We start from the raw sequence: 144,179 nt of genomic DNA, 5'->3' as shown, positions 1-144,179 counted from the left end.
TAGTCTTTAATATACATATACTTCATTTAAATTGAAACCAACAAAGCTTTCACACAAAAAAATCAATAAAAATATACTGAACCCCACACATAGATAAGACACTCATTGTTTTAGGGCTGGTTCCCTCACTGAAGGCATGTTTGTTCCAAAGGCTCTATTACCATCTTACCTGATACTCTAACTAGAACAGGCAAAATATTGATCTTCAGCTTTGTGTGAAAGCTCATGATTTAGCTTCTGGATAAGAGAATTATCAAAATGTGTTCATGAGGGACTAAAGATACTGTTTGTAAAATTCTAAAACCATGTGACCTAAACAATTTATTTGCTGTGCTTCACAGACCCGATGAATTGGCAAAAGCTAAGAAAATCCTGGTGTGTACTAGATTAATTGCAGAGTGACTTAAGTTTTGAGGAAAAAATCACTTCTTGTTTCCTTCTAGAATCTAAGTGGTAAGGACTATTTGCATCACATAGTACAAGTAGTTCTGACTTACTACATAGGTGTCATTAATGTGAAAAACAGCTTTGTTTCTATGGTTCTAAAAATGACAAATACTGTTTCAACAATAAAGAAAATTCAATAAACAAAGTTTTACACAGTTCAACTCAATCTCAAATTGAAATAAACTTTGAAAATTCTCTCTTCCATTTAAGACAGAGAGAAGAATTTGGTGCCACCACACCCACATTGCACTAGACTTTAGTGATACTCAGAATGTGATGGAATGCTAAGTGTATACTATATGGAGCAAAGGCAAAGCAGTTCTTTTTTAAACAATTACTATTTGCCTTTGTATACAAATCAAAGGAGAAAAAGAAAATGTTAGCCAGGTAGTCTTTAAACAGAAGGTTGAAAGCCTATAGAAACAAATGAGTAAGTAGTTTTCAGCAATGCTTTTTTATGCCTCCAAATTATGTCATTCTATGCCTTTTATCACATATTATCAAATGTAATTTGTTTTTATCTTAAACTCTATTAAATTTCAGGTAAAATAATTCTTCTTGTTGGTATTTAACTAGAATTAGAGGATTGTAGATATTGAAAGAACTTGGACTGCATCTGATTCAATTTCCTCCTTTTAATTGATGAAGAAAGAGGGTGAAAACCAAAATTATTAAGCAATTTATCCAAAAATGCCCATCACTAAATGGTACAATCAATATTCAACTATTCAAGTTCAATGCATCTGAAATGTATATTAAAAGTTTTTTCCATAAACAGAGATAGGCTTTGATTTCATAGACTTGAAAAACTCAATTCATAAAGATCTAAACTTTACCTGCACATGGCATTTTTTTTAGAAACCACTATGGAAAATCATATACCATCCCAACATCTCTAGGGATCCATCTGCCACACTGTATAAATTATAAAGGGGTAACTGAATTTGAATTGAAAATATATCAAATGAGCACACTTTGATCCAAGACTACAAAGCAACCACTTATTAAAGTATTAAAATAATCCCATACTAACTCAAGTTCCCACAGCACACCCTACACCTCTGCTGAGAACTAGGCCTCCCAGTAATTCAGTAATCCAGGTGTTGAATACTGGCCTGACAGACCCAAATCTTTCTCCAAGTGTGGTTTCCATTCTGATTGTCGGTGCTTGTGGTTGTTAAATATGTTAGTATTACCCCCCAACAAACCTGTCTTCTTTATCCTCCATAAATGCTAAACAGCAGAATTTGCCTTGAGTACACCATCAAAACCCTATTTACCTGAAAGTATATTATGCATAATAAATAATTGTTCCATTAATTAATAAAAACTGAATAATTAATTTGCTAATGGTACCATTGAGAAGTCAATGGAAGTGCTACTCTAAAAAAGCCTATGATAACTATTAAAAGATGGGGAGTCAATTCCACTTAGAAATAACATTTAAAATCCAATAGTGCTGGATTTATGCTGTAAAAAAAAATTCTCATAGGCTCAATTTTGTGCCCCTAATAGTGATATCAACCCAAATTGACCCTGATTCAAACTAAGAGTGCAGGGAACAAGCCAGAGTCATCAAAGGCTAAGCAAAAGTCCTACTCCAGGCTCTAAAATTGCCCCTACACCCTGTAAAAACAGCCCATCAAAATGAAGAAAGATGTAGTTTAAAAGGCAATCAAAGCTTGTGGTGGAAAGTAGTTGATGAACCCCCACACCCTGAAAAAAAAAAAGAAAGATAACAGTTGAACCAAGTCCGTGTTGAAGATTAGACAGAAACAGGAAATTAGAACTCTTAACAAAATCTTAACATAAAAGGCAAACAAGCACAGAACAAATAAAATAATGCACAACAGGAAAGGATCTGAACCAACACAAACAACTGCAAAGGGTCTTATTGGCAGACTTTCAGACACAGAATCTGAAGAGGACAGAAACATTTAATTGTTGAGTAATACTCCTTAAATGATGTTTTACCTCAAGAAATCATATCAGTGAAGAATGTGCAAATGGTTGGGCAGCTGCGTCCATCCCTTCTAACCAAAGCCCAGCTGCAGGAAGAAAAGCCAGAAGCACAGAAGAGACAAAGAATAATGAATGAGAGGATGAAATCCAGAAAAAAAAAAGAGGAAAATTAAAATGAGACAGTGAAAAATTAAGCTGCAACTCAGAAAGATAGCCCAGGAAAAAAAAAAAAAAGCTTTAAACAAACTGTAGTAAATGTAATTTAGAATGTTTTTCAACTCAACTATTGAAAACAAGTCTTTCTGAAACTAATTTGTGAGACTGGCAGATCCTTGAAATTCTTGTCCCAGTGGTGGGATGACTGAAAGTTTGCACCATGCGCTGGCCATGTGGGCCCTGGGCTGCCAAGTGCTGTTTTCAAAGAGGGCATAACAGAAAACAGGTGAGTATTCTACCATGTTCCTCTCTGATATTTGACAGAAACAAAGTACAAAATCTCTATGGTGCTCTGATTCAGGAAAAAGGAAAATACATTATTTGTATTCAGGAAAGCATATAGAGAAGTTTAAGATTTTATAGCAAACAAATGTAGACTATGAGGCAATCCAGAACAGTGGATAGGCTCAGCTATCAGACTTCCTACATTTGAAACCCAATCTCTACTCCTGGCTTTGACATTTAAGGGTGTTCCCTGGAACTTCAGGCTACTTATAGCTAAAATGATAATTCAACTCATGATGGTTCAACTGCGAATTGTTTTTACTATAATGGTGTCTAACTCAAAGAGTGATTGTGAAGACTAAATGACTAAATGATCTAACCCATGTGAAACCATTGTGGAGTGCTTGGCAAGTACTCAGTAATTGATAACTCTCTTTTTCTCCTGTGTCTTGAATGTTCTCTCTAGTACCATTCTACTTTGATTTGTTTTATGTTTGTGCTTTATTGATAACATTTATAATGTGTTTAATAAATCAGCAACTATTAATAACCTATGATCCTGTCTACCATCAATCAATAAATTACTGTATGTTGAGAACTTTTTCTGGCTCAGATTATAATGGATAATCAAATAGAAAAAAAAAAAACAGTGGACATTGCCCCAAAGTGATTATTAAGTGAAATAATCTGTGATCAATTCCACAGACATCTTTGTGTTGTATGGGTAGTACAAAAACCTAGATTCAACCAATGTTGAAGTGTAGGTGAATCTTTGAGGACTGGGATAGTCAGAAAAGGCTCTGGGGAAGACACAACACATACATGGTGGACATAACACGTATAGGCACAGAGTAATGGGGCGTGCTTTCTGTTAAAGCAAATAAAGTTCACAGAATTATGGGTGAATATGGAGTAAAATTGGGACTGGTTTGACTAACATGAAGCTTCTTAGAGAAAAAAAATGATAATGCACTTGTTTCATCAAGATCTTTAAGAACTAGAGGAGTGTTTACTCGAAATAGTATCAGATATTGATTGTGAAGTGAAATGATGATACCAGTATTGAGTAATGATGGGCCTTGCTGAGGTGTGCAGGCAGATCAAAGTCAAAAGAGTGGTATAGGAGGCTTGGAGGATGCTGCAGTTATCTAGTGTGACATGATGATGTACCAAGTAGGATTAAAAAAAGAGATGGGGGTTTCATTTCTGGCAAAACAGGAGTCACTGGAGGGTTTAAGGAGAGTGATAAGACCTGTCAAGTGGCACTGACTGTTCATTTAAGAACAAATTTATAAGATTAGCACGGGCAATAGGGACACATAGTAGGACATTATTTTAAAAGTTCAGGATGAGGGTTGGGGTTGTGGCTCAGCAGTAGAGTGCTCACCTAGCATGTGGGAGGCCCTGGGTTCAATCCTCAGCAACACATAAAAATAAATAAATAAAATAAAGGTATTATGTCCAAATATAACTAAAAAGTAAATATTAAAAAAAATGTTCAGGATGAAATGATACTGGCTACTGACCTTGCAATAATGGAAGAGGTGAGAAGTACAAATGGTTCCCAACTTAATCATGCTTCTACTTAGAATCCCTTTGATGAAGATGGTACAAACGTGATAGGTATTCACTAGAAACTGTGCTTCAAAGTTTTAATTTTGATCTTTTCCTGGGCTGGAGATATGCAGTCTGAAACTCTTTGAAGATGCTGGGCTAGGCAGCAGCAGGGAGTCATAGCTCCCAATCAGCCACAGAATCCTAGCCAATACCTCTGATGAGCTATGATGTTCTGTAGATGAAGTGTCTCAAACACATTTTCAACTCCAGATATGCAGCTGTAATCAGTATGTTGTGAACAGGCTCCTTAGGAGAATATCTGAGTCAGTTGCACCAGACTCTGCCTGGTTTAATCCTCTAAGGTCACAGTCTTGAAATTCTCAATGAGTTTTAAACAAATGATCTCACATTTTTATTTTGCACCAGGCCCCACAAGTTATATGGGCAGTCCTGATTATGAACATAGAGCTGACAGGATTTGAATTTGAGGTGTAAGAGAAAAGAGACAAGTCAATGATTACTCCCAGGTGTTTGTCCTGAGCACTTGGAAGACTGAATTTAGTGGGATGGAAAAGGTTAGAAGGCACAGAATTATGAAGAAAGTATAGGAAGCTCAATTTGGAATATATAAAGTTTGAGGTGCCTATTAGGCATTCAAGTAGCGATGTGTGGGGTTTAAAGAAGCATTTTGAATTGGAGATATCATTCTGGAGTACTCAACATTTTGGTGGCATTTGAAGCCACAAAACTGAAAGAGAACAGAAACAAGGTATAAGCATGAAAAACCCTAAGCACTGAGCCCTGAGGGTTTCCAATCTGTAGGTATCAGGCAGTGGGGTAACAGCAAAGGATGCTAAACAGGATCAGACAATATCAAGTCATGACAAAGAATGTGCTGAAAACCAAAAAATGCAAAGTATCAAGAAAATGCTGATGATAGCTCAAATAAAATGGGATTTGAGCACTGAATTTACAACATGGAGGTCAAACGTGATAAGGGCTGTTTCCACGGAGGAGTTGGATTCAAAAAGAGGAAGAAAGATGACTTGAAAACTATACACATGAGCAATTCTTTAAGGAACTTCACTTAAAGGAATATAAGAGGAAGGAGTTGTAGCTGCAAAGAAAAAAAATGAAGGTTGGTACTAGAAGGAGGGTAGGAAAGTTAGAAGGTTTGAGGTCACAAAATGTAAGTGTGATTGTAGATTATAAGCGTGATCTCAAGTACATGGAATTTGAGATTGTGATGAGCCATTTAAATGGAAATGTCCAGTAGGCATCTAGAAAGATGGGAGTTGATGTCTGAGAAGACAGAATTGAAATTATCCATAGTTTAGATGTTATTCACACAGAGGTGCAATTTGGGGCTGTAAAAATAAATTAGCCTGGAAGAGAAGTGTAGAGAACAATAGCAGATTGAACAAACCAATGTTCTGAGGAAGGTAATAAAACAAAATCAAAAGCACTGGGTTATATTCTCGACCTTAACTCCATTTAGGTAACTGTATTTCCATTTGCAAATTAAAGTAATTATCTGAATAATTAAATAAGCACACAAAACCTTTAGTCCAAATTAGCTAGATATCTTACACAAAAGAGCTTCTAGTATATATGAGAAAGTCTATTATTGGGCTCATTTTGTCAGCTTTTCTCAGTATAAACAGACTGGTTACAGATGATTTACATTCTTTAAAGGAGATTATTTAAGAAATAAAACAAACTAGGAATTGCTACCTGCTAACTGATATAGAGACCTTCACCTTTTTCTTAGATTTCCTTAGACCTAAAATTGAGATTTTTAGCATAAGATGAAAAATCAAACAAGGCAACATAGTTTGGGCTAAAGTGTCCAATCTGTTAAAATGTATGTAAGTTCCAATGAAGGAAACTGAGCAGCAATGATTGCCTTTCACCAAGGATTCAGCAAACTCCACACAGCTCTCACCTAATGGGCCTTGTAACCTTTAAAATAAAATTAAAGGGGTAATATCTTTCTGAGCAAAAACTTGCCACACACATGCACACACAAGAGAAAATGAAGGCCGGTCTAACAGCCCTAGAAGTGGAATGAAAACAGGGCCTTGTGCATTGCGAGAAGTAAGTCAATCACGAAAGTCATTGAAAGGACGTGTATGACAGCGATTCACACCTCAGCGGTCGCACACTGCTTAGAGCAAACGGTACAGTTCAGATTTGGGGCGTTGGATGCTCATGTTTTCCTTTGTTTTCAAAGATGATCATGCTGACAATGATTGCTATCTAAGGATCGTAATCTAAGAAGCATTATATAGAAACATAAGAAATGTCACATTGGAACTGACAAACGAGCCTTATTACGGCTCTGACAGTGGCACCAAGGGACATTTTGTGGCATAGCATGAATGTTACTCTAGCAAACAAAAGAATATTACTACTCTTTACCTGCAAGTTCTCCCCCGACTTTTTGAGGCATTTCAATAAAGAGCTCCAGAAGCGGACTTGGGAAGCCAGCCAGAATTATAGATGGCATAACCTATCCCCCCTGTGCCTTTGAAGGTAGAAACAACAACAGCTTCCCCTCCGTGTCTGGTGGGAATGGGGACTCTTCACCAGGATATCAGTGGTCTTCTAGGCACAGAGACAACGTCTCTGTAATGTTATCATTCAAGCCTAGGTGAATTCAAGTTATTTTTAGATAGCCATTATTTTTCAAACCTGTATTTCTAGTCTATTTATAGCCAACTTTTTGACCTTTACCTGGGCATCCATATAGCATTGGTACCCAGCCTTCCTCAACCAGAATTCCTCAGTTAAGCCACAGAAAACAATGCAAGTGACAAAATGATGAGTTGTGGTTAGGGGTGAAAGGGTAAAGCCCAACAGATTAAATCATGGATGTTAGGAGCCCAGAAGCACCCTTCCCCTGTTTCAGTTGGAGTGATGAAAGCCTGGAACCACTGGTGAGTTCTTTAGTCACAAAGAGGGTGTCTGTCTTACAGGAGGGATGGAGACCACTTTAAAATTGAGAGAGCAGAACAAGTGAGAACAAGGCTAGAACCAGAACAGCAGAGTCGGAGAGACCTGGCAAACACCACTGGAATATTCACATTCATGGAATTAACTGTTACTCGTGCCAGTGGGTTTTATTTTTTCTAAAACTTCTCTTTATTAGTTTCTATCACGTTCAAATGAAGAGTCCTGAATAATATCATTGAAGTGTGTGGTTTCAGCTAATCGACATATAATAAAAATTTAACCTTTAGATACTAAAACTATCAGGTTAAAACAAAAGAAAGATGCCAATTTTCTTCTTATCCTAACTTTTTTTCATTAATAATAGTAGCTCCTGATCAATTAATGCAGACTCTTCTAGGAGCTTTACAATAATTCAGCTGTAGAAATCAAAAAGCAACAATTTTTCTTTTTAATTTTTTTTTTGGTTGTTGCTAGACCATTATTTTATTTATTTATACATGATGCTGAGAATTGAACCCAGTGCTTCACACATGCCAGGCAAGTGTGCTGCTACTGCTGAGCCCCAACTCCAGCTTCCAAAATAAGTTTTTCATCCATTTTAGCAAACAAAGACTCAAAGAAATTATATAATTTGTATAAAATTAAAGTTCTAACAGATGCTAAGAAAAGGTGACATATGGCTCTAGCTTTATCTGAAATCTAGGTTTTTCGTCATTAAATTATATTACTGGGTCAATGAATACCAGAAATAAGTAAGTAAATTTGCCTTTTTTCTGCCACTGGGTCCTTTCACATTATCTGAAATTCTGCAGGTCTCATGAATTCATTTTATCTCAGGCCCCTTTACCACTGAATCTGCCCAACACCTTTCTATTAAAAAAAAAAAAAAGTGACTACTCAATAGATTGAACCAGAAAACAAAATTCAGCCTCACTCCTCACTGTTGTTTGTTGTTTTGTTTTCTGAGAGAGAAAAATTTCAGGTTTTTATTTCTTTTATAATTTTTTCTTATATTTTGATTGATACATAATATTTACTATTGGTACAGGTTTATGAGGTATATTTTTTTTTATGTTCATAATGGGCTGTGATCAACTCAGAGAAATTAGCATATCTACCACCTCAAACTTTCAGCATTCCTTCATAGTAAGGATGTTTAAATTCCTGTCTTCTAACAACTTTGAGATATATTATGCATTATTTCCAGTTGTATTCACCCTGTTGTGCCACAGAACTCCAGGACTTTTTTTCTTCTATTAAACAAATCATTACATCCATTGATTGACTTCTATTTCTCCCTTCTTTCTACTCTCAGTCTCTGGTAACTATTCTGTTCTAAACCCTATGAGATCAAATTTTTATATTCCACTTATAAGTGAGAGCATATGGTGTTTGTCTTTCTGTGCCTGGCTTATTTCACTTAGCATAATGCCCTCCAGGTTGATCCATGTTGCTACTATGACAGAATTCCATGCTTCTATGACTGAAAAGTATTCCATTCTATGTATGTTCCACATATTTTTATCCATTTATCTATTGATGAAAATTTAGTTTAATTTTATATCCTGGTTTTGGTGAATAATAGAACAATATACATGCAAATACAGATGTCTTTCCAAGATGTTGATTTCACTTCATTTGGGTACATAGTAGAGGGGTTGCTGGATCATATAATAGTTCTATCTTTAGTTTTAGTTTTTTGAGGAATTGCTATACTCTTCTTCAAAATGACTGTATTAATTTATATTACCACCAGCTTATTTATAATTTATTTATTTAAGTAAAATTTTTATTTCTTACTGACAAGTAGTAACTATATACATGTATAGGGCACACTGGTCTCCTTGTCTCTCAGCCTAATTCCTCCCTATCTAATTCCAACTCTTACCTTCAATGTGTTTCCCAGTATTCAGACCAAACCTGTCTCAAATAGTTCAGAGGCTTACACTGACAGCAGGCTCTGTAACATGCTGGAAACCATGAATGGGCCATGCTCATATCTAATCATCTCCTCTTCATGTCTTGGCTTCAGCCATGCTGAACCCATTTCCTACACATGTTCTTTTGCATGCTAGAGTGAAATTTTAGGAAAATCCCTTCAACTTGGTATCCTACTGCAGAGAAGCCTTCCCTTCCACTGCCTCTCTTAGAGGTCTTCTCCCAAGCTCCCAATTATTCTTGCCAGCTCACTAAGCCATGAACACTTTGAAAGCTGGAGATGTGCCTCTTCTTTGTTTTCTAGAACCACTCTATTTGACACACTTGTAATATTTGAAAATAAGATTTTGAAACCATTAAATTAGTATGCTACTAACACTAAGCTATGAGACTTATTTACCTCAAAAGGAGAGGGTGATTTCAATGTCATGGAAAAAAAAATATGAGAAAGTCAAGTTTCCATCAGAAGTTATGACAAAGGACAACATTATTTGGGTTTGAAAGAAAAGAAAAAAATAAGAGATGAGGACTAAAAACTAATCTTCCTACTCCAGGTCAAAATGGCTGGAGGATTACAGAAATATCTAGACAGAGTGAGGAGAAGGTAACCATAGCAACCCTGGAAACCCCAGATACTTTGAAGACACTCCCATGAACATTCAAGACAGGGCCTGTCCTCTCTTCAGTATCCATTAGGAGTAAGGAACAGGGCAGTGGAGGAGCAGTGGTACAAGAAAACATCTCAGTAGATGATTCTGAAGTGGCAAATTAAATAGTTATATTGAAATTGTCATCATTATAGAGCAACAGAACAGACTGAGATTCATATAGCAGCAGAAATATAAAAGATTTTAGGGGAAAAGTGTTTTGTTTTGTAAATAAAATAAGAATGAATACAGAGAGGTAAAACCCTAGAAGCTTTTGCTGCTGAATGAAACAAATTTTAGTTGAAAAATTCTGGTCACCATTTTTGGCCATGAAGTGTTTGAATTCTGATGTCCAAGCCGACATTTTGGAAAGCGTATTGTAATGGCTGCCAGAAATCCCAGGTATGCTTGCATCATTTTTATACTTACAACTTACCATTTTCCCACTGAATTACCAAAATAACCACAAGGAACTGGGAAAAAACAGTCACATTATGCTGTAAAATACCCATGACATTTTCAAATCTCCCTATCTGTTTTAAATGTCCGCTAATCTCAACAAACATTCCTAATTTCCTCTCAGTGATGCCAGTTTAAAATTAAGCTAGAATATTTGTTTCAAGTGTTCCAAAATGATTTCTATAGAATTAGAATGATTTCCTGTTAATATGGAAAATATTTTTCTATCATATTTTCTGCTTGTCTTAAAATGTGTTATCAATTAGAAATAGAAGTTTAATTAAGGAGACTTGGTATAATAAGCAGAAAATGCTTATTATAAGGCATAAGCAGAAAATGCCTTCCCCTTATTTCAACTTATTATTGAAGAAGTTTTTCATTTACTAATTTAAGATATCTAAGTTATTTTAATCAAACATAGACAGTTTTTTAGCCTAAGTCTTACATTAATATCAGCAGTTTTATAAAAAGTTTTTGTACTTTGAAAGCCAACTGGTAACTTAAGAGCTCTCCAGAAAGCTAATGGCCATTTTCTAGTTTTACATTTTAAAAAATGTACCATCCATAAAGCAAAACAATAAAGCCTATTTGTAACACTCTTATTTCCAGTGCTCATTCTTTAGGTATGGCCCGAGGAGGATATATGCAACATCCTCCATTTAAAATATTTTATTATTTATAACTCCCCACCTACATAGTTTAAAGTGTGATAAGAACATTTTTCTTTATAGAACATTTACTAGCTAAAGAGAATTTGGGCTCAGCACAATTTTCTGTCCACTTAAAAAAATATTATGTACTGATGAGCTGGTCATTCTTGACAACCTCAATCCCATTTACCCATAAAGTCAAAAAGTCAAGAGTCCATGTTTAGTCAACAAATATGGTTGAAGTGGGTATGGATACAAGTATCATTGTTTATCTTTTTTTAAAAGACTCAAATTTCATTTGTGAAAAACACAATTGCCTGGTAGTTAGTGATGGGAACACTGTACCCTCAGATTGCATTATGAATTGAACACTTTATTTTGTTTCAGGAATTAAGAAAAAAATAACAGAACACATAATATTAAAATCATATTTTAAGAATTTATTTTATACAAAATTGTTTTCAATATATTTTTATTTAGCTATTGCTTCTTTTGGTGGTGTATATCTTCATTTTACAATATTGAGTGATTGAATGAGTTGGTTATATAGGATGTTTTGACATATTATTTCAATAAAGAAGATAGAGAACAAAGTTCTCCATTTCATCAAGAATTACCCTTGCTTTATTCCTCCAACAATCTCTGAAGTAGTTAATACTCGATCATCACTGATGCAAAAGGAAAAAACAAAAATAAAGAAAATTTAGAGAAATAGAGTGATTTATCCATACTTACACACACAATAAAAGAAGTACCAGGGGCCAAATTTGAAGCTAGTTGTGTCTAGACCTTCATTGGTGGGAAAAGAAAATATTAAACAATCAAGAAATGCTGACCACATGCCATTCACTAAAAGCTTACAACAGTGCCTGGTATTGAACTTAGCTATTTACTTGCAGTATCTAAATTAATCCTCACAACCACCTTATGAAATAAAACATTATTCTGGTAATTTAATGAGAAAAAACAGACACTTGCAAACATTGAACAATTTATCCAAAGTCATACAATTTAACAGCATAAGTGGAAATTTGGACTCACATTTGATTGATTGCAGAGATTGTGCTACATGAGTCATTTGGTTAAGATTCACAGAGGTCATGCAAGTGGCCTTGAAAGGACATTTTGACTGGAGAGAGACAACAGTAATGTGACTCAAGATCACTTTCTCAGGTGATTACTTTTCACTCCTCACTTCCTAAAAGTATCAAACATCTTTTAAAGTGAGGATGGGCATGGGGGGAAGGAGGGGAGGAAGGAAGAAGAAAATTCCCCCTCACTTCCTGGTTGGTGGTCCAACCTATTGTCTTGGTCTGGAAGCACAGGCAAATTGTCCAATCACAGCATAAGTTTTCTTTTCACTACAGTGGAAAGTATTGTCTCACCAATCATTTTTATGCTTCTGCATTATTTCTGTCAGTTCAGTCACCAAACCACCACTCAAAGCAGAAGCTGAAGTTAGGGGAGACTCTAAAGGCAAGGGCCACTTTGCAGTGACAAAGAGTTTCAAGTGGCAACTTGCCTTCTCTTGCCAACCACAGCTGGGCCCCATGCCAGGAAAGCACTCTTAGATCCTCAGGAAGGCAGCTGAGCCCGAACAAGAGGTTGAAAGCTTTCACTTATCCTATCATTCTGGATGGCAAGCTTCTACTCTGAGTATAGTCAAGAGGGAAAGCATAATAAGTGCAGCCAAATGCCTGAAATCTTTCGTTGGTTCAGTGCATAGCCATTTTCAGCAGGATGACTTTTATTTTTCCATTTTTAATTGCTTCATTTGTATTGCCCCTTTTCTCATGGCTGTTTCTAAATACCACTTCAAAAAGCTGTTTTGTCCAGAATAGGGACAGTCTCATAGGGATCTCAAGCTAAACATGAAAACTTGTATCTAATATCTCTGTATTTGTTAGTTTCATTCTATGAAGAGTCCTGCTTGGGTATGTTGCTGCTATGATATTAGGACCTATGTCCTGAAGACAAACATGGAGTGCAGAATAGAAGTCAGGAACGCTTCCTTGTCAGGTGTCTCATGTGAGGACTTATAAACTGCAAACACATTCTGCTACCAGATGGCCCACAGTGGCGACAGTTGTAGTCAAGAAAATGAGGGTTGAAGAATAGTGGCTCCTGAGCAGGTTGGCCAGCTATGTCATGCTCTCTAACAGGAAAAAGGAGGAAATAACAACTACTCACATTTTATTCACACAGGTATAAGAATGGATTTGACCATGACTGTAAAGTGCTTTGAGGCATTCTACCAATATATATTTTTGTGTAGATATGTGTGTGTGTGTGTGCGTGCGCACACACACACACACACACACACAGACACATGCACCGTTTCTCTTGAGTAATACAAGGGAGAATTTCCTACAGAGCATGCCAAAGCACATTTCATAGACTTAATGTGTTGTAGGCCCATATATCTGAACATTTTTACAGGTAAGTTACTTTCTGTCTTATGAAAAATGTCGTTTGGCTGTACTGGGGTCTTCAATATCCATGGTACAAGCTGGCAGCTTAGAGCTTTTCATTCAATATCCAGCAGACAAGCAAATCCCAGGGCTGAGCTATTGATCCAGCTGAACTCACAAGCAGTATGTCCTTATTCTTCTGGTTCAGTAGCCTTGGATGTAGTATACAAAATAATTTGCTGCATTCTTCAAAGTGATTTTCCCCTGGGGGAGGAAGAACAGAGTCAAAAGGATGCAAACATATTTCACTGCATTCAACAATAAAAGGAACATTTTTAAATGTTTACTGATATCAAAAAGCCTACTTGTTTGATGTTCAAGATTGTCTTTGTTTTATTTTGTGACTATTGCCATGAAAAAGCCAAAAGAGTTTAAAACTGTTTTAAAACAATTTTAATCTGCCTACTGTAATTTAACATTTTACTTTAGGGAGAACAATCTTCAGATTAGTTTTTATGAATGTTTATTATCACTATTGTTTGTATTATTTTTTTCTTTTTCTAACTTAACTATCAAATCACTCTCAAGATGTGAAATGTAATTTTTCTGATTTATTTGAAAAACAAAGAAGAGGAGAATGGAAAAACAGCATGTGATGACCATGGCAAACCACACTATATGGAGGTTTTTATTCATTATCCCACTCTCTTCTTAGGTACTGTGCATAGGTTTCTTTGACATTGTGCTGGGAACTAGGGGATACCAAATAAGAAGAATAAGAAATAACTCTCTAGTTAAAATGATACGTGAGAAATATATTTAACACGAGACAATTAAGTATCAAACTAATAATAAAAACAATCAAATAGAGAGCTTAGAGAAGATAGAATGGGATAGAAATAACATTCATTATCTGATAAAAATGCAGAGCTAGGATATATGTATTTGTGTGTGTGTGTGTGTGTGTGTGCATGTGCGCATGCATACACATGTGTGCAAACTTGTAAAGACAAAAAGGAAGAGAGAGATGATTCCTTCTGTATTTTTAATATCTCACACCCATATATAAATGGTAAATTGTCAGAAAACAGAGCCATTTTTCCATTATCTAAATATTCAGTAATTTTAAGAATCAATTTTTTGATGAGATGAAAATGACAATATTAGTTCAAACAAGAATTTGAGTAAACTCAGAAGCCCAATGTTAAGTATTAGTTTAAAGTTTGCTTCTGTGAAACTAATTGGTCAACATAGCTTATACCAATAAGAAATGAGAAAAGTGGAACTCATTTTAGACAAAATTAATAATTTGGTTATAATTGCATAATCAATAGCTTCTTTTAAGGAGTATATAGGTAGTACTCAGCATTGAACTAATAAAGAGTTTAGGCACATGAGAATGGAAGAATTACTTGCTAAAATTATCTTGGTGATCATATCAAGTCAGTATTAATGAATTATTAATATTACTTATCATTAGCACTAATTATTATGTTTAATTTTATTATTATATTTTATTATTGTGAGTAACTGGATGAGTTTTAGGGAACCAAGTTAAATTTATATTCAGTATGGCCATACTTCTTGCTTAGTCTTCTATTGTGTTGATATTATCTCAAATTGGTGAAATTTGAAGTTACAGATTATAAAAAGAAAAAAATTCCGTGTGGAATTTAGCTTCATCACTTTAGGCATACCCATGTGTTTATTAATCAACTAATGTTCTAGTATCTGGAAGCATTACCATGAATGCAATATAGAGAGGCAAATAAATTTTACAGATTATATAGAATATTGTGAAAAATGAATCAGAAATATGTAAAAATAGATAAATTAGATAAATGACTCTTTTAAAACTTTCTTAAGCCAGATGCGGTGGTGCATGCCTGAATTCCCAACAGCTTAGGAAGCTGAGGCAAGAGGATCACAAGTTCAAAGTCAGCCTCAGTAATTTAGCAAAGCCTTAAGCAACTCAGCAAGACCCTGTCTCTAAATAAAATATAAAAAAGGACTGGGAATGTGGCTCAGGGGTTAATTGCTCCTGGGTTCAATCCCGAGTACAAAAAAAAAGCTTTCAAATTTGAGCAGAAATTTCAGTGAAGTGATAGGATTATTTCTTCAGGAAGAAGAAATAACAAGTGCAAAAGTCCTGAAGCTGAAGTGGATTGGGGTGATTTTAAGGAACAGTAGGAAGGACAATTGGTCTAAAGAAGAATGTAAAGCAGGAGTCATGAAACTTAACATCATCTATGGCCATGTTGAAAGAATGTTATTCTAAGTATAATGGGAATTATCTGTTTTGGAATAGGAAAAGTCCATAGGATTATATGGTTTTCTAAAGGACCATTCTAGTTGCTTGAGTAGAATTGACAGCAGTGTGCCATGAGTGGTAGCACTAAGAGAGTTAAGAGGGTATTACCACAATCAAGATCAGAGAGTTACATTGGAGAAAAACTTACCAGGGAGATGATGAGTGTCAAATTCAACCTTGGTCTTCTCTAAGAGGCACAAAAACAAGCCCAGCCTCACATAAAGTCAGAGCAGGGATTTCATGTTATCTTGACAAAATATTTTCTAAACATGACTGCAGTACCTCCCATCCCACATGTTTTTCAGCCATGGACATTGCCAATTCCCCATTGAGGGGCCAGTTCTGGTTCTCTGGTCCCTTGGATCTGAGCAGGCCCTGTGACTACTTTAACCAATGGAACACACCAGCGCTAAGGTTGTTCCTATCCTCTGTGAGGCCTTGGCTGGTTGGGAAGCTTTTGCTCATAGTGTTTTGGAAAACAGATGCCAGTAAAAATGGGAAACTACCCTTGAGACATCGCTATGGGAAGTAAAAAACACATGGAGAGGTTCTAGAATTTCACAGCAATTAAAAGGGGAGAGAGAGAAAGAGAGAGAGAGAGAGCACAAGCGAGCTAAGCAACACCATGGCATCAGGCATGTGAAGAAAAAAATATATCTTGGATGTGGATTTTCCTGCTTTGGCTGCCCTAGATAATATCATGTGAATCAGAGGCCAACTACCCATCTAAGCCTTTCCTGAATTGCTAATCAACAAATTTATGAGCAAAATAAAAATTTTGTTTTAAGTTACTTTAGGTTTGGAAGTCGTTTTTGATAGATGGAACATTTTGTATAAATTCGTGTTCCCTTCTGAAAAAGAAGGTCAAAGATTATTTTAGTGGCGTCCCAGGAAGATAGCACTGTGAAAACAGGAACAAACAGTAGTCAACAAAAACACCCATCTGTAGATGTAGACCTGCAAAACCTTAAGCTACGGTAATTATTGGAGAAGGAATGTATATATATTTTTGCAAAGATTCCAGGGCCAGAATTATTTTCAAAGAGTTCTTTAAACTTTAAAAAGAGATAATTCACCAGGCTCAGTGGCACACACCTGTAATCCCAGCAGCTCTAGAGGCTTAGACAGGAGGATTCAGAGTTCAGAGTCAGTCTCAGCAATTTATTGAGGCACTAAGCGACTCAGTGAAACCCCATCTCTAAATAAAATACAAAAAAGGTCTGGGGGTGTGGCTCAATGGTTAAATGCCCCTGAGTTCAATCCCCATACCAAAATAAGTAAATAAATAAATTAATTAAAATAAAAAAGAGGTAATCCCTATATTAGCAAAATTGTTTCAAAGCCCATTATAATGCTATTTAATTATGAATCCAATAAAAATAGCACAAAGAACAAAACCATGGAATAGGTGTATTAAGTGGTTGTATCCGTTTGTATACAAATTTAATTCTTGGTAGTTGCTGCTTGATTGATGTATTGAAAATGATTCCAAATCTTTATCTTGGTTTGTTGGCAATATCTTCAATGCACTTTTAAAATATAAGTTTAACAAAATTTTCTTAAATGAAAATAAAAAGTAAATAAAATGGTTAATATCCTTAATATACTGAGGTATTTTTCAAATCAATATTCAAAACATTAACACCTGTGTGGGAAAGAAAAAGAAAGAGGAAAAAGTGGGCAAATGATATGTAATAAAATTTAAATAAGCAGAAATATAAATGATAAATCAGGAAATAAATAATTTGTCTAATAATAGAAGAAATAAAACTTAAATCCACCATGAAATCCTGTATGAGCATAGTGGATAAACAAATGAATAAACATAAAAAATCATTATTTGTAGGTATTGGTGAGTAATTAGTAAGGTAGTCACAATCTGGCAACACAGAAATTGTTTCTTTGGATGGCCTTTACCAAATCAGGATTCCCTTTTTAATAAAGAGAAATTCTCTCCAATCTTATCACTATGCAGAACAAAAATGATTTAATGTGACTTCCATCAGCATTTTAATAAAATAGTTAAAGATTTAAATATTATGGTTCATTTTCCAATAATACATTCCATCAAATAATTGCTGCTACTTCTCACAAACTCCTTTGAAAAAAAAATCCAAAATAATTCTATATTTCTTTATCATAACTGGCATCAATGTTCAGCATGGTAATTTACAAAATGAAGTCTAATTATGACTTAGGTCACAACCAGGCCTATATGAGCCTTGGAACCTGAATTTGTAACCAACTTTCAGGAGTTGCGGACATACTCAAGTTTGAGACTCACCAATCTAGATGAAGCAAACAGAAAAATAAAATCATGACTGACACATATCAGGAGTCATGGGCATGCCTCCAGAACATACAGCTATAAAAAAAGCAAGCACATGAAGTGAGACATTGCCACTTAAAGGTCTCTGGAAAATCAGCTTAGAGTCCAAAGTACCCTCCGCCACCCAGAAAATGGACCTTATGTTTAACCTTGGCATCTGACTTCCAGGGCAGCTCTATGCACTGAGGCTGAAGTGAATGTAGTCAGACAACTCCAGGGGTAGAACTAGTCACCAGGCAAATCTAGTAGGGACAGTAGGAAACCAGCTGTGCCCTTCCCCTATGGGCAATTCAGTCATGGCTGTCCCTTTATGTGGCACAGACACACTTTGGCTTCAGCCTTTTGCCTTATTCTCTTAGAAGTTACAGTATATCCATTTTTCTAAACCTCTGCTACTTAGCTATATCTTCCTGCCATCCTCTGTGACCATGAATTGTATTTCAATAAAAGATGAGTATATATTTAGTCTCTATGGTGCAGAATAAAGAATGTATTCAGACTTTTATTTTTTTATTTTTAAAAAAACCTCACTATACCTAAGAATGCTTTTCTTGCAGATATAGACAGGTGAATGGAGGATATAGCATCTGACATGATGGTGGGACACTGAGGGCAATAAAGTATAACTGAGTATCTGTCAGCCTGGTTGTGGCTTGTTTGTTCACACATCGGGCTAGTTTCATGAAAGGGAATAATAGAACTGTATTTTTCCATTTGTAGAGCTGTAAAAAGGAAATGACATTTTTATTTGTTATATGAATAGTTTCCAATTGTTTCTCAGTTTCTTCTGTAGCCAATTTTAAAAAGTATTTCTGAGAACTTTAATATATTTTCTTAAGTAACACATTGTGCTTTTATCTACATTTTCAGTTTTTCAATATACAAAGAGGACTTGCAACATCACTTTAGGGTTTCTCTAAAAGCCCAAATGTAAACAAAGAATAAATACAAATGCCAGGAGTCTGTTAAAATTCTACAAATGTGTCCACTACCCACTATGCTTTGCTTGAATTGGGCTCTTTGTGTCCCCGTTTCCCCCAGCCTTGGCCAAGTGCATTCTGTCTCTCACCAGTGCCCTGACGATGATGGTACAATGGTGTGCATTCATTGCAGTGGCATGTACAGAGCTGTGCTTCAAGATCTCTTCATTGTTCCCTTGGTATAACCATTCCTGAGAGTGAGTTGCTCTTGTCCTTAAGGATAGTCATCACTGAAATTTTGACTCTCGCAGTGGCAAAAATATATTTCATCTACAAGATTTCTAATGTAACCTTTTTCTAAACCTTTGCAGCATAGAAATTGTGATTGCGAATAAAACACATTTTAAATAGTACACTAGAAAAAAAAAGAGGATCATATTATCTTTGCCTTTCCTTAATACGTTCATAGCTTTGAAAAGTTTGGCTGGTATTTGCTTTTATTATAATTGTTGCGAAGGGGAAATTGAATTCAGAATCTGTATAGAATGATAAAGTAATTCCAAATAGCAGTTGTATCCATATTCATCACTGATCACCAAATGGGACTGCTTATAAATGTACTAGGAGACTATCAGAAAGGCACTGTTGATTTACTTTACATAGATAAACAAGCCACATAAAAAAATGAAAGCACAATACTTTCGGAATTGTAAGTGATTAAACATTAATGACTGTAAAGCTTAGTCAAACACTGAAAGTCTTAAAGTCTTCCACAGTACATCATGTTGAGTGTCAACAGATAAAACAGAATGCCAATATTAGTTGGAATCTTCTTGAAAAGAGTTAAGCTCTGTCAATAGCTATAAATGTACATGTGCCAATATCTAAAAATCTATCAATCTCTACACACTGTTTACAAACTTGATTAGTCTGACCATACCAAAAATATTCTAGTACTACCTGGCCTTGAATATAAACAATTCTGAAGTTCACAGTTCACTTTATTTTTTTGTATGTGTGTGCAATGTGTATGGATTTGGATATTGATATAATCAAGTAATTTTCTACAGGAAAAAAGGTATAAATAGAATAAATAAATTGAATCTTTCCTTCCAATTACTATTGTCAGTTGCCTGTAGATGTATTTTGGTGACATTATATAAATACTCATTTATCCAGATAACATTAATTTTGGTGTGATAAAGAGAACACAGTGTACTGGACATGCAAGACCTGAATTCTAATCTTCACTCAGCTGTTGATAAGTCATAAGACCTTGTAAAAACTATCACTTAACCTGTTCAGGGCGGTTACTATTGCTTTAAAGTAGGAAGGCCCTTGTCACATCCTTAGTTAATTTGAAGGACCAAAGGAGGCAGTACATTCAAAAACATAACTGTAATTGTTGTTCCACTTGAGATAGTATTGAGAAGCTCTGTATAAAACCATGAGAAGTTTGCAGACAAGAAATGGAACAAAGGGTAAAGTTTATGTGCATGGTGCTGAAAGTATAATGAATGATTTTAATTACTAATACCCAATTTTTCTGAGGAACAGTATTGCATTTTTCTAGAAAAATGCATTGATTAGGTGTTATAGACGTAAGATATAGCTGGAAAAATGACTGGGAGGAAATGAAGCCTCCTCTATTTAATAGATGAGAAGATCCATAACTGGGGGTGTAGAAAATCCTCAAGGAAGGCAAAGAGGAACAGAAATTCAAGTAAACATTTATAATAGAAGAATTAGGAAAGAAGACCACTTCTCAATAGTCTTAACTTGTCTGTGAAATCTTTTCAAATCACAAAAAGCTATATGTGTGTAGATTTTTTCAGAAACCAGTAGAAGAACTAAATTTCAAGTTCATTCTGGCTAAGGATAGAAAAGAGATACCACATGCCAAGATAAAGAAGGCAGTATTTATTGTCTTATAATGTAGAAATCCATAAAAGTTGAATTGACTTGACCAATCATAGGCTCAGAAATTTAGAGTTCTAGTCAAATTTACCAAGATGGTTGAGAGAACAGAAGACTTCAGCCATCCCAGCTGCATGCGGAGTTAAGCGTAATGCATGATAAGTAATGAAAAATGCAGTGAGAGATTCATGATATTACATGATATTAAAAGAAGAGTATCACTTTCAGTGGATGCTGAAAGTATAATGATTCTAATAACTAACACCAGAATTTTTCTGAGGAACAGGGATGTATTTTTCTGGGGAGAAATTGCAATGGGAAGATTTCAAAAAGTGGGGAGGAATTTGATATTTTTTGTTTTATTTCTATTTGGTTTTTTTCCCTTGTTTTATCTTAATGTATGAGTAGAATTTTTAAAGATAAAAACTCCAGAATATGTATTCCCCTTAAAATGAATATCCAAATTTCACTCTAGGAACTTAAAATTCACCCATACACTCCATCCAATTTTTTTCTTTAGTCAGAACATCTTCATTCATTCTGTTATTCAATAAGTCAAAAGAATTTTACTTTGTTCCCACTGTATGATAAATACAGTGCTGGATACTGAGTATGCAAAAATATTCCCCTCAGATCTTACTCTTCAGTGAGAGGGCTTGCAGTCTTGCTTTCCAATGTATACTGAGCTCAAAGCATTATTTTTAAAAAGCACCCATGGGTGAAAATACCCTCTGTCTTATGTTGAATGTTTATAATGAATAGTGAAGGTTTTAATTTAATAGCATTCTCATAAATACTTCTTGAGCATTCAAAAATGATCACCCTTCAACATAATTAATCTGATACCATTTTCCCACTTTTGTTAGTAAAATACAATTTGAGATAATCCTACAAAACATCAGAAATCTTATCTAAATCATTAAGACTTTGGAAAGAGATTGCTTGGACATAAAAGTTTATAGAGAGGATGTTTATAATTTTGATGCCTTGGCTGGTAATACCTACAGTGTAAGAATGTGGCCAACTATGAACTCAAAACTTTGGTCAACTGGTACATAAGTAAATTGGCATTCTATTTTTTTTTTTTTTTGTAAGAGAGTCCCTGCCTTTAAGAAATATATAATCTAATTCAGTGTTTTTTAATCTGTCTTGGATCAAGGAATTCTGAGGCAAAGAAGAAAGCTATGGGTCTCTCTACTGAATGGGCCACACAGGAATATACACACAGAGAATGTTTCATATAGATAAATGGATCTTTCCACTCCTATGCTATCTAATCAAGTTCACTATGATTACCAAAAAAAAAGTATACTAAGTTCTATTATTTGCAAAATCATGATATTTAGAAGACTTAAAATTTATCACATAATTTAGGATCATGGATCACTTATAGAGATTATTTTAAAAGATATTTTACTAAAAAACAATGAAAAGAAGAAGATTCTGAGATACCTGAGGGCAAGAACAGTCTTTTTCATTTTGATATCCCTGAGGTCAAATGCAATCCCTGCCATATATATGGTAGGTACAAAATAACCTTTGGTGAAAAAAATAAAGGTACTCAATAAAACACCAACTAAATATGCATCCCTACAGTTTTTTTGCCTGCTGCTCAATGGGTCTTATAATACTTTAAGGTAAAGACTCCCCATTAGATTCATATCCTTCCTTTCCCAGCTGCCTCTGGCAGAGTCTGAATAATCTTCAAATTGCTGCTGTTGGTAGGGCTCAACCCTCTGGCCATCAGACCATGCTCTCTTTTGTTTTAAGATAAAATGTTAGAGCTTAAGTATTGCTGTAAAATGAAATAATATCTTTGGCACTGCATTTAAAATAGCAACCTGCCTAAAGGCAAAATTCTCTTCCCTTCACCACACTGTGTCTATTTCACATTCAGCACTTGCTCACTGAGCATCCATCTCCAGACACTGGGAGAGAGCATGGTGTGAGCAGAGCAAGCACAGAACCTGAGAGGGACAGGCAATGCAATGAAGATCACAACTCTGCAGATCTGAAGGAAATCTGGCCCAAAAGCACAGTTATGAAACATACACTGTATTGACAATGATGGTGGAGAAGGTAAGCTGAATGATATGTTTTGGTATTTTATAGATAATCTTCACTTTATCAAAATGTTTTTATTTAAAGAAAGCCACCCATACAGAGATATGTCAGAGGCAATGCTGATCATATTAGTCTGAAGATTAAAAAAAACAATATTTTAATGATATGTTAAAAATAATTATGGCAAAAATATCCTAAGTTCTTCTAAATATTGTGTTTATTTATAATTAAAAGAATATGGAATTTTATCTTAAAATGCACTAAATATCTCCAATGGTTTACATAGTCTCTTTCACTTTGTAGCAACATGGAAAAGATAATCCTCTGTGAAAGACACCCAGCCCCCTCCTCCACCATTATCACCCCAACAGCAGCAAAATTCATTTTCCAATAAAAGAATATCATGTACAGAAAGATGTGTTTGTGTGTGTGTGTGTATGTGTAATAGTTTGAGTGATGTTGGGTTGTTATGCATAAGTACTGAAATTTGTTTTTTTTAAGTCAACCAATTATAGTATCTATATAGATAGATCAGATTATTTTATAGGTCAGGTAATTTTGTATGACTCATAGCATAATATAAAATAAACCAAGAAAGAAACCTTAAGCTTGAAATGAGCTTCTGTATAATGATATATGAGTATAAGCAGATGTTTTGCTCCATTAAACAAGGCCTTAAAAGCCTAAACTAAGGGTTGACAAACTAGGCAACCAGCAATCTAAATTCAGCCTGTGGTCTGTTTTTGAATGGCCCTCAAACTAAGGATGGCTTTTAAAATTTTAAAGAGTTGTAAAACAAAACAAAGAGGGATATGTGACAGAGACCATACGTGGCCCATAAAGTCTAAAATATTGATTATCTGGCCATATGCAGAAATCTTCCGCCAACCCCATGTTTAGATTCTAATGGACTAGTGGTGAGCTTGAATGTGCATTTGGATTAAGTTGGAAATACCACATTATTACACTAGGTGCTTTTCTTCTGATGTAGGCATTTGTATTGAAAACATAAAAATTTTCCTAGAAACAAATCAAATGCTTAATTTTTTACTTAAATCACATGAAATAGAGCTTGCTCCCTTATGAAAATTTACTTATTAGGAATGAATCTGTTTAGTGATCATTCTAGCAAATTATTTGACATATTTAGATGAAACTTGGATCTGAAATACAAAACTAAGACTTACTCAAGACAATGTCAAATTCTTATACCCAACTGTAATATTCTTTTCCATTAATTCTTCTTTAGGAAAAGCCTTATCTCGCCATGATTTTTAATATGTAGTTTTATATAAAGACACTTAAATATTTTGAATCTAAGAAATTTTAAATGTTTGTTCAATAAAATAAAATCCTTTAATATGCTTCTTTATCTTGTAAACTAACTTCATATAGTTCAGAATTCAAGTTCAATTAATGCAGTGGTATCATTACTATTATATAATTCATATTAATATTTAAGTATATGCACAGAAAAGCAACTATTATTATATAGAACCAAAAAATAGATTGCTCTGTTTAGTATTATTCCCAGATAGGTTTTTACATTGAATATGAAGCAATAAAATAATGTTAACAAAATTATTTTCTTTTTTAAACATCAAATTGTGCCATGATATAATATCTAGGATAAATCTTATATCTTATAATGTGGAATTGTCACTGAACTCTAAATATTAAATAGATGTAGAGATATAAGTACCACGAGAGAAAATTTAAATAGAATGTGTACTCACAACCATAAGAAAAAGAAGTCATTTTTCCTTAAAGTGCATTAAAAACTATTACAAGAATTAAATAAACAACGAATTTTGATGTCCATTTACTGGAAAAAGAAACTTTCCTTTATTTAAGCCTTTTTTTCAATAAATAGACTGTTTTTCTTACTAGCCATAATTTTAGTTTGAGCCTTGTTCTGATATTTGAGATACCTTAAGACATTGTTACAATGTCTAGATCAAACACTTAAATATATTTAATTTTTGAGTTACGTATTAATGCTATTTTAGTAAGGAAAAGATGTGTTGTTGGTTGTTTAAAATAGTTGACAACTCTGCACATTAAACAAGGTAAATTTACAAATAATACCCAAGATAAACTAAAAATAAAGATCAATGACTTGTAGTATGGATTTGAAAGGATATAGGTCAATGTAGAAGCTTCAAGATTTTTTTTCTTCCTTATTTTAAAACGAATGCACATCTTCTGTGGGTAAAACAGCCCAAAGCCTTCTCTTTTAAACCATCTTTTCTCGGAAACAACAAGCCTTTGACATCTGTGACACAGGAGACATGCAGAAGTCATTAAGGGTATCCCGAGGGGGTTCCAACAGTTGCTTCACTTTAGGGTGGGTGTGAGAAGGCTTAAAATTAAATTACTCTAAAATAAAGTTAGAGCACTAAGCAATTTCCTGCTTTCGACTCAGTAGGGTTTCCCGTGAGAAAAGAAAGTGGGCAAAAAGCTCAGACAGACAGACAAACATATTTACCCCTAGGTGGAAGGTACAAATTAAATTAGCCTGCTACAAAAGGGAGATGTTTTCTCCTTCTGTTCAGATGTCATGGTAGTGAGGAAACATAGTCTGGGGCCAAGAAAAATGGCACAAATGCATTCATCTGAGCTACCATTCATCCTGATCCAAGGTCTAAACAGAACACATAAAAGAACAGCACTGTGGAAGGACTTCCTCTCCCTAGTTACCAAGTTGAGATTTGCAAGGGAACATGGGAGCAGGGGGTGGGGATCTTTCCAGAATGTTTCAATGTTGATGGAACTGTCAGAGGATGTTATGGAGTTAATGGCTGAATCTGAAATCACATCAGTGTAATTTGATTCTATATTTCATAGAAAGAGCTGTATTTTATGGTGCACAGTATGGTATGTTTAAAGGTACATTGTGAACTTTCTTTCCCTCTGTAGCTGGAAACCAATATAGGCACTTCCAAAGAGTCAAGTATCTATTATAGTGCCTCATTAATATGCATGTTTTTGGCACTCAGTTTGGTTCAGCTGGTATGCTTTCCAGTATCTCATTCTTTATTTATATGAGACTGGGAGGTGTGACCTATGGAGCCAGTTGGCTGTCATGAATTGGAATATTCATTAAGCCTCATGAATTATGCATTAGCCTGCTTATAATACTGAGATCCACATTTGATCTAGCCAGAACTCTCAACTGCTTCCCATTTGATGGAATGATCCACATTTTGGTCAAACTATGCATGTGTTCTATAGACTGCAGAAGGAGTGTGTGTATATTTGCTACCCAGAAAGACCTAGAGATTTGCAACTCACATCTGACTAAGTGAGTTTCCTATTTTTTGCATGTTTGAAAGGCACAGCAGACATGGTTCTCCCCTGGCAAACTAGGTTAGAGTAGCATTCTTCTCTAGCCTGATTACTATTTCCATCCATTACTGCCCTTGCTTATAAAAGTCACCAGTGACTGGTAAGCAGCCTGGATTACAAAAGATATGTAGCTATCTCCTGGTGATCCACACATAAAAGCAAAGCCAAACATAAAGGACATGGAAAATGCTGTTAAGAATTTAGGTTCTCTTATCTAAAACAAGGAAACCCTTTTACTGATAGTCTTATCATTTTTGTTGCCTTTTTATGGATAAGAATATCCAGACTACATAAGATCTAATTTTCAGATTTGCTGATGTTATAAGATTTTATCAAAATTCAGAAACAATTTTTGTATTAATTACTCATGAAATATTTTAATTTTTAAATTAAGTGCATCAATATTAAATTCAGGCCTTGCTGAAATCTATACCTCTAGAAATAGGTTTTAAAAAGTTGAAAAGATCAACTGGAAAACATTAATGTAATCTCTAATGCACATCAACAAATTCAAGTGCTAAAGGTATTTCACTTTTTACATTTTACTTCAAGCAGCTCAAGTTAAAATCCCCCCAAAAAATATTTTCCATAAGTAAAACTATGTTTCATAAAGAATTCTTTTCAAATACTTGATTACCATCCACTTTAGAAAGTTCCTACCCTTTCTTTCTCAATATAGAACTGCCCTAGAAGGAGCTCTTATTCAGGGAAGTAATTATTATCAGTTAAAGACTAAAACATAATTTAAATTTAGTCCATTCCATTTGCTATATTCTGGCAGAGTGGACTAAAGAATCTATAGCCAGCTCTACGAAAGGTCATGGGTAAGTCCTGGGTAAAATGGCATTGTTTACAGATTTTTTAGTGAAGAGATTAGCTGTCATTTATTTTCACATACCTAACTGAGGAGCTTTAGTGGTTCCCAGCAAGAATGTGTTCTCTTCTCTTTCTTAGCCTGTCACATCGTTGTCAGTTTCAATAAAATTACTTACCTGAATTATGCAAATGAGGCTTTGTTATGTCCAGCTCCCATCATTGTTCATCTCCACTACAGCTGAAAATTCTAGCAGACCCCTTGCTTACACTGTCTGATTCCAGGACTCCTTAGGTCAAGACCTTTCAACCTCAGAGCTTGACTTATGCCACAACCATTTGACAAATCGCCCAGACCCTCACAAAAGCTGGTTGAGCTCCAGAGTGGCTGCTCTCTCTATACACCACTGTTTCTCTGTTTTGACATTTCCTTCTCACTTTTCCTCTCAGTAATTAGACAAAAGGAGAAAAAGACATTTGTGTTTAAAGAATGCTTTCATTTAGGACTGTGATAAATGGCTCCCCTTTCCAAGAAGCTGCAATCCCACTGAAGGACAGAAGGTTCCTTCACAAGGGGCCTGGACAGAGAAGGCCGCCCACCAGAACCTTCCTGGACTTCAGCTTTGCCTCTAAATAGCCTGCAGAGAGTGTCCACTGATCTCTTCTGTGTTTTCAGTAACACTGAAAAATGGGAAAACAAAGCATGAACTTCCATGTTAAAAGTATCATCATTGTAAATATAAGTATGTCGAGTTTATAATTTAAATGTTTCTAAGAATTTTTGGTGTTAAAAAACAAATTTGGAACAAAAGGCATTGTGATTATTCTAAGATTATTTTAATATTATTCAAAATCAACCGCTCAAGTATTAAGATTAGAATATATCCTGCTCCCCTGTAAAAGAAGGAATTGACACAACTATCATTTTAGCCACTCATGAAAAATTTGAGATATTTGTGGGAAGTTTGATCATCCTACATTTAAAATAAAATACAATCTATCATGTTGCAAAAGGGAAATCTGGTATTGTAATGAAAGAAAAAAGTTTTAATAGGGAGTAACTTATGTCAACCATGTTTTCATAAGCCTCTTTCAGAATAGTGAGTTAATGTTTATTGTTCTGTTGGGGAAGAAAGATTGCCAAACAGGTAAACTAATTTAAACAGCATGTGACTCGACTGTTGAGAGTTTCAGTGAGGAATTAGTGTGTTACCATTTTTGCTATGGTTAATCTGTCGTCTTTGCTCATGGTAGTGCATTAATCAGGGCACCACCAAATGATATTCTCATACCAGACCAATTGCCTCCAATATGATATCATGCTTTAGTTAGTAAACCAATAAATTTGTCTTTAAAGTTTAAAGCATGATACATGATTTTATTCACAAATTAAGGAAGGAAAAGAATAGGAAAATATAACAATTTTTTAAATACCCACTTAAATTGGCATATGCCATTTATCTGATTTATAGAGCACTATAATTATGCTGATTTAAGTTAATCTCATGAAATTATGGAAGTTTAAGTGCTTGCAAGATAGCCTTATTTTTACTTTATATTATTTCTAATAACTATAGCTCCTGCTAATAGATTTACAATAACATTTATTTTAATAAAAATGAAACTTGCACATGATTTTTAAAAGCCTGGGTTGATTTATGTGGTCCCTTCTTCTCTTTCTTGTGTTTAGTTGTAAGAGCTAAAACAATATAAATGAATAAACATATCAGAGTTTCTATCCCTCCAAATCAAAACAAAGCTAAAGGAGGAATCAATTTTATTTGGATTTTTAGTAAAATCTTGGTGAGGGAACAGGGACTTTAGATGTTTCCCATGTAAAAGGCACTAGACCAGGCAGCCTGATATACTTGAAATAACACACCCCCAGAACTAAACGCCAGGGTGGATTCTGCTTCAGAGATCTTTTCCAGCATATGGGCATGCATTTAGTGGGGAAAGGAAACCATGAGAACCCATTTGGTAAATCTTTAACTGGTATAGTGTATGTTTAGCTGTTAGTTTCCATTTATTCTATGAATTGAACAGAACAGGGTGAACCTGCTGATGCATAATTAAAAATGAATATCAGTAAAGCCTCACAATTCCAACATTTAAAGGAGCCATAGTTTATTGTAAAAGGAAGCTAATATTATACCAAAAAAAAAACCTATAACTTTAAGCATATCCCTAACTGAAACTGCGTTTTTATATTAATATATGACTTTGAAGATTTGTGGGACTTCTTTGAGGCTTTGTGAGCTCCAATATGAACACCCTCATGTTTTTTAAAAGTTGATTTTATTTCTTTTTAGTGACCTATCTGCTTCCATATGCATTTTGTAAACAAAAATCTCTCTCTGCTTTTAAAGCAAAAATGCCTGCTTTCTCTGGTGAATCATAATCAAATGATGCCTTTAGTGGTTTCAGATAATGAGAACTGACTCAGTTATTCATATAAGAACTAAAAAAATTAATATGAGTGCCTTTAAAAGATGGTCCTGATTATTTAGAAAAGTCATAGACTAAATTTGCTTACTCACTAACATGCCATTCCCTTAAAAGACAAAGATATTTCTAAATTTCATATCAAAAGACATTATAAATTTCATATTTCTAAAGCATACCATAACACTCAGTAAATTTTTGTCCCTGTCCATTCACTTATCCTAGCACTTTTTTGTTTACAATACTACACTTTGAACCCTTCAAGTATAAAAAAAATATATTATTCTAGTTTGTTTCTCTCAATTGTTCAGAATTTATTCAATGTTTGATAAGTATCTATCAAATGAAGAGACCAAAACAGAGGAATTTAGTCTTAAGGATTTGTTATGGGACATATTTTGTTTCCAAAAAAGGCAAGGGACAAAAAGCAAGAAAAATTTCAATAATACGTGTAATAAATCCAACATGTATCATTTTGATTCTGCATTGCTTATAGAAAAAAAATTAAATTAATAGATACAGACTTTCAGTGTCAGCTTCAATATGTAAAAAATCTTAAAAGTAATCACCTCATCCATTCAACAGGAAAAAATATTTAGCCAATATGAAAAATAATCAGACTTTTCAGGAACTGATGTTGTAGGGGAAATTACCACCCTAAACTCTAGAAAAGAGGAACAACCTGAGATACAACAACCGAGATATGTTTATGCAGAGCAAAAGCTCCTGGGACCATATACTAGTTGGATATTTAAAGGATAATTTTTACAAATTTAATTTGGGCTGTAGGAGAATAAGAAACTCCTGGGGACCACAGTCTCAGGAGGGCACCACACTTTCATGGGCTTTACTTCCAGGACATCACCAGGTTCTCAAGTTAAAGATTTGGGAAAGATATCCATATAGGTCTGGCAGGAGCTATGGAAGAGTAACCATTGTCAAATACTCTGAGAGTCTTCTCTGTAACAAAGGCTTGGACCCCTGGTAAAAAGAATTTGCCTGAGCCATATCCCAGTTGTAAACATAATATGAATTCATTCACACCAGGCCCAGTGTCACACACCTGAAATCCCAGAGACTCAGGAGGCTGAGGCTTGAGGAATGCAAGTTCAAAGCCAGACTCAGCAAAAACAAGGCACTGAGCAACTCAGTGAGACCCTGTCTCAAAATAAACAATAGGACTGGGAAATGTGGTTCAGTGGTCAAATACCCCTGAGTTCAATCCCTGGTACAAAAGAAGAAGGAGGAGGAGGAGGAAGAGGAGGAGGAGGAGGAGAGAAAAACCATTAATTCAATTACTCTAGGACATATAGCTTCCTTATTTTACTCAAGGGTTGTGGCTCAGTGGTATAGTGCTTGCCTGGCACGTGTGAGGCACTGGGTTCAATCCTCAGCATCACATAAAAATAAATAAATAAAATAAAATAAAAATATTATGCCCATCTACAACTTAATATATATATATATATATATATATATATATATATATATATATTAAGAGAGAGCTTCAAAGAAATAGATTAGGAATTCTGTGGTCAATGAGCTCAGAGTGGGGTAAGGAAATTAGACCACCAGAAGCACATTCTGAAGGTAGTGTGCTTAATGGACCCAAGAATTAGGTCCACTAAAACACCAATAATTAATTGAAGACAACAGAATTTTTCACCTCCCCCATATTTTATCACCACAGCAACCAGTATGATAACCTTAGATTGCAGTTGAAAACTGCAAGACACAGACTTTCTCTGAGGAAGAGTATAGGGAAATCCAATGTTGAGGGGAGAAAAAAATTAATAGAAGAATTTGAATCCTCTGATCTTATAGCTACAGCACATATTAAACACAAACTCATAGTCAGATTTTCTAAATCTTAGTTATGAAGGCAGATTGATCTCAGTTGTCATTACCCAATAAAATATGTCCAGCTTTCTATGAAAATATTAAACATTATGCCAAAATCAAGAAAAAAATACCTAAAGAGAAAAAATCAGTCATCTTAACTATATTTAGGAATGGCAAAGATATTGGAATTATCAATCAAGAAATTTAAAATAAGTGGGATTAATTAGGTAAGAGGCTTAATGGGAAAAACAGTGGGTGTAGGAAAATAAATGGATTGTGTAAGTAAATAAATGAAAATTCTAAGTAAGAAAAATGCTAGAAACTAAAAACACAGTAATAGAAGTAAGGCAGGCCTTCAGTTGACTCCTAGGTAGACTAGACACAATGTCAAATAAAGTGTTCGTGAATGTGAAGATAGGTTAATAGAAACTATCAAACTGAAATTTAAAGAGAAAGGGAGATAAAAAAAATATATACAAGAACTGTGGGATAATTTTTAAAAAGCATAACAAATGCATAATTAGAATACCTCTGAATAAGAAAGAAAAAAAAAGAGCAATAGAAACATTTGAAGTAAATCTTCCAAAATGATAGACTTTAAATCACAGATTTAAAAAATTTCACTTAGACATATTATATTCAAATATCAGAAAGTGGAAGACAAAAAAAAAAAATCTGGAAAGAAGTAAAAAAAAAATCTTTTTTTAATGCTAAAACTAGTATAAGAATTACAGTGGACTTCTCACCAGAAACCACAGAAGCAAGATGAGAATGGAATCAAATACTTAAAAGTATTGAAAAAAATTGGCAATCTAGAGTCTAGAACCAGTGAAATTTTCCTTTAAAACTGAATCAGAAATAATGATTTTCTCAGAAAATTCAAAGTTGAAGAAATTCATTGTCAAGACACCTACAGTGCCAGTAAACTTTAATATACTTCATAGGCAGAAGAAAAATTGTACAGAAAGAAATTTTCTATATAAAGAAAAGAAGAACAATAGATAAGGGAAAAATGTTAAAATATTTTGTTTTAAGAAAGAAATTATGGCATTTGTTGGTAAATAGATGGAACTATAGAACAATGATAATTGAAATAAGCTAGACTCAGAAAACCAAGTATTGAATGTTTTCTCTTATTTGTGGAAGCTAGAGAAAAACAAGGGGTGAAAAGGAGGTAGCTGGATGTGGTGGCAAGCACCTTTAATCCCAGTCACTCAGGAAGCTGAGACAGGAGGATCAGAAGCCTTGGCAACTTATCCTGGCCCTAAGCAACTTAACAAGACTCTGTCTCAAAAGTTTTTAAAAAATTTAAAAGAGCCACAGATATGGCTCAATGATTAATCACTCCTGAGTTCAATCCTTGGTACCAAATAAAATAAAATAAAATAAAAAATGGAAGTGAAATCCCATGGAAATAGAAGGGATATCAATATAATAGAGGAGAACAGAGGTGGGATAGAAAATGGGAGAAACTGAAGAATGAAATTAACCAAATTATGCTCTGTAGCTATATAAATATTCCAAAATGTGAGTTTCACCTTTTTGTATATAAAGAACCAATTTAAAAAAAAAAAAGAAAGAAAGAAAAGAAAAAGAAACAACAAATAAATACAAGGAAGACCAGTACAGTACAGGAAGGGGAACAGGGAGAGGGAGGAGGGGAGAAAGAGGAAGTACTGGGGCCTGAAATGAAGCAAATACAAGATTATTCATGCATATAGGATTATGTCAGAATGAACCCAGTTACATAGAACTATAATACATTAATAAAGCCATTTTACAATTTTAATATTTTTTCTTATTTTAACTTATTTAATTAAGACAAATGCTATTTAATATAATAATAGTAAGAATGTGTTTGTAAACACATGGGTAAATAAAATGAATGACAATAATGTAAGAAAAATTGAAGTATATAACCTCAAAATATATATTGTAATTTTAAAATGAAGATTATCAATTGTCTTATGTATGAAAAATGGAGATGAACAATTATAAAACAAGGGGAAATTTTTAAAAGTGGTAAAATCAAATGTAATCAACAGAAATTGCAAAAGAAAGGATTTTGCTAGTTACACATGACTGTATAATCACTTTATCACTTTAAATGCCAATACTCTACATATACCAATTAAAAGACAGAAATTGTCAGAATGTATAAGAAAACAAGACAGTTAGACAATTTTTTTTTTCTACAAAAAAAGAAAAATACCACATTTCTAAAAGACTTAGATTAGGAGTAAAGGAAGAATAAAAATATACTAACATCAAAATAAATTCGGAGTAGCTATATTAATTTCAAAAAATTTAATTTAAAACAAGGAAGATTATCAATGATAAAATGGGCATTATATAATGATAAAAGAGGCTAATTCTCCTAGAAGACACAACAATCCTTAATATGTATATAACTAATGCCAGAGTGTCAAAACACATGAGGCAAAAACTGACAGAAATGTGGAAGAGTAATAGATAAATTCACTACTATGGTTGGAAATATCAATGATTTTTAAGTAATTGATAGATCTAGCAGGTAGAGAATTAGCAAGAATAATGATGACATAAACAATGTTATCAATCAAATTGATCTAGTAGTCATTTGTAGAATTCTCCATCTCACAACAACAAAATACATATTCTTCACAAGCATAGATGGAACTTTAATCTAGATCAGGTACACATAAGATCAAAACCATATTTTGAAAAGTTTAAAAGAATAAAAATTATACTAAGTACACCTATAGATCACAAAAGAATTAATCTAATTGGAAATCAACAACATAAAGATAAATGTAAATCCCTATACATCTAGAACTATATAAAACATACCCAAATAACCCAAGGTAAAAGAGTAAATCTCAAAATAAATTTAGAAATATTTTGAAATAAACTAAAACAAAAAATCAATTGTCAAAATTTGTGGGCAGCACCAAAAGCAATATACTGAGGAAAATTTATAATATTGAACGCATATATTAAAAATAAATAAAACCTAAAATCAATAAACTAAGCTTCCTCTTCAGTGAATTAAATAAAGAAAATTCATTTAAACCTAAACAGAGCAGAAGAAAAGAAATTTAAAATTTAGAGCAGAAATTAGTGGATTTGAAAATAGGAAAATATCAGAGAACAATAAAAATGTCAACTTTTCAAAAGACTAACAAAATTATTATAATTCTAACTAATCCAAAAAAGAAAAAAAAAGTAAAATAAATAATCTAGAGATACCAAAGAGTGGTTATAACTACTGGATCCCATGAATAGTGGAAAAAGTAGTAAAGGAACACTATGAAAAACTCTATGCTCATAAATTTGATCTTTTAGATAAAATGAACCAATTTCTTGAAAGATACAAACTACTATAAATTACACAAGGGAAAGTACATAATCTAAATAGACTATATCAATTTTAGAAGTTGAATCATAATTAATCCTTCCAAATAAAAAGAAAAAAGCCAATCCAACTGGCTCTACCAATGAACTCTACCAAATAATTAAGGACTAGAACAAATTACCCATAATTTCTTCCAGAAATAGAAGCAGAAGGAAAACTTCCTAATTCATTCAACACAAGAGAAATTAAAAGTAGTTAGATTGGAAAGGAAAACCAAAGGTAAACCAAAGATATTACCAAAGAAGAAAGTACACTACAATGTATCTTACAGTAAATAAGGTAAAACTAAATAATAAAACCCCACCTAAATAATTTTTAATTTACTCTTCGTTGTAGATGGGCACAATACCTTTATTTTATTAATTTATTTATTTTTATGTGGTACTGATGATACAACCCAGTGCTTCACACATGCTAGGCAAGTGCTCTACCACTGATCCACAACCCCAGTCCCCCCTACCAAATCTTAATATTAGAACTTGTAAGTGTGCTATATTACATGGTAAAACAGACATCATAGATGTAAATAAGTTTTCAATTTTGAGATGGAAGTTGATCCTGGATTATTCATATGACTTAATGTAATCACAGGTGTTCTTTTAAGAGGGAAGCAGAAAGGGAGGCTTGACTACAGCAGAAGCTTATGTAACATAGGAAGCAGAGATTGGACTAAAAATGAAGAAATGCATGTAGTCTCTAAACCTGAAAGAGGTGGGAATTGAATTCTTCTTTGTAGCTTCTGAAAACAGCCATCTCTTTCAAAACCTTCATTTTAGCCTCATAAAACTCATTTTAGATCTCTGACCTCTAATTCTATAAGAAAATACATTTGTGTTGTTTTAAGTTATTAAGTCTGTGGCATTTGTTACAGCCACAATAAAGAATTATATACACAAAGATCCAGAAATTCTCAGCAAGAACAATAGCAAATCAAATTCAACAATGCATAAAATAATTATAAAATCTCCTCCAGTGGAATTTATTCTTAGGTATGCAAGTCTGATTCAACATTCTAAAATCAGTGTAATCCACCACTTCAACAGATTAAGAAAAAAATATATGATCACATCAATTAATGTGGAAAAGGAATTTAATATAATCCAATACCTACTCATCACAAAAATTCTCAGAAAACTAGGGACAGAGAGGATGTTCCTCAATTTGATTTAAAAAAAAATTACAAAACACCTATACCTAACATAGTAGATAATGGCAAAAGACTGGATGCTTTCCCCTTAAGATCTGGAGCAAGGTAAGGAAGCTCTTTGTCACTAATCCTATTTAACATTACACTGGAGTATAATGAGGTAGTGTGATAAGGCAAGAAAAAGAAATTTAAAAGTAGTTAGATTGGAAAGGAAAAAAGCAACTGTCCTTCCTTGTTCATATCTGAAATATTGTTTACATGGAAAATCCTAAAGAATCTACAAACACACACCAAAAGGGGGAAAAAACCTCTTGGAACTAGTAAGCAAGTATAGTTGAGTCTCAACATATGGGGTCAAACATCAAGGGAAACTGCTTTTCAATATAGTATCAATAAAACAATTAGAAATGAAATGTTTTAAAATACCCTTTGCAATCACAAAAAAAGATGAAATATTTTGGCATATAAATATAACAAAATTTATACAGTATTTATATGACTACAAAACTAATGAAATAAATTATAGGAGATCTAAATAAATGGATATTCCATGATCATCTAGAGGAATACTTAATATGATAAAGATATAAGTTCTAGACAAATGTATTTACAGTTTCAAAGAAATTCCAGTCAGAATTCTAGCCAGCTATTTACTAGATATTGGCAATTTGATTCTAAAGTTTATGTGTAAAGGCAAAGACCTAGAATAATTGATACGACTGAGGAAGAACAGTGAAGTCAGAAGACTCATGACCTGATATCAAGACTTACAATTATGGTACAGAAACACATAGATTAATAGAATAAAATAGAGAGTCCAGAAATGATCCCATACAAATATGGTCAACTGATCTTTGACAAGGATAATCTTCATGGAGAAAAGATAGTCTTTTCAACAAATGGTGCTAGAACAGAGGGCATCCATATATAAACAAATTGAACCAAGACCCAGACTTATACTCTTACCATTATTGGTTCAGGATGGTTGATAGATTTAAATGGAAAATCCAAGACTTCTGGAAGAAACATGGGAGAAATTCTTGGTGGTCTTAGATTTGCTGGTATTTTAGAATACACCAAATTATAATTCATGAAAAAAGAAAAAAAATTGATGGGTTATATTTTATTAAAACTGAAACCTACTCTTTGAAGAATAATATTGAGATTATCTGGAATAAGGCCACATCTTGAAAAAATATTTACTACACACTTAGTTGATAGGGAAATTATACCAAAATATACAAAAAACACTTAGGGTTCAACAACCCCGGGGGTGGGGGGAAACAATCCAATTGAAGGACAACAGGGCAACTCAGTAGACACCTTATTAGAGAAAAAATAGAGAAGGCAAGTAAGAATATCTAAGGATTAATCACATTATTGTCATTGGAAAATGCAAATTACAGCAACAATAGTATACCACTGCATACCTTTTATAATAATCATGAAATCCAAGAAAATCTTAAACGTAATTCATGATGAGTATATAGAGCAAACATAATTCTGATTCATTTCTCGTAGAAATATCAAACAATCAATTCAGAAAACAATTAGCAATTTCTTGCAAAGGTAAATATAGTTTTACTGTGCAATTGTGCTCCTAGGTAGTTACACAGTGAATTTGAAGGCATGCATGTAACAAAAGAGATGCCCTGATGCCTTAAAACTGTCAGGGCCATCAAAATCAAGGAATGTCTGATAACCAATCACAGCCAAGAAGAGCCCAAGGAGATATGACTAAATGCAATATGGTTGCCTGGATTGGTTCCTGGAATAGAAAAAAAAAAAAAAGATGATAAGTAAAAATCAAGAGAATCCAAATAAAGTCATAGTTTAGGTAATGATATATCAATACTGTGCATTAAGGTATTGTGACAAAAATATTACCCTAATGTAAGTTAGTAATAATAGGGGAAATTGGTCTGTGGTACATGGAAATAAACTCTCTGTATTGGCTTTGTTATGTTTTTAAAAAATATGTAACTACCCTAAAACCAAAAAAAAAATTATTAGAAATATGTTTTAAAATGAATAGATAACATGTCTTTCTATGATTGCATGATATATGAATAAGGAGAATTTTCAAAGTCACTTTCAACTCCATGTATTGCCCTATTTTTAAACATAATCATTTTTAACATATACTATAATTCATGATTCAGTTAGCAAATGCTTCAAAGCTTCTCAACAATTCCTAGCATACAGCTTGACCTTTAAGATTTTCATACATTTTGCCATAAGAAAAAATGTTTCCATGTAATGAGCTTGATCTTCTGCCATACAGGCTCTGTCTGTGCCTAACAAGGGCTGACAAGGAATCGTTCTCCTTTACTGCCTTGCCTTTCTCTTCCTAGCACCTGCCTTCCCCACCCAGTAGACTTCTCTCCCCAGTTCTCACCCTCCTGATGTTCAAAGGTGAAATGGTACAAGTAAGTTCCCAAATGCATGTGGCTGAAAGCCTGGGATAAGACAAGAAATGAAAATCACTATCCTGGCACACTTGCCTCTATTCTGTGTTCCTGAGAAAACAAGTCTATAGTTGTCAGCATGGACAATTATGGCTTTAGATTTCAGAGAGGGAACTCTTGGAAAAATTGAAGTGGAATAAGTTATCTCTGAGTATATCTATTCCTCAGTTTTCCCATTTGTTACATGATAAAACTTGAAATCATACCTCACTTCATCTCCTAATGAGAACAAACCCTAAGGTAAGGACCAAGTAAGGTGTTCATCATAGACCCCATTCGGCAAGGTCAGTATGATCCAGGTGCTAAATTACTCCCATGAGATGCAGGTGCTGAACGACTCCCAGAGTCACAGACTCCTGGAGCTAAATGTTCTTAGCCATATTCATACCCTCTGTTCTCTCTCTCAACAGGGACAAAGGGAGGTCAGAACAGGCCCCTGGAGGGCAAGAGTGGGAAAAAGACGTGTGCAGCCTTTCCTTGGCAGACAAATATTCATTTTTACGAGTTGGAAGCCTCAGGCTCCCTCCCTTGAATCAGAGACTGCAGCAGCTCAGGCTGCTGCAGGATGTATTTGTCTTTCTTTGCACATTATTATTTTATTGTTATTACTCTCATTCCTTCCTAACTGTGAGCCAATGAGCAGAATTATTTTTATTTACTCTGATTTTTTGGATGCTTGAATATATTACTTCAATATAGTTTATAATCCCTATAATAGCACGTAATGGTTATACTTTAGACATTTAAAGGCAATTGGGCACATTCAATATGCTCATGACATATAACTTTATAATGTCCTATCTCTTTCTGTATTAAATGTTTCATGTTAATAAATTCTAGCCTATTTTGCGTTTTTATATTTGTGTGTATAAACTCATAAAAATAATAATAACTGGCATGAATTTTTCTGGTAAACTTATAGTGTGAAAATATAATTGAGAATAGTTGATACCAGAGGTAAAGCTTTATAATTGAAGAAATCAACTAGAACATAAAGATGTCCTAAAATTCAATTTCAATAGGATTCTGACCAGATCCAAAAATAACATCCTGGCAATCCATTTGAATAAAATTCTTCCTAGCATCAAGCATGCGATATACTCGACTTTATGGCCAAAAGTAGTCTGTGTGCAGATGAATCATACTCTGTCTGACCCAGACTCCTGACAAAGAATGATTTTCATTGTAAACTAATTTTTATAATGTCCTAGTTTCAATGTCATCTGTGTCACTAACACAACGTTTTTCCAAAATGCTGGCTCTGTCTTGCAGAAGCTCTTCAGCCTCTCTGACAGGTCTGAAGAGGAGGATTAATAACCAGATATGATGGAGCATGATGACATGACATCATCCTCAAAGGTGACCCAGGGCCAGACCAGAGCCCACACCCCCAGAGCACATTATTGTTGACTGTTGCAGCTGTCCCTATTGTCCTGTCAGACGTGTGCAGGGTGATGGAGGGAATACATGCTGGTGGCCAGAAGAAGGGGCTAATCATCTTTGGAAGTGGCAATGAGTAGGTTAGACTTCTCTTTATTTTTTAGAAGAGATGCATGTCTCATTGCACACATGTAAGAAAAGTAGAGTGTGAAACTAAGGGAGAAGGCACTTAAATAAACCTGCCAGCAGGGTTTCAGGAATTTAATAAGCATAATTCCAGTAGCTTTAGGTTTAATCCTTTGTGCCTGCACAAGTTAATCCTTTATTTTTGTGCTGGAAGAAATTTAGCAGCTTTTCTCTCTGGTCCCTCATTATTTATATTCATCCCATAACAACATTCTTTTGCTCTAAAGCTATGCTGATTCATTATGAAAAAAAAAAAAAAAAAGCAAAACTATTCTCTATCAAGTTCCTCTGTAGGTAATAGCTAACTTTAGTCTAATGTAAGATCTTTAATTATGACCCAGAATTTTTTCTCTCCCCTGGAAGAACTCCACTACTTTTCAGTTTTTGCTTTCACTTACATGTAAATTATACAGCATCAGGTTCCAAAAAAATGCTAATTGAAATTATACCTATTACCAATTACAAAAGAGTAGTTAAAGCATTAAATTTTGGTAGATCTTCAAAAATGTTTGTTCTGTTAGATAACAGGAATTTAATTTTCAATGATTTGATGTGATAACTGGACTTTCAAAATTACAAAGCTAAAATCTTTGGGTAACATGAAGAGGAGTAAAATGATTATAGAACTTTAATAATGTATTATCACTTATTTTAATAGATCCCTGAAGATTCATTTTTCCTTTTTTTCTTTTCTCTTGAAAAGGGAGGCTAATTTATATTGCTTCTGGAGTATTTGGGTCAGAGAATAAACGTGGGACAAAGGAAAGCTACTCAAGCAAGAGAATCTTTCTAGATTATATATTTATGCCTTTTTTTTCAGCTTTCAATTTATTTGCTTGGATACCATAAATCAATTAATTAAGAAAATCATATTTTACTCTTTGAATTTATGTTACAAAGGAAGAAATAATTTGAAACATAAATTTTCCTCAGGAATATTCATGTGATAGAAATAAATTACTTTAAAATATAGAGAATGCGTGCCTACTTTTTTAAAATAATGTCCATTTTGGGGGTGATTTTAATAAAAGCAGCAATCCTTTCCTATTTAACACAGTTTTTATAATGCATGGACTTTTTACAAATTTAAATTATGGATAATATTTTTAAAGCACGCTATCATTTAGAGATAAACATGCTAACAATTATCTATAAAGTATAAATGGGGATGCTAAAGAAACACTAAAATATGAGTCAGTAATAACAACTGTAACATACACATGTGAAATGAGGAGATAAATATAGTAAATATTTTTAAAATATTGACTTGAAATTTAAATTTGTGGGACAGACTATCACACTAGAGTCATATCAGACTTAATTAAAAGTCCAATTTTAGTCTTAATTCCAGCTGGTTCACAGTATAAATTAGGCAAGTTAATTTCTCTAGATTTGATTTTTAATTCTTACAAAATTGATAAAAAAATTTCTGAACCCTTTTGTTCATCTACACTTTTGGAAATTATGCATCACTTTCTGTTATCTTAATGGCATCCTTTGGCTGTTACAAGTGAGAATGTCAGTCCTTTGCTTGGCAGCCTCCTGCCCTTTTGATTAGTCAGTGGTTCTATATAATGAGTTGTTGCCCAGAAAATATTAATTGTTAAACACTTTGAATAGTACTGCCTTAAATATTTTTCATGCACTTTTACCCCAAATTCCTTTGAAGATAGTTGACTTCTTTGCAAATATTACCAAGAACTTGGAAAATTCTACAACAATTATCTCCTTCTACCTCCCACATTATTATTTCTCACTTAGGTCCCTCATTCATTTGATCTCTAATCCTCCAAAAATATATTTTTCTTCTGACTTGATTGCCATCATATGTTAGTTAAACTCCCTTTTTTTTCCTCCTTGTTTTCTTGCCAGGTATTTTTGTTTGATTTTCTTCTTATGAAAATTCATTGTTTCAAATTTTTTTTTAGAAATTATCTGTCAGGGGCTGGGGATGTGGCTCAAGCGGTAGCGCGCTCGCCTGGCATGCGTGCGGCCCGGGTTCGATCCTCAGCACCACATACAAAACAAAGATGTTGTGTCCGCCAAAAACTAAAAAAATAAATAAATAAATATTAAAAAAAAAAATTAAAGAAATTATCTGTCAGTAATAAAGATGCTCAGTCTTTCTTGTCTGAAATTGCTTTTGTCTCAACCTTAATCAGGAGTGATAACCTGGCTAGACATTAAAATTCATGCAAAATACTACCACTAATAATTTTCCTAAGTTCATTAAAGACAGTAATAAAATACCTTCTGAAGAAATATTTGTCAATCATTTATTATCTATCTTTTCTATTGCCATTTAAGATTCTTTATACAGCTTTACCAGTATGTGTCTTAATGTGGGCTTATTTCTATTTATTATAATTTGTATTCACTAAATCTATGCATTGCAGATTTGAGTATTCTTTCATTCAAGAAAAAATTTTCAGAAGTTATTATTTTAAATATTTTCTTACTCCATTTTTTCTCTTTGCTCTGAATAAATGCTCTCTGTACATATTGTGTTCAATTCATGTTCCATCTCTATTTTTCTTTCTCATTATTTATATTTTCTTTTCTCTATGTCTTGTTTTGGATGACTTATTCAAATACACCTTCCAAGTCACTAAATTTTTCTTCATCTATGTCTATATCCATCCACAGGGTTTTATATTCAACAATCAAGTTGTCAAATTTTAGAAATTCCATTTGATTCTTTTCCAAAATGTTCTTTTTATATATATACATTCTGGGTAAGATTGTCTGATATTGGAGTTCAGTAAGAGGAAGCCCATTATTGTCCTACACCTAGAACTCATCTTCCTATAGCTCTATCAGTAATAAAGACTATTTTAACCTCTTACCTTGCTCCTAAATTATGCTCCAGTATTTTTTTTTCCTGAGGTTAAATGGGTTAGCATTTTAGAAAAAAAGAAATAACAGTGATACCTAAAACTCAACTGTCTACAGGAATGACACAAACAGCATGACCAGTGGAGCTAACCTATGAAAACTATATCAGACCCAGAGAGGAACTGACAGTAGTTGTTATTCAGCAGTATCCAATTATTGCCAGGTGGAATGTAGACCTATTATTGCCAGATTTTTTGGGTTTTCAAAGGAATCCAAATATCTCTATTATCTGTGAAATATCTCAAATTCTGAGTGTTGGAAAAGTACCAATTACTGGTGAAATGGTTTGGATCTTTAATGTCCCTCAAGAAGCTCATCTCTTAGGCAATGTAGAAATTTTCAGAGATGAAAAGATTAGATTATGAGAGGTGTAAACACATCAGCTATAACCTCATTATTAATCCAGTTTATGGATTAATAATTAGAATGGACTGCTGGGTGGTAACAGGTAGGCAGGTAACTGGTAGGCAGGTGGAATGTGGCTGGAGGAAGTAGATGACTGGGAAAATGGCGTTGATTTTATCTGTCTCTGGCTCCATACTCTTTCTCTCTGTGTTTCCAGCTGCCATGTGCTAAGTAGCTTTCCTCTGCCATGCCCTTCTGCTATGATGTTATACCTTAACTCTGGCCTAAAATAATGGAGTTGGCTGACTAGGGACTGAGTCCTCTGAAACCATGAACCCCAATTCAACTTTTCCTCCTCTAATGTTTTCTTGCCAGGTATTTTTGTAAGAGTGACAAAAAGGTGACTAACACAATAAAAGCCTATCTGCTGGCCATATATGTAAGCCAAAATTTTTGAATCATACAAACCTTGAATGCAAGTTTCAATTTTGAAAACCAGTTTACTTGGGGCTGAGGCTGTAGCTCAGTGGTAGAGCACTTTCCTAACTGTGTAAGGACTGGGTTTGATTCTTAGCACCACATAAAAATAAATAAATAAAGCAAAGGTATTTTTTTAAAAAACAGTTTACTTAACTTCTCTAAGCATTAGTTTCACATCTATAAAATGGAAACCATAAACTTTTGTGTTAATTAAATGAGAAAAGGCAGGTAATACATCTTCAGTAATACTCTATATACAGGAGGTATTTAATAAAGTTTTAGAGAATTATCTCTTTATGGATTGTAAATATTAGGCTTTATTCCCAGTGTTCAATATACAATTGTACCTAGCATGGACCTATTAATAATTCAACAACTGTTAATTGAATAAATAATTAATGTTTGTTGAATATGGCTTAGTTTACAAACTTGGTCATATTTCCTATATTTAATATATGATGATATAGAGCTAATTATATTTTTGTAAAGTTTGTGAATTTAGTGTAAAACATTAATAGCTATAAATTCGTTCATTCAACTAGCTAAGCTATTCTCTGAAAAAAGTTGGAAAAATTTTGCAGAAAATCTTTCAGATCCCAAGAGTGCTACTTAATAGTGTCCTTCCATATAAGCACAATTGTTAAAGAGCTAATGTGTACAAAGATCCCAGAATCTAGATTCTGTACCAGGAACAAAAACAGAAACAGAGCTGACGTTGTAGACATTTTTCAGGTTCAATAGCACTTAAAGTTTTCAGATGAAAAAAAATACACATATAAGTAAAGGAAGAAAAGGAAAGTGTATGTAGTGAGAGGAAAAGGGTTGTGTATAGCATAAATTGTGTTCAGTAGATCCTTCCATGTTTCCACATAATGCACTGGTTTTTTGATATGAGCCCTTTTAAATCCTCCATATGCATTTGTTGGCAACATTTATGAAGAACAAGTTGTATGGGAGGAATCTTTTAAATCCTATCTTAACTACATAGTTGAAAGTTCTAAGTTCATGAAAGTTTGGAATTCAGAAATATTTTGAGGCTCACTCTTTTAGTTTGGCTCTATCTTGAATTAATTTTCATTGTGTTATAGTAAAAGAAGTACATTCTAGGTGTGGTTCTAGTCTCAGTAACATTGTACACTTCAGTGTCAAATTATCTGATTTCTTCATGTGATTTGGCTCATATTTGGGTAAACTCAGATATACAAGCACCCTTGGATTATCCATGACTCACTTTCCTTTGTCTAGCCTTCTCTGATCTCAGAGATCCATCAGGTGGATGGTTTTGGTGAATTCTCTAAGAGGAATTGGGCACACTTGGCATGTCTTCTTTAAAGTCAAGAACTAAAATTAATGAATTTTATTTTATGAAGTTTCTATGAGATTTTCTTAATTTTTGGAAATTAGTCTGAGTAATTTTGCCAGTAACATAACTGGCAAAATTTTTATAACATAGATTGCTAACTGAAAATAAAAGTTATGTATTTTCTGTCCCCCATAGCTTTTCTCATGCATGTTCTGCTTCCATCTGTTTGCCTCTTGTTTTTGTTTATGTGAAGCTTTACATTTTGCCATCAATATGTTATGTTGTGTTATGTTAAGTTGTAAGCTGAAACATAAAAAATAATAAATTATACACATTCACCAATGTTTTAGTTGACTAACTAGTAAAATCCGATCTGAAAATTTAGTGAGAAATTTAATAAGACTGCATTGAGAGCACATGCTGAAGACAGACCCCTACAGGAATAGGGCAAGTGATTTCTTAAATGATAAACATGTAAAGGACGTTGTCTCCAAATCCAGGTGAGAAGTACATACACTTATAACATGTGTCCAACTTCCATAGAAGACACTTCCAGAATCACTGTTCATTACCCTATTTGTGGGAAAAGCTTCCAACTGGTAATTCTCTAAGGATTTTAGTTATTTGATGGGTTTTCTGTGTATTTATTTATTTATTTACTTACTAACTTACTTATTGTAATACTGATGATTGAACCCAGGGGCACTCTACCAATGAGCTACATCCCCAGATGCCTTTTTATTATTATTATTATTAGTAGTAGTAGTAGTAGTAGTAGTAGTAGTAGTATTTTATATTGCAACAGGATCTCACTAAGTTCCTGAGGCTGGTATCAAACTTGCAATCCTCCAGCCATAACCTCCTTTCACTGTCATTGCAGGCATGTACCACCGTGTCCCACTCTATATCTTGATTTTAATGTAGACCATCAAAGGAGTATATTAAATACAGTGAGTAATACAGATAGAATGAAAAGTTTGTGCATACAATAGTAAGTAGATTTGCAGGATTAGAGATTTATGAGGCAACGAGTTCTGCACGTAAATATTATTTGAATAGTATAGTAGGTAACAAACTCAATCAACAATATTATTGTAGATGTATTAGTTGCTACATTTATAAAGACATATTTTGTTCAGTTTCTATCATCATCTGTTTGTTCTGCAGGAAAGAGGGCAGCTTTGGTTCTAAGAATGAGTCATTTTAAAAATCAAAGTTAGAAAAGAGTTTAACTCTACTGTAACCAAGGGATGGTATTATCAAAGTACTGGTTGAATCTCTTTAGTGCTGTAGGCAATGAAGTACATTTTCCCAGAGCAGATGGCATCTATTATTTTGACTGTTTTTCAGCCTTTGCAACTACGAGTTCTCCTTTTTTTCTTTTTTGGATGATATTTGTGTACTACATACATTGTACTTACTAAGTAAAAGTCAATTCATGCTTATTTTATTAATAGTCATATATAAAGATACTTTCCATGATTCTGATCATTGAGCTGCACTAAATTACTACAATTTCAGCTGACATGTCATTTAGCTATCTCAAAACATCTTAAATAATATAGATATGTATATGATTTTAAATATCTAGGTATATATGTGTGTGATATGTATTTTTAATACAGATCTCCTAAGGGATCTTTTTTAAATAGTTTTTAAAAATATTTTTTAGTAGTTGATGGAACTTTATTTTTTATTTATTTATATATGGTGCTAAGAATCGAACCCAGTGCCTCACACATGCTAGGGAAGTGCTTTACCATTGAGCCACAACCCCAGGCCTCTCCTAAGGGATCTTAATTCCAAGCTTCTTTAAAATAAATTTAGATTCATAAAAGTCCACAGAACATATATAAAGAAAACATCACTTAGGTGGGGAGGATCTACAGAAGAGAATGACACTTATGGCAATGTTATTGAATACATTTAGAAACTGTGTTTATTCCATACCAAAAGTAACCAAAATCTATGGGTAATCCAAAAATAATAACAAGTGAGACAAAATTGACTATGGCTTAAAACATTTTACAACAATCAAAGATAAATATCTAGAAAGGGAATGACCTCACAAAAATCAACTCCTATGATTCTAAAACTAGCTTGGATACTATTTTTCACCAAGGAAATAAACGCTTGTCTTTGGACTGACTCCCATGTGGCAGAACTAAGGAAAGTCATTTATTGCTACTCTGCAGTTCTTTGAAAAATCAGTCTAAAAAAGAAACTCTGGAAGACCCATCTTCTTCTTGTTTTTCTGATACTCTGCGCTCTGAAGATGAACTAAAGCTAAAAAGAAAGGAAGGGAAAAAAGGAAAGAAAGAAAATGAGAGGCATGTGGAAAAGCAAAACAAATGGTGGAGAAAGCAAACCCAGTGTTTCCAAACTTCAAATCAGAGTGTTGCTCTTGTCCTGGAATTCCCCTAGTGTTACTTAGGACAGGAATCTGGTTCACTGAGATCAAAGCCAGGAAGAACAAAGAAAGTCAGAGTGATAAACAGTCTACTAGGAAGAAATCTCAAACAAACACTGGCAGTTTGTGGAGTGACTAGGATAAAAATCAGCTGTTCATACTAATCTCTCATTTCTTCCATCAAAATAAAGATGAACTTGCTGTGTTACTGACAAGAACTAGGCGTCTTGAGCCTAAGTACTTTCTTAAAGTGGAGGAGATCTCATTTTTCAGCACATTTGTACTCTCAGTCAAGCCAGGTCTTTCTTGCTTTCCCAGTCAGGGGTTATTCTGGAATGAGAAGCTGTGTCCACTTTCACTGTCCACCTCCTAAAACCATGAATGGGCTAGAAATTTCAAACAGCATCAACCATACTAATTGTTCCACAATGAAATGTGCATAATGTCAATAAAAAACAGCCCTATTTCCTGATTCTCTGGACAAAGATGAAATACAGCTAAGAACGGGGTCTCTGATATGCTTTCATCCCAAATGCAGTTATTTTTTTCTGTAGCTGACCCAATCTTCTTTAACAATTCTTCATTCTTCTGGGCAACAGGGATATGGTTAGATACGACTGCAATGTGATACAACTAGGTTACCTTAATCCAATCTAATAATTTAAATGATATTTGTAAGTATCTGTGTTTGTGTCTGGATAATTCAAGATAAGGTACCATGGTGAAAAAAATATCCTACTCCCTACCCCTACTCTTAAATCCAGAAGGGCATCTTGGTGAATAAGGAAGTGTTGCCAGGTGGCCTTGTCCTGGGTAGAGAAGAAGAGCTTTCCAATGAGCGTGTTCATTCTGAATTCTTACAAGTCTCTCACTGAAAACTGGCTGTATTGCCCGCTTCCTGAGCTGGTGACACTCAAGAAGGTACTACAACCATTTATTTCTCTCACTGGGTTGTGCTGGCACCTATAACTGTGGTGTCAAAACCCTCCACAGACGTCTCTGCTCTGACCCAAGACCTGATGAGCCACCAGCAACATCAACAGCCATTTCCCCTCACTGGGACACAGACTCATGGATCACAGGCTCCTACACACATGCTGGGGGGAGGCAGTATGTCAACCCCAGCTAGTAAACCAAGCACTCCTCTGTTCCCTCAGTGGCCTGGTTTGAGGCTTCTTCTTGATGTACCAGTTAGCACCTTATAAGTTCCTATGTATGCTAAGGCTCCCAATAACTCAGTTTCTAAACTCCCTCCCCTAGAGCCCAACCCTGATTGAGGTAGGGATGGAGGAGTCTTGAAAATCAAAATGTAAATATTTTACCATATTTTTCTCTCAATATGTTTCTTCTTCCCTTCCATATAATTGCCAAAGACCATAGAAGCAATATTTTGGTTCTATCATATCTTCTTCTTTTCATTCTAGGGCAGCCAAGCTCATGATCTAAAATCCTAGCCAAAAGACTAAAATTTCTACATCAAGTAGCATACGGATACGTTATGATTTGGATTCAGAAGATTGAGTTCATTTACCAAAAAAAAAAAAAAAAAAATCAGAACTATAAATTTTCTCAGAAAACTGGCTTCTTAAAATATGTTGTCAAATAAAAATTTAAGTGGATAATAAATTCTGAACAAAGAGTTTCTTGTTTTAGAGTTATGCATTCCCCTTGCCTTTGTTTTGGTTACAAAATGTCCCAAGACTGGATATTTTATAAAGTAAAAAAGTTAATTTGGCTCATGATTTTCATGACTGGAAGGAAGGTCTTCATGATGCACCAGCATCTTTCAAGGGCCCCTATGATGCCAGCACAACAAAGCAGTGAAAGGGAAAGGGAAGAGTAAAGGGCAGAAGGGGTCAAGGCATGAGATTGACTCATTTCATAACTCACTTTCATGAGAAATAATCCAGTCACAGCAGTCCTGACCCAACCCTGAGGGGTAGTATTAATGCCTTCATAAGGGTAGTACCTTCTTATTAAGTTATTATAGTCTTATTTTCTTCCAGTAGGCCCCATCTCTTAAAGGTTCTACCACCTCCACACTACCACACTTGGGACCAAGCTTCCAGTATGTGATCCTTTGGGGAACAAATCATTTCCAAATCATAACATCCCCTGCAACAAAATAACTCAAAGCATTATTGGGAGTATGATTTAAAAAGTTACTGAATTTTTAAAAATATTACCAACATTATACTTTGGAGTAAGATTTTTAGGCACAGAAGAGTGTTTGAAGATTTATACCATGGATTTATCTTCTTCATCCCACCTTTTAGACTGAAGAGAATCATGATATTCATGATAACTCAGACTCTTATCCCATCATATTACACAATAGAGAACAGGTATGAGAAAAGTCTTACAGAGCAAGCTGTGACTCCCAGTAAGGGGCAGTGAAACCTAATTAATGACACAAACCAATCTGAAGTTCAGAAAGCAACTGGACTACCCAAAAGAATGAACCATAGATTTTTTCTTCCTTTTTTTAATATTTAGTTTTTAGTTGTAGTTGGACACAATACTTTTATTCCACTTATTTACTTTTATGTGGTGCTGAGGATCAAACCCAGGGTCTCACATGTACGAGGTGAGTGCTCTACCGCTGAGTCACAACCCCAGCCCCAGGTTTTTTCTTCTTTAAATCAATAATTATACAAAATGGTCACATGAAAAACCACTTGGGAATCAGAGTTACCTTCTCTCCTTGCTCTATTGCTTCAGGTGCACCATAAGTCAAGGGCATGGGGTTGAATAGAGGCAGACAGAAAAGAATCACAGCAGATGTTCAGGCCTACAGATGCAAAGCTTGGTGAGGATGAAACAAAGAGGAAATTCTCCCCTGTGTTATTGCTAAACCCTCTATTTCATTATCGGGTAGGCACCTACTTCCTGGAAAAAAACGATTTGCAAACTTCTGAAATTGCAGAGAGATATTGTCACTGTGTAGAAAGGATGCCAAAGGAAGGACCTGGGATTCAAGGACACTTTTTAAAAAATGGCTGGCATAGATCTCTTGTATTTATGACTGAAGAAGTCTTAGTAGCTTTTTCACTCCTTTTCTTTAAAAGTTTTTGGCATGTATTACAAATTATAGTACTGTCTTTTCTCTCTTCGTAAATCAAGACACTCCAAGGTTGTACATACAATCATGATTTATTTTATTGCTCTCAATGAGTTCTGGATCTAACTAGCCCCTAGCCATTATTGGCTGAATTTGGTTTCCTCTGTGTATATCCAGGAGTCTCAGAGTTATATAGGTGCGTGCATGTTCACAGGAAACAGAAAAAATGATGTAGCTGGAGCAGGTTTTGCCTAGATGAGGAGGATTGAAACTCCCACACATTAAAGGAAACAAGATGAATTGTCTTCTTATTCTCAGTGTGAGCTTGATAAGAACATGCACCTTCCTTTGAGAATATTTCCAAAGTCATTCATGAAGCATCATAAGGCCCCCTGAGCAAATCTTTTCTGGAATGTCTAGGAACAGGCCTATATTAAGTATAAACTAATTTTAGGCCAGGCACTGTGGCACATGCCTGTAATCCCAGTGGCTCGGGAGGCTGAGGCAGGAGCATCACAAGTTCAAAGCCAGTCTCAGCAACTCAATGAGACCCTAATCAATTTAGATGTGGCTCAGTGTTTAAGTGCCCTCTGGTTCAATCCCTGGTTAAAAAAAAAAAAAAGGAAAATCCAGATCCTTTCAGTCCATCCACAAAGTAAAAATGAAATTGATTCCTTGTAGACAATTGAATTAGTCAAACATTAATGTCCTTGGAAAAAAAAGATCTACAAACCTGTCTCCAATACCTGAGTATTTTTGCCTAAGGCAAATAATCATTGCCAATGAAAATCATTTAAGAATCTACAATTTACTTCATGCATTTGCTCAAGAAGTATCAATGAGCAATGACTACATGGCAGACATTCTTCCATGTGAAAAAGATACCACAATTAACAAAATGTCAACAAACAGCAAAACAATAAATAGCAAAACAGCTGTGTTGTGCTGCAGCTGGGCCCTTGTGGGATGCTGCCACTACCTTCTTTAGACTTGAAAGAAACAAACATTATCTTCAGTTCTTTTCTGTATTTCTATGACATGTTCCACCACAGTTTTTATTTGTTTTCTTGCTTATTTCTTTTTTCAGTACTTGGGATTGATCCCAGAGGTACTCTTCCACTGAGCCACATCTCCATCCCTTTTAATTTTTATGTTTAAACAGGGTCTTATCAAATTCTAAGGTTGTCCTTGAACTTTTGATCTTCCTCTCTCAGTCTCCCAAGTTGCTGGAATTACAGAAACTCTACCATAGTTTTGACTCCTTTCTCTGTCTTTTTATTAATTTCTTATATGTAATTTTTAATTCACAGATATTGAAAATTCCGCTTTTAATAAAGTGAGGAAAAAGTTGAACAATATGTAATCACATATTTTCCCAAGATTTGAATCTACTATGTCTAGAGGTTCATCATCTACTATGTCTAGAGGTTCATCATTTGATGGACCACAACACCTCAAATTGCAACCATAAAGCCAACCATCTATTTTTGCAAAATTCTGTTAATTCATCTCTTGTACTTTCTAGACTATTAAAGCCTACTGGACTTTCTAGACTATTAAATCATTTACTAAATTGACCAATACAGAAATTTACATCTTATCTCAGCACCTTCCCTTTCCTCAGCCAATATATAATATCAATTCTACATTCTAGACTTCTTTTTAAATCTATCTCAATTTATTTAATTATTTTTAGCAGTGTCTAGTTGAGAGAAAATTAGACCCTAATTATTTAGATTTCTGCATTATCCTTCTTATTTTTCTTCATTGTTTAAAAAGATAAATCTTCAAAATAGACATATACAATCTTATCATATCATTTTACTACTCAATAATTCGGTAAACATGCCCCGCCTGTCTACCACTGAGCTCCATCTTTTCATCTAGTGAAATAGATAGGATAATGGTTTGAGACTAATGTATTACCTCAAACATAAATTTTATAGTGTATTTTATACTTTTACTGTTAACACTTTCAACTAAAATCTCATAAATTCATTAGAGAAGTGAAGAATCAAAGAGACAGAGAGGTGTCAGGGGAGAAAAGAATATTTTTAAACTTGCCAATGCATGAGTCATGGTACCTTCCCCTCACAAAAAAAATAATAACTGCAACTAAATTAGATCAATTTCTACTGGTGATAGTCAACTCTAACAAATCACTTTTAAGCCAACCAGGCTTTTGTTTCATATCAAAGCTAAAAGTAGGGTTGAAGAATCAATATTATAGGAGAAAAAGAAAAAGATAAAAATTAAGAAAATAATAGATTGTGTCAGAGAAATGAGAAGGAGCTACTTTTTTAAAGAGGAAAAAGCCATGAAGAAAATAATTAAGATTTGAAGAAAATAGCCTTCGCTTCTGTTCTTTAGTTTGTTTTTCATTTTGCACTTGCAATTATCATTCTGATTCTTCAAAATTATAACTATATTTGGTAGTATACACCCCATTTTGTGTGTTATCCCACTAATTTCATACAAGTTCTCTCTTGTATCCCACGCAGGCGATGAAAATGGATTTCCCCTCAGTGGAATGGGCTGGCTGAGAAATAAAAGCTCAGAAAAATAGAAAAAGGGAAAAACCAAAGGACACAGAAAGCAGTTTCAAAAGCAGGGGCAGGACAGGAAAACGGATCACATGAATTTAACTTCTTTACTCTGACAAATTGAGCCTGCCCTTGCTTTATTTAAATTGGGGACATCGAAAGCAGGGATAAGGTTTCAAGTGCGGAGTCTTGCTTCCCAGAGTTTGATTGACATCTTGGCAGGTCACACCCATCTCAGTGCTGTGTGGGATCTCCCACAGAGCTTGAGGGGGGAGTTCACCTGCATCAGGTGATCAATCCCTGTTGGGTTGCCACCAGAGGTTCCCAATGCTAGAGGAATCCCCTCTTTAGGCTACAATGCACAACATAGTCCACACACAGCCCATGGACACTGATGACACAAGTAGTTTATTAGATAAATTATTATGTAAGATAGTTTCCCCAGGGTGTTTTAACCAACAGAAGCCATATTTAAAACACGCAGGAACAACACAGGATAACAACAGAGACTGGATGGCACTTCCAGGAGGTCGGAAGTGACTAGAAAAGCGAGCAATCCCAGAAGCCTAGAGTGGGAGCAGAGTCTTTCGCTAAGGCTGCAGAGGGAGTCCCGCCCAGATGGCTTCAGGAACTGAAAGTACCTCAGTTTCTGTTGTTTTGAGCTGCCTAGTCTGTGTTAAAGAGATACAGCACATCTAGGAGGTTAGAACAATTTTTTTGTTGTTTTAATTAGTTACACATGACAGTACAATAATCTTGACATATCATACATTTGAATCAGATGGGGTATAATTTCTCATTTTTCTGAGTGTACAGGTTGCAGAATCACATTGGTCATGCAGTCTCACACACACACACACACACACACACACACACACACATATATATATATATATATATATATATATATATATACACAGCAATAATAAAGTCAATTTTATTCTGCTGTCCTTTCTTTCTCCCCTTCCCCTCCCCTCCCCTCCTGTCACTTCTCTCTACCCAATCTAATGTGACACACTTCTTTTTCTATAACAATTTATAATGACTTTGGTCATAAAAATTAGATAAACAGATTATCTTTAAAAGTTTTTAATTAGGGACTAGGATTGTGGCTCTGTGGTAGAGCATTTGCTTAGCACATGTAAGGCACTAAGTTTGATCTTCAGCACCACATAAAAAATTAATTAATTAATTAATTAATTAAAGGGATTGTGTTCATCTACAACTAAAGAAATTCCTCTTAAAGTTTTTAATTACAGTATGATTTTATTCATCACCAACACCATCCAATTTACCCTTTCTCTGCCTTAAATGTGCATAAATAAATAAATAAATTCAAACAGTGATTTTAGCATACTTATGTAATTGAAACTGGAGATTTGGATAAAGTAAATCATTCTGGAATATTAGATGATCCCTTTCCTGTATCCCAGTCCCAGCCCTGACCCCAAGGGAAGGGGCAAAAACTATAAATATTTTAAACCAGATTGGACTCAATCCCAAGTCATTACATCACCAAAGGCTTTTTACCACTATCCATGAAAAGGCATTCAACTTCTCTGCAGTGAACTTACCTTGGAAATAGTTCAAAATAGACCTTAAAAATAGGCTAGTTTTTATTTTTCTTTTTATTTATTTATTTATTTTATTGGTTGTTCAAAACATTACAAAGCTCTTGACATATCATATTTCATACATTAGATTCAAGTTGGTTATGAACTCCCATTTTTACCCCAAATACAGATTGCAGAATCACATCGGTTACACATCACATTTTTACATAATGCCATATTAGTAACTGTTGTATTCTGCTACCTTTCCTATCCTCTACTATCCCCCTCCCCTCCCCTCCCATCTTCTCTCTCTACCCCATCTACTGTAATTCATTTCTCTCCTTGTTTTTTTCCCATTCCCCTCACAACCTCTTATATGTAATTTTGTGTAACAATGAGGGTCTCCTTCCATTTCCATGCAATTTCCCTTTTCTCTCCCTTTCCCTCCCACCTCATGTCTCTGTTTAATGTTAATCTTTTCCTCCTGCTCTTCCTCCCTGCTCTGTTCTTAGTTGCTCTCATTATATCAAAGAAGACATTTGGCATTTGTTTTTTTAGGGATTGGCTTCACTTAGCATAATCTGCTCTAATGCCATCCATTTCCCTGCAAATTTCAAAGGAAGTAGGGACCTTGGAAAACATTTGTTTTGTTCCTCTCATTTTAAATAATAAAACTAAGATCAAAAGAGCACAAGTGTCTTTCTTCAATTGTACAAAGCATGGGTAGTAGAACCACTCCTTGAACCCAGACCTCCCAATTATCCTGAGCCAGAGCACTTTCCTATGCCGAGCCCCATCTAGAGTGTCCAGCTTTGACCAATACAAGGGACCCTTCCCTCGTCTTCTCATGTTGCCATGGGTAAAGTGTTTTTAATGGTTTTACTTTTAATGAAATCTCTATTTTAAGAGTCTACCAATTACATTTCTATATGATAAAATGTATCTTTAGATAAATAATACATTCAGCATAATAACTCTTCTTTTTCTTGAGAACATTGTAGTATTTGTGGCAGATGCTAGATTGACAGGCTTGAAAACTTGCTTTCAAATTCCTATGAGAATATTTGTGTCAGAAAAAAATATATCAAAAATATATCAAATAGTCATGTTTATGCTTTCCATCCTGAAACTGTTTCTTTATATATCAATGGATTGAAAGTAGCTTCTAAGATAGATATTGGAGATAATTACAACCCATGTCTATTGTCCAACACACACACACACACACACACACACACACACACACACAAATGATAGAAGAAACAAAACTGATTTGAGAAACAAAAAGTCTGCTTAGAAACCTACCATAAATTTGAAGTTGTGTTCAATGGCCAAGTACCAAGTATGGGCCCATTTGATGCCAAGAAGAAAAATAATGGCTAAGTGAATACAATTAATCACTATATTTACATAACTATCATTTTCCTATGTAAAGAGCTACCCTAGTGAGTGCTATAACACTTGTCAATTAGTTCTAATTAGTGTTTCTGCCTCTAAATTCTTGACTCCACTTTCAATTACAATTGTTTGCCTATCCTAACAACTACTGTACTAGATATGCTGGCATAAAGCCTGACATATTTGAAGTTTAAACTACCCAGCCACAACGCCCCTACACAGGTAAACAGTACCATGCTGTTTTCTGGGTAAGTGTAGTAATTTCTTGGATTTGATGCATGCATTTATGGGTGATCCAATTATTGGTTGCTCTCAAGAAGATAAATTAAACTTTTTTTTCCCAGACAGAATAACTAAATGCCCCATTGTAATAAATCATCCTTTGGCTTGGTCATTCCTTGAAATATCTACCAACAACTCCTAGAATCGACATTTTAAAAGATGACTATATGAACACATCCGATAGCAATTCTACATACAAGGTGAAAAACACTTTCTCACACATGAGTATATTAGCAGTCACTGGTGAAGATCTAGAGAGGCAAATACCATACTTACTAAACTTTTTCTATATTTCCCTGACAACAGAATTCAAAGTGGCACTGAAACAAATTTTTAAAAGTTTTTTTTTTTTTTTTAGAAGTACAAATGTTTAGGTAGCTTCTTATGAGATACATGGAAAAAGACAAATTATTCAGAATAATCTTACTAAACCTTACTAAACAGTAATAACCTTACTAAACAGTAATTTTCTTCTGATTTAGTTGTATCTTCTACAAAAATGCTCCTCTGCCCATACTATGCTCATTTAGTAGTTGGAAGTAAAAAGGATGGTGTGGCAAATAAATGGTGGTGAACAATAGTTCATTCATTTTCTCAAGGATCTCAGAGTGAAGCACTACCAGCCCTGTAATTGGGCCTGGAATTCTTGGTGGAGTAGATACATCTGGTTCTGGGTGCATGGACCACAGCAAAGTCTCAACACATATCTGCCAAGAGAATCTGTAAAACCTGTGCTTCTAGTGATTTTAAATATTAGGAAATGTTACCTTATAAAGAAATAAAAGAGAAACCAATCTATCAATCTATTTTTTTGTGGGAACAAAACTAAAATTTATTCAGTAGTACCTTTTTGTATCTGAAATGAGAGCCATTTGTATATTCTCAATTAATTATAAACAAAAAAAAATGTGTAGAAAGTTTAAAAGATTCAGGATCTCTCAGCATTTTCTTGTGCCTATATAACCATTTTTAGGTTCAAACAATAAGTTAGGAAATCAGGAACTCCTGAAATTTAGTTCTTTATAATAATAATATGATCTCAAGTAAAAGAAGACTCATGAGAAAACAACAGAAAGTTTTGTTATCATTTTATAGGAACTTCTTTTATTTCTCTGATTTTTGCTTGGAGCAGTTAATGCTTCTATATTTAAAATGAGAAAGTGACTAGAGAGTAACAATTCCAATATCTAAATGTCAAAGTATAACATCAAGTTTCATTGATGAGGAAGCTAAAACAATAAAGAACCAAGTTCTAAAAACAAAACAAAACAGAAAAATTGTATTTCATGAAAAACAGGTTTAGTTTCAGTTACACAAAAAACATTGTGAATTTGGTTATGTAGTATGTTTCTACTACTTTCAAAAACTTTGCATACAAAAAGTTCTTTAAATAGTTTCTTAATCTTTAAAATGTAATCCACCTATTGAATAATTATTACAAGCTAGAAGTCAAAATAATCATTGGTGAAGGTACAATTACATTCCTATAGTGAATGTCAAAATTTTAAAATATCTGTTTCAGAAAATAAAAGGTACAATTAAGTGATTATGGGATGATGTGACAAGTATTTTTGACATTATAGACTTTTAGCAAACTTAACTCTCTTTTAGTTGCACCAAAGATGTGTGGTCATATATGATAGCTTTGAAATAATAATTTTGTTTTCTTTGATGAAGAATTATACTAAATTATATTTTAGATTATAAATTACTGTAATAAAATTGTTAAATTAGGGTAGTAAATTGGTTTACCCTTTTTGGAGGAAAATTTGCAGCTTCTATTAAATATTTTTAATAACTATAATTTATCAAATACTTATCACATGCTAGGCACTGTTCTAAGCATTTACAGTGATTTCTACAACCCTATAAAATAAGTACTAATAATTTTATGGAATTGAAAAAGCCACCAATTGTGAGAAGCACCTTTATATTATGTATTATTAAAAAAAAAGAAAAACAAAACTATTGTGAGTTATACTATACACAATATTTTCTTGTCATTTATTATTTTTTATTTTTAGTTACCCAAAAAGGTCTTTTACATTTAGAACTGGTTTTCATCAGGTATCACTTACATGTAAAATCAAATATAAAAATTAAGCCCCTGTTTGAGATCTGCTGTATATTGAATAGTTGTCTCCCAAAATTCATATGTTGAAACCCAACCACCAGTGTGATGATATTTGAAGGTAGGACCTCCATTAGATTGAAAAAGCAGAACTCATTATGAGTGGGATTAGGGCCCTTAAAAGAGGGAACCAGAGAAATCTTTTGTGCTTTCTGTCAGGACCTTCACTAGACATTAAATCTGCCAGAGACTTCATCTTGACCTTCCCAGCCCTCAGAATTGTGAGAAATAAATTCCTGTTGTTTACAAACCACTCAATCTATGGCAGTTGGTTATAGAAACTGGAATGAAATAAAGCACATTTTTTTTTTTACATTTGGGGTCTTCTTGAACATTTTTGACCCAGAAATAGCAATATTTATATTTTTATTTTGGCCAAATGTTATCCAGTATGCCTTTAAAATAGTTGGTAATTGAAAGAACTAAAGTCGGCATACTAGAATGATAGAGCCACTTTAATGTTTATAAGTAGCACAATTCACAATAACCAAATTATGGAATAAGTCCAGATGCCTGCCAATAGATAAATGGATCAAGAGAATGTGATAGATATACACAATGCAGTTTTATTCAGCCGTAAAGGAGAATGGCGATGGGTCAGGGGGAACATGGGAGGAATGGAGGAACTTTGGATAGGGCAAAGGAGAAGGAGGGGAAGTGGGGGGAAAAGGGGTAGGAAAGAAGGTGGAATGGGGTAGATATCATAAGTACATGTATAAAAACATGAATGGTGTGAAAATACTTTGTGTACAACCAGTGACTTGAAAAATTGTGCTCCATATGTGTAATATAAAATGAATTGCATTCTGCCATCATGTATAACAAATTAGAATAAGTAACTAATTTAATAAAGAAAAAAAATATTGTTGGTGATGCAATACTTTTTTATAGAATTCTCTTCTATCATCTCTAGTATTGCTTCCAGATTTTGGCACCCTTTTGACAAGTTTTGTTACTACCAATTTATTTTGTTTGTTTAAATTTAAAAGTCTACAAGAGGTTTTCAAAAAACCATGAGGATACATGTTCCCACTTTTAAAGGTCCTTTAACACCCTGTGTAATAGTCATAGTGTCTAATCATAGAATCAGTAATAAAAACTGAATATTTCATACATCAGCAATGGCATCTATGTCCCACTGTTTTCTGGATAACAGTTGTAAGATGGCATCAATGGAGAGATGGATTCCATTTCATAAATGTTAAAATATGAGAATATAGGAGTCCCTCCTTATCTGTGGTATCACTTCATGTGGTTTTAGTAATCCATGGTCAATGGTGAACTGAAATATTAAATAGAAAATTCCAGAAATAAATAATTCGTGCATTTTAAATTGTATGCATGTCTGAATAGTATGACGAAATCTCACACTATCCTACTCCATCCAGCCCACACAAGAAACATTCCTTTGTCCAGTGTGTCCATGCTATGTACACCACTCACCCATTATTCATTTGGTAGCTGCCTTGGTGAGCAGATCTACTGTCATAGTATTGTGGTGCTTCTAATGCTTACTTTACTTAAAAAATACCCCAAAGTACAAGAGTAGTGATACTGACAATCCAAATATACTAAAGAGAAGCCATAAAGTGCTTCCTTTAAGTGAAAAGTGAAAGTTCTTGATTTAGTAACGAAAAATCATCAGAGGCTGAGGATGCTAAGATCCATAGTAAGAAAAATCATATATCTATAAATTTATAGAGAAGGAAAAAGAAATCCATGGTGGCTTTTTGTTGCACCTCAAACTATAAAGTTTTGGCCTCTGTACATAATAATTGCTTAGTTGAGATTGAAAAGAGTAGATTTGTGTATATATCTATATGAAAAAAACAATGTATATGAAGTTCAGTACTATTCACAATTTCAAGTATCCACTGAAGGTCTTAAAACAAATTCCCTTTACATAAAGAGGACTACTGTAAGTGAAATACAAACAGGTAGAAATACTAGAATAGCTTACTATAGTGCTCTATAGTGAGTGCAGTTTCCCAACCCTGATTTGCTACTAACTAGCTGCATGACCTTGAATAGGCAATTTAACCTTTTTGCTCTTTAGTTAACTCAGTAATAAAATGAATGCCATAATTGTAATTTTACCTTGAACTGTTATTTTGAAAAATTGAAATGGTAATAAACTATTTACTTATGAGTTTTTAGTCTATAGAAATATGTATAAACATACAATTACTTAGAGAAATGATAAGGATATACATATGAATGGTCATTTATGTGTAAGCGCCTAAATTTTTTAACCAATGACTAGGTATAAAAATTAGGATACATGCAAGAAGTATAATTAAATATAAATGCTAAAAATAATGAATTTAGGTTTATATCTGCTAACATAGAACAATAACAAAGCTATATTAAATGAAAAAGCAAATTTTAGAACAAGATGATCTGTATTTCAAATAAACATAGATATGCCACATGTAAGATTGTATTCAAACTTTTTGGTTTTTAGTATTGTTTTTTAAAAAACCTAAATAATCATTATCCAAAATTTCACAATAGTTATATCAGGGGAATGAAATAATCAACACTATATATTTCTCTATTTCTTGAATTTTTACATTGAGTTATAAAGCACTTTTAATCAAAAAATACTATGAGAATATATTATATATTTATTTAATTGATTCAGTAGGCATATTTTATAAAATTAAATCATATGCACCAAGAAAATATTATAAAAATAAGGGAAATGTAACTAGATCTGAGCAATAAACTTTCCTAAAAATTTATTAAAAAATAGAATTGCCTTGGACTGGGGTTAAAGCTCAGTGGGTGAGCACTTTACTTGCCTAGCATGCATGAAGCCCTAGGTTCAATCGCCAGGAGCCCCCACAGAAAAAAAATAGAAAAGAAAAAGAAAGAAATAGTTGCTTTGATGAAAACTTATTTTTCTGTCATTCACTATTGACCATAAATGTGTAAGGCTTCGAGGCTTTCCAATATTCCTTACTTGTTCTCTATATTCTTTCCCTCGTTACAGATCTAAGTGTGAAGTCTTCTACACTGAACCCCTGCTATCTGGCTGCAACAGACTCCCTCACCTTCCTAGTATAAGCATCCCTACTGAAAATTGCTTATTTCTGAGTTGGAGGCTGAAATGTGATTTGAACAGTTGCCTGAACAAGTAAGGTTTGGGCAACTCTCCCCTCTGCCTAGAATCCCACTTTTCCTATTCCAGATCAAGTGGCAGACCAAGCTTTAAAGGTATTTGATATATGGGTATTTGCTTCAGAACCAAACCATGGATTCTATCATTAAAAATACATTGTAAATTTGTATGTGCTGTTTCAACCACTGCACTTCCAGATAAGCAAATTTCATTTCATAGAAAATATATAAGAAATCAAGATTAACAAAAGAACAAAAAGATTTGATGTGGTACACGATGCTTGGAAATATTTAATTTTATTATTAAGTCAGATTAATTCATGAAAGGTTCGTTAACTGTGACTAAAGAAAAAACAAAATGAGATCCTTACAATAACCTGTTACCAACACCATTTCTCTCTCTCCACTTCATTAAAGCACCTTGGCTCTGTGAGAAGTTTTCTCCCATGAAACTGCATATTCCTCAAATTTATACTATTGAGTGAGTACTGAAAGGCAGGTTTCTTAACAAGAATATCTTTATTTGTTAGCATAAAGATATAAATTGGCACAAACCTTTGGAGAAATGACCAAGAAAAACACAGCTATGTGGATTTCTGAATTAACATCAACTAAGAATATTTTATTCTTAATATATACATGGAACTTTAAAAAATGGTTTAGAAGGGTTATCCAGTGATGTGCTAGTAATCCTACTGTCTGGGAAGGAAAATGAAATTCTAATTCACAGGCATTTCTCAATTTCCATAGTGTAAATATTACCCCCATGACCAATTTTAAACTTACCAAGGTTGTAGCAACCAGTTCACAAAATTCCTGAATCATTAACAGCACATCATAATATTTTATCTTCAAAACAGTTTTAAAACAGGAATTATTATTCCCTCTTACAGATATTTAAAGTGAGACTGAAATTGGTGATTTGTCCAAGGTCATACTCTTACCTGGGTGAGGGGTATTAGTTTGGGGGATTTTTTGCCTTATTCCTTTGCTTATGTATTATAATTCTAATCTTCTTCACAGAAAAATGCAAATTAGCAACCAAAGAATAAACTAAATCAGAAAGAAGAAAACTCAAAGCCAAACTTCCCTCTGGTGTGCTATTTGCCTAGAAAAACCTGCCACGGTAATGGATTCCAATGGAGTGTATAACTTAGCAGTTAAAAAATACTCTAGCCTGAAAACAGAAGTAACAAAGCTTTCATGTTTAACATCTTTTTAAAAAGATGTTTTTTTAAAGAAATTATATTTAGTGGTTTTAAAATAAGGGTTAGTCAGAGGTCTTAAAGGTGATGGGTTCATGATGTGAGGAATAATTGGTAGGAAAAAAGTGAATAAATTGTCCTATAATTATTGATCTTATTAATCATTATTTAGTAACAAGTATCATGCTATAATAAATAAACATTTTTGTAAAAGAGTTAAAATATTATAAAAAGATTTATCAAATCAGGCCACAGAAAAGGAAATTTAGAAAGAACTGCATGGATGATTTTCTCACAATATCCTCTTATGGAATTCATGGAAATTAAGCTACTTCAGAAAAACTATAATGTAGTAGAAAGAAAAATACAGAATATGTAAATCACTCAGAACTGAAACCTGAGTTTGGATTTCAGTAGTTTTACCTATGATTTATAAGTTCATAAATAAGTTACTTAGTGTTTTTATGAACAGAAAGAGAAGTAGATTCTTGCTCAGGTTCCAATAATATGATAATAATAATAGTTACAATTTTTGAGCAATTAGAGTGTGCCAGGCAGTGTACTAAGTAATTCACATGCATTAGTTCATGTAATCCTCTTAACTCAATGAGGATTAAGTGAGCTACTTTTTATTTTATTGATAAGAATCTCCTTTGCTTAGAACATAGATATTAACTGGTAGAAGATGAACTCAGAGCCAAGACTTTTACCCACCAAACCTTATCTACCACTTCCCACTTGTATACATATAACAAAAGGAGTGTGAACTCCCAAAACTATGATAACTTCATCTTTTTCAAAAAGTGTAAGGTCTGGAATTGAGCCATACTCCTATCTATATCCCAAGCATGGACCTGTACTAAATGCATGAATGACACAGTAATGAATTAATGTGTTATTGATGATAGTTGAGCAGCCTCACTGCTGTTCCGTGGATACAATCAAAAACCCAGAATCTCAAATATGTGTGTACTTTGTTCAAGGTTTTAAGAAAACCTTGCAAGTTCCAAAGAATTAGATTTAGGCAGTGCTTGGTAAGGTGATGAATAACATTTACCACCTAAACTGAATATACTAATGTATCTGTAAGAGATTGGTTAGAAACTATTCTTCTGTTGAATTGCAATTGAAAGATCTTGGAATATTTTTCTTTTTTAAAAACATTTTTTCACAATGTCTTTCTTTTTCAAATCTCAAGAAGTATAAAACTTTGACTTATTTCTATCTCTGACTACTTATAGGTATTTACCCTGACAAGGAATCACTTTGTAGCATTTGATAGATATAAATACTGTTCATTATGGCTTCCGAAATTAATATTAGTCATCAAAAGCACCATATCTGAATAGACTTTTGCTGGGTTTAATTTCCTTGTTTGATTTTCCACTATTTCTAGAATTGGAATTTTCAGCTAATCAGACCAACATTGCTAGAATGATCTCTATTTAGAACAGTTAATATTTCTACTCCACTGTTACATCCCACATATATGAAACCTTATGTTTCAAATCACAAGGGGGATGAGTACAATTCATTATCTTATAAAAACAAAAACAAAAGCTAACAAACAACACATGTCCTGCTATAATGGATTAGACTGTCAAGCTTCTTTTTCATAGGGCAAAAAAATGTAATTTCCCATTTATAAATTGTTCATTGCTGTATGTTTTGTGTGTCTGTCTGTCTGTCTATCTGTCTGTCTGTCATTGAGGATTGAACCAGGAGTGTTCTACCACTGAGTGTTCCCAGCACTTTGTACTTTTTTATAATTTTCACACAAGGTCCAGCTAAGTGGCTGGGACTGGCGTTAAGTTTGAGATCCTTCTATCCTAGCCTCCTAAGCAGCTGGCATTATAGTCCAGCTGTTTTAAACTTTAAATAATAAGTTTTTTATAAGTGTGTCCAATGTTTTGTGAAAACTTCTGTATCTTCTACATTAGATTGCTTTTCCCTGGTGATTTCTGATTCATCATTTCTTTGCTCTTCATATTTATAACATTTCCCATGCATTCTCTTTTTCCTTCTATCCATTTCATTAGGTTTTTCCATGCCCAGTACCTCACTTTTCATTTTTCCCCCTTTGGCTCCTTACACACAACCTGGCATATATTAGATATGTTTAATATGCATCACTGCTAAAAGTTAAAAGTCATTTTCTCTGTGCAACTCTTCACTGTATCATCTGTCATCGATAGAAAAGAAAAGGCTGACTGAAGGGGACGGGGAGTGTATGCATTCTTCTTTTCCTCCCATTAGCATTTGTCTGATTTTTAAGCATTAACCCAAGCACTGTCAGATAGAAAACTACTGGTTAAGTCAAATAGAGGAGGCATTTCAAAATGATAGATATGTAAATTTGCTTCACTATAGTAACCAGTTTACTCTCAGTATGTGTACCTTAACATCATGTTGTATACCTTAAATATATACAATATTTTTTAAAAAAATAGATTTTTGAAGAGGGAGGCTATAAAGGATAATTTTCTTCTCTCAATATCTATCCACTGGAGAGATAATGAGTTCTTTGTATTTTGTAGAGCCAACAACATATAAATTCTCCCCCCAACTCCCTTCCCCCCGTATCTCCCTCTCTTTAACATTTAAACAAGTGGCCATGTTCATCATCCATGTTAATGCAAACAGCTAACAAGTACAGTTTCTTAAACTTCTTATACTTCCCTTTATAGATGGATTGTGAAATAAAGATTTTGGCTATAATCTTTCTTAGTAAATTAGATTATGAGCAATCTCTCTAAAACTTGTTCACAGTTTGTGCACCTAGAGTACTAGAGTACTAGCCTTCACTGAAAATGTCATGAGATTTCATTGCAGTACACTATGCCCATCATGTAGGTACTCCCAGAGAAAGGGACTCACTTTAGTAACCCCAACCCAAGAATAATATAATTGCAATTTTATGTTTTTTTGTGTAAGCCTAGTTTACTAGATTAAGAATTCTGAACTCTAGTTTCTTCTAGGACTCCTTCCTCAAAGATTTGGGGCAGTTTAGAAAAGATAGTTGGTAGAGAGTGGACACAACATGATTTCTTTGTGAAGTCATTTGACTGTCCACACAATAAATAACAGTGATCGAAAATAATTGGAATAGTTTTACAGCCCCTTAGAGCCTACTAGACTGTAGCTGCTATCAAAAAGAATCCAAAGAAAACTGAAAATACTGTAAGGAGGTTTCGGTCCTTTTATTCATCAGTTAAAATGACTATCCTACAAGCCAGTCTTACTGGGGCCTCCAGAAAATAGAAAGGTCTCACCTGTTCATAGGTTCTCTGGCTGTGGGTATGGTCTACAATCCAAATAATGAAACTGTAGTCTGATGAGAGAGTTGCAAAAGAATGATTTCCATTTTGGCAGCTTTGTAAAGATCATAAAATATTGTTGTAAGGAAAACATCCTGGCTGGCTGGTTGGTTCCTTTCCAGTCTCTCTTTGTAAGATACTATTCACCAGACTAAAAAGGATATAAAACTGTGAAAAGAGCTGATCAGAGTAAAACAAGAAGTAGCCCAGCAAAATACTGAAGAACATTATTCTGGAAGCCAGTTCTATCAGAAGTTTGCATCAGTGGGGGAATAGTACAATAGATTTCATCTGGCCCCTCTGGCTAAAAATGCAAGTAGCAATAGAACCACCAGAAGCAACAGAACATCAGACATAGGAACAAGGGAGCAATGAAGTATGAATGACAGGAGTATGCATGACACTTTCTATATGCTTTGTGTGTGTAACACTGAAGAGAAACACCTTTTAAATTGCTACAATCAAGCTTGGTGTCATGGCACACAACTGTAATCCCAGCGGCTTAGGAGGCTGAGGCAGGAGGGTGTTGAGTTCAAAGCCAGCTTCAGCAATAATGAGGTGCTAAGCCCCTCTGTGAGACTCTGTCTCTCGAATAAAATACAAAAAAAGACTGAGGGTATGGCTCAGTGGTTGAGTGCCCTTGAGTTCAGTCCCTGCTAACCACCCCCACTCAAAAAAAAATTGCTACAATCAAGAAAAGCAATTTTGTGGAATGGTATATTTCACAAAATAGTATTTAGTGAATAAGTAGTATTTAGTGAATAAAAGTAATGATATATGACAGTAGGGAGACATAATTTCCATCAAGGGTCATCAGAGAACAACTCAGGGGTAAAGTAGAATTCAAGCTGTTCCTCATACATAGACATAAAAATGAGAAAATGCATTGAGTATGCCATGAAGAAAACAGGAGAAGCAGGGGCGCATAAGGTATATTTAGAGTGTGGTGTGAGGATGGCCAGATGGCGAGGACATGTATAATCACATATGCATCTTTTCCTTTACTCTCACCTTTTCTTTTTTTTTTTATTATTTTTGGCTGTGGCACCACTGGACTACCTTTGAGATCTTGAGTAAGCTACTTTTACTCTCCTCGTCTCAGTTCTCTTCATTGAAAAGGAAAAAAATGGATTTTCCTAATTTATTGAATTAATTCATAATAAGAAATTGATGTTAATAGGCTTAAAAACAGTGATTGGGTCTTTGTAAGTGCTAAAATAAAAATAACTTTCCTGACAATTATTTTATTATCAACTCTTTGAGGCCACATTTTTCATATTCCTATGATTTCTTCACAAGACTTTGTTTTCTTTAAGCAAAAAGACTGTCTAATTTATATTTGTCTCTCAGCATCTAGCACTGAACCTGGTATATGTAGCTGGTGCTCATAAATGTCTTTGGAATGTTGAACTAGTCTCCAGCTATATGTACCAATATTCACATTTCTGTATCATGGAGGCTTCAAGTTCACATGCTGAAACACCAGACTTTCTCTTTCTGGACTACTCTATTCTCTCTCTCTCTCTCTCTCTCTTCTCTCTCTTTCTCTCTCTCTCTCTCTCTTTTAATCCTGGTGCCACAGGGATTGTCTCTTTATTATTGTGCTTAATCTAATTTCTACCATGGCTTCTGATATTATATTTTACCCATAGAAATTCAGATTGGTAGAAATAGTAACCTGTACTCAGTAACCCATAGGTTTGGCTTCTGATCTCTCAGTTCCGTGTAACAAGTTAGGCCTACTCAAATGTGAACTCAAAAAGAAAAAAAAAAAAACCTACTTAACATACCCTGCAAGTTCCACTCCCAGTAATTTATATTTCTACATTAAAACAATTTGTTGCCTATAGGATGTAAACTACCACTATGCCAGCTTACATCCTGAGAAAGATCTATTAACATCCACATACTCTGGAGGGTTAAGGCTAATTTAAAAGATTATTTCCTTCTCCAGCTACTTAGATTACCAAAAAAGATAGCCATGTAACATTCCTTGCCTTTTCTGACTTTAAAAAGTTGCCTGCTTGTTACCTTTTTTTATCTGAAGCCTGTAGGCAGATTCTAATTTGGCCCTGCAAAAAAATCTGTTTGGCCCTGGGCTGAGGGAAGATGTTAATTTTCATGACTGTTTTAGAACACATCAAAATTCAGTATGCATCTTTTTCAGGATTTCAAAGCAATATGCTTAAAACATGCAATTTAGAGCTAGAACATATAGAGCATTTAAAAATATTCAGGTTTTACCAAGAATCCATCCGGTCTATTATTACAATAAGTAGGATACAAAGATATCTTTATCTGGTTGTGAATGAAACTATCTACATAGAAAAAAAGTTTGAAGTTAAATTGTAGCTCTTCTAATTCTACAGAGGTTTTCTAGCTTTGACACTAGAAATTGATAGAGTTGAAAAGAAAGGAGTTACAAAATTGAATGTGCGTTAAACATTTCTCCAAAATATTTACCAGAAAATGATGTCTAGCCTCTAATGTTCGTCTTTAATACATCTTACGTAACACTTAGCTTGGTTCAATAAATTTAACTAAAAATGAGTGAGAATGTGACTCATTTCATCATGAAGATCTGTTAAAATACGTTGAGCATTTCCACAATCTTCATCCACACAGCATGTGTGTTTGCTTATGTCAAGAAATGGTGACTCCTGCTTGAAGTCTGTAGTAAGAAGAATTTTTTAAAATGATCCAAAGAAATGAATTTGTAATTCTCCCCCTCATAGATGCCAGATGTATCTTTAGTTTTAATGACGTATTCTTTTTGGATTTACGTTGTCCTCTTCTTTGGGAATTCCAGAAGTTGGAGGTGAAATGGAAGTGTGGCTACCAAATGGTAAGTTGGTTTTAGCTGAACCAAATTAAAGTGGTTAAAACCCAGCCAGTTATCCTGTAATCCTCCCACTCAAAGTCAACATACTTCTATTATCAAAATCAGATCAAATGAAAAGTTGATTAGCTTCCAATTCATGTAAAAACTTCAAAGAATTCAGTTTGAAAAAACAAAAAGTAGTCATGAAATATGCAATCATAATTTTCAGGGTGACTTTCTTAGGTACCAGTAGCAGCTTGTTCTGGCCTTCTTCAAAAAATAAGGAATACTAAAGTAACAACTCATAGCTTTTCAGAGACAACTACATTTTTATCATATAGTTTTTGCATGGACACGAGCCACTGATGAAATGTATTGGTATTTCTTGGAAATAGATGCTTTATGATTGCAACCGTGTATATTCCGTAAAAGCCTCCTGTGTGCCAGGCTTTCTGTTAAAAGCTTTGCACATATTATCTCATTTAATGCTGCAATGATATTTATGCAGTTACAATCAAAACCTCTACTTTAAGAAGAAAGAACCTGAGGCTCTGAGAGATGAAAATCAAATGATTCACAGGCAATAACAGGCATCACTGAAATTTAAATGCAGGTAGTCCAATCTGAGTTCCTCACCAACTACCATGTTCTGTTGCCTCCCTTCCATTGCATTGAAATGATCAGAAACTAGACCACTTAACTGGCTGAATCAACAGAATCCTATCTAATGAAGTAATATTTGAATATACATATGTGGATGTAACAACCAAAGTTGGATGAGGATGAGGAAGTTTAGCAACAGCTGCACATGGAAGTTCAGCTGACAGTCATCTAAAGTGAGGCACACCAAAACAGGGTCAGCCAAAGAAAATATTTTAAGACATTTGAAAAGCAAAAATCAAATAATGTCATAAGTCTGTGAACCCTGGGAAACACAGCAGCAGAGAGATGCACCTAGCATGCTACCAAAGAAAACAGAACAGAATCAGGGAGGCCTGTGCAGGGGCTTCTGCCAGTGGTTGTAAAAGCTTCAGATTGCAGGAGGTCAAACATCAAGGTGCCCATGGGATTGACATCGATCCTAAGCACTCAAAACCCTTTTGAAGTTTTCTTTGGAACAGCTTTCAAAGTTTATGGTAGAAAGTCATCATTCCTTGAAAGTAGATTCAATACTTGAAAACAACAAATCTTGTAGCAAAGGTAGTAGAAAATTTTTAAGCAACCAAGCATAATTTCACAAACAAGAGTAGTTTTCATGTAGTCACACTGATTTTCTCATGTGCCTAATTAACTAAGTGTGAAAATAGGTCCCAAAATATTTCAAGCATCAGCTTCATTGTTGAAATGAGGAAAGAGCCTTCCTAAGTAACAGGTTCAACGAAAATAAAATTTATTAGAATATCTAAGGTCTAGCACACTTATTTAAAAATCAATTTCTTTTCTTGTTTGGGGGTTGAACAAATTTCATTTAATTTTTTTTTATTTATTGGTTCTAAAATTACATATGACAGTAGTAGAATCCATTTGATATAATTATAAAAGCATGAAATATATTTTGTTCTAATTCAGTCCCAGTACCTCTCCTTACTGTGTCATGTCCCAACCCAGTTCTAATTCAAAGTAGTTTACCAAATAAAGTTTTTAAAAATTATTTGTTTGATTCAGTTCCTATCAAATTCAAATGCAAATGAATGTGGCTTAGTGTTTTCCACACTTTTATTAGTTTGTTAGGGCTGCCATATCCAAATACAACAGACTGGATAGCTTAAGTAGCTGAGATTTATTCTTTACAGTTCTAGAGGCTAAAAGTCCAAGATTAGCCTTCTATTTTCCAGGCAAAAAGGCAAGTGCCGGAGCTGGTTGCTTTTGGGGACTCCCCCTGGCTTGCCAATGCCACCTTCTCATTGTGTCTTCACAGATCTGTTTCTCTGTGTGCCCACATCTCTGGTGTCTCTTTTAGATCTGCTAATCTCCTCTTCTTATGAGGACACTGAACAGCCTCATTTTAACTTAAGCACTTTTGCACAAGTCCTATCTCTGAATACTATCACTTTCAAAGACATGGGGATTAGGCTTCAACATGTGAATTTTGAGTAGATACAACTCATTCCAAAACAACGCTATTCACCAAATCATGAAATGTTTTCTGATTTAGTTTTAGTTTTTTTTTTTTTTTCAGTTTATCTAGCAAGCTACTAGTGTTAAACATTTATATATTAAAGACATAAAAATGAAAAGAGGTCATGCTAAAAGAAATACTAACGAAAGTCATCTTGATTAAACAAATAATCCCCCTGGATTATGCTTTCAGGATATTTTCATTATTTTTTCTTCCCTTTTTGCCACATATTGCTCAATTATATAATCTAATTAAATATACATGTTATATTAAGTACATATCTCATAAATATATCTAATTAAATATATACATACATAAATAAATACATAAAATTAAATATATATTAAATATTTATTTTTAATGATATATTCTAATTAAAAGATTAATTCATTGGATAGCTTTTTAAAATAGTTCAAATTATTTTTTGTCTCTGATATAAAGAAGTAATTGCTGTCATTTAGAATATGCTGCTCTGCTCACTATGACAGACCTTTTATTTATTCATTGTTAATTTGTTTTAATTAGTTATGAATTACAGTAGAATGCATTTATGCAATTTGATATATCATACATAGATGGAATATAATTTCTCATTTTTCTGAGTGTACATATTGCAGAATCATAGTGGTCATACAGTCACATATATACATACAGTAATAATGTCAGTTTCATTCTATTGTCTTTCCTATCCCCACATCCTGTCCCCTTCCCTCTCATCATTTCCCTCTACCTAATCAAAGTAATGCTATTCTTCCCTAGTGCCCCCTGCCTTATTGTGAATTAACATCTAACATATTAGAGAAAGCATTGGGACTTTGGTTTTCTGGGATTGGCTTATTTGCTTATCACAATATTCTCCAACTCCAACCAATTACTTGCAAATACCATAATTTTACTCTTCTTTAAAGCTGAGTAATATTCCATTGAGTATATATACAACCTTTTCTTTATCCATTCATCTATTGAGGGACACCTAGGTTGGTTCTATAGTCTAACTATTGTGAATTGATGTGGCTGTGTCACTATAGTGTGCTGATTTTAAGTCCTTTGGGTATAAACCAACGAGTGGGATAGCTGGGTCAAATGGTGGTTCCATTCCCACTTTTCCAAGGAATCTCCATACTGCTTTCCAAAGTGGTTGCACTAATTTTCAGTTCCACCATACATTTATGAGTGTATATTTTTCATCATATCCTTGCCAACATTTATTGTTGCCTGTATTCTTGATGATTGCCATTCTGACAGGAGTGAAATGAAACTTTAGAGTAGTTTTAATTTGCATTTCTCTAATTGCTAGAGATGTTGAACACTTTTTCATATATTTTTTGATCAGTTGTATTTCTTCTTCTGTGACATGTCTGATCAGTTCCTTAGCCCATTTATTGACTGAGTTATTTGGTTTTTTTGGTGTTAAATTTTTTGAGTTCTTTCTTTTAATTTTTTTATATATGACAGCAGAATGCATTACAATTCATAGTACACATATAAAGCACATTTTTTCATATTTCTGCTGCGATGGAGAAGATAATGCTAAGTGAAGTTAGGCAGTCCCCAAAAAACAAATGCTGAATGTTTTCTCTGATATAAGAAGTCTGATTCATAGTGGGTTAGGAGAGGGAGCATGGGAGGAATAGACCAACTCTAGATAGGGCAGAGAGGTGGGAGCTATCAGGGGGTTAGAAATGATGGTGGAATGTGATCAACATCATTATCCAAAGTACATGTCTGAAGACACAAATTGGTTTTTTTTGAGTTCTTTATATATCCTAGACATTAATGCTTAATCAGAGGTGGATGTGGTAAAGATTTTCTCCCAATCTGTAGGCTCTCTCCTCACTTTATTGTTTCCTTTGCTGAAAAAAAGCTTTTTAATTTGAATCCATCCCATTTATTAATTTTTTATTTTACTTCTGAGCTTTAGGAGTCTTGTTAAGGAAGTCAGATCCTAGGCTGACGTGGTGAAGATTTGGACCTATTTTTTCTTCTATTAGGTGCAGGATCTCTGTTCTAGTGCCTAAGTCTCTCATCCACTTTGAGTTGATTTTTGTGCAGGGTGAGAGATAGAGGTTTTATTTCATTTTGCTACATATGGATATTCAGTTTTGCCAGCACCATGTATTGAATAGACTATCTTGTCTCCAGGGAATGTTTTTGGCACCTTTGTCTAGTATGACATAACCATATTTGTGTGGGTTTGTCTCTGTGTCCTCTATTCTGTACCATTGTTCTACATGTCTATTCTTCTAGAACTAATAAATGAATTCAGCAAAGTAGCAGGATATAAAATCAACACCCATAAATGAAATGCATTCCTATATATAAGCAAAGAATCCACTGAAAGAGAAATTAGGAAAACTATTCCATTCACAATAGCTTCAAAAAAAAAAAAACCTGGGAATCAATCTAACAAAAGAGGAGAAAGACCTCTACAATGAAAACTACAGAACACTAAAAGCTGAAAATGAAGAAAATCTCAGAAGATGGAAAGATTTCCCATGCTCCTGGATAGGAAGAATTAATATTGTCAAAATGGCCATACTACCAAAAGCATTATACAGATTTAATGAAATTCCTATTAAAATCCCAATGACACTCTTCAAAGAATTAGAAAATGAAATCATGAAATTTATTTGGAAAAATAAGAGACCAGAATATCATTGTACTGTCATGTGTAACTAATTAAAACAAAAAAAAAAAAAAGAAAGAAAAGAAAAGAGAAGAAAGAAGCAGACACAATGGGGCACAAAACAAAAAGAATGTAAGAAATAGGGGCAGGGGTTGTGGCTCAGTGATAGAGCACTTGCCTCACATGTGTGAAGCCCTGGGTTCGCTCCTCAGAACCACATAAAAATAAATAAATAAAGGTATCCTGTCCAAAAAAAAATGACCCAGAATAGCTAAAGCAATCCTTAGCAAGAAGAGTGAAGCAGGAGGCATCACAATACCAGACCTTAAACTATACTACAGAGCTATAATAATAAAAGTGGCATGGTATTGGCACCATAGTAGACATGTTGACCAATGGCAAAGAATAGAGGACACAGAGACAAACCCATATCTCTTAAATACATTATTTCACTCAATTTTCAAAACAGCTCTATGAAGTAGATATTATTATCCTCATTTTACTAATAAAAAGTCTAAGGGTTAGAAATTTTAGATAATCTCTCCAAAATGACTTGTTAGTAAGTGATTTAGTTTACATCCAAATGCAAGTCTGCTGGTCACCAATGTCAAAGATTTTACCAATAATCTAAACTAGGTCCTGAGGGTCCAACATAGGCATTCGAAACTAGTAATGTTTGATTCCATCAGATGTAATACTCCTGTAAGTGCATGTTATGCTTGTGTTTAAGGTGTCCTCCAAAAATCCCTGAATCATTGCAAGAATGGTCAGAGGTGAAATGATTAGATTATGAGAGTTATGAGCTAATCAGTCCATTCTAGTTTGAATGAACTAATTAGATGATAAATACAGGCAAGTGGACTGTGACTGGAGGAGGTGGGTCACTGGAAGCATGCCCTGTAAGTCTTCAACTTCCCAGTGACCTCTTCTTCTCTCTATTTTTCTCTCTCACTGCTTCCCAGGCATCATGGGACAAGTAGCTTTCCTGCTCCACACCCTTCAGCCATGATGCTCCAACTCACCTGTGGCCCAGAGCAATATAACTGACCAACCCCAGATTTTACATTTGAAACCATGAATCAAAAATAAACTTGTCTTCTTCTAAGTTGGTCTTATAGGGTACTTTGGTAACAATGAAAATTTGACTAACACAGTGGGTAAGAATAACAAGCATAAGAATGGGGTTGAAAACATACAATACATTTCTACTTATATTTGTTGATTGTCTAGGGTACGTTAAGCACTATTCTAGGCACTGAGGTAAAGATGATGAGCAGCACATAATCCTTCAATAAAATTCACACTCTGATCATGAAGACAGATACTTAATAGGACAAGCTCCTGTGGGAGAGTGTTAATTAAATCCTTGAGACTTTTACTTAACGAGCAGGTCCACCTAAGGCATTATTTGGTAAAAGAATAAGAAATCATACATATAATAAAATACACTAAGTTCAATCCCAGCTCTTTCCTTACCACATGTGAATGTCATTTTAAAATAAAAAAATAATTCAACAAATGGGAAGAAATCATGCTTACCTGTTCATAATATACAGTTCTACCACATTCTATTCCAGTAAATTTCAACAAGGCTCAGTTGAACTGTTTCATTTAACTTTTACTATAACATTTTTACAAACCACACTTCTTTCTGATCAATGATGCTTTGGTGATGGAGCTAAGTACATGGTAATACTTATTCTTCTGTACTTTGAAATCTAGCCTTCTATTTACCAGCCATAAAGGCAAATGCCAGTTAAACTACTTTTAGTTCCATCTTTCTGATGTTCAAGTGCAGGAACAATTATCTCCATCAATATTTAATGGCCTAATCCTAAGCAGACAGTGCCACAAGTGTAGGCAATAGTCCTGTTAACATGCTGTTAATTTTCAAGCATAGAAGCAGAAATGGACTATACAGTCAGTGAAAATGCACAGCAGTACATTTCCCCAAGGTAAAATTCTCTCTGCATTCTCTGATCTACCTTCATTGATAATAAGGGAATTAGAACCATTTCAGAGTTGTGTTCAGTGGGTTAAGCTGTGCTCTCTTTAAAATTCATGGAGAGAAGGAAGCTTTCCCAGCTTTTATAGTTTCTTGAATAACAAGGTTTGTGGTTCTCTAACTCAAGCCAAACATGTTATGACCCCACCACCACCTTCCCTCAGTTTCGTTTAGTTTGGTTTGATCCTTTTCTGATATAATGCTTTAAATAGTCATTGTTACATAACAGCAGTCATTGCCTAGATACTTGAAATTTAAACCATCAGGCATTAATTAGAATTAGTTTCTATAAAACATGAGATATGAATACCAATGAAACGAAAATCACTCATAAGAAATTTTAATGAAATACAATTTGCTTTTACAAGTATAACATTAATAGATAATTTTAGTTGCCTAAACTATTTCATTGAGAAGACCAAAGTACAGAAAGGAAATGACTGGTTCTTTTCCTTCTTTTTCTCTTAAAATGTCTGAAGACTGAAACTTGAAGATAGTGGTGGGTGTGTAGAAGGCAAGCTGCTATCATTGAGGAGAAAAACAAAGAAAGTCTAAGAGGATAAGTTATGTAAAGATTCAAAAAGCACTGGTAGAAGAAATAAAAAAGTCCTTCTTTAATTGTTTATTCATAGGCTAAATACATTTCTGGCAGCAATACCTGAGAATAAAATCTGTATTAATCTTTTATGTCCTCAAATGTTACTCAAATGATATAGCCATCTGTGAGTCTGATACAACTTAGTTTTAAATCAAATTCAGTTAATACTTTCACTGAGTAGATGAATTTAGCAAATTTCTCTCTTAAATATGGTGTATTATGGTCCCCCATTATTCAGTTGGATTTTCTACAGTTTCACTTGCTCTGCCTGAAAATATTAAGTGGAAAAATCATAGAAAAAAAAACAATTTATAAGTTTTAAATTTCATGTCATTCTGAACAATGTGATGAAATCTTGCTCTATTCTGCTCCATTCAGGCTGACCTGTGAATCTTCTCCTCATTCAGTACATCTACATGCATAAGCTACCTGCTCACCAGGGCACTTAGATGCCTCTCAGTTTTCACAAGACCATCATACTATTGCAGTGCTTGTGTTTGAGTAACCCTTAATTTACTCAATAAAGGCCCCATAATACAAGAGCAGTGATGCTGAAAATTCATATATATGAAAGAGAAGAACTTTATGAAGCATAAGTGGAAAAGTGAAAGTTCTCAATAAGGACAGAAAAAATGTATTTTGCTAAGATCATTGGTAAGCATGAATCTATTGATGAAATTGTGAAAAAGTAAAAGGAAATTTCTGCTAGTTTTGTTTTCACACCTCAAACAGCAAAAGTTACAGTCATAGTGCATGATAAGTGCATATATATATATATATATATATATATATATATATATAATATATATAATTATATAACTATATAACTCTCTCTCCATATATATATATATATATATATATATATATATATATATACTTGTAAAAGCAAATTGTATTTTATTAAAATTTCTTATGATTGATTTTTGTTTCATTGGTATTCATATCTCATGTTTTATACATATATATTTAGTTTAGTACTATTCAATTTCAGGGACCCACCAGGGGTCTTGGAATGTAGCTTCCATAGACAAGGGGGAGATAATCATATATGCTTCCAGGATACTTTCGTTGTTTTTTCCTTCCTTTTTTATACTTTGTGAATCTACAAATTTTCAAGAATTAAATGTTAAAGAACTAAATTTAAAAATATTTTTCCTACACATCAAATTTTTAGTCAATGCTGTCCAACTGGAATAAGAGCAAGAAATTTTGATCAGTTTGGAAATCTGGTTGACTTAAGTGAACTTTTTACAGATTTGAGGGGAAAGGGCTTCTTGTCTTTATACAATTCCCTAGTTCTTGTAAGGGAAGTGCAAAATGGCATCATAAGAATACTTCTTGTTCCTTTGCCAAATACAGTTCTTAAGCACTATGTTTATATAGCCATCTGTCATGTTTACATAGCAGACCTCAAAGGCAGAAATCTCTCATTTGTCAGAAACATGGCCACGCACATAAGCCTATCTATTATATAAATTATTTTGGGATAGATTAGAATCTTTCTCCATAAATGTTCATTAACTAAAAGCACGGTTGAGCCTAATGCAAAATGGAGTAGTAGATGACTTTCTTTTTAAAACCCTGCCTCCCTCCTGCTGCCCTCCATCTGGATTGCTTATTGCCTGGTATTTTTCATGGTACACTTCATCCAAACAATGTTCCTTCCCATATCCTTCCTTTCATTCATTCAACAAGTATTTGTGGAACATCTCCCACATGTTTTTAGGCCACGCTCCAGGTAGATTTATCAATGAACCAAATTGCCTTCCATTCTAAGAAAAGAAACAGAAAATAAATAACAAATATAATAAGTCAATCACACTGGATGTTAGAAGATCATATAGCTATGAAGGGAAAAAAGAAAAAGTTAATCATGGTAAATACGATGAGTTATAGGCAAGGAATGGGAGATGTCAAGAAGAGGACTGTTCTTTCAAAGAGGGCAGTCAAGATGGGCCTAATTGAAAAGTTGGCTTGTGAGTGAAGAAATGTGCTACTCAGAAGTCCTGGAGCAGAGTGAGTAGGAAGGAGATCAACAGAAGAATAGGTGAGAGAAGAAAGAGGCTGAGAGAAGAATGGAGATCCTGAAAGGCCACTGGGAGGACTGGCTGTTAATGTCTTCATTCTCACTCCACAGAGCTGGGTGCCATAAGTCTCAGAGCAGACTAGACTGATGACTACTGATTCATTCAGTCAGTCCTTATTTATCAATTCATTTAACAAATATTTATTAAGGGCAAAAGCATCCTGATTGGCACTATGAATATAATAGCAAGGAAAATGGACCTGATTCCTGTCCTCAAGGGGTTTACAGTCTAGTGAGGAAGACAGTGAGCAATCTGAGAATTACAGGAGACATGTGCTGAAGCCAATGAAAGCAGGACAGGGCATCATGTAAGTCTGGAACAGGAGAAATTGACTTGGTCATGAAGGACAGGGAATACCATCCTGAGAAGGCAGCAATTAAAAGAAAAGTGAAGGATACATAGGTACTAAGTATAAGTAGACTAAAGTACTGCAGCCAAAAGGAACCACAGGAGCCAGGTGACTGCAGGAGACTCGAAAGAAAGAAGGGTGGCCAAAGCTCAGACAGCAGGAGGAGGGCAGCGGAATGTATCTGGAGAGGTGCGTGAGGAGTTAGCATTTAGTGCGCTGAGGCCCAGGGGCTGCATTAAGCAGTTTGTCTTTATCCTAAGCCCACTGGGAAGCCGCTGAAAGATTTTAAGTCAGGTAGTGACCTGATCAGATTTAAGTTTTAAAGATCGCTAATCCATATTGAATATGTATTAATGAGTTTATGTGTCTATCCTCTAGATAATTTGTTTGCATTTTAAAGGGAGCCTTCTGGAGGTAATCCTGAACTCAAGGAGGCTCTGGTGGGAATTTTAAATATTGTAGCAAGCTGATAAGAGAAAACAAGTTGGGGAGGGAGATTATTGAGCCACCATCAATTAAGTCAGGGAACAAAGTCATTTTACAGGTGTTAGGCCTGTAAAATATGGATTTTTATTAATCTATTAAGATGTCAGTGAAGAACAAAATATTTATTGTTTTAGTGTGACTACTCAATCCCTTTCATTTCTTGAATAAGCATTTTGAAGCTTGGACATGTTTCCCAAGGTAGCAGAGACCTTCTTCCAACTTAAATTGCCTTTTTAAATTTTTTTTGACAAAAAAAGGGGCAAGTTAATTTAAGATTCAAATTTAAGGATGTGGACATCTTAGAGACTCCCACTTCTTTTGTTTTCACTTCTAAAACATTATGGAACATTTAGGTCCATACAGCCTTAAAAATCCTGCTGCTCTCTGGGCACAGTTCATAAATCTCAGTCAATAGTCTCATCTGCAGTCTTTGTCACAGTTGTGTATTGAGTCTTCTCAAATTAGTCCTCAGAGGGAAAGCTGTTTGCTGTGTACCTTTCCTCTCCCTCAAGTTGAACACAATCCCCTCTAGTTACTGCAGATACATATATCAGTATGTATCAAAAAATACATCAGTCAAAAAATACTTATTATGCATCTACTATATACCAGGCAGTCTTATGTGATCAGAAGATTCAACAATATTCTCCAAAACTGCACAATAATTGGGAGCAACTGGCAAGTAAATGAATGGTTCAAAACAATGTTGCAGTTTATCTTTGGAGCTGGGCACAAAATGCTGTACATCTAACTCTGAGAAGAAGGACACTTTGAAGAAATGACATAAGTGAGAAATTTTGATGGACTTTTGAAAGCTTGTCAGGAAGACACAAACAGGAATGTTTCAGGCAAACAGAACTACACATATGAGCAGCTTTCCCAAAGTGTGCCAGCAATTGCAGCATGGGGTATATGTATGGAAGTAAGGAATGATTAGACTTAAGAGAAACCAGGGCACACGTGCAAGAGGGGATTATATGCCATCCTAAGGATTGAGAATTTTCTTCTCAGAATAATAGGAAAACACTGATGGTTTCTTCAACAGTTATAAAGTTTTTTTTAAAAAAGTAACTGATCAGATTTGTCCTTTGATACAATTACAAATAAGATTATATTTCCAGCTAAGACACCATATTGCTTTACATATTTCTGAGACTATACTCATTATGTTTCTCAAATTTGACAACTATTTTGGCATTCACCTTTAATTGTCATTGTCCTAAAATATGAAAACAGTTATCATTTTCCTACTGGCCCACACTAAATCACAGAAAATATTTTCCAAGACTCAGGACTACAGTTTTTCTTCTGAGGATCAGAAGGTACATATGTAAACTGAAAAAATGTCCAATTTCCTCTCAGAGAACTGCCTAACTATAAGAAAAGATGTCAATAAGATAAAATATTATGATGTTTTTTAAGGGATGTTAACAATGCATATGGTTAGACTCCCACTACCAAAAAAAATCAATAAAGTTTAAGTTCAAAAAAATAATAAGCCTTAAACAAAAGAACATTCAGTATGTAGACCTTCCAAGTCATTAGAATGAGAATTATATATGAGTTAAATTGCTGTCTACAAAAGTTTGACATAATGGAAAGAATTCACTTTGAGAAAGAATACTCCATCATAGATATAATAACTGACACATACAGAAACATTCAAAGAATAACACTTAAACATTTTAAGATATTTTTAAATAACAAAAGAAATTTCTTGAATGTTTCTTGAACTACTCATAGTTACAAAAATTTTAATATGATTCCTGTGTGTGTGTGTGTGTGTGTGTGTGTGTGTGTGAGAGAGAGAGAGAGAGAGAGAGAGAGAGAGTGAGTTTTGATTTTGGACTATAGCATACCTCTTCTGATTTTCCGATTATTTCTTTGATAATTCCTAGAGATTTGGTATAGACTATGTAATTTTCTTCCAATTATTTATAGTCTAAAGCAAAACTATTTCTACCAATATCAGTGAAGTGAATTTCCCTAGGCATGCCAACAGGCAAATATGCACACTTACATGTCATTAAATCTTAGACATTCATGACTAAGTTAATGTCAAAGATTAACCAGAGAGATTTTCTTTTATATCTAATATAACCAAACCACAATAAAAAGTGCTTAATATGGAAAGTTACTATATTTTGTTGTTATGTTTTTCAGGACTAAATTTGTAAATTAAGCTTTTCTGAAGAGAAGCAAGTGAATAGGAAATTTAAATTCTTAAGTTTGATTAAACATTTATTGCTTATATAGAAATAATACTCTTATTTAAAACTTGTGAAATTAAAATTCTATTGAAAATTGATATTTTATACCTACTCAGACATCATAGGTTACAATAAAATGATACTGATGCCATGAAATTGTCATTACATCTTATTTCCCATACCTTGCTTCTTCCTCCCTTGCTTCACATTGTTTTATGCTTATAATAATTAGAAGTAGTATTTAGAGGCAAATATTATTGGACAGCTAAGCTAATATATTTAATTTATGTTATATATATATATATTAGTTTAATACATATAGTTTATTTTATATATTTATTTTTTATAAATAAGTACATATTGAAGAAAGAATCATTGAGGGATATGTTCAAATCCACCCCTAGATTGAGCAATCTGAGGATCTTTTTTAAGATTGCATGCATTTGACACACTTCAAGCTAATGTTATTCAATATGTCTTAACGTGATGCCATCTTTCCATACTAAGGAACAAAAAGAAACATTTCAATGAAAGTCACTGGTGTTCATTTAATATCTTATCTTTGGGATAACCATTGTCGTCTTTGTGAAAGTATATCTGGCACCAAAATATATAGTAGTTTAATTTCCTCTGAGTTACCAGTGGGTTTTTTTTTCTCCATTATATATTTTATAAATTGTGTAATAACTGAACAAATTTCTTTTTTTCCTTTTAAAACAAAAGCCAGATTGAAATCTTAAAATGTCAGTCTTTTGACTATTTGGTATACAATTTAATGTGTTTTAACATTTTTATTGCTTTATGTAACCATCACCAAAAGCCAAATATAAACTACTTCTGTCATCTCCAAAACCCCTTCATCCTTTCCTTTCTGGTTACACCTTCCTTCCATTTCCACTCCTGGAAACCTCTGCTATTCTCCTTCATGCATCTTTCTTTTCAAGAATGCCACAAAAATGAACTCATACAATAGGTAAACTTTATTCTTTCACTTCTTTCACAATTTTGATGACCAATTTTAAATTTATGATATCATGCTGTTATCTCTAAGATTCAGTCAAGTTATTGTATATATTGTATGTTTCCTTTTATTGCTCAGTGGAATTCCAAGATATGGGTGCACCACGACTTGCTGACTTGTGGACCTATTGGAAGACAAAGGTTGCTTTCAGTTCGGGACAGTAAGGAAGATAACTGATATAAACATTTATGAATAGGCATTGCATTAATATGGGTTTTCACTTCTATAGAATAAGGTCAGGAGTGACATTGTTCACTCATATGGTAGATACACATTTAACTTTGTAAGCAACTGCCAAACTGTAAGTACCATTTCTACCAGCAAAGTACCATTTCTACCAGCAATGTACATGGGTTCATTTTACCCCACATTCTCACCAACACTTTTTATTGTCATATTTTTTTGAAGTCATTTTAATAGGTGTATGTCAGGATCTCACTGAGATTTTGATTTAAATTTCCCTAAAGGTCATTGTACATCTTTTCAGGTGTTCATTGTCTTGGCTATTTTTATTCTGTTTTATGTCCAGTTATTACTACTTCTTTTTTTGTTACCACATTCAAATTATAAAATCATACTATGTTTTTCTCTTTGGTACTAGGAAATAAATATTTCTGTAATATGTGTGGGTATAAATCCATAGGTTAAATACAAAAAGTCACAAATGAATCATTTCAATAAATTACAATTTTGATTTTTTTAAATTAATTTAGCCTTTCTCCCTGGATGAGTTTTGACAATCTAAGATACACATACAGCATTGCATTTTTTCTTCTTGGTTTTAAGTCTGATATTTACTAAGCTCTGGTATGAAATCTTAAAAAAAAAAAAACTCACTAAATCACTGAAAGGAGACAACATAATACTTTCAACACAGAACCCCATGGAATTGTTCTTTTGAAATGTTATTATATTGTCATTGTGTCTATTTGGCTCTGCCAATTTTATTCTGGAATTCCTGTTTACTGCCAGCTCTAGAGAGAAATAGAGCCAAATAACTGTGGGGTTTTTTGATCTAGTTGTCACCAAAAAAATTGACAAAAGTCCCTTAAGCATTGGAACTATAAAAAAATCATTTACAACAAGGCCAAAGAAAGCATGAAGACGGACTGACTCTGTCCTGCAGTAAACACATGGTTTAGCCTAGGTTCATTAAAAGTATACCTCTTGTTGCAAACCTGAGTTTCTTGCAAATGAATTGATTCCTGCTCTGGAAAGTTGCCACAAAAGTTTTGGTAAAATGCGATGGTTTCAGTTAATTTTTCACTTGAAATCATGACTGTTAAAAGCAAAACTACAAGCAAAATTCAAAGCATACTACATCACATCAACCAGAAAAGCCCCTGTTGCCTTTTCCCAGAGAGTTGAGGGCAAACACTCTGCCAGTTCCTGACTGGATTCGATTTATCTTGGTGCATTCTGAATGAAATACTTGCTTGCCTGCCCAAGTCCATGAATCTTAGCCTCTAAACTTCAGGAGACTTAGCAAAAGCTTCAGAGTCTGTGTATATTTTTTAAAGCTTCTCCAGGGGATTAAGGCTACCCAATCTTGGAGGGATGACCTGCTGACTCTGCTGGCCTCACTCTTTCCAAAATGGTTGAAGAAGATTTACCTGGAAGCCATCCTGTGGTTTATCAGGATTTCAAATACAATGAGAAAACTTTCCATTGCTCCACTTGTTTGTAGAGACCTGGACTTCTTCAGGAAAATGGAAGAGAGTTGAGACAGAGAAAAGGAATAAGAGAAAAGGGGAAGAAGGAGGAAAGAGAGAAGAAAGGAAGAAGAATGTGAACAAGGGAGAGAGGAAGGGAGGATAAGAGAAAAAAAAGAAAGAAAGTAGGAGAGACAAAGAAGTAGTTTTTGAAACGAAGGCTCAATAAATATGTGGACTGAATGAATAAATATATAAATTACTTAGAAAAAGTTATTACACTAATGTGAATGGATTTTACCAATGGAAAAATGAGGAATACTACATTCTTTCTTGATAGATAAAGTAAAAAATGATGGCAGAAAAGTAGATAGAGAAAATACTGCTCCTGAATGTAAGGGAGAATACTGGAAGAGGACACTAATGATGTCAAGGAGTTTTCTACTATAGGATTTTGCCCAGAATTGATGCAGTTTAACTTGATCTATACATTAATTAGTTGATTAGTTAATCGCAGGTTTATAAGCACAGGTTCCAAAGGTAAATTTCCTGGGTTGTAATCCCAGCACCAAATGCTGACATCTATCCTTGAGTCTTACCATCTCTATGCCTCAATTTTCTCATCTGTACAGAAGAGATAATAGTGGTACCTATCTAATGGCATTGCTATGAGTTCAAGTGTTTCAAGTCTGCAAGCATAGTGAAGCCTTAATATGTTGGTTCTTAAGATTCCATGAAAGAGATAGAAACCTATTGTCTGGGTTAGATAAAGAAACAATGTAGTTACCTTCATTGTGATTATAGGTTCTCGAAATGTTGAACTGAACATATTAATAGAAATATTCCATTTTAATTTATTTAATTGCTTTCTAGGAAAATTAACCTTTATTTTGTTTTAATACTCTTCCCTTTATTAGACAAAAGCCCCTGAGATAAGTTAAATATGAGGTTCTAGAACAGTAGAGCTAATACATACATAAGGGTTAAAATTATTCTTAAGTTGTCAAGAAAGGTAATCCTCCCAGTCCATGTTGGTGACCTGCAGTTGTTAAATAAAACCAACAGCTGGGCATAGGAGTAAACAATGTGCTGTGTCTGAGGCATGGAACACAATTGCCAATTATTTATTGCCAGTAGTGTCTCAGGGCAGACTAAGAAGACAACTGTCTCTCTCAGTAAACTTTTATTGAATTTTGGATACACACACACACACACATACACACACAGTTGTTTGAGTTGGAATTTGGCCACAATACCTAGCTAAAATGCTTGAAGTTGCAAAAATTATTTGTGATAATAAGAATTTGAAACTATATTTTTATACTTTAATTTTAACCCAAAGAGAGAAAACCCCAACAGAGTTGGCAGTAAAAGTAACTTGAAAGGATTCAATCAACTCTTTCAAATATTCATCATTATAGCTTTTGATTAAAAGTGATGAGAAAATTCCACAGACTGAGTTTTCATGGATTAAGGTAATAACACAAAAAGTTGAGGAATTTTAGTCCATGCAGAATGGGAAGGATTGAACTCTAAAATGATTGTATTATATATGCTAAAGTAAATTCTTAATTTGTTACTAACCAATTTTCAAATTAATCTATTTTTTAAACAAGGTCATCCATGAATCAATCAAGTACCAAGGGCAAAAGAAAAATTTTTCATTGACTACTCCAAGAGTGTTCAAAACTACCAATCAATCAGTAGTGACCATTGGTTCCATGAACTTTCCTTCTTTTAAGGATCTGCTCAACCACAGACTTTCTCTGAAACCATTCTCATAATGCGGCATCCCTTTGGATTTTCAGTCACCTCATTAATGGCTGCCCTGTGCTCCCTGTCTACTTTTAATTTCTTCTAGTAATAGAAAATACTTCATAATGGAAGATTTAATTAACTAAGTTTCCAAAAAGCTATTTACAGTGAACTGGGAACATTAGCTTTAATTTTTATTGTTCAAGAATGAAGATACCCTTTTTACAACAGATTAAATGCAGCAGGAAAACAACATTTTAACCACACTAAAGTGCAGGAACCCACTGGTAGAAGTCAATTGTGCTGCTGAGAAGACAGAGGCTCTGACAGTCTAATCTGAGGGAAAAGGTCCTGCCTGAAGCATCTCTTCCTTTCCTTAACTTTTCTTGAGTGACCCTTAAGAGGCCTCATTTGTAGTTACAGGAGCTCTAACCTGGGTGATGGGGAGACTTCCACCACTAGCAGCAAAGAATTATAGTAAATGGTGCAAAATTGAAAGTTCTTTCCATCCTTCCAAAACAGAATCTTGCAAAGAATATACAAGAAGTTTCTCTAGGCACATCAAAGATGTGCCTTTTATAAGGCAGGCTCCTATTTCAAAGAAAATACATTATTGGGTAGAGATAGAAAGGGGGAAAGAAAAATCAATGTGTCCATGACAAAACAGAGGTGTTGAGGTCAATCAGGTAAATAATATTTTTGCAAAAAAAAAAAAAAAATCTGAAGCATTTATTGATTTATATCCTTCAAGTTTAATCAGTCATAAGTTGTTTTATATTTTTGGTTTTGTTATTTTTATTTTGAGATGGGATCTCACCATGTTACCCAGGCTTATCTTGAATGTATGAGAGCTCAAGTGATCCTCATGTCTCAGCCTCCCAAGTATATGGGAGTACAAGTGCACACCACCATGCCTGGCTGTCATAAGCTTTTTATACACACAATTTGATCAGTTTTTATTTACCATGTAAACTGATAGGGCACTAAGTCAGTCACCCCAATCTTGCATTTACAAATCCATATTTAGGGCATGCACATACCATTTTCAAGTGTGTCTTTAAAATCTTTATGGAAATCAGCTGCTGAATATTACAGACTAGCCATTTTTCAAAGTGAATATCTTTCACAGTTTTACCTTTTTCTCTCATTTACCAAATGAAATTAGACCATGTTATAGACTAATACCTTGTGAATTGCATTTATTAGATCAGAGCCAATTTGAGTTATGGAGGCACATGCACCCAGAAGCACTAAATGCCCTGTGAAAAGGCAGAGAGGTGGCTTAAAGGTTTATAGCACAAAGTAGCTTTTCATCCATAAAAGACTTGGGTTCCATTTTTTTTTTCTCTCAGCCTGAGTGAAACTGACATTCATGGCTATACCATGACTTGTATCACAAAAACCAGGTACTCATTGTTGCTTTGCTATGTGTGTGGAAGCTGAACAAAGAATGACAGCCACATTTTATACATTTCTATAAAAGCAGAAATCGTGATATGATTCTGACTTTATCATATGAAGACTAGGAAAAGAAACTTATTATTAAGACTCTTCAAATGTATTCTTTAATAAAAACAGAATAATTTTCATCTGTATTATACCAAAAAAAAAAAGACTTCATAATGTATCAAGCCATAAGAATTAAATTTTAAGAACAAATCCAAATCCAAAAATCTTTTATTTGGAATCGTTTAAATGTTGAGCTTTTAGTATGTTTTGACCCCCAAGGCAACTGATTTAAAAGTTGACTTTTGAAGAAGTATACTGCTCCCCCAAATAATTCATTACCAATAGTTATTCCGCCTTCACAATTAATCAGGTTTAAAAGTGTTTCATTTGGTGCATTTGTATTGTTTAAATAAATCTGGGAACACTAACCCTGTCACGTTCAGGGGTTGAGTGTGGGAATGAATCTGTAGACACAGAGGGTAAAATACTTCAAGGCATATCCCCAAGAGATTTTGACTGGACAATCAGAATTTATTTTCAAAGAGGAGGGTGTCCACAGGCAAGTGAGCCCTGTGGTGTGTTTTAAGGTCTCCTTAACCTGTCTCGGCAAATTGCATAAATCACAGCCATAAAGTCTTCCTATTCAGCATGTTGGGGATAGAGAAAGCTGACCAGCTTCTGACCTCCGATTCTGGGCCCCCACTGACCCTAACTTAGAAGTTCAGGCGGTCAATTGCAGGTCACTGAGGGCAGTCTCAGAGTCTTTTTAATTCCACTTGGACTGCAAGGTTAAATTTATGCAGCACAGGTATTTTCCTAGGTTTTCTGGATGTGTTACTCATAGCATCCACAGCTAGATGAACAAAAGAGAAGGGGGAAAAAAAGAAGAAGAGGAAGAAGGAAAAGGAAATGAAAAGAAACAAGAAGAGAGAAAGGAAAAAAAAAAAAAAAACTTTAAGTTGGTATCCTCCCAACCAGCTCCACTTTAGTATACACCAAGTTGGTCGTTTATCAGTATAATGGATCTACAGACAGCCTTAAACAATTGTCAAACATTCTTTTAAAAGCCATTAGTTTTTCAACTAATATATATCTGTTTTGTGCATTTGTTGAACCCTTCACTTGTCACTGAGAGCGGCCTGTTAAGCTAAGCAGAGGCCTGATCAGTTTTCAGTGAGCGTTGAGCCTCAGGGTTCACCTGGGTCATCCACAAGATTTATGAGACCCAGTGCCAGTATCTGATTGGGACCGTTAGTGCTAAAGAAAGCTGACACTTCCTCCCTTTCCCTCCTCCTCAAGCCTGACACACAAAGTCCGGTGACTTAACTTGTACATTCCCACTGGCTGCCTAAGAGGCAGCAAAATTGATGACCTGTACAGACACCAAAGTGGACATCAATAAAAAAAGATGGATGTGAACAAGTGGAGTGACATGCCTCATTGCTGAGGGACTGGGGAGGGGAGAGAAAAGGTTAAAAAAACACTGGAAAGTTATTTATATAAGCTTCAAGGACAAGGATTTTGTCACTACTTGCCTAAGGATTTTCTCTTAAACTATTCTTTCTTCTGGCTTCTATTCTTCTCTCATTGGTGGAAAAAAAAAAGAAAAAGGTCTACAGAAACTCTGATAATTACTAAATATTTTCGTTAAGCATGGAAATTTTTATTAATCTTTTGTTACAAATGAGTAATACCATGAAATGCTGAAAACTGTTGAAACAGATACAAGAAAGACGTAGGACACATTTTTAAAAGAAGTCATGATTATTTAAGCATTACTACAGTGCTTCCTAATTAATAAGGATGGTTAAAACCTTGAGCAGATTATACTTCTCTAAAATGGTTAATATAAATGCTCTTAAACAACATGCTCATTTTGAAGCATCTCTCAAAGGAACTGACTTGACATACTTCAAATCACACTCGTGAAGGTGAATCCATGGAATAGTTGAAAATTGGGCAGTGACAGAGAGTAACTGTATTAGCCATTAGAAAATGAAATACTGTGTGTATTTCATTTTTCTTTCTTTCTTTTTTGGGGGTGTGTGTGTGTGTGTGTGTGTGTGTGTGGTGGCAGATTGGTACTAAGGTTGAACCTAGGGTCTTGCACAGCTAGGCAAATGCTCCACCATCAAGCCATGTTCTAAGTCTTTAGATGTGTTTGTATTTTAAAGTGCTGTTGAGGAAAATCATATGGTAGTTTAGCTAGCACTCCAAATTAGATCCAAAGAAGACAAGTAAAATGAATTAAAAAAAAACAACTTTTAAGGTTTCTCCTATTTTATTCTTGATATGTTTATTTTACATTTGCATAATATATAAGTATACAGAAAACATAGGGATGTTTTCTGTATATTTATATATTATGCAAATGATATCTAAATCTAAACTGTGATCAGTACAATGGGGAGTTGATTATATACTCAGTCATGTCAGAAGAGACAGCAGACTCCCCAGATCATAATATTTACCAATAATTGTTCCACACCAAATCTTGCCTTGATTTTGATGTCTTCTTCAAAAAATATTACCTGATGATCTGTCATCAAATAGCAGAAGAAGTCTGCAAAATAAAAAAAAGTTTATTTTTAATAATTTCAGGTGTTCCAGATAATAGCATCTATTATGTTTACATAAGTTGTTTTCTGGTTAAAAAATGAAGACAATAACAGTTAATACTATTGCATTGTCCTATTTGTGTGCTGAGACTTAGCTTGACATCTTCTGAAAAAGATGAACTTGAAGTCTAAATTCTGCAACATTTTGGCAATGATAAAATAGCTCAATTCAAAGTCTACAGTCTAATGTCTCTCATTGCTCTTGACCATGGCAACAACATTGTCGGTAGAATAGCCTTTGCACTTGTACTACAACAGAACTTGTAACAAATTGGAGGGAGAGAGGTCTTTTCTGGTGAGTTTGCCAGCTCAGTATGGACATCCAACCCAGAATCAAAATCTAAAGCAGGACTGTCTGTGAAGTTACGCTCCCTTCTGCCCAGGGCCCGGTTCAGTCTACCTACCTATCCATGCTATATCCAGGAAACACAGAGCCACTTTTGAACATGAAGTTTTACTAATTAACAGTAGATCATGTCAGGAAGTTTGGTTAGTCATCATATTCATTTGCAAATATCATGCAGTACTCAAATAATGCCAAAAGAGGCTTCCTCTAACCTTGCTACTTTGATACAAGCTCAGTTTTTAAAGTTCACTAATCTTGCCAGGCATGGTGTCTCATACCTGTTAATTCCAGCAACTTGGGAGAACTGAGGCAAGAAAATTGCAAATTTGAGGCCTGCCTAGGTAACTTAGCAAAACCCTATGTCAAAATAAGATTTTAAGAAATGTTGGGGATATAGCTCAGTGATAGCACAATTCTCAAGAGCGCGCTCGCACACACACACACACACACACACACACACAAATGTATATATTTGGAACTACCCCATTCTCCTCTCCCAGTTCCCCATGTAAGACTTCATGTATTTGCCTTGGGGATTCTAACAGACTTCTGACACAAAACTGGCTTTTCTCTAGGCTCAGCAAGTTACCCTTATTGCCATAAAATGAGCAGAGTCTACATGGGGATTTCAACAGTATCAGCCAGAAGGATTTACATAGGTAGTCTCAAGCTCAACTTAAGACCTAAAGCAACTGCCAGCAGAAAAATGATATAAATTTATAAAACCCCTGATCCAACAGCACATTAAAAAGTGTTTTAAAATGTTGAGGGTGATACACTTGAATTGATCTCCTTTAACATCATGTATGGTTTTGTTATTATCATTATTATAATAAACTGCTATTTTGCACTTCAGGTTTTCTTTTTTTTTATAATGAAGATTTCACAGAGTGGTGAGACTTACCTAGCACAGTACTTGGCAGCAAGTATGTATTTAATACATTTAAATTGACTTGCTCAATTCCCTTTTGCCTCGTTTGTAACTTGGCATTGTTTCCCTAAAATGCAAACCACCAGGGGACCTTAGCCAAAATAAATTCAGTATTTTGACTGAAATTTAGGAAGTTAATAAGAAAAACCCAGGTAATAAGGTAACAATCGTTACTTTCTCCACAATATCTTAAAAAAAAGGAAAAAAAAAGAACTCCCAAATATCTCAATTCTGTTCATATTTATTTAACTGCCCAAGTATCATTAGAGACTTTATCCAAAGATAGCCTGGCACTACCCATAAGGTCCTTCCAAGACTGGCTGGAGATCCACTAATGACACTTCCAAGAAGCTCAGTACCATCTGCCTGCAAGAAGATTTCAGGTCCTTGATGCTTATGTTAACTCTTTCTCTATGAGGTAACTGTGGATCCCCTACCAACTCATCCCCTACCATCCCCTTGTGTTATCTTTTCCCAACAAACTGGGAACATGGATCACCCTTTAGCATCAGGAAGCAGTATTTGAAAGCTTCCCCAAGCTGCTCAAAATCAACTCTAGAGTTCTCTTTCCTAGATGCCAGACACATATCTCCTCTGGGACCTATTAAGTGACAGAGTCCCAAGAAGATATGATTCGGATTCATCTGAGTAACACTGAAGAATTTTTAAATTCTTAACTCAGGGTCTATAATATATAAGAAAACTCTCAGAGACTTGGGGCAAGAATGACTATATCCTGTTGGCCAGATAAACCTATAAATTTGTAGCATCATCCCGGAATGCAGTATACCTGATATCAGGTAGCTCTGGGGGCTGACCTAGGCCTTCTCCAGATTGAAAGTTGATGCACAGGGGAAACTCCTTCTTCTGTCATCATGGGATTCTGGGAAGTGATAGAGCAGGATTTTCCTGACTTGAGGCACAGTTACTTTCATCTCACTGGATCTAGAAAAAGTAAAGTTACAAAGTCTTTTTGGTGTCACTTTATATTTTCTTGAGTTTGAAATTTGTGCTGTTATTCTTAAAAATAATGGATTTTTCCAAAGAATGAATATTCCCAGAATGTGTAATAAAAAGTTTTAAAACAACAAATAAACATGAATATTTTGCCAATCCTCATATTGTTTTTACTAGTAGCTCTCTCCCCAGAGATAGTAAAGTAATTTGAATTACTTCCGCTTTCTCTTTTGTTGATATTTAGTGTAATTTTTTAGTTTTAAAAAATAAAATATGATAACAATAGTGCAATACAATAACTAAAAAATGTAGTGAGAATTAGAGAACCAATCAATATTGGAAGGTTAGTAGAATGATATCAAGTGATTCTCTTTAATTCACTGTGTAGCATGGATGTCTCAACTGAAAGATTGAGCTGTAAAGTTAATATCTCTACCAAGTCTCTATCTTACACACAAAAAAAATATAGCCACATACTTCATACTTCCTTTCTAAAGATAAATCATAAAATGACCAAATATCAATACCAATATAATTTCAGATATGATGTCTAGGTGTTTCTCCAAGATCAAAGTGTTCCAGAAATCTTAATGATTTAGCAAACAGAATATACTGTCCAGATCTTTCATAATTCAAACAGTAAAAAATGCTATAACCAAACTATGTTTAATTTAGAAAAAATGACTTTATTAGTTCTTAGTCATTGACAAACAGTGCATCATTAGGATGGATCAGCAAAGAATGTTTTTGAGAGTTTCTGTATTTCTAGTATTTGTTTACTTCTTACTAAGCAAATTTATACTACATATCTGTTCAATTTATACTAACTGGGCCCTCCTGGCACATAAGAACTTCACAGGGACTGTGAAATTAGTCATAAATATCAATGGACTATTTACCGTGCTTCCACAGCAAGAAAGTCTTTTGCCACAATGATCAAAAATCTTTATCTCCACTCAAAACATGTCTCAATAAAACATACATTTGCTTTTGAAGTTCCTTTGTAAGCCATCCAAACTCTATCAAGTAAAATATGTGTTTGGCAAAATCACTATTTTATAAAGAAAATATTTGCTAAAGTAGATGTAATTGAATATACCATATATCAAATTTTAAATGGAAATAGAATTTCTATTACTTTAAAAAATAAATCATCATCGTTGTGGATTATCACTATTAGTGTTGTAGGAAGGAAAAGAAGAAGGAGGAAGAAGAAAAAGAAAAAATGACATCTGACTCTTTCAGGGTGCTGTAACAGAGTGCCATAGTGGGTGGCATATCAGCAACTACTCTATATTTTTATTTTATTTTTTAGTTGTAGGTGGACAAGATGCCTTTATTTTATTTATTTATTTTTATGTGGTACTAAGGATCAAACCCAGCACCTCACACATGCTAGGCAAGTGCTCTACCACTGAGCAACAACTGCAGACCCAGCAACTAATATTTATTTCTCACAGTTCAGGGTTCTAGCAAGGGTTCTGGTGAGGGTTCCCCAGGATGCAAATTACCTACATCTCTCTGTATACTCACATGGTAAGAAGAGCTAACTAGCTCACTGGGCTCACCTTACAATGGCACTAATCCAATTCATAAAGGCTCTACCCTGATGAACTAATTACCTCCAAAAGGTGCCACCAAAAAAAAAAAAAAAAACACCTTCACATTAGGAGTTAAATATTACCATATGGACTTAGGGGCAAAACAAATTTTCAGTCCTTCATGACTATCTTTTCATTTTTTTCCCATCACTACCAATGGTTTTTCATCAATAGTTTCATCACAATTTGCATTTTACCTCTTCACAGGACTCTAAATAATTCATTGAAGCCATCTGTTAATAATTTTGGACAAATAGTACAAAGTGAAAGATGATGGTTAAGTGCTTAATTTATTGAAATGACTACCTACATTGATTCAGTAAGGAGATGCATACAACATTAATAAAACAATAGAATGCCACCCTCTGTTCACATAATCCACACGACCATCTTCATGATTCATGTGGACCATCACACCTAAATTTAATGTTCAGCCGCTCATAATCATTAAGACCTCTGGTGGTTACAACAGGCTTCTTTGCCATGCTGACATCCAATTTGTATTTTCCCTCCAGACATAGTCAACATTCAAAAGCACAGAAATTTTTCTTTTTTTAAAATTACTTTCTACTACTTATTCTATTCTGCTGTAATAAAAAAAATTCTATATTGCAAACTGTGGATAATACTTTGTATCATCTATTCCCATGATAACTTTTTAAACTATGTTGTGGCTCCCGATTGTGCTGATACTCATTCGACAAACAAAACTTACACCTCAATAAACAGCAAGTCTGCATATTGGATGAGAAAAAGGATATGCAGTAAAAAAAAAACCCAGTTTCTAAAAAACAAAAAAGAAAGAAAGAAAAACCTGCAGCGCAAATTGGAGAATGGGATTTTGCCCCCTGTTCCAGAGGGTTATTTCTGTCACCAAGTTGTTTCTCATTTCCATGAATTGTTTTTTCGATTAAGATCTGCTGGGGAAATAAAAGCATAGGGTTTAGTAGAACTTGCTGGAGATGACAAATGGTTCTTCTTAATGACTTATAAAAGAAAAGTGGCATCACGAGTTTTACTTTCTGTAACACAAAAGGAAAATGCTAAGCAATGTTATATTTTATCTAACATGCTTATTTTACTTATTTTTTAAAATACTTATCATTTTACTGTTATAACTTTTGAAACATTGCTAGGGAACATATCTATCAATCTTTAAAAGATTAAGTTGAAATACAAGCTTGTTTCTTTTTTCTAACTTATTATTAAGGATGATATCCTTAATGTGAATCCTCTAGTCAGTAAAAGGAGAAAATTGCATCTAAATCAACAGTAAAGTAAGTAAGGGAGTTTACTTCAGACAAAGAAATTTCCACTAACAACAAAAATCTTAAGTTGGCTACTTTAAAGCAAATATTTCATGAAATATTTCTTATGAAAGTTAAGCAATGAATATTTATCTTTATGAAATTTAGGTGAAAAACACCTGTTATCCTACCATCTAAAAAAACATGGGAAAGTCCAAGATGAACCATCATCAATATTCTGGGGAATATTCTTTCAATATATAGATATATCTATACAAAAAATATATAAAATATGTTTAAGATATATTTAATTCATAATATATACACACATATATGTATTATACATGCATGCATATGATAATTCATTCTTTTAATAAGTAAGTTTATATAATTCCATAAGTTATATTCAAATTCAATAATACATCAAGGATATAGTTCTTGCCAACACATATAATTCTCTGTCATCATTTTTAATATCTACATAGCAGTTCATTGGGTATATACAAAATAAAAGTACTTTAGCATCTTCCCATTGATAAATTTCTTAGTTATTTCCAAATTTTAGCATTATTGACAATGCTGCAAAGAATATAGTTTGTTTTACATCTTTTGGCACCACTTTAGCATGTACTACTAGAAGAAAAGAAACATACATTTTAAGCATTGCTATATATTACCAAACATGTATACACACAAGTGAAATATATTTACATTTTTCTCAATTTTTATAATTAATTTCCTCACACCTTAAAATAGACCAGATTGTGTCTACTGTGCCAAATTAGGTAAAAAAAAATGATAGTTTATTGATTTTATTATTTCTATGTCTTTAATCCTTGAGGACCACTCTCATTTCTCCTTTACAACCATTGCTATTGTGATATTCATTTATTCTTAAATAGCTTGAAAATGTCTTTTTTTAATACTGAATTTTTACTTTTCATTTGTCACATATATGATGTTTATTTTCCCCAGATTATGATGTGTCTTTTCAATCTTATTTGTGATGAATTTTGGTCATTAGATATTTTTATTGGGAAGTGGTCAAATGTTCTTTTATGACTTCTGAACCACATGACATTTTACAAAATATTTCCCATAAGCATTCTTCCAAAATTTTGTAACTTCCTATTTAACATTAAAATCCCTGTGTCTTTAATGGATGGCTTCTACAGGAAGCTTCATTTTCATAACAAGCATGTATTTGATGCCTATTTCACCAATTTTCAAAGCAGGTAGCATTATTCTAACATAACATAGGATGTACAGTTATTGTTACTCAATTATTTGAATGTATTTTAAATAGATTGTTCATTAAAATATCATTTCTTACCCTCAAAAACTTATTCATATTCTTCTTTTCTTTCTATGCCCTGTGTATTTAATATTAAGCGTTTTAAAATGCTGTACAGCTCAAATAAGAAGATGACCAAATTTTACTTAAGATAGGCAAAGTCCCTCAGCAGTGACTTCTTCATCTATTATATTATGTATGATTTTCCTTCCTGAAATAATCCATTAAATGAGCTGTCCTCTTCATATATATATATATACACCAAATTTTAATCCCTCTTGTGTTAATAAAGAATTTAAGATCAAAAGAAAAAAAAAAAAGACCCTACAACAATAAAACAACTTAAAATGCAAAATTATTATACCATTCTGGTCTTCTCGGAAATCCTAAGATCCTGGAGTCAGTCAAACTGAAACACTTTAAGAATGCCAAACAGATCTTTAATTATAAGGGCTAAACAGGTTGGGTGCAGTGGTACATACCTGTAATTCCGGTAACTCAGGAGGCTGAGGCAACAATACTACAAGGTTGAGGCCAGCCTGAGCAATTTAATGAGATCCTGTCTTAAAATAAAATTTCATAAAAGGACTGGGGATGTAACTCAGTGGCAGAGTGCCCCTGGATTCAATCCCTATATTATCAATCTACATATTACCAAACATGGATACACACTAGTAAAATCCAGTAACAACAATAAAGGTCTTAACAACCCCAATTATATTTTCTTATTCAGCTGAACTGCTCAACTTTTATATAGCACTTGAAAAGCTCAACGATTTTTGTTTTTAGAAAAATAATTTTTAAATTGTTCTAATTCTACGTGGTCTGTTTTGTCTGAGACAAAGACCAGAAGACTCTTTTTCTGTGTCTTTAAACTAGTACATAACTTCTGTTTAAGGGCCTAGTGACACCTGTAATGGACAATTTACAACCTACAGGGCTTCTGGATTAAATAACAGAGGTTCTGTAAACCAACAGGCTTCAGCCTTCAGTGAAAGCACCAGTAATTTGTTTATTGCCCTTTCTCAGTTCCTCAATTACAATTGATCTCTGCTAAACAGTCTAGTGTTGCTAATTGTTGGGGAAGGGTGGGCGATAACTTAATCTTTATAGACATCTTCTAGCCTAGGATTTCTCCTTACAATTCAGTGCCATAATCTCACCTAAGCACACATAAATGGAATCCATACCCAGAACCATAACAAGTACTTTCAAAATTAATTTATAAACAATCAAAGTTGAAGGGCCTGTATTTGGAACAGAGAAACATACTAACTGATTGTATCTGATACCAAGCCAATGACAGACAAACAAGAGCACTTGATTAGCGCTCTTGTCTTGCCAGATCACGTATTTGAATTCTACTGATAGGAGTTTAATCAGCACTTAATCTCCTTATCGTGTCTAGGGTGTTGATCAACTTTAAGTACTTAACATAATACAGAACCCCTACAGGCATTTCCACTTCAAAGCCTGAAGTGCACTGGTTAGGTGGCTTCTAATCTTATTTTTTTTTTTCTCCACTAATAGTGTTAAAAGAAATGCTTGTCATCAACTAAGCATGTCCTAATTTAGTCTGTTTAAACTTGTAAATTGTTTATTCTAGAAACATTTGGGTTATTTATTCTAAACCTTCATTTTTTTGACCACCATTTTAAAGACTGAAAATATACCCTATTATTCATGCGTTTGTATAAAATGGGTTCTATTTACCATTAAACTTTTGAACTGTTTGTTTTAGACAGGTTTGATTTATTTATTCTAACCCTTTATTTTCTTGGCACAGTATGTTAGAAATTAGAGCTGTATATACATAGGTATGTGTGTATGTACTTTAAGCACGAGTATGTACTTTAAGCACAAGCTTCTAATTTTAATAAACTATGTCAACAAAATGTCCCTCTGAACACTTAGCACATTAAAATACAGCCTTACAATTGTTTCAATGTTATGCTATAGGTAAAATGCATTGAAAACCTCAATCATATACTGACTTTGTAATTATTCTACATTTCCCCATTAAAGTTTTTCCTTTAATCTTTACAGCAGCTTAACAAAAGTATATTTGTTATGTATTAAAGCCACTTTTGAATTGCATTTATGCCTCCAATAGATTAAAGTTACTTCTTTTACGAAAATGAAATAAAATGATGGAAACTGATAATCAACATAATTAAAAATACAAAAAACCCATACATATATAAAAATTATCATGTTGCACTTGGTGTTTAATATACTTTTGTTAGTATTTCAGTTGTTTCAAATATTTAATTTTGTACTTAATTTTATGTCAGCACATATCCAAAACAACAAATGATATCCCTATTTTGTCTAACCCATGTGAATTGCAAGATAGAAATCATAAGAGTAAAGATATTGGGCTGGGGATGTGGCTCAAGCAGTAGTGTACTCGCCTGGCATGTGTGGAGCACTGGGTTCTATCCTCAGCACCACATAAAAATAAAATAAAGATGTTGTGTCCACCAAAAACTATATATATATAAATTCTCTCTCTCTTTAAAAAAAAGTAAAGATATTTTATTATTTGGGAAGTTCAATCAATTCAAACTTTCAGTTCAGTTCTTCATAAAAGGAATTATTTAGAATTATTACTTAGACTTATTATTGCCTCAATTGTTTCATTATCTTTTGCTCAATCCAAAATACTATGCTTTGGGTTCCTAATTTTTATTTTATCCTATATTAAATAAGTTTTCTTATTTCTACTTTTAAATGCTACCACATATCTAACTCTCCATGTTGCAACCAAATATGATAGATGAATGATTTCATTAGGATATTCCCACTTGAAAGAGAAGTTTGAGACCCACTACATAAATAAAAGATAAAGGGGGCAAAGAATTTTAAATACTATTTCAGTTTTCATAGAAGGATCTTCAGTAATTTTATTGGACCAAAGATTTCTACAAATATCCATAAACATTACTTTATTGTATTTCAGTTAATTCAAAAAGAAGGGGATCTATGATAACTTCTCCTGTACTGTCAAATAAATAAAATTTTAGAGCTAAATTAAATATATTGTAAATAAAACTAGCACTTTAAAAAAAAACTGTTAAAGGCATTTTAAAAGTCTATTTTAATAATGTCAAATAAATACATGACAGAATACTTGATTTATGTGAATAATGTTCTACTAATCTTGGAATTACCGATAGCATTCATTAAGTTCAAATTTGGAACAATCATGCATTTTATAGATGGGTAATACTGAGCAAAATAATAATGTTGGCTAAGTAGCACTGAGGAATAAACAGTGAAAAATAAAATAAAACTCTATTAGTTCTTGACTATGAATGCTTTCTCAAGTAACTCAGATGCTTCCATATTATTTGAATATTGCTTTTTGTTTCCTCTATTAAGTAGTGCTTAAAAACCACAACTTCAGTCAATCAGTAAACAGGATCATTACTTCTAAGTGTTTCAGATTCTAAATCAAGGGTTTCATTTAATTTTCCTAGCAGAATAATGCATATAGATGAGGATGTCAAATTGCAAATAACCTGTATTAGAATAGCGTTTACAGTGCTTATGGTAAGTAATCAACATTATCGACTTAGCTCAGGGATTTAAAATGCTGAAAAACAGTAACAGAATAAATTGATTGGAAGAACAGAGAAGTACATCACTGTGTTAAAGATTTGAAATGAAAGTGAAACGCATTATATGATTTTGTAGTTTAAAAGTACATGTACATATATAGATATGCACGTAGATGGATAATGTGGGCATTATTGATTTAAATTCCCTATTGGGATTAAAGAGAGAATGCCTAGTTTCGCTTCAATGGTAATGTTGGTATTCATTATCAATATGATAAAATACAAATTGGTGGTTCTGTAAGACAGATTTAATGCCCCTGCTGAACTTTTTTCCATTAGTAGCTAATGGCTACTCCTGTTTACCTTCTATGACTCCAAATGTTCATTCCATCTTTTTTTCTGTGATCATCATCGTTATACAGGAAATGATTTTGCTAAAAATGAAAATATTCTACTTTATTTTAAAAATGATAGAGCTTGCATCTGTAAACATGACTTTAATCTATGCCTTCTATGATGTGTCAGCATTCTCCAAAAGAATCTTGTTCTGAGTTTATAAAATAGAAGTGAAAATGTTCATAACTTGGAATAGTAAGAAAAAAATCTTGTTGCAATTTGGAATAAAAAAGCTTGTTGCAGTTCTTAAAGTGAAACATTTGCTCTCAGAATAGTTAATAGTTTTAACATTTATACATAAGGTGAGCATTTTATTTCCATTATTAAAAATCTTTTATTATGATAAACAAATCAATTCATGGAATTGCATTTCTATTCTACATAGCAATGTTTTATTTTTAGAATGGCTTTCAACTACTAAGTTGGATTTATTTTAAAGAAAGAAAAGTACAAAAACTCTTATTAATTTATTTTAATTAAACCCATTACAATAATCCCTGGGGAGAAAACAATTAAACATTGAATAAAAGACTATAAAAAATAAAGTTCATTTCCTCTCTGCATTTGAGTTCCCTTAGTCATCTCTTTTTCTCAAAATAAAGCCTTTAGGTTTTGTAGATTTTTAAGTGAAATAATATAATTTTAAATGAGGTTATATTACTAATACTTAATATTATTGTACATCTACCGTATACCAGAAACTATTCTAAGCACTTAATCTACACACTTAATTCTCAGGAAACAACTTATTAGATAGATGTTCACCATTACACTTATTTTACATTAAGAACCCTTCAAAGGATACCATCAATAAAGCAAAAAGATAAATCATTGAGTAGAAAAAATATTTGCAAATCAGACATGCATATTAAAACCACAATGAGATACCACTTCACAACCACAAGTAGGTCTATAGAAAAAAGACAGTAATAGCAGGTGCTGGCCAGGATGTGAAGAAATTAAAAACCCCATATACTGTTGCTAGAAAAAACAGTGCCATTCCTTTGGATAAGAGTTTGATACTTCCTTTCAGATCACAAGAGTTACCATAGACATAGAAATTCTCCTAGGTACATACAAAAATAAATAAATAAATAAATAAATAAATAAATAAATAAATAAATAAATAAGAACACATGTCTACACAAAAAATTATATAGGCATTCATATAAGCATTACTGTTAGCAGATATATATATATATCCCAAATTTCTATAAACAAATAAATAGCATCTAATGTATTTATACAATGAGACATTATTTGAAAATAAAAATGAATAAAGTGCTGATACTTTCTACAATATGGAAAAACCTTGTAAATATAATGCTAAGTGAAAGAAGCTACACATAAAAATATGATCCACTTTCACAAAATTTCCAGAATAGACAAATCCACAACCACAAATACAAGTAAAGTACTGGCTGTCTAAGATTGAGAGGGTTTGGGGAAATTAAAAGGTGATAAAAAATGTTCCAAAATTGATTGTGATGATGATTGTTTAACTCTGTGAAGATACTAAAAACCATGGAATTGTATACACTTTAGATGGGCAAATCATATGGTATATGCATTGTATATTAATAAAGTATGTGTGCTTGTGTGTGTGTATATACATATGTATTTTTTTCAATGTTAAAGAAGGTGTAGAGAAGTTAAACAAATCACCCTAGGAGATAGTAAGAGGTAATCTGTAATAAATGCCTGGAGTCTGGCTCCTGGATCCACACATGCAATTCCTAAGCTTACTAACTCTACTAATGGTAGTTTTGCTCTTTAAAGTGATGAATGAATCCATTTAATCATATATTTTGTTTAAAAAGCCACCTCCCAACCTGGCTCCAAATGTAAGTTTTCTGAGTAGACATAGATGGACGGTTAGTTTTATAATAAAATACATGATACACGGTGAGCAATATTGACTAAGTCATTTCAAGATACTAATGTGGCTAATTTTGAATGTCTAGATTCTTAATAAATCAAAGCAACTTGCAAAAATGGAGCATATTTAGTTGCTAAGGATAACAAAAAAAAAAATTCTCCATGGGTAGAGTTTACATTTTTATTACGTTCTCCCCTAAGAGTTGCATTTATCATCCAATCATTTTCTTAATCTAGAAAAATAAATATCAAAAGATAGCTGTTATATTTTTATGATTATTTTCTCTTTTTCATTTAGTATTTTGTTTAAGACTTGTAGAAATTTCAGAATAGGGTTGCAGAACTTTAATAATGAAGAAAAGCAAGGGACCAAGTACTAAAATTGAACTGAAGAAAATATGACTTAAAGAGGTCAAATAATTTATATAGTTACTAAATTCAACAGAGAATAAAACTGAATTCTTTATCATCAACATCTTCACAACAGTGACAATAGAAATAACCAGAACTTATTGAAAAAAAAAAAAAACATTATGGAGTCCCTCATGGTGGTGAATGCCTATAATCCCAGCAACTCAGCAGCTGAGGCAGGAGGTTTGCCTGTTCAAGGCGGGTCTTAGCAACTCAGAGAGAATCTGTCTCAAAATAAAAAATAAAAAGGACTGGGGATGTAGCTCAGTGATAAAATGCTTATGGTTTCAATTCTCAGGAGGAAGGAAGGATGGAAGAAAGAAAAGAAGGAAGCAAGTAGGAGAAGGAGAAAGGAAGGATGGGAGGAAGGAAACAAGGAAGGAAGAAAGAAAAAATATCATGGGGCAAGCAGTGCATTATATAAGCCTTATCTCATTTAGCTTTCCTAGCAACCCTAAATAGTATAGATGCTATTAATATGTCCCTTCTACATATGAAAACTAGAAGCATAGAAAGTTAAATAATTTTCCTAAATCAGAGTTGCAAATTGTGAATCTGGGATTCAAATCCAGCTTTCTGACCTATTCTTAAATATCTTACCTTAATCACAACCAATAAAGCAATCTCATCATTTTTATTAATAATAAAAATTGGGAAAGACAGCATGTTATCAGAAATACTATGACTGACAACCAGTATAATTCTACATCATGTACAACCAAAAGAATTGGAAGTTATACTCCAAGCATGTATAATATGTCAAAAAACATTCTACTGTCACATATAACTAAAAAGAACAAATAAAAATTTTAGAAAAGAAATGCTATAACTGAAATTAGAATCAAATAACAAAATATAATCAAAATAAACATTTTTCATATTATATGTATATATTCATTTATTACACTTGTGTTTTAAAAAATAAAATACAACTGAAACATAAAATAAAATTTATTATCATAAAAATAATTAACTAGCCATATTTGGGTCTTGAAAAGATATTGTAACAGGTTGTAACCTTCAGGCCTAGAAATACAAAGACAATGAACTATTTTCTCATTCTGATACATAAATATAAATGGGGAAGATTCATATTAGAAAAAATCATTTGCAATAGATACTACACATTTAATACCTGTTCTGAAGTTATTGGTGTGCCTTATAAGAATTTGCCTCCAAAAATGACAGAATTAAAACAGTACTTTTGGAAACCCAAAGACACATCAGTTATCAGTCACAGAATCCAGAACTGATGCAGTAGAAGACACACAAGAGTGTGGATGTGTTTGTAATGTATGTGCAACTCACTTAGAATCTGAGACCCATGTAGTTACCCAGCATTCATCTTTGCCTGTTGCTCTCTGCCACACTAACGTGTTCTCTCTTTACCCCATACTCCTGTAAATGTTCAACCTCTTCCCTTGAGATTCTCCTCCAACACAGAGACCCTGGCATCAATTATGAACTTTAGCTTATAATTGGTTTTGCTTTGCCTCAATTTCAAAGGTAATTAGCTAAAGTCAACATCATGCATGCTATAACATATATACTAAATATATGTGACTGATCATATATTCTGTTGACTTGAAGTTATTTGCACATATTTACTTTTTCCACTCTGCCAATATAATCTTCTACATGCTAGAAGAAGGACTCGAAGCTTCTATTGATTTGTCATCTAAATTTTATCAGGAAAGTTACATACTCACATTGGAAGATCTTTCAGACTTTGCTGTACATGGTTATAAACAAAGGCAATTTTTTTTTTCTTTTCATTACACATGTACCATCCACATGCTTCATGGAACATCTCACCTGTGGCTTTGCCAATTTTTGATTTGACATCAAGTTGCAGATCCATCTCCTTACTGGTCACAACTATTTTGGATGAAAAGTTGCATTTAATATAACAGGATTGTTCTATGTTATATTATAATATATTATAATAAGATAATGGCAGTTAGATTGTTATTTTCCCCTTTAAGAAATGCAACCTGTCCATTTACATTAATATTAATAAGACTTTGTGTTTTATTAACCATGATTCATAAATCTTGATTTGGGCGGGACAAACAGTTCTCTGCCCTAAGAGGTAAGATACTGTTTTTTTCTGTCATGAGACTTTTTAAAAAAATGTTTTTAATACCTTTATTTGTCTTATTTTTATGTGATGCTGAGGATAGAACCCAGAGCCTCACAGGTGTCAGGCAAGCTCTCTACCATTGAGATACACCCCCATACCTCATGAGACTTTTTAAGTTCTTAGAAATGCTGATCTTTCAAATTGTAAGAAACAGTGTAGATCCACTTACACTTGTAAGTACAAATCAGTGACCTAAACTTCCCATTCCATATATTTGTAAGGGAAAAAAAGGGTTGTTTGCCCATTTGATCTTTCTTCACTTTATCCCTAGGAGCATTAGGATTTCCATTCATTTCTGTTGGGATTGAAAAACTTGACTGCAGGCTAAACCGGGGATATGCTCCATGAAGCAGCGATTCAGATCCTATTGCTCATCACATGTTATTGCTACTGCTGCAGATGCTCCAAAGAGCTGCACCTTGGGTGTCTTGCTTGTGGTTATAGGCACTTATTTGGGATCATTACCCCAGCAGCTAGAGGTTCCCTCTCTGCATATTCTCCAGCATTGCTCAGTAGACACAATTTGGTATGACCACTGGTATTAGCCTCCTGTTAATGATGATGTCTTCATCCATCATGAGAATGGGTGGGGCTCTTTATATAAGTCCTTTTTAGACATGTCACTCTATTGGATTTTCTATTCATCTTTATGTTTTGCTTAGTATCTTTAAATACTGTAATTTTTAATCTGAAAAGTTTATATAATATACAGAATCCCATTATATTAGATTATTGTTAAATGCAGGAAAAATGAAACAGAACAAACAAACTTGCTCCTTAAGCAGCTCAGAAGCTTCTGATTTCATTCACATTTAGAACAGAAAGGATCCTGTGCTTCTTCCTAAGAATATATTAAAGAAAGAAAAAATAAAAGAGGTATTAGATAGATTGTTTTCTCTTCCAGGAATTTGTGATATTGCTTTACTGAAATATGAAAATCAAAAATGTGAAAATGCACTATAGTTTTATCACTTGACTCTTTGCATCAGTCTGCATTTGAAATGCACTTTATCAGTTCTTTGAGTTCACAATACTTTATCCACAATTCTGACACTCAAAGAGATCTGAAAACTAAATATTTCAAAAAGTAATGTCAAAATTCAATCAATAGCAAAGTCTGACCCAAATTAACATGATATTATGTATATATTTAGTATGGATGCTCATGTATTTTATTTCAGAAGTATTTTTAAGTTTGATTTCAGGGTCCCCACTGGTGATGCGATATAATACGTAGTATATGCGTATGGTATGACATTTCTTGATGATAAAAATTTTAAATTATGAAGACTCATCTGTCCCCAATTGCTTTAAATAAAGGATCTCAGAGTAACAGATTTGTATCTGAATGTTAGTATTAATTTAGAAACTATACCTAAAGTATTTACATAGATACGCACTAACATATCCACACAATGCAAATAAGACAAGAATCAGAAGAAAAATTATGAATATATTACACTTCAGGATATATTCATCATTGCACCAAGTAGAATAAAATTGAAAGCACCATACATGGATAAAAATAAGTCATTGGCTAAATATGTTCAGGCATATCTGTCAAAGGGATTCAGGTAGCCATAAAAAATTACAACTACTTTAGAGTAGTTTTGATTTACATTTCTCTAACTGCTAGAGATGTTGAACATTTTTTCATATATTTGTTTTTAATTGTATATCCTTCTGAGAAGTATCTGTTCAGTTCCTTGGCCCATTTATTGATTGGGTTATTTGAGGTTTTTTTGGAGTTTGGCTTTTTGAGTTCTTTATATTCCCTAGAGATAGTGCTTTATCTGATGTGCAAGTGGTAAAAATTTGCTCACAAGCTATAAGCTCTCTATTCACCTTACTGATTGTTTCTTTTTCTGAGAAGAAGTTTTTTAGTATGAATCCATCCCATTTATTAATTCTTTATTTTAATTCTTGTGCTATGATGTGGGGGAAAAAGGCAGACTCATACTTGCTGGTGGGACTGCAAAATTGTGCAGCCAACATGGAAAGCAGTATGGAGATTCCTTGGAAAAATGGGAATAGAACCACCTTTTGACCCAGCTATCCCACTCCTTGGTCTATGCCCAAAGGACTTAAAAACAGCATACTACAGGGACACAGCCACAACTATGTTTATTGCAGCACAATTCACAATAACTAAACTGTGGAACCAACCTAGATACCCTTAAATAGATGAATGGATAAAGAAGATGTGGTATATGTACACAATGGAATATTACCTAGCAATAAAAGAGAATAAAATCATGGCATTTGCAGGTAAATGGATGGCATTGAAAAAGATGATGCTATATGAAGTAAGTCAATGCCAAAAAACCAAATGCTGAATATTTTTTCTGATATAAGGATGCTGATTCATAGTGGGATTGGGAAGGGAAGAATGGGAAGATTAGACAAACTCTAGACAGGGCAAAGGAGAGAGAGGGAGAGGGAGGGAGCAAGGGAATAAAAAAAAAAGATGGTGGTATGAGATGGACATCACTACCCTAAGTACATGAATGGAGAGGACACACATGGTGTGAATATACTTTCTATACAAGCAGAGATATGAAAAACTGTGCTCTATATATGTAATATGAATTGTAATGCATTCTGCTGTCATATATAATAAATTTGAAATAAAAATTTTAAAAAGAGAAATAAACAAAAAAATACTACTAATAGACATTTTTTGATGACAAGGGAAATGTCCACAGACAATTATTAACAGAAAAGCAAATCACCAACAACTAAAATAACATGGTTTTATAAACCTACATACACACACACACACACACACACACACACGTAATTTAATGTAAACAAGTCTACAAGAGTCTAATGTTTACTTCTGGATGATGATCTTTTCAGTGGTTTTTATTTTCCACAATTATGTTTTCCTCTTTTTTTCTTTAGTTTCTTTTTTTAATCAAAGTTTTCTTTTTCTTTCTTATTTTTTTATCCTATATGTTTTAAGTATTTGTTCTGTTTTCTACAAATTCCTAATGGAGGCAAGAGGGACCAAAAAAAAAAAACAAGGAAGAATAAAAAAGGAAGAATAGTGGAATAAATATATTGCAGTGAATCTCACCTTTATGTATATTCACAAGGGACTAATTTTAAAAAATAACTGTAAATAAGTAGCAGAAAGATCAATAGAGTAGAAGGAAGGGATCACGGAAAGGAGGAGGACAGGGAAATGGAAAGTACTGGGGATTGAATTAGAACAAATTACATTCCAAGCTTTTATAATTATGTCAAAATAAACCCTAATATTATGCATAACTAAAACAAAGTAATAATTTTTTTAAAAAGAAAATATGTGGAAAATATTTCGAAAGAAAAACAGATGATAACTGAGCTTTAAATGCTGAATAATTGCATGCCCATCCCTTGCTATGTACAAGAAGAGCTGGTGCAGTGTTAGCAGTGTTTGTTTGCTCTGGTGGGAAGAGTTCATTTGATGAAAAGAGAATTACATAGAGAAATCTCTGCATTTATGGGCTGTGCTTTGTATACAAAGATGATGTTATTGACTCCTTGACATTGAGGAAACTTGAGTATTTCTTCATGGCTGCAATTACCCAATTTGGGAAATGAACCAGACACCATAGCTTCATCGAGATGACAGCTTAAATGTAAAGTGCTGCGGCTGCCATTTTTTTTTTTTTTTTTTTTTTTTAGTTTCTGTCGCAGGCAGTAAAGCAATAAATGTGCAGTCCTAAATGTCCATTCTCTTCAAATTGTTCCTCTTTAAATAAACGGTATTTTAAATTAGAAATGTAAATCTTTCCCCCTCTCAGAACACTGTATGTGGCATCATCTTTGTCATTATAAAATAATATGTTCACAAGTATAGAAAATCCTGTTTGATCAGAGTGCTGTGTAACAAGACATATTTTTCAAGTGAAAACAAGCATCAATCTTGGAATTCAAATAGCAGAATTGTGAATGCCTATTGATTAATACAGCTCATACCAATCACCACCAGGTCTCCAAATCATGTAATCCATATGTAGGATAATTCCTTATAGATGCGGGGGTGGGGGGTATGGCAGCTGTTATAAAGTATTGTGTTAATGTATCAGCACATATCTATTAAAGATCTTTAGTATACATACTTTGCCCTCCCCCCACCTTTTTAAGTCCAAAGTGCAAGTCTTGCCCTGTCCTTGGAAAACTTACATTCTACTTAGGAAAAGACACATATTCACAGATGAAAATAAAATTATAACAAAAAATTCAAGATAATACTTGTCAAGAGATGTCACAAGGCTGCATGTAATCAAATACTAACTACCTACAAATAATTTTAAGTGAGAGCATTGAAGGTTCCTGGAGTATGGAGATGCAAAATACAGGTCTGAGAAGGAAGCAGAGCTTCCTTGAATAAGTTGAAGGATATGAGCAGAAAGAACATTCCAGATGTGGAGAATACTGTGAGGCAAGATTCAGAGAAGTCAAGAATAAGGAAAATATAATAGCTGGTATGCCCTGCATGGTCACTATGAGTCATACACTGTCATCTCATTTAATCCTCCTAAGACTAAGAGATTGGTACAAATATGAACTTGTTCATAATGATCCTGCTTAATCTGGCCTCCCTACCATTCCCATTCTCTATCACTCTCTGTCATATTAGTCTGATTCACTTGCTTTATGACACTTTCATTTTAAAAAATTATATCACTTATTATTTTTTAACTCATTTAACACATTAATGTAAACTTCAAGAGGGCTGGGACTTGTTCAGTCATCATATCACTAGTATCTGAAACAATTCTTGGACAAGAATCACACATGGTGTGTACTTATACATAGTATCATCCTTTTGTACAAATGAAGACTCTAATGCAGTGAGAGGTTCAATAATTAGCCCAATACCACACAGCCAGGATTTGAACTCAGGGTACTCTTTATTCTAAAATTACATGCACAGCACCCCTCAAAAAACCATTGGAAAACAACAAGTAGCTCCTTTTCAAAAGCACATGAATTTTCATGGTTTTTTATTTCTTTATTATTCATTGCATTCTAATAGAGAATAAAACTGAAATTTTTCCATTTCATTTAGTGTCCATGAAGACACTGATTTTCAGGTTATGATTTCTGAATTTTATTATAAGATGTTCTCGCATATAAATAGATTTGGGGAAAATTAATGTTATCTGTTCATGCTGCAGAGGTTAGAATGAAGAACTCTAAGCCCAAAACTAGGCATCTCTGATGAAAGAGATATCTAGAGAAGGATCCAGGGAGAATAACATATACAACTCTGCACACTGAATAAGGTGAAATGATGCTCAGAAAGTCAAGCAAAAATGTAAGCTAAAGCAAGAAATAGGACACTGTAGTTCCAAAGGAGTGGGATTTACTTTTTATGCACATAGAGGAGATAGTTGAAGATGGGAGAGTAGAAGTAGCTCCTAAGTTCACTGCAGCTGTAACAAGAGACCAAAGAACTAAGAGCTAAATCATGCAATAGGTGTGCATAAAGGAAGCAACAAAGAGAGAGAGAGAGAGAGAGAGAGAGAGAGAGAGGCCCTGTGGAGAACCACAGAAGGAATGACACCACCTCATTATCTAATTTTATGCAGATGTATTTTACAAAGCCTCTTTTTTTAAATTTTTAATTGATTTTTTAAAAATAAATGACAGCAGAATGCATTACAATTCTTATTATACATATACAGTACAATTTTTCATGTATCTGGTTGTATATAAAGTATGTTCACACCAATTCGTGTCTTCATTCATGTACTTTGGATAATGATGTCCATTGCATTCCACCATCCTTGCTAAACCCCTATCCCCCTTTTCCCTCCCACTTCTCGACCCTATCTAGAGTTCTTCTATTCCTCCCATGCTCCTGCTCCCTTCCCCACTATGAATCAGCCTCCTTAAAGAAAACATTCGGCATTTGTTGTTTTGGGATTGGCTAACTTCACTTAGCATTATCTTCTCCAATGCAATCCATTCACCTGCAAATGCCATGATTTTATTCTCTTTTATTGCTGAGCAATATTCCATTGAGTATATATGCCACATTTATTTTCATCCATTCTTCTATTGAAGGATATCTAGGTTGGTTCCACAATTTAGCTATTGTGAATTGTGCTGCTATAAACATTGATGTGGCTGTGTCCCTGTAGTATGCTGTTTTTAAGTCCCTTGAGTCTAAATCTAGGAAAGGGATAACTGGGGTAAATGGTAGTTCCATTCCCAGTTTTCCAAGGAATCTCCATACTGCTTTCCATATTGGCTGCACCAATTTGCAGTCCCACAGGCAATATATGAGTGTACCTTTTTCCCCATATCCTAGCCAACACTTATTGTTGTTTGTCTTCATAATAGCTGCCATTCTGACTGGAGTGAGATGATCTCTTAGAGTAGTTTTGATTCGCATTTCTCTAGCAAATAGAGAAATACAAAGCCTTTTTAAACGTAATGTTGTATGTACTTTTTTTCACATTCCAAATCCAGTTTCTTTGGAGATAAATATTGACAGACATTCAGTTTTTCTTGCCCTCTCTGTCATGTTAATAGTAAATAGTGATTATTTGGACATATAATTGTGTGTTGAGTTTAATTATGACACAATTTAAAATTTTTGGATGGTCAAATATCACATATTCACCAAAATTGCACAGCACATACTGACTAAAAGAAAACTATGCAAGCTCCAATAATTTCTCTTGATAATCGTTAACCATACACATTGCATTTAAAAATTATTTCAGCAGATATTCAGTATCAACAGACTGTAATTCCCTAGCAAGGTATAAAATAGGAATTAATACTATTGCTAAACTATCATCTAGGATGATATATAAAGCACTTTACATAATAGCAGACTAAGTATCATAAAATATTAGTCAAGGACTTACATAGTCATTAATACTACTCTTTAACAAAAGGCAATTTCACAGCCTCATTTACCAACTGGAATATCCTAAGTCTATTTCATAATTATGCTTTTTATTCAGCTCCGTAAATTCCATTTAGTGCTTTTTGGTAATTTCTTAACACTGGTGCCCTGGATGTTGTTAAATTGCATTAGAAGCTTTATAAATATTATAAGAAAGATATATTTTGTGTATATTTTTTAACTATAGGTGATTTGACTTGTATTGTGGCAACTGCTTTTTAAATACTTATTATATGTTTAGAATTTATTTTATTGCAATTAATTTTTAACCTCTATGTGTTGCAACATCTCTTATGATGTTAGTTGTATAAATAGAAGGATGTGCGGAACTGAGGTTTGTGGTCAGCCCTAACTCTCCTCACATTGTTTTGGCCCAAGGCAGGCCTGAGGAAGAAATCATTTCAGGTAGATTAGAACCCAGATAAATAGCTATAAAAGTCTTGCAACAGTTTCTCCTCTTTAAAAATATATGTCTCCAATGCTTTTCAATGTGGTAAAGTATCAGAGTAAACAATTTTATTAAGCATGTTCAAGCACATTTTGGAGAAAGTACACTTGGCTGAAAATTATAAGCATGTTTCTGCATCAGCTTTTTTTGAATTTAAGAATAATTTTTCAATTAGCTAAGCCCACTGCTCCATACTAAAATTTAGTTTGGGTGAACAGCAGTTAGATTGGATATTCAGAATTACAGCTCCTGGAAGTTCTTAAAAGGTTACCTACTCCTTCTCCCTGTACTTATGCAATTAAAATTGCACTAATATGGAATGAAAGGACAGAAAGGGGAAAATAGATTTATTGAAGACAAACAATAGGCCAAGCATGATTGGTACAAAGATTAATAAATCAAGTCCCCTATGTCAATGAGCATACAGACTTATTTCGTTTACAGAAATATGGAAAAAAAATCACTGAAATAATGCATGTAACAGTTTTTGCAGTGTCTGGAACACAAGTGCTCAGTAAATAATAATCCTAATTTTAGCTCCTAATAAATTTCTTACCCTGTGCAAGGAGTCACCAAGCTAACACACATAGTAGTCCAAAGAAAACAAGGCAGGCATCTTGTATTTGCTCACAATTGTAACCCAACTCAGGTCCAGTTCACATTTTGATGTGAAGGATCTGAAGTCAAGGAAATTTCGTTAATCCCGAAAAAGCATTAATAACCATGTAGTGACTAACAGTGTGGATCCCGTCTCCAAACTGTTTGATTTCCAGTCAATACATTACCAACTAGCTGTGCCTTTATTAGTAAAACAGGGATGTGGTTAGATCATAAGACTGTTTTGAGAGTTGATGAATTTATAAGAATTGATACTTGTAAAGTGTCTGACACAGAAAAAGCCTTTAATAAATCCGGAGATTTATTGTTTTTTATCCTATATGTGTTGAATGTTTATAGGGCAAAGTACTAGGTATTCTGGGAGTATGCTCTTGCTCTCAGCCATATCCACACCGTTCTCCTGCATCCTCTCTGTCAGTCACACCAGTTCTCTTTTTCCTCATCTTTTGACCACCATTGTTTGCTTCTCCTACCCCTGCACCCTCACTCACATGGCTCCTTCTCCCCAGAAAACTCTATTCTTTCGTCTTCATACAATTCGTATTAATTCCTTATATTCAGGTCAACTAACCCTTTCTCTAAGAAATTCCCTGATTCTTTAGTTCAAACTTTGCTTCTTTGCAACTTGTTCTCATAGAACTGAGTTCCTTCACTGTACTAATCTTGCTTTGCAATTGTTAACATGATGTTTTTGACATTTTCAGTCTTCTCTACTAAAAAATATCATGATGAAGAAAGGCATCTTTATTTGCTCACAACTGTAACCCAACTCCAGGCCCAGTGCACAGTAATCCTTTAATATTTACTAAAAGAATGTGTGATGGTACTTACTGTATCCTCATTTGAATAACACAGAATGTTCTGTTTTAAAAGTCTCCTGTAGGGCTGTAGGGCAGTGGTGGAGGCTTATCTAGCATATACAATAATCTGAGTTTGATCCCCAACAGCTTTCCTCTGCCAAGCTCTTCCTCCATGATGTTTCTTCCTTGGACCGAGCTGAGCATGGATTGAAACCTCTGACACTGAGAGCCAAAATGAATCTTTCCTCCTCCAAGTTGTTCTTGTTAGGTATTTTGGTCAAAGTGATGAAAAGCTAACCAGTGTATAAATCAAATCAACTGTAGCATTTATTTTCTGTCTCCATTTCTAAGCCACATGATTCTGAAATTGGGTATCACCAGCCTTACACATTCTTGTAGTAAGACCCTCAGAATTTATTCCCTTAAATAGCTTCAAAGCTGCATCCTCAACTGTTTATATATAGACTATCTCAATTTTGATCCTTTTTCTCATTCTGTAACCTCAAGCTATAACAAAATGTCACACTCAAGACTTTGACTATATGTCCTGAATTGGAAACATGTGGATTCTGTATTATAGAAAACAATTATTAAGAGATCTCCAAGAAAAAGTCTTTCACCCTGTAATGGTTTTTGTGCTGATCATTATATCTGTTAGCAGTAAATCCATACCCCTTAAATGTGATTTACTAAATTATGAAATTACATAAAAGGTTAAAATTATACTATATTTGGTTAGAATTTTTAAAATAGTGCACAAGATTATAACATAAAAAGTAAAATATTTTATTCTCAAATGATCTCCTCTTCCATTACCAGACACAATGTTTTAAATAGTTTACTTCCTTTTACAATGATTAATACTATACTTTAAATATCATGATTTTAATTATAATTCTCAATCACTTTCAGATAGTATCTACCCACTTATCACTATGAAAAATAAAATATCTTAACTATACTCTCTCAACCCTCCCCTTATTTTTCTTTTTGATTTTTGTTAATTATATTACATCATTTCAAATTTTTCTATTAGCTACTTTTTATCATAAAATAGTAACGTCAGGCCTGATTCAATGAATATATATTATCTACCTATTGTATTATATTGCACAGTATCTACTTACTAGGCATTATATAAAATAAGGGAATTAGCATATCTCTATTTACAACTCTGCTACCTGCTTTCTGTTAACTTATATTAGGTAAGCAGTTATTCATGTTGTCAATATCTGTGATAGTTAAATTCTGTTCTATATTTATTTTTGCTTTCTACATTTTATCTACAGATAAATTAAATTTTAGAAAACAACACACAACACATATATAAAATATTATTTTATTATTATTATTATTATTATTATTATTATTATTATTTAGGCAATGTTTTTACTAAGGAATTAATAAAGAAGATGATTTCCAGGTCTTTGTAAGATAACGGCACCTAGATTTGAATCACCAAAAAAATTGGAGATGGAAAGAGCAAGGAATATTATCCAGAATACACACCAAAAGCAGAATTAGGCAACAGAGAAACTAAGATGTGAGTAAGGAAACCAACCCCAGACACCAGGAAAGGCAGCTCCTGAACATACTCTAGGGTAAAGAGCCAGTGTAAGGGAGAAAAGCCTTCATGGGGTGTGTAACGGGTTGGATGTAGAAATGTCCCCCAAAAAACTCATGTTTTGAAAGCATGTTCAATCTAATCCAGAAAGGTTCAGAGGTGAGGTATTTGATTTTTTTTGTACATGACAGTAGACTGTGTTTTTACATATTATACATATATGGAGTACAACTTCCTGTTCTTCTGGTTGTACATGATGTGGAATTACATTGGCTGTGTATTCATATATGAACATATATGAGCATAGAAAAATAACATCCAATTCATTCTATTAACTTTCCTACTCCCAATCCGCTTCCCTTCACTCCATTCCCCTCTGTCTAATCCAAAGTACTTCTATTTTTCCTTAACTACCCACCCCTCCTGCCCACCGCAGCCTCCTTATGGTGAGTTATCATCCACATATTAGAGAGAACATTCGGCCTTTGGTTTTTTTGAAACTGGCTGATCTCACTTAGCATGGTAGTCTTCAGTTCCATCCATTTACTGACAAATGCCATAATTTCATTTATCTTTATGGCTGAGTAATATTCCATTGTGTATGTATACCACATTTTCTTCATCCATTCATCTGTTAAAGGGCACCTGCTTCCATAGTTTACATATTGTAAATTGAGCTGCTATAAACATTGATGTGGCAGTAGGCTGATTTTAAGTCCCTTGGGTACATACCAAGGAATAAAATAACTGAGTCAAATAGAGGCTCCATTCCAAGTTTTCTGAGTAACCTCCATACTGCTTTTAAGAGTGGTTTCACCAATTTGCAGTCCCACCAGCAATGTATGAGTGTACCTCTTTCTCTACATCCTTGCCAACAATTATTACTTTTATTCATGATAATTGACATTCTGACTGAAGTGAGATGAAATCTCTGTATAGTTTTATGGGGCTTTTAAGCAATGATGAGAGATGCAGCCTCATTAGTGGATTACTCCAATTCATAGATTAATAATTTGAATGGACTACTGTGTAGTAACTGTTTGCTGGTGAGTCATGGCTAGAGGAAGGTCACTGAGGCCCTGGAGATTTTATCTTGTTTCTAACTCTCTAATTCTCTCTCTCTCTCTCTCTCTCTCTCTCTCTCTCTCTCTCTCTCTCCTCCCTCCCTCCCTCTCCCTCTCCCTCTCCCTCTCCCTCTCCCTCTCCCTCTCCCTCTCCCTCTCCCTCTCTCCCTCTTTCCCAGTCTGTCATGAGTTGAGCAGCTTTCCTCCTCCACTCCTTTCTGCCATGATCTTTTGCTTCACTCCAGGCCCAGAGCAGTGAAGTGAGCTGATTATGGACTACACAGCTCTGATTTTGAGCCGAAAATAAACTTTTCAACCGCTAAGTCGTTCTTGTTAAGTTTGGTCACAGAAATGTCTCTCAACCCTTCCCATATTTTTCTTCTTGATTATCAGATTATTTCTTCTTGAACCAGATGGTCTTTTCAAGGATATTTGTATGGCAAACAACTATGGAAGATAGAGATAGTAAGTCTCTCTAGAGCAAAAAACAACATGCTTATTGCCCAATATCAGAATTTAAGTTCATAAAGTTCGAGATCCCCACCCTAAAATCCAACCCACTTCACATGCACATATTCTATGACCCACTGTACACTGCATTATAGCAATTGGGACTTGGAGAACCAGCACAAAAACTACCAATACTCTAGTCATTGATACTGCAATACTCCTTCACCATTAATCCAGGAATCTTGTGTCTCATAAAACTGTATCAGGTTAGCTTATAAGTAGAGAAAACCTGAGTCTTCACCATTCTCAACAGTAAGAGATGGGCTGTGAGAAGAGAGGGAAAAAAGTGGGAAGTTTCAATGGTGGCAAACACAGGTAACATTAGCTAGGGTTCCACCACAGAAAGAGACTAAATTACTTTGAGTGAAAAATATGGAGAGATCTTCAACCTTGACTTTCCTAGAAAGTCAAGAGGAAGGAGCATGGAAAGTATGCATGACTAGATGTGAAACTTGGGGAAGGTGCCAATCTGAGAAAGGAGGCAGGTAGAAATTAAAGTACCTTTTGGACACTGGTTAGTAAATAGAAATAAGAAAGTAGAAGAAGAATAGAGTCACACTGAATCAAGATAGTATAAGGAATCAGAAGATGCACCATAAAAAATGTAAGAGGTGCACTCAAAAAATAAATAAAGGCCCCTTCTCTCTATAGCGACAAAGAAGGGAAAAATTAAAACTGAGGTAAACCAAGTAAGTCATCCATATCCCTTCCTAACCTAATATCCTCTTTTCCAGGGTGCATGCAAAATTGACATCTATTAGTTTCCAAAACAAAATAAAAAAGGAGAAAAAATAGAGAAAGCAGAACAACTTTAATAACTCTAATAACTATAAATAACGAACATAGTATTTTCTGGACACAGTGTAATAAAATTCAAATTAATAACAAAATCATAAAAACAAAAACATTCTTTCATTTAAAAAACCCAGGGAGATCCAAGATGGCTGGCTAGAGGGGGATTGCATTCTGTGTCACTCCCTGATCTGGGATTCAAGCAGTGGGAATACTGTTTCTCTATGAGTTATTAATGGACCCCCGATAGCTGCTCCCGCACAGGAATCCCTGCCACAGTGCCTGTGCAGGTCCCCAGGCCTCAGCATTAGTGCAGGTCCCCAGGCCTCGGCACTAGCGCAGGACCCAGAGCCACTTGCCCATGCAGGACCTCCTGCTGCCACACCCAAGCAGGACTCCTGGCATCAGCACAGGTGCAGGACCCCTGACCGCCCACCTACACAGGAATCCTAGCTGCTGCTCCCACACAGGACCTCTGGCCACTGTCAATGTGCAGGACCTCTGGCCACCACTTCCATGAGGACCCCATCTACCTATATGGGGCTCCCTGGCCCCCTCACCTCCATCTTGGGATAAAGCAACCACTGCCATAGTCCCCTACACGCAGTGGCCTGCACCTAGGGACACTGAACAGGGTCTGGAGACAACCACCAGCCACAATACTGCACGTCACAGAGTTGCATCTCTGAACCAATGTCCAGTACCACCACCCAACCCAACCTGACCTGACGTCCCATCTCTGAAAGCACCCACCTCCATCTTGTTACACCTTTGTTGCAATCTTTAATTGGGGCAATTCCCCGATTGGGACACCGGCTGGGGTCTAGAAACAATATCAAGGTAGCTGTAGTCCCCAACTCCTGCCTCTCCCTCGAAGCCACTACACCAGCACAGTGTTTGCAGCTACACAGCTGTTCCATAATTCACAAAACCTGGGCCTGAACTGCCCAATACAAAATAGCTCTCCCTGACAGGTGTGCAGCTCCCAGAGTGCAGACCACAAGACCTCTAGAGAGAAAGGTTTTTGATTGAGAAGTAGAAAAGGACCAGGTGAATGAGATGTAGTTTAGAGACTAAATTAGAAACCAGAAATTGTGAGATCTACAGGTGCTATAAAGTGATAAGACCAGGTGCCCACATCACATGAGTAGGCCCCAAAGGAGATCCTTGGGGTGCAGTCTCTCATCAGGGATGGCAGGTGCTATATCCCATGTCCAGGAATTTCACATCCAAGCAACCCTTCCACCCTAATAACTTTCACCATCCTGAGGGGGGAGATACCAGCAAACAACAGACAATCCCTCCTATTGGATGAGAAGCAAAGCAGGAAAGATACTGAATTCCATAGAAAACAACCCTTGTATTTTCCTTCGAGATTTTTTTCTTTTCTCTGTTTTTTTCTTTCTTTTTCTCTCTCTTCTCCCACCCTCACATTCCCCAACTTTTGTGAAACCAAGAACTTTTCATGGATTAGGCTACTTAGGACTGGGATGTCAGAATAGTATATTACAGTTGTGTTATATATTATTTTTATCTCCTATTTTTACATTTTTTATTTTTCTTAAGTTTGTTTTTTGTACTCTCTCTTTTCTTCTGTTACTAGCCAACTTTTTTAGATTCCTCTTTCTTGCTCCTTAAGATCTTATAACTCTATAAATTCACCTCCTACCTCCTTAACATATCATCCTATATTCCACCCTCAGTTCTCTTTTTTTCCACTGTCAGAAACTGTAAACCCTCTTGCAAACCTACTGTTTCTATTGTAGATAATAACTGAATTCACCATTTATATATATTGTGACAAAACCATAAACATCTTAATAGGAGCTATTTGGTTTAAGGCTGTATAATGTTTGTATTGAGATCTGTTAATAATGAAATATTGTTCTCCCCCTTTAAGAGCAAGTATTAGAACCATTCAGGGACTATAAGCCTATAGTGTAAAAACTGAAACACCTTGGATCTGCAGTGCTAGTAGGGAAGACACACAAATAACATGAAAAAAGAAGGGAAGAAAGTACCTCAAACAAACCAAGGTATTACATTATTAGAATTCATGGCTAGCTAGTACAGCAGAAGAAAGAGTAAGAGTTCAGGATGTACATAATTAAAATGTTCTGTGAACTAAAGGATTATATAAGAGAGCAAATGCAGGCAGCAAAAGATCATTTTGATAAAAAGCTACATAAGCAAATATAGGAAGCAAAGATTACTTCACTAAGGAGATGGAGGTCCTGAAAAAAAAGCCAAACAGAAATCTTAGAAATGAAGGAAACAATAAACCAAATTAAAAATTCAACAGAAAGCATCATCAACAGATTAGGTCACTTGGAATACAGGACCACAGATAATAAAAACAAAATATATAAACTTGAAAATAAAGTTGACCTCACATTGAAGACAGAATGAGCAGAACATTCAAGAATTAAGGGATAACATTAAATGACCAAATTTAAGAATTACTGGGATAGAGAAAGGCATAGAGTTACAAACAAAAGGAATGAATAATCTATTCAATGAAATAATATAAGAAATTTTTCCAATTACATAGAATGAGTTGGAAAATCAAATACAACAGGCTTACAAGACACCAAATGTACAGAAGCACAACAGATCTACACCAAGTCACATTATAATAAAAATGCCTAGCATACAGAATGAAAATTTCAAAAGGCACAAGAGAAAGGAATCACAGTACACATAGGAGGAAACCAATTAGGATATCTGCAGATTTTCCAACCCAGACCCTGAAAACTAGAAGATCCTGGAATAACACATACCAAGCTCTGAAAAAAAAAAAAATGGATACCAAGCAAAAATCTTGTATTCACCAAAATTAAGCTTTAGATTTGACAATGAAATAAAAACCTTCAATGATAAAAAAAAAAGTTAAAAGAATCTACAACTAGAAAGCCTGCACTATAGAATATGCTCAGCAAAAATATTTCATGAGGAGAAAATGAAAAACAATAATGATAATCAGCAAACGGAGGTATTACAATAAAGGGAAAAACCAATCAAAGAAGAAATCAAGTCAAGTTAAATACCAAAAAATAAACAAAAATGACCAGGAATAAAAATCATGTCTCAATAAAACCCTGAATGTTAATGGCCTGAACTCATCAGTCAAAAGACATAGACTGGCAAATTGGATTTAAAAAAAAAAAGAGCCAATAATATGCTGCTTTCAAGAGACTCATCTCATAGGAAAAGACATCCACAGACTGAAGGTGAAAGATTGGGAAAAAACATACCACTCACTTGGACTACAGAAACAAAAAAGGGTTTCTATCCTCATATCAAATAGTCTTCAAGCAAAAATTAATCAAAAGGGATAAAGAAATATATTACATATTGCTTAAGGGAACCATACAACAATAAGCCAAAACAATTATAAATATATATGCCCCAAATAATGGAGCATGTACATTCATCAAACAAACTCTTTTCAATTTCAAGAGTCAAACAGACCACAACACAATAATAACACACCTCTTTCATTATTGGATAGATCTTCCAAATAAAAGCTAAACAAAGAAACTATAGAATTCAAAAATACAATCAATAACTTAGACTTAGCCAACATATATAGAATATTTCATCCATCAATGAGTGAATGCATTTTCTTCTCGGCAGCACATGGATCCTTCTCTAAAATAGACCATATATTATGCTACAAAGCAACTCTTGGCAAATACAAAAAAGGAGAGATACCACACTATATTCTATCAGATCATAATGGAATGAAATTACAAATCAATTATAAAATAAAAAATAAGAGAGGGAGAAGATGGCGGCGAGGGGAGTGCATTGCCCCCATGTGCTGCTTCACTGTGTGGGAGTATGACAAGTCAGGACGGCTAAAGGCTATCTTGTTAGGAATTTCCAGCAATAGTGGGGTGCTCCGGAACCTGGAAGAAGGATTTCCATCGCACGAGGATCGGCTACGGGGACTCAAATGCGAGAGGTTTGTCGCACGGAGGGTAACACTGCTTATTCAGCAAATCGCCCCGCGGCTAGAGTCTGCAGCGCACGCTGGGAAACGAGGAGATAGCGACGCAGGGATACAGCGCTGCAGTTTCTGCCAGCCGTGCAAGCACCGTACTCAGGGCTGAATTCTGGGTTTGAGACGGGGGAAGGAAGCGGTCCATCTGGGTTCTCCACACCAGTCAGACCACAGAGGAGGCCAGCAGCCACCATGTTGGAAAGCTGACGTCACCATCCCTGTTTTCGACTGACCGCAGCTCATTCAGCCATAGAACAGGTAATTTCAGGCTGCCATTCGCCTGCGGCTTGCAGACAGATTGCTAGGGTTCAGTGCATAGGTGCTTCTTAGAACCTGATCTTATCGGAGCGAACACCAAGCGCGGGGCGGCCGAGTTCCGGCTCCTGGAACCGCCCTGGCCCAGGGCTGCGGAGCCTGCGGAGGCTGCTTCTTGGACCCTGCTCCTATCAAAGCATACACCAAGCACTAAGCGGCCAAATTCCGGCTCCCGGAACTGAGCCCGCGGGGACTGCTTCTTGGAGCCTACCCTTATAGGAGCTTACACCGAGCACGGAGCGGCCGAGTTCCGGCTCCCAGAACTTCCCTGGCCCGGGGCTAGGAGCCCGCGGAAACTGCTTCTTGGTCCGGGTCCTGCTGAGGGCCGGTCAGGACTCACCCGTTGCTTTGGTTGCCCGGCAAGGGGAACGAAATGCTGCCATTCGCATAGGATACCAACATGGCAGAGATCTGATGTCATCAGAAAGCGGCGGAGGAGAGAACTTCATCAATACCAGCGGCGACAGAAACAGTTGGTCTCCTGGTAGGGGGGGTGAGGCACAGACACCCGAGTCTCCTCAATTTGTCGTCGAGCCAGAGGGGAGGAGCCGGGCCGCCGCCAGTGCCCGGAGCAGGCCCAGCGGCTCACCAGCGTGGTGACCGCGTGACCCCAATTGGAAAGGGGGCAGAGCGGAGCTGCCACCCGCACCCGCAAGGTGGGCAGACCCGCGACCCAGTGGTACATGGGCGTGGTAGGAGGGGCAGGGCAGAGCCGCCGTTCGCGCTTGCAAGGTAAACAGACCTGTGACAGCCTGGCGGGTCAGGCCCAGTGGCCTGCCAGTGTGGTACACACGTCACCCCAACTGGAGTAGGGGCAGAGCAGATCCTTCTCTCACGCCCAGATCAGGCCCTGCCGGTGTGGTGGCCACGTGACCTCAATTTCAGTGGGGGCGGAGCGGAACCGCCACCCGTGCCCGCAGGGTGAGCAGAACTGTGACCAACCTGCAGATCAGGCCCAGGGGTCCGCAGGCGTGGTAGGAGGGGCAGGGCAGATCCGCCGCCCGCGCCTCCAAGGTAGGCAGACCTGCAACAGACCGGCGGATCAGGCCCAGGAGCCTGCCGGCGTGGTACACACACCACCCTAATTGGAGTAGTGGCAAAGCAGAGTCGCCGCCCGTGCCAGGAACAGAACCAGCGTCCTGCAGGCGGGGTAGTCACGACACCCCAATTGGAGTAGGGGCAGAGCAGAGCCTCCACCCGTGCCCGAAAGGTGGGCAGATTTGCGACCGACCAGCGGGACAGGCCCAGTGGCCTACCGGTACGACAGACACGTCACCCCATTTGGAGTAGGGGCAGAGTAGAGCCGCCGCCCGCGCCTGCAGGGTAGGCAAACCTGCAACCGACTGGCGGATCAGGCCCGGTGGTCTGCCGGCGTGGTACACTCGTCACCCCAATTGGAGTAGGGGCAGAACAGAGCCGCCGCCAGCGCCCAGAACAGGCCCAGTGACCTGCCGGCGTGGTAGCCACGACACCCCAATTGGAATAAGGAGAGAGCAGAGCCGCCACCCGCGCCTGCAGGAAAGATACGCAAGCAGTATGAAAAGACAAGGAAAGAAAGGACCACAAGCAATGCAGGTCAACGCAACTTTAGAAGAGGTAACAGCTGCAGCAGATGGAATGTCAGATAAAGAATTCAGGATATACATGCTTCAGAGGATCTGGAGTATCAAGGAAGACATTAGACAGCAAAATCAGACAATGAAAGATCACTTCGACAATGAATCATGCAAACAAATCCAGGAAGCAAAGGATCAACTATACAGGGAGATAGAGGTTATAAAAAACAAACAAACAGAAATCCTAGAAATGCAGGAAGCAATAAACCAACTTAAAAACTCAATGGAGAATACTACCAGCAGAGTAGAACACTTAGAAGATAGAACATCAGACAATGAAGACAAAGTATTTCAACTGGAAAAGAACATAGACAGCTCAGCAAGACTGTTAAGAAACCATGAGCAGAACATCCAAGAAATATGGGATAACATTAAGAGACCAAACTTAAGAGTCATTGGGATACAGGAAGGTACAGAGCTCCAAACCAAAGGAATGAGCAGTCTATTCAATGAAATAATACGAGAAAACTTCCCAGACTTGAAGAATGAGACAGAATCCCAAATCCTAGAAGCCTACAGGACGCCAAATGTGCAAAATCATAAGAGATCCACACCTAGACACATTATAATGAAGATGCCCAACATACAGAATAAGGAGAGAATTTTAAAAGCTACAAGAGAAAGGAAGCAGATTACATTTAGGGGTAAGCCAATCAGGATAACAGCTGATCTTTCAACACAGACTCTGAAAGCTAGAAGATCCTGGAATAACATATTTCAAACACTGAAAGAAAATGGGTTCCAACCAAGAATTGTGTATCCAGCGAAATTAAGCTTCAGGATGGAAGATGAAATTAAAACCTTCCACGATAAACAAAAGTTAAAAGAATTTGCAGCTAGAAAACCATCTCTTCAAAACATCCTCGGCAAAACATTACAGGAAGAGGAAATGGAAAATAACAATGAAAACCAACAGTGGGAGGTAGGACAGTAAAGGGGGGGAAATAATCAAAGAGGAAAACAAACCATGTTTAGTAACATAAATAAACAAATATGGCTGGAAGAACAACCCATATCTCAATAATAACCCTAAATGTTAATGGCTTAAACTCACCAATTAAGAGACACAGGCTAGTAGAATGGATCACAAAACAAGACCCAACAATATGCTGCCTACAGGAGACGCATTTGATAGGAAAAGACATACATAGGCTGAAGGTGAAAGGTTGGGAAAAATCATATCACTCATACGGACTTCGGAAACAAGCAGGAGTGTCCATACTCATATCAAATAAAATAGATTTCAAGCCAAAGTTAATCAAAAGGGATAAAGAGGGACACTGCATACTGCTTAAGGGAACCATACACCAACAAGACATAACAATCATAAATATTTATGCCCCAAACAATGGTGCAGCTATGTTCATCAAACAAACTCTTCTCAAGTTCAAGAGTCTAATAGACCACCATACCATAATCATGGGAGACTTCAACACACCTCTCTCGCCACTGGACAGATCTTCCAAACAAAAGTTGAATAAGGAAACTATAGAACTCAATAACACAATTAATAACCTAGACCTAATTAACATATATAGAGTATACCACCCAACATCAAGCAGTTACACTTTTTTCTCAGCAGCACATGGATCCTTCTCAAAAATAGATCATATATTATGTCACAGGGCAACTCTTAGACAATATAAAGGAGTAGAGATAATACCATGCATCTTATCTGATCATAATGGGATGAAACTGAAAATCAACGATAAAAGAAGGAAGGAAAAAGCATACATCACTTGGAGAATGAACAATAGGTTACTGAATGATCAATGGGTTATAGAAGACATCAAGGAGGAAATTAAAAAATTCTTAGAGATAAATGAAAACACAGACACAACATATCGGAATCTATGGGACACATTGAAAGCAGTTCTAAGAGGAAAATTCATTGCTTGGAGTTCATTCCTTAAAAAAAGAAAAAACCAACAAATAAATGATCTCATACTTCATCTCAAAATCCTTGAAAAAGAAGAGCAAAACAACAGCAAAAGAAGTAGAAGGCAAGAAATAATTAAAATCAGAGCTGAAATTAATGAAATCGAAACAAAAGAAACAATTGAAAAAATTGACAAAACTAAAAGTTGGTTCTTTGAAAAAATAAACAAAATCGACAGACCCTTAGCCATGCTAGCGAAGAGAAGAAGAGAGAGAACTCAAATTACTAGCATACGGGATGAAAAAGGCAATATCACAACAGACACTTCAGAAATACAGAAGATAATCAAAAACTATTTTGAATCCTTATACTCCAATAAATTAGAAGATAGTGAAGGCATCGATAAATTTCTTAAGTCATATGATCTGCCCAGATTGAGTCAGGAGGATATAGAAAACCTAAACAGACCAATATCAATTGAGGAAATAGAAGAAACCATCAAAAGACTACCAACTAAGAAAAGCCCAAGACCGGATGGGTATACAGCAGAATTTTACAAAACCTTTAAAGAAGAACTAATACCAATACTTTTCAAGCTACTTCAGGAAATAGAAAAAGAGGGAGAACTTCCAAATTCATTCTATGAGGCCAACATCACCCTGATACCTAAACCAGACAAAGACACTTCAAAGAAAGAAAACTACAGACCAATATCTCTAATGAACCTAGATGCAAAAATCCTCAACAAAATTCTGGCAAATCGGATACAAAAACATAACAAAAAAATTGTACACCATGATCAAGTAGGATTCATCCCTGGGATGCAAGGCTGGTTCAATATACGGAAATCAATAAATGTTATTCACCACATCAATAGACTTAAAAATAAGAACCATATGATCATCTCGATAGATGCGGAAAAAGCATTCGACAAAGTACAGCATCCCTTTATGTTCAAAACTCTAGAAAAACTAGGGATAATAGGAACTTACCTCAATATTGTAAAAGCAATCTATGCAAAGCCTCAGGCTAGCATCATTCTGAATGGAGAAAAACTGAAGGCATTCCCTCTAAAATCTGGAACAAGACAGGGATGCCCTCTCTCTCCACTTCTGTTCAACATAGTTCTCGAAACACTGGCCAGAGCAATTAGACAGACAAAAGAAATTAAAGGCATAAAAATAGGAAAAGAAGAACTTAAATTATCACTATTTGCAGATGATATGATTCTATACCTAGCAGACCCAAAAGGGTCTACAAAGAAACTATTAGAGCTAATAAATGAATTCAGCAAAGTGGCAGGATATAAAATCAACACGCATAAATCAAAGGCATTCCTGTATATCAGCGACAAATCCTCTGAAATGGAAATGAGGACAGCCACTCCATTCAAAATATCTTCAAAAAAAATAAAATACTTGGGAATCAACCTAACAAAAGAGGTGAAAGACTTATACAATGAAAACTACAGAACCCTAAAGAGAGAAATAGAAGAAGATCTTAGAAGATGGAAAAATATACCCTGTTCATGGATAGGCAGAACTAACATCATCAAAATGGCGATATTACCAAAAGTTCTCTATAGGTTTAATGCAATGCCAATCAAAATCCCAACGGCATTTCTTGTAGAAATAGAGAAAGCAATCATGAAATTCATATGGAAAAATAAAAGACCCAGAATAGCAAAATCAATGCTAAGCAGGAAGTGTGAATCAGGCGGTATAGCGATACCAGACTTCAAACTATACTACAGAGCAATAGTAACAAAAACAGCATGGTACTGGTACCAAAACAGGCGGGTGGACCAATGGTACAGAATAGAGGACACAGAAATCAATCCACAAAACTACAACTACCTTATATTTGATAAAGGGGCTAAAAGCATGCAATGGAGGAAGGATAGCATCTTCAACAAATGGTGCTGGGAAAACTGGAAATCCATATGCAACAAAATGAAACTGAATCCCTTTCTCTCGCCATGCACAAAAGTGAATTCAAAATGGATCAAGGAGCTCGATATCAAATCAGAGACACGCTGTCTGATAGAAGAAAAAGTTGGATACGATCTACATTCGGTGGGGTCGGGCTCCAAATTCCTCAATAGGACACCCATAGCACAAAAGTTAATAACTAGAATCAACAAATGGGACTTACTCAAACTAAAAAGTTTTTTCTCAGCAAAAGAAACAATAAGAGAGGTAAATAGGGAGCCTACACCCTGGGAACAAATCTTTACTCCTCACACTTCAGATAGAGCCCTAATATCCAGAGTATACAAAGAACTCAAAAAATTAGACAATAAGAGAACAAACAACCCAATCAACAAATGGGCCAAGGACCTGAACAGACACTTCTCAGAGGAGGACATACAGTCAATCAACAAGTACATGAAAAAATGCTCAACATCTCTAGCTGTCAGAGAAATGCAAATCAAAACCACCCTAAGATACCATCTCACTCCAGTAAGATTGGCAGCCATTATGAAGTCAAACAACAACAAGTGCTGGCGAGGATGTGGGGAAAAGGGTACACTTGTACATTGCTGGTGGGACTGCAGATTGGTGCAGCCAATTTGGAAAGCAGTATGGAGATTTCTTGGAAAGCTGGGAATGGAGCCACCATTTGACCCATCTATTCCCCTTCTTGGTCTATTCCCTAAAGACCTAAAAAGAGCATGCTACAGGGACACTGCTACATCGATGTTCATAGCAGCACAGTTCACAATAGCAAGACTGTGGAACCAACCTAGATGTCCTTCAATAGACGAATGGATAAAAAAAATGTGGCATTTATACACAATGGAGTATTACTCTGCATTAAAAAACGACAAAATCATAGAATTTACAGGGAAATGGATGGCATTAGAGCAGATTATGCTAAGTGAAGCTAGCCAATCCCTAAAAAACAAATGCCAAATGTCTTCTTTGATATAAGGAGAGTAACTAAGATCAGAGTAGGGACGAAGAGCAGGAGAAGAAGATTAACATTAAACAGGGATGAGAGGTGGGAGGGAAAGGGAGAGAGAAGGGAAATTGCATGTAAATGGAAGGAGACCCTCAGGGTTATACAGTGGAGGGGGTAGAGAGAGAGGAGGGGAGGGGAGGGGGGAGGGGGGAGGATAGGAAAGGCAGCGGAGCACAACAGACACTAGTATGGCAATATTTAAATCAATGGATGTGTAACTGATGTGATTCTGCAATCTGTGTATGGGGTGAAGGTGGGAGTTCATAACCCACTTGAATCAAAGTGTGGAATATGATATGTCAAGAAATTTGTAATGTTTTGAACAACCAACAATAAAAAATTTAAAAAAAAAGATATTACTCTATACAGATAAACTTAAAAACACAGAAATTGATATCAAAATAATAGAAATGACTTTGAAGGAAGAAATGAAACTATAAAAGTTGTTCAAAACTACAAAAGTCCAAGAGAATTTCTCAGGTGAAATCAAATAATTCAAATATAAACTATTGCTGAGTAGGAACATAAAGAAAAGTTTACAAACACTTCTGCTTTTTTCTGAAATTAGAATAATATTTATACCTAACCTGGTAAAAACTACACAAGAAAAAAAAGGCTGAAGTCAAACTTTATTTATGAACATACTAATTTTCAAATGCTGCTGTAACAACATGCCACAAACCAGCTTAACAACATAAACTTATTTATTCACAGTTCTGGGGGCTAGAAGTTCAAGACAAAGATGTCCACAGGTTTGATTGCTCCTAGGTGTCTGTTCTTGGCTTGCAGGTGTGCATCTCACTGTGTCCTCATATCACCTTTTTTTCTGTGCCCATATCTCAGATGTCTCTTCCTCTTGTTATGAAGACAACCAGTCCCATTGGATTAGGTCCCAACTCTTACAACCTTCTTTAGTTTTGTCTCTTTAAAGGCCAATTTCTGAACAGTGACATGGGCGGGGGGTTGGGGGGTTGTTATGGCTGCAATATGCATTGGGGGAAACATAAAAAAATGTACAAATCATTCATGGCACAGATAAAAAAAGATAATATATCCTTTATTGCAAAATACAGTATATTCTAGGACTAAATTCATCAGCCAAAAATGACAGGCTGTTTCCCTTTGATATGAGCAGTCTCATCCCTAAGAATCTATTTTGAAGATGTTTCCCCACATACATAAAACAGCATCTGTACAGTTATTGATTGAAGTGTTTTGTAATAAGAATGAAAACAAATCAAATGTCCATCAGTAGGAGACTATATACATCTACATCTATGTTACATATACAAAACTATGGTATATCTACAACAATGAAGCCATAAACAAAATGAGAAAGATCTCAACATGATAACATTGAATAGTCTTCAGGATATGTTGTTATATGAAAAAACAAGTTGCAACATGGTATATTTACCATGCTACACTTTGTATAAGAAAGGAGGGGAGAAAACATATATGCACATAAACATAAGTATATGAGAAAAAAAAAGAAAATATATACACAGTAACAGCAAGAAGGTAGAGATAGAGAGTATAGACACACATACATATTCTTGCTCATTTTTGAAAGCAAGGACGTCTATAAAATGAGGTAAAAGAGAGTAGGGGATCTGGACATAAATTTGGCTTCTCTGAGTATGTCTTCAAATATAACTTTGACTTTAAAATCATTTCAATATTTTACTAATTGAAAGAATAATTTTAAGACAAAAAAGCACACTCTAAAGTTGAGAAAATGAAACAAATGAACCTAACTGTGCATTAAATTGATAATATAGTCAACTAGAGGAATTTCAAGCTTCTTATAAATGAAGTACTCTGTTCATTCTTTATGTAATATATCCTAAAGATAATAAAAAAAAAGCAAAGGAAGTTTAAATTTCTCTCAGTAAGTTTGTTTTTTATAGCAGTAATGATGTAGTAATTTCAAAAATAACCAAAACTAAATTCTGCTGTTCTAAATAGCGTGTCAGATTTAAATTTTGGTATTTCCTCAAAAATGGCCGATCTGTAAGGGACAAGCAATATAATAAGGAGAGGGGGCATATGAGTAGGGGCAAAAGCCAAATCCTTCATCAGTATGAGAAAAAAGAAGAAAGCTGTAAAATCTTTTCTTTTTTACCTTGAGTCAAAAAAATTCTAAGGCTAAGAGGGACTGGAAATTAACCAAAAAAAAAGGCTCATTTGAGCCCAGGAGCTCAGGGCCAGTCTGGGCAATGTAATTAGACCCCAACTTTTTAAAAACAGAGGCAGAAGAGAACTTACAGAGCTTAACTAATGTATTAGTATCTGCTTTGGAGGGCATGGCACTCCGTGATTCCATTTCCTGGCTACATGAAATTATTCTAACATAGAAAGACATCTCTTATTTTCCTAAATAAGAATGAATGATGGGCTGGGGTTCTGGCTTGGAGGTAGAGTGCTTGCCTAGCATGCGTGAGGCACTGAGTTCTATCCTCTGCACACATAAAATAAAATATAAAGATATTGTGTCTACCTGTCACTAAAAAATAAATATTTAATAAAAAAATTAACGATAAAAATTAAGCAATGTCTCCATATTTATTTGGATGTGAAATCCAATAAAATTAATCCATACCTGTGGCTTTCCAGAGTTATCTTTTTTTAATATTTTATTTTTTAGTTGTAGTTGGACACAATACCTTTATTTTATTTTATTTATTTATTTATTTATTTATTTTTATGTGGTGTTGAGGATTGAACCCAGGACCTCCCTTGTGCTAGGTGAGCACTCTACTTCTGAACCACAGCCCCTGCCCCTAGAGTTATCGTTCTATTTTGAAAGTCACACATATCACACAAAAAATAGGTATAGAATAAGTGAATATTTGGGGTGATAGGGATTAGAAAACAGATTAAGAATGAAATTATCTAAAAATGATTAAGAAAGATTGCATATAATTTAATTTTTTAATTCTAAAATTCCAAAATGAGATATACTCCATTTTATTTTATTTTACTTAGTTATATTTTGGAAAGTTGAGCACAATTGAGAAGCCAAATACATTTTAATGTAGGTGCCAAAAGGTGAATGCACTTGTAGACTTCAAGAAGAAAGACAGTAGGAGGGTAAGGTGGCTCAAGCCTGTAATCCCAGCAGCTCTAGAGGCTGAGGCAGGAGGACCACAAGTTCAAAGCCAGCCTTAGCCAAAGCAAGGGGCTAAGCAACTCAGTGAGACCTTGTCTCTAAGTAAAATAGAAAATAGGGCTGGGGATATGACTCAGTGGTTGAGTGCCCCTGAGTTCAATCCCTGGTACCCCCCTACACACACACAAAGAGGGAGAGAGAGAGAGAGAGAAGCAGAAAAAGAAAAATAATAGCTCCTTAACTCTAAGCATCACAGATCAAATCAAATCCTGACTAATTCTAGGCATCTCATTTTAAAAATGATATTGATAAAGTATAAGTGATTCAACATTATAATCTCCCAGGCTTGACCTTTTCATCATCAATTATCTGTCCTACAATTTTCTTTGGCTATCTACTCAGTGTGAAGAGAATTGTCTATAGTTGATCTGTGTGGACTGTTTCGTACTAAATACTGGTTTTCAACACTGGGTGCACATTCAGGTACGCTTATATTTGAAATCTACTCTAAAATAATTAAAAACAACAATGGAGCAAGGATAAGGGGAAATGGCAGTGATTTTAAATTCCAATATATTTCCATTGTTCAAAAATCAGAGTCACTGCCCTCAACAGATCCTGTTGGTCTATTCATGAGCTGCATGTCCAGGGATTAGTATTTCTCTAAAAGTATCTATGAGATTTAAGAGTTACTCTTTCTGAATTCATGCTATTTTCAAATTCTGATTTATTAAAACAAAGTTGAAAATGTATTACACTTCCAAGGAATTATATTCTTAGTACCTTCTTCAGAACATCATTTGACATGAATTATATAAACATCATTTATCCAAGAAGTGGGGGACGGTGTGTCTGAAAGAATACTTGAGTAATACTTTCATAGATGCCTTCAAATCTAATCATATGAATAAAAGCAAACAAGATATTTTTCCATGTTGGAAACTAAAAGTATTCACTGATTTACATATAAACATTTCTAATAAGAAAATGACCTAGTACCTACCTTACTGCAACATTTTATTCTTAAAAATAAATATGAGAAAGCTGTTTTAGCAAAATATTTTTGAATTACAAACATGTACTGTAAGGTTGAATGTCTCAGAGGAATGAGAAGGAAAGTTAGTCAACATGCTGATAGAAGAAGACAGAAAGGATGTAATTAAATGTAAAATAAATATATACTTTGTTTTCTTAAGAATGAAGCCAGTGTTCAAAACTATGGTAGATCTTTTAATCTGTTGCTATGCCAACAGAAAAAATCTAAAAGGATCCAAGAAATGGGACAATTTTCAGGAATATAAGCACAACCTATTTCAGATAAGTAAAACCATATTCATATTATTCCCCTAGGGAACATAGTCTTGAGGGAATTAGTGCAGAATTAATTGATCAGGTTTCCCACTCAACATGTCAGTCAGGAAGCACAGAATCTCACGCTATATTTTTCTGAGATCTAGATCTGGATTTAGGTTAAACTTTTTGAGGATTGTGGGAAAGACTGTCCCCCAATTAGTAACTAGCAGGGCAGCATGTTTCTACCATTTTCAGACTGATTAACACACACAACAAGAGACAAGTTCCATAAATCTTGACCTGCATTTCTCAGATAATTCCAAGATGATATAGTTTTCAAATATAAAAACATCTTAATAAAATACATCTCATATGCAAATTACCATCAAGCTTTCTGAACCAAACAAAGACAGACATTATTTTTCCTGAAAAGAAACAAAGATTAAAATGAAGGATGACCTGAAATCTATAAATTATAGAAATAAAAATTATAAGATCACTTAAATTCTATTCATTTAAGATAGTATTTTAACAACAGGCTTTTCAGTACAATGATTGACTTTTTCAACAGCTTTCTCATAAGTAAATATAAACATTTCTTTATGGAAAGTTAAATGTAAAAGTCAAATGTAAAGATTAAACATAAATGGAAAATATACATTTAGAAAAGCATTTTAATATATCCAGAGAGTTTTCTCTTAACTGCAAACAAGTCAGGAATAGACTGCTTCAGCAAAACAAAGATAAATTTAGTTCAGTTGCCTTTCCTGAAGGTACTTCTATAAAGAAAGAAATATATAATTCACAGTAATTAAAAAGTATTTTCAATTAAGTGCCTGTCTGTACAGATGAGCCTGCCTTCTTGTCTATGAGAGGGAAAACAAGCTACTTCATCTTATTTTCAAATGTTTATTTTTAAATGACTTCATTATCAAATGGAGATACTATGCTGTGAACTACAATTCTATATAATATAAAAATTTTATTTTAATCTATAGCTAAGAAAATATCAGAAAGTGCGTAACATGAGGGGAAGTACTATACCTTTTTTTTTTCCACTAAGTTTCTTTCACATATCTTTAGTTTTTGCTAAACACTTGGAGTTGAACAGATCCAAAGATACACAGTTTGAGCTCATCTCTAAGTCCTGAGCATACTCATGCAGAGAGAGAAAGATTGCCTACTGAGTGTCACTTCCCCTTTGCTTTCTGAAATGTGGATCTCTAATATTGCTTACATTTATATTATTGACAGTTTTATCTTTACATTAGCAGCCTTCAGCTAATGCGACTATACATTTGTATAAAAATATAAGCTCTATTTACACCTGGTTCTGTATTTATTGTCCATCATTTTTTAGACTGTTTAGATTTTACAGGGTACAATTGTAATTATAACTTACATTAGTTACCATACATATGAGATTTAATAAGTATACACAATCACCGTATCCTTAAATTGCCTGATTGTATAGTCCTATGTCATAAACTGTGTACCAAAAATCAGTAGCATTTTGAGAAATGTTAATTAGGAAACCAAGTCAAAAAAAAATGTTAAGTGAGTTGTCCAAAAACCTCAAAGGTCTAATGATAAAGATTAAACCCAGACAGTCTGGCCCTGAGACCTACATACTGAACTACTTTGCCTCTCTATTACATCATACAAAATTGTATATTGTAGGTGTTAAGAGTTAAATAGAGCAATGAGAATAAAGAAAAATGACTCATAATAGAGGGACCATGGAGTAAATATTTCTCACTTTGGTTGGCTATATTTTATGGTAATACAAGTTTGCATGGGGCCACGGGAGTTTGTTTCTTCTTATTGATCTTGGTTGAAATGTTGTATTCTAATTAACTCAACCACTGAAATAATATCATCCTATATTGACATAGTAGTTCATTTTCCTTTACTAAGTCTAAAAATTTGATTTCCAAATTATTGGTGAAAAGATGAAGGCTCAACTTTTTAAGTATTTTTACAAAGTCGCACAGTAAGTAAGATGGAGAGACATCTTAAAGGTGAATATTGAACTGAACCTTAAAAGTATAGTAGCATTTCCTTAGGTAAAAATATGGTGAAATTTTAGGAAAAGGTTGGGCCAAGTCAAAAGGTGCATGAACAGAAATAGTAAAAGTTACAAGAGAAAGTTGTGTGTAGTTTACTTTGGTCTTTTGTAAATATATATATAAATATATGTGTGTGTGTGTGTGTGTGTGTGTGTGTGTGTATATATATATATATATTTGCTACACATGACAGCAGAATGCATTTCAATTCATAGTACATAAATGGAGCACAATTTTTCATTTCTCTGGTTGTACACAAAGTAGAGTCACACCATTCATGTCTTCATATATGCACCTAGCGTAAAGATGTCCATCTCATTTCACCATCTTTCCTAACCTCATGGCCCCTCCCTTCCCCTTCCCTTTGCCCTATCCAAAGTTCCTCTATTCCTCCCATGCTTACCCCCACCCCCATTATGGATCAGCATCCACTTATCAGAGAAAATATTTGGCTTTTGTGTTTTTGGGATTGGCTTACTTTCCTTAGGATGATATTCTCCAACTCCGTCCATTTACCTGAAAATGTCATGATTTTATTCTCTTTTAATGCTGAATAATATTCCATTGTGTATATATACCACAGGTTCTTTATCCGTTCATCTATTGAAGGGCATCTAGGTTGTGCCCACAATTTAGCTATTGTGAATTGTGCTGCTATAAACATTGACTTGGCTGTGTCACTGTAGTATGCTATTTTTAAGTCCTTTGTGTATAAACCAAGGAGTGGGATAGCTGGGTCAAATGGTGGTTCCACTCCAAGTTTTCCAAGGAATCTCCATACTGCTTTCCAGATAGGTTGCACTAATTTACAGTCCCACCAGCAATGTAAAAGTGTTTCTTTTGGGCTTCGGTAGTGGCTCAGCAGTAGAGCGTTCGCCTACCTGTTTTGAGGCCTGGTTTTGGTCCTTAGCACCACATAAAACAATAAATAAATAAAATTAAGGTATATTAAAAAGTGTATCTTTTTCCCCACTTTTATTCTGAATAGCTGCCATTCTGACTGGAGTGAGATGAAATCTTAACTTTGATTTTTAATACTCTAATTGCTAGAGATGTTGAACACTTTTTCATATATTTGTTGTTCAATTGTATATCTTCTTCTGAGAACTGTCTGTTCAATTCCTTAGCCTATTTACTGATTGGGTTATTTGGGGTTTTGTTTTTTTGTTGTTGTTGTTCTTTTTTTTTTTTTTTTAGAGGGCACAGGGACAAATCCACATAAATACAGTTTTCTCATACTAGACAAAGGTGCCCAAAACATACATTAGAGAAAAAATAGCCTCTTTAACAAATGGTGCTGAGAAAACTGGAAATCCTTATGTAGCAAAATGAAATTAAGTCCCTATCTCTCACCATGCACAAAACTCGATTCAAAGTGGATCAAAGACCTAGGAATTAGACCAGAGACCCTAAGCCAAATAGAAGAAAAAGTAGGCCCAAATCTTCATCACAGTGGATTAGGCCTCAACTTCCTCAACAAGACTCCTATAGCACAAGAAATAAAACCAAGAATCAACAAATGGGATAGATTCAAACTGAAAGGCTTCTTCTCAGCAAAAGAAAAAAATCAGTGAGGTGTATAGAGAGCCTATAGAATGGGAGCACATTTTTACCACACATACATCAGATAGAACACAAACCTCCAGGATATATAAAGAACTCAAAAGACTTAACACCAAAAAAACAACCCCATCAATAAATGGGTGATGGCAATAATCTTGAGAAGAAAATCTCCAAAAGCACCAGAAAATGTGAAACTGACTCTGGAGAGACTTTGGGCACTGATATTAGAAACTGGAAGACTTCTTGTGGAAGTGATAATTGAAACCATAGGAATAGACTAAACTATTACTGAGGAAAGGAAAGTGGAGCTAGGTGACACCAGGAAAGCTGTTGAAGTGTGTGGGCTAGGAAAAGTGGGAAAAACTGATTAATATGGAGAGAAGTGATTGCAGGGCCAGAAAGAGAATAAGATACCAGGAAGCAAAAACAAACAAACAAACAAACAAAAAAACTGGAGGACAGAATAATCAAAATGCCAATGCTGTGGTTTTTAACATAGAAAAAGAAAACATTCATGTTTCTAAACAAATCCAAAAAAAAATTCTTTGTCCGCATGGATTTTTTAAATGGAAGTTATTTGTTGTCATCCAGACTAGGAAAAACACTCCATAAAATGATTGTCAAAAAGTACATATAACCAAGCATGACAATGCACACCTGTAATCCCAGCAACTCTGGAGGAGCATCCCAAGTTCAAGGCCAGACTCAGCAACTTAAAGATATTCTATCTCAAAATAAAAAATGAAAGGCACTGGGCATGTTGCTCAGTGGTAAAGTGCACATGGGATTGTCCAGATGCTAAAAAAAAAAAAAAAATAAGAGTACACATGGATTTGGAAACCCTAGGGAGGAAAAAAATTTAAAATATGCAGATTTTATAGGAATACTAAACATGATAATATTTTATTTTATACAAAACACATTTAAAATGAAGACCATCATTTTCTTTAAAAAATATAATTCTTAGAGAGGTATGTCACATGCTATAGCCATTAGTCAAAATGCAGTTATGGTGCATCTGCAGTTATAAGCATATGCTAAAGTGGATATTTTTCTGGAAGAAGTAGAAATTACCAGAAGTAAGAGAGCCCTGGCCTCTCAAAGCACCTTTTCAATAAATAATCACCTGACGCCCCCCCCCCTAAAAAAAATGAGAGAGTTTGTTTTTTCTCCAACTCGGACACACTCACAGATCTTATCACCCCAACAACTCACAAGTCACTAAATTTTTAGCAATTTTAACACACACACACACATACACCATATCCCAGATGTTACAATTATACTTCCCACATTTGATAACATATACTGAAGGCAGACTTGAAGTAGCAATTATGCATTAAAAATAAAATACATTTGAATTTTTTAAAACAAGTTCTTCCTCTTTCCTCTGTACAAAACCAAAACAGGAATATCATAAAGAGACTCTTTCTCTGTTTCCTATTTAGTATCCATCCTCTCATTACTTTTTTGTGCTTCTGTTATTCTGTGTAAAATTGAATATATACATTGCATTGATTTCTCTTGTTAATGATAGCAGCATGTATCCTGGAGGGTTTCTAGCTAACCTGTTTCACCTGTGGCAGTTTTAGGTAAATCACAGATTAGAATTTCTATACCAATCTAAATGGATCCTTTCTCATCTTGCCCCTAGGCCTCTGTGGTATGGAATTCATGGTGTGTTCTGATGGTATTCGGTGATAAGGCAGAGCAAGATTAGATGTGTTCTGAACTGTATTCATGCTCTCTCCTTTTAGTTGCCTAGGAGAAGGAAGAAATCTTTAGAAAAATATTTCAGAAAATCTTTTCTGAATTGATATGTAGTGCATTTCTCCTTTTTTATACAAGGTGACAGTGTGTGAGAGATGTAAAGATGAGTTTGCTCAGGCAATTACCCCTTGTTGATAGCAGATTATTTCCTCTGGCAAACTCGAAAATAACTTGTTGGTGTATAAGTTACTGCTGTTCTGGGGATGTAGTAATTTACTCTCCTGCCTTTTTTATGAGCACATTTATTTTAATCAGTAGAGTTCAGAATAGCTCTTTTTCATCTAACTCCATCTCTTTTGGAGTTATGCACCTTCTAACATATAATGAAGGAAGGTCCTTTTCTGTACACAGGAGAAAAGAGGTATGATATATTACCAGAGAAAATGGTCTTTGCACAGGAACTCATATCCCATGATCTTTTCTTTCCATGTTAAAAACACAACGTTTATTATCTACAGCTTTAGCCTAAATTATTTTTCTGATGAAAACAATGTCTCTCCTCACAGAGTAACTTAACATTATCTTTCATTGTGGGGACTGATAACATAGAGCAGTTACACACACAGGATGGAGGAGAACATAAAAGAATTTAGGTTGGTGAAATCGACAAAACTTAAGAAATACAGCTGGTTATATCTTATTGAATGCCTATAGGATAAAAGCTAGCTGGAGAGCTTTACATCCTTCTCCATTTTGCAGATTAAAGAGGAAAGAAGAAAAAGACTTTTCCACAGCACCAAGGAACTTTGATGGGTCTCAAACAAATAGTTTACTAAGATGTTCACCTATCCTGCTAGCCCATTAGCCATCCCATTAGAGGTTTTGTTAATTCTAAAAAAATAGATAAAACAAAATTTGTTTTCTAATGTATTTCCCCGGCTGGCTAAGTCTAGGTGAAGCCAAATGCTTTACTGATGATGAAACTTGAGTACGTAATAAAGAGGTGAACCATTTATTTTCCCTTGGTTACATAATAACAATGACAAGATTAGTGACTCCACCACTTGCGTCTATTCTGGGAAAGGGAAAAGTTTAACTGAGGGAGCACAGATATTAACAGCTAAGAGTCTGGCTTCTAGACAATACATGCTCCTGACCACTGGTTAGTCCATTGCCCCAGCCATTCCCCTCCATCTTGAGTATTATTAAGAGGACAAAGGAAGACTGGAGCATAGAAACATTTAACTTTCTTGAAAGCAAAGAACTATAGCTTAAAAGCATTAATTTTTGTGCTTGTCCATAGAAAATTTTTGTTTAGGTGCCAACAGAATAACAGAAATACTTTTCTTCCTAAGAATGAAATTTCAGAGAAAGAAAAAGATCAAAATCTACAGGATTATTTCCCACAAATAGTTCTGGGACTCTTTTATACTGAAAGTATCTGGGAGAGTAAGTGGCTTTAAATAAAATAACTATTTTAATTTATAAAGACAATTCAACAAACATCTACTTTAGTGATAATATTCTTACCTGCATCTATGTGTTATATTATAAAAAATTAAATAGAGTAACAGGAAATTTTTTTTTCTTGGTACTGGAGATTGAACCCAACAGCACTTACTGAGCCACATCCTCAACCCTTTTTTATATTTAATCTAGAGACAAGGTCTTGCTGAGTTGCTTAGGGCTTTGCTAAGTTTCTGAGGCTAGCTTTAAACTTGTGATTCTCCTACTTTAGCCTCCCAAGCCACTGGGATTACAGGCATGCACCACCGTACCCCGCAGCAGGAAAAAATTTTGAGGTTTATTTATTTATTTATTTATTTGGTTGTTGTTCTTGAATAACTAAGTAGAAATTCTCATATTTGTCAAGCAATAAATTTGCTTTCTGTGCCTAAGGTAATTGTACAAATCTATGTCGAAGCAAGAATGCATGGCATATGTTTTTAATATTAGAAAAGTAGTGAGTTCACAAATCTATTATTCATAACATACTGTCATCAAATCTGGAAATATGTACTGAACAGGTGATCAATTCTCTTACATTCTAATATTAACTGTCTATCAATAAAAAGTAGAGAATATAATTACACATAAATACATACATAGATACAGAATTATTCTTGTGATTAACTTGTTCAACTAGCTAATTCACAATAAAACTTAATGTTATAAAATTTGAATCATGTAGGCTTGTCCATCCAATTTTCTATGTGTATAAAAAATTAAATTTTAATATATTACCTATACCATTCCTATTATTTGACTAATATTTTTAAAAAATGAATTTAAGTGAGAATCATTATATTATGATGAAATAATTGTCAAACACTTTACCAATTAAGAATCTATACCCAAGTATCATATAAATAACAGCAGCTAAAATATTTAATGTGGAATTTATGAGAAATTAAAATTTCTGAGGTTTATTATGATTCCTGACCAAATGAAGTTGAGAATAGGAAAAGGAATCATGCACACACATAGAATTTCATCATAAATATTTCAGGAGAAAAGGGAACAATAGATAAAATAATATATAAATACATAATTGTATAAAGGAGAACAAAATCACATCTCATTTCTCAAAAAATATAATGTGAATAATAATAAATCACCTCTGAAAAAAAAATTTTCTTTTTCTCTATTGTTGAGTCTACTCTTCATCACTTTAGTAACCAGTTTTGTCAACTGGGAGCTGGTTGCTCAAGTGAATCTGATCATTTTAAGCCCAACCCAACTGTATCTAATATAAATGATCATCTGCAAGAGTGAAATACTGGTCCTAATAAAATTTAAACGATATAATTGGCCTGACAACTTTTTATTTTTACTGTAGCAATCTACTAGCAGGAGATATTTATATACAAAAAAATTAAAATTGCATAAATTGAAAAGATGTTTCTCTATGACCAGCACTAATTTAGATTACTTGACACTGGTGGAAGAAGAGGGACGGGTTTAAATACCATTAGCTGCATTATGATCTGATGAAAAGGCAAGTGAATTTTTGGATAGGGTAGAGGCAAGAATCAAATAACTCTATTTTATGCATCTTGCATCAAAAAATAACTTTTAGCAGCAGAAGTTAAGGAAGTATGGGTACAGACTGGGAATCTACTGAGAAAGAGACTGTGCAACAGTGCAACACCCGGAGTCTGGATGATAAAAAACAAGCTACAACTATTGATGCTTTCTCATCCTTCCTGTTGTTTTTTGAGTGTTTGTGCTGGGTGATGCTTGGAATCCTCCTTAGGATAAACTCATGTAAAGGAGGAAAAAAAAAAAGTCCCATCTACTCAGTAATGCAGAGAATTATCTCTGAAGTCTAGCAGCTTGGTTAGAATCCTAGGATAGCCCCTTACCAGCTGGTTACCTTAAGCGATTTTAATCTTGGATATCTCTTCTATGGAAGAAAAAAAAAATGAAGGAAGTGTAACAGGAGAAGGTGAAGGTAAAAGAAAAAACAGTTCCCTATGTTTAAAAATGAGTAATAACCTCATTTGAAGATAAAAAGAATTCTTCCATATAAAATGCTTAGAATGTTATCTTAAGGTGGTGCATTCTCAGTCCTGGATGGATGTCAGCTATCATGGCAAAAGCAGTCAGTAAACAAATAAAGCAAAAGAAGCAATGGTGAAATGTTCTAGTGGCAGGAAGGCTGAAGTAGTTTTGAAGGAGGCAGCATAGTACAAGGAAAACTTTTAGAAAACTCTAAGTTTTTATCCATTCTGGTTCTGCTTTCCCCTTGCTGTGTGGCCTGGGGTAGCACATTAACATCTATGCAGCTCCTGGTCCTTATCTGGTAACCAAAGAGTTGCAACTGGATGATTTCTAAATTCTCTCCCAACTCATCTACTCTGCCCAGGGAAGAATAATCTGGTCACTATTGCATGGTCTATATTGACCAAAACAAGTCTTTCTTATCTGGCCTTTTCTACTTCTCAAAGGATCAGACAAGCAATCAGAAACATGTGGAATAGAATTAGGCCATCAAATGAAATGTCATTTAGTTCCTACACTCTCAAAACCGCATGTGTATGTTCTTATGCATCTGTACCTTCAAATTATAGACTCTAAAGCATGATGTCCCTTACCTTGGTGCTCTGGTGCTCTGACAGAATAAATTCCCACCACATAGTGAATTTTTAAATTGAGATGTTTATTCTGTTTCATTATAATGTGTAAATTGTTACTTTATACTCGACTGCCCAGAGGTAAATTGAAGATGTGTATACAAAGTGAAACTATTCCCTTAATAAAATCACTGACATGTTAAGAGGGTTCCCATTTTAGTTATTTATGCTGTTTTCTTTCATTTTTAAAGATGACACTACCCTTTATTACACATTCTGAATGTGTATGTTATACTTGTACAACACATTTTCTTTCCATGACCCATTAAAGTAGCATAATGCTTTCTATATTCATGCATCTCTTAGCACACAACCTATGGTTTTAAATATTTTTGCATTCTCTCTCAGAGGGGAAAAATGGGCTTTGTAGTGAAGAAAAAAATTTGGCCAATTATGTCATTTTTATCTCACTTTCAGTTTCAACCTAGCATTATCTTAGGCTTAGTAGTAACAAATGATACAATGACAAATAAATTCTGACATTCTCTGCATAATCTACATTCTTGGCCAACAAATCTTCATTTACCAGCCTCTTCAGAAATGTTTTTTAAAAAAGAAAAGAAAACCTCAAATATGACTGCCAATCTAACCCATTCCATTCTGTGTGTCATGCTGCCGAAGCAGCACTTGGAATCTAGAAGTACCAAGTGCCACAATTCATCTCCTTGTGACTCATGGCACCAGATGACAAGCAAGCCTCTGTCCTTCAGCAGCATCAGAAACAGTGGAGGATCCATGTGGGTGTTCGAGGCGTTGTGAATAGATCTAGTGGGAGGCAGGAGTCCAAGCCTCAGGCTTCCTGTGCGTACCACCATCTTGACAGATGGCATATTCTTGGCCAGAATCCAAGGACCTTGGTCACCCAGTGAACTTTCCCTGACTCCATGCCGTCGATATCCCAAACATCCAGGAACACAGGCCTTCTCTATGAATCATTCAGCTGGAAGCTGCCTGTGTATGTGTGTGTGTGTGTGTGTGTGTGTGTGTGTGTGTGTGTATTTTGAACGAATGTTTGTAAAGGTATTTTGCCTAAACCAAAGTTAGAATGTTTAGTACTTTGTCATACAATTACTCGATTACTGTGAGTTGTATCAACACAGAAAGTGTGTTTTATAATTCAGTCCTAATGAATTTTTTGACCCATAAATCAATAAACCTGTTACAGTCTGAATAATAATATTTGCTTCCTGAAAGCATGTATGATATCAACAAGGTCGCAGTTTACTGTCATTTTTAATAAGGAGGGAAAAAACCATACTCAGGGGGCATTTAACATATTTTGACAAGGTGACCCACAATTATCCATTAACATTGTATTTGTCTAAGCCATACTGCATTGATATGCAGGGACCATGTAATAGTTCATTGATGTCCCACTTGGGGGTAGAGAATAAGGCAAGTGGGACCTTTCCAAGGTCTTTCACAGCCAGAATGCATCTTGCTATTATTGTATTGATTAAACATTTGGATAGTTAATCAACACAGCTCAGCCCTTTTAACCTGCCATATGCAGTATACAAAAAAGGAAAAAAAAAAAAAAAGAAAGAAAGAAATGCTTGTAACAGAAGCCATGAAGATATATTTTTCTTACTTTCAAATTTTACAGAGAAAGTATATCTTTTCAGAAAATAGGACTATTGTAAAATGTTATAAGACATTCAAGGTGGTCTTGAATTGAAAGATTGGGGGCTTTTCTGGACTGTTTTTGTTTTTCTTATGTCTCAACATAGTACAGGGGTTAAAATCTCACACTTTTGCCTGAGCTGTGTTCTTTGTGCTCTTTTAAGTTTGGTCCATGCTTGATTTCCTCTTTACATAGAAAGTTTCTGAAATTCAAAACTGGAGGCTCCCATGAGGGGCTCACTGGTTCATTTCTACCCCTAGATTTGCCCATCTTGTCACATGTACTACATACCATGATGTGTCTTTGCTTATGGTTAACTGCATGCTTGTTTCCTCTATTATGTACATAAAAGTAGGAGGATCTACTCTTAACTTCACTTCTCTTCATTTCCTCTGGTAAAGCTTTTGCTATTGATTGATTTGGTGTTGTATTTTTTTGTTTGTTTGTTTGTTTTTGTTTGTTTTTTGATACCTTAACAATTTTAATCCTCCCTCGTGAGATCCCCAGTCCCAGCCATCATCCCCCCCAGCTTCTTGACAC

Source organism: Marmota flaviventris, chromosome 5, assembly GCF_047511675.1.
Source record: "Marmota flaviventris isolate mMarFla1 chromosome 5, mMarFla1.hap1, whole genome shotgun sequence".
Taxonomy (NCBI): Eukaryota; Metazoa; Chordata; class Mammalia; order Rodentia; family Sciuridae; genus Marmota; species Marmota flaviventris.
This window is presented reverse-complemented; position numbering follows the sequence as displayed.